The 140,555-nt window shown below is 40.2% G+C and overlaps 1 protein-coding gene and 2 pseudogenes across 14 annotated transcripts in view; 2 read left to right on the forward strand and 1 right to left on the reverse strand.

Moving 5' to 3' along the window:
- Nucleotides 1-1,060, reverse strand: part of LOC311615505 (telomeric repeat-binding factor 2-interacting protein 1-like) — a 5,497-nt pseudogene extending 4,437 nt beyond the window's left edge. The window contains exons 1-3 of the transcript in view: nt 802-1,060; nt 454-587; nt 1-319 (exon numbers count right to left, since the gene is read on the reverse strand). The exon at nt 1-319 is cut by the window's left edge and continues 70 nt beyond it. The product of the transcript in view is annotated as a telomeric repeat-binding factor 2-interacting protein 1-like (transcript). The remainder of the gene's footprint in view (nt 320-453; nt 588-801) is intronic.
- A 14,543-nt stretch (nt 1,061-15,603) lies between these two features.
- LOC311614515 (large ribosomal subunit protein eL32-like) lies at nt 15,604-16,524 on the forward strand (annotated as a pseudogene). Its single transcript has 2 exons — nt 15,604-15,719; nt 16,195-16,524. The product of its transcript is annotated as a large ribosomal subunit protein eL32-like (transcript).
- A 4,492-nt stretch (nt 16,525-21,016) lies between these two features.
- On the forward strand, nt 21,017-95,166 carry TAB3 (TGF-beta activated kinase 1 (MAP3K7) binding protein 3). 12 transcript variants are annotated; one of them, XM_084869589.1, is made up of 11 exons: nt 21,169-21,360; nt 38,906-39,027; nt 42,951-43,035; nt 50,079-50,283; nt 53,432-53,623; nt 58,940-60,365; nt 61,313-61,473; nt 68,540-68,633; nt 73,335-73,418; nt 81,095-81,193; nt 91,001-95,166. In XM_084869589.1, exons 5-11 carry the CDS (start codon nt 53,522-53,524, stop codon nt 91,147-91,149), a joined length of 2,115 nt encoding a protein of 704 aa, XP_084725715.1. In that variant the 5' UTR covers nt 21,169-21,360; nt 38,906-39,027; nt 42,951-43,035; nt 50,079-50,283; nt 53,432-53,521; the 3' UTR covers nt 91,150-95,166. The 12 variants fall into 12 exon arrangements, with proteins under 12 accessions (XP_084725714.1, XP_084725715.1, XP_084725709.1 ...); XM_084869588.1 differs by lacking the exons at nt 21,169-21,360; nt 50,079-50,283 and adding an exon at nt 21,017-21,100; XM_084869583.1 differs by lacking the exon at nt 50,079-50,283.
- The last annotated feature ends 45,389 nt before the right edge of the window (nt 95,167-140,555 follow it).

Below are 140,555 nucleotides of genomic sequence, written 5' to 3' on the forward strand. Positions count from 1 at the left end.
AGACTCTCTAAAAAGGAGGTAGTAGCCTCCAGTTCACCACTATGTTTTAGGAAGGCCTGTGTAACTGTTGATAGATCCAAGTTAAACTTTTCCATTAACTGCTGGATCATCTGAATGGCAGTTCCCACTTCTGGTGGAGAAACTTTTACTTCTTCTTCCTCATAAGACTGTGTTTTTGAGTCTTCCTCAGGTGTGGGTGGATCATCATCACACATTGTTATGTGTCTTTCAAAATCCTCCACCACAACCTCCTCAAAGTCCCGGGTGGCTTCCATAAGCATCTTTTTGACTGCTTCTTGATTCTCCTTGATCTCTTCCTCTACAAATTCTCCTCCTTATCCTCTTCTTCATCTTCCTCCTCTTCCTCATCCTTCTCCTCCCCCCCTCCTCTTCCTCATCCTTCTCCTCCTCATCATCATAATCCTCCTCCTCATTTTCCCTCTTCTCCTTCTTCTTCCTCTTCTTCTTCAGGCAAGTTGGGAGTTCTCTTATTCTGTGGTTCCCCACTATCGGCAGCCTCCAGGTCTTCCTCAGCTTTCTGCTTGAGTTTCAGGGAGGACAGGCTCCACCAACAGGTCCTTATGCTCCTGACCCCATAGGTGCTTTTATTATTATTTTAAAATATTTTTTTTTATTGATTTCAGAGAGGAAGGAAGAGGGAGAGACAGAAACATCAATGATGAGAGGGAATCATTGATTGGCTGCCTTCTGCACATGGGACTGAGCCCACAACCCAGGCCTGTGCCCTTGACTAGAAACAAACCTGGGACCCTTCAGTCCGCCAGCTGACACTCTATCCACTGAGCCAAACCGGCTAGGGCCCCACAGGTGCTTTAAGAAGCAGTCCTTCAGGGACTGCCACGCGTGCTGCGTGAGCGAGCTTTTCTCCCATCACTTTCCACAAGGCGTTGCTAATGATGGAGCTGGTCAAGTGGGCATTTTCCTTCACATGGGTCAAAATTGCCACATCATCTGCGTCAGTGAAGGATATGGAGCTGCCATTTTCCATCGCAAGCAGAGTCCAGGAGTGAGTGGACCTATTGTCTCGGCCCAGATCCATCGCTCTGCCATGGCAAACACAGGATACCTGTGTAACTAGGCACAGAGCACAAATGATGGACCTGTGGTACCGCTCTGGACTTTGTCTTGCTACTTTTAGCAGCATCTTACAGAGGGATGGACCCCAGTCAGCTAGCTAGAGAGCAACTGAAAATGAAAGGGAATGTAACTATCAAGAGTCATTTAAGTCTGTGGCCTGCCATTTCAGAGCCCCACACAACTGCAAATCTCTCTGCAACTCCACAGTGAAGCAGTTTAAAGAGGCTACAAAAAAGGAAGACTTGGGAAGAGATAATACTGGGCTCCTCAAGTGCCTTCCTTCTTGACCAGTACATGAGAGCCAGAGCAGAGGTGAAGAGCATATTAAGAATGTCAACCTCACACCCAAACTTAAGAAGCGCTAAGGAAGGAACTATCAAGTTGAATGACAGGAAGCTGAGTCAGCAGAGAGAACAGCAAAAAGCAAAAGAATATGCCTTGAAGAGATCGTGGGCTATGGTTACTTCTTTTTGTTTGTTTGTTTTCAAATGAAAGCTTTTGTCATCTTTTTACCATTAAAAAAATCTTATTGTTGAATCATCTTTGTTCCTCTGGAGCTGTGCTTGGAGCCACTCTGACACCATGTCTCTTCATTACCAGTCAAGGAATGGGTCTCTTGAGTATGAAATAGCTGCAGAGCCTCTTACAAGTACTTGGGAAACAGGAAGCTATCAGCATTCCCTGCAGTCAGGAGCACCCCATGGGCAGAACAGAAGGCAATGTCGGGGGTCTGTTGGTGAACAGGGTCACTTAGCAATTTGGCCATATGTCACTGATGACATCAGGGTTCCCAGACAGTCCTGGGGCCAGGTGTATGTGCATTCTTCCCAGACAGGACAGGTCCTTGAGCAAGATGGATGGCCAGTGCTGTCAGAATGTACCATGGATAAGCATCAGAGACAGGGCTTGTGGGGTCTCCAGAGACAACAGCTCCAACTCAGTTACCTGCAGGGGTTACCAGGGGGAGGGGTCTTGTTCCTCCCAGGATAGAAATCAAGAAAGGAGCCATAATCAACAGAGGAGACGAAACAGATTCGGAAAGAAAGAAGTTTATTATTAAAGACGAAGTGAGAAAGCTCAGTGCACTGAGGCAGCACACACATCTAGATGAAGAATAGTATGGCTCCCCAATTTACATCTGGGGTCTGGCTTACATAGTCACATGCTTCCTCTGCCCCCTTTGCTGGGCTGGCACTTCTCACGCAGGCGCAAGGCAGATTCCTTTGTCCCTCAGTTTCCCACCAGCAGGTTGACACTGGTTTGTGCAGGCAGAGTATACTTTTTTTTTTTTTTTAATATATTTTATTGATTTTGTACAGAGAGGAAGGGAGAGATATAGAGAGTTAGAAACATCGATGAGAGAGAGTCATCGATCAGCTGCCTCTTGCACACCCCCTACTGGGGATATGCCCGCAACCAAGGTACATGCCCTTGACCGGAATTGAACCCGGGACCTCTCAGTCCCCAAGCCGACGCTCTATCCATTGAGCCAAACCGGCCTTGGCCAGAGTATACTTTTTTGTTCTCCAGGTTCTTCTTTTGGTCCTCTGGCTCTGATTCACACAGACGCAGAAGAGTTACATGATCTAACATACAAGGCATGCTTCATTAACATCTTAGGTCTCCACTCAAGGATGAGTCTCTTCCCTGGATTTGACTTTGGGGTGAAGTGGCCTCCTACACAGGGAGTGACTTCGATTGGCCTGGATGAGAGGGCCAGTGCCGGGGTCCCCCTGCTGTTTTCCATTGTTGTCCACCATGCACTGCACATCTTCAGCTGGAAATCTGAGAAACTTGGTCAGCTATAGAGGGTGCCTAGGGACACAAAGCTGTTCACCCCCATAGGAAGACCCAGCTTCAGGGCCCATGGTGCAGGACTTGATCAGGTTCTTGGGGTCAGTGAGCCCTTCTACCCCTGGGCCCTGCTACTTCCTGCCTCCTTCCACCAGAGGAGTTCATGGCCAAGCCAGATTCTCACGGCCTGGCAGCTGATCCTGCCTGATACTTCTACATGTAATTGACAAGCGGCATATAGATCAGAAGCCTATTAAATGTCAGAGGGAGTCTGAAAGCCCAAGAAACCAAAACCTGGTTTGCAAATGCCGATATGATTAGGGCCTCTCTAGGGGAGGAAAAATAATTTCCCCTCTATATTTCTAGGTTCCTGCCTGAGATCCCCTGTAATAAAAGACAGACTAATAAGGGAGAAAAGCAAACAGAAGTTTAATAACATGTATACCTCCTGTTTACATGGGAGAGACCCAGGAAAACTGAGACTCCTGGAAATGATCCAAGCCACCATCACCTTAAATATAAAATATGTTGGGGGTGGGGAGTCAGTTAGTGGCAGATGAGGCCATTATAATCACTGTAAATGAACCTTCTAAAGAGAGGGTAGAGACTGGGGCCATAGAGGACAATGGATATGGGGTACCTTTAACAGAACAGAGTTTAAGGCTGTCTGATGAGCTAACTATGGAATTTAATCCAATGCTAGCAAAAGGAGCTTTTGCATTTCCAAACCAGGATACAATAATGGCCATAAACTGATGACTACTGAGTGGTTCTGTTGCTGGAGGAGTTAATAGGCCAGATCTCCTAGACACAAGTGGGCATGAGGTTGAGGTTCTTAAGATGCCACTGAAATAAGCATTTTCAGAAGACTCCAGGGGAGAATGAGATGTGGTAAATGGCTCCATTTGTGTGCAGTTACATTTGTCAGGTTCCAAAGTCCCCTGCCCCTTAAGCCAGTCCTGAAAGAGGTTCTTGGCTGAGACTGGACCCCACCCCCTATGTAATAAAAGAAAGACTAACAGGAGAAAAACAAAAGTTTACGTATATGTGTACCTCCTGTATACAAGGGAGATACCCAAGAAAACTGCCTAATTCCCCCAAATGGTCCCAGCCACCAACTTAATTACTTTCAGTTAAAGATAAAAGATATTGGGGGTGGGGGAGGCCAGTTATGCAGGGTATCAGGAAAGCACAGTAAATAAGGGTAAGGTTATTAATTGATAAGAATTTCTAGAGATTTAGTCATCCTCCTCTTCCTAGTAATTGCCATTTACAACTGGAGATTTCCCTTATAAATGTCTATGTTTCTTACAAAAAGGTAACCTTTATTTCCCCACTTAGTTTCAGAGCTTCTTCTGTGTCTGCTGTTTCTTACACATAAGCAGCTCAAGATAATCAATAGGCCAAAAAGACATATTTTGGGGGTGGCAAATTCTGCTCCCTTTGTTAGTAACAGGATTGTACTTGGGAGTTCTCTCCCCTGGCAACAAGTATATTCTAAGTGTGGGAAGGAGGAGGGGATACATAGATGTTTGTGTGGCCAGAATAGCAGAATGTCAAAGGCTAATGGTTTTCCCCAAATGTCTCTTTGCCCCTTCTATCATAATAGAATCATGAGCTGAGTATGTGGCCACCTAAAATACAAACTTTATTTCCCAGTCTCCCTCATAAATAGATATGGTCATGGGACTAAGTTCTGGCCAATGGCATATGAGAGGGAGTGATGTGTGTAACTTCCAGGTTATGTCCTTAAACGCTAAGCACATGTCTTTTCCTTTCCTTCTTCCCAGTAGTTAGACTACGGAGGAGGTAGAGAAGATCTGGAATCGATAGACCATGAAAGCATTCTAAGGATGGCAGAACAAAATAGAAGGAGCCTATGCCGAAACCGGTTTGGCTCAGTGGATAGAGCGTCGGCTTGGGGACTGAAGGGTCCCGGATTCGATTCCGGTCAAGGGCATGTACCTTGGTTGCGGGCATATCCCCAGTAGGGGGTGTGCAGGAAGCGGCTGATCGATGACTCTCTCTCATCAATGTTTCTAACTCTATCTCTCTCCCTTCCTCTCTGTAAAAAATCAATAAAATATATTATAAAAAAAAAGAAGGAGCCTAGTTTTCTGACACTATAAAGCATCATACTACCATAGACTTTTATAGGAGAGATTTTATTTATCTTTTATAGACTCATACTTATAGCTTAATTAATAAATAATTACATATCACAATCTAATTCTAGACACCACAAAGAAAATAAACTATTTTTTAGCTTTGTATAAGAGTGACAACTTCTGTAGCTTCGAGCAATATGAAATATAAAATGTGATAAAAAAGGATTAATAACTAAATCATATTAACAATTCATTCAAATTCATAAGAAAGACACCTAAAACCTGTAGTTAAGACAATAGTCAATTAATTCTTGAGGAAATACAGTGAAAGAAAATTACTTGGAAAATGTTTTTCCTGTACAGACATTAAAGGAGTAAAACTTAAAGATTTTAGTTTACACCTAATAATTATATTATCTAATACTTATTGAGGACCTATTTCATGTTAGGCACTATGCCACATATTTTTTATCATTTAATCTTCACAATATTTTATATATGAGAAACTGAGACTTGAACAAGTTAAACAAATCACCCAAGGTCATATAATTAGGATCAGAGCAGATTTTAAATCCAGAGGTGTCTGACTTCAGAGTCAGTACTCTCAGCTACTAAACTGTATTGCCTCCCATACCAAAATAGTATCCTATATAATGAGAGATGAATATGCTAATTATCCCTTACTCTGAGGTGTAATGACTGACTGCATAAGGACAGGATCACGGGTCTGCAGGAGGGTGGGGCAGCAAATTACAAGCGGCCTGTGGAGAGCTACAGGAGGGGGCAGGGAAGCAAGCTATGTGGAGGAGGTGGGGGAGAGCTACAGCAGGGTGGGGCGCAGGCAGAGAGCTACAGGAGGGCAGCAGCGACCTACTGAAGCACGAATTCGTGCACAGGGCTACTAGTTTATAATGATAACACACAATGCTTCAAAGACTGGTAAAGTGTGGTTTACTCATTCATTACTGTCCAGTTTGCTCTCAGATACCTCACTGCTCTTCTCTGGCTCTGTTCTGTATCATAGGAAACAACATTTTCCAGATTCCTTTGTTCCTTTAGTTTTTGCCCAATGGACAGTACTTGCAGAAGATTGGAGAGCAAAAAGAAGAACGAGTTTCAAAGTATTTTTCTCCCTCTCTCTTTCTGCTTCTTACAACACCTCCTCCATGGGTCCAGCTTTTGTCAGGCCAAACCTCCTTTGATGGGCCCAGCTAGTACGAGGCAGTTCTGAGTAGGCAGACCCAGCCATGGTTGTAGTTCCCTTTGGACAACCCTGGTTTCTGATCCAGGTGTCCCTCCATTCCTAGGGCCACAGCATCTTTCTACTGTTGCCAGTCTCTGAGTTATTGCACCACTGTCTTCTCAGCTTCTCCGTTACTTTCAATGTCAATTTCCTGTTTTATTCTCTCTCCGTTAAAGATACCAGTGTGATTTCTGTGGGGTTTGGTGGAACTTGACTTAATATACAGACAACAGACCCCTTTGGGGAATAAGAGCAATAATGATGATCATACATGCTGACCCACTTTTCTACCCTAAAAATGTAGATTAAAGGGCCCAGCTGAATAGCTCAGTTGGTGAGAGTGTCATCCCCAAATGCCAAGTTTGTGGGCTCTATCCCTGGTTAGGGCATATACAAGAGTCAATCAATGAATGCATAAATAAGTGGGAAAATATATTGACATTTCTCTCTCCCTGCCTCTCTCTAAAAATCAATAAAAATTCTTTTTAAAATTCAACTTAAGGAAATAATTTAACAGAAACAAAAATCTGCACATCCTATCTAATAAAGAGGGAATATGCTAATTGACTATCACTCCATCACAAATATGGCTACACCCACAGCTGAGGCCAAGTTCCCATGAGGAGCCTAAACAAGCAATCAGCAGGGACCTGAGGCTACACCCTCCCCCACCCCCATGAGGCTTGACTGGGGACCTCCCTCTGCTCCCCACCCCCACCCCCGCAGGGCTTGACAGGGGACCTCAGGCTGTGCCCCCTGCCCTGGAGTCAGGCTGGGGGACCTCAGGCTGCACCCCCGCCCTAGTGCCAGACCAGGGGACCTGAGACCATGCCCCCCACCAGGTGGGGCTTGACAGGGAACTTCAGGTCATGCCCCCCCAACCTGTTACCAGGTCAGGGGACCTCAGGCCACACCCCCAGCCCCAGCACCAGGCCAGATGACCTGAGGCTGCACCCCCCTGCCTGGCTGGGCTTAACAGGGGACCTCAGACAGTGCTCCCCACCCAGCGGGGCTTGACGTGCAAACTGAGGCTGTGCCCCCTACCCAGTGGGGCTAGACAGGGGATCTCAGGCTGTTTCCCCCACCTGGCAGGGCTTGACAGAGGACTTCAAGCCATTTCCCCCATCCTGGCACCTGGCCAGGGGACCAGAACGCCCCCTGCCCAGCAGGGCTTGACAAAGGTGGGACTGGCCAGTTCTGGATCTAGCCCAATTGGGAGGGAGAGGTTTTCATATACATTTTACTAATTTTCTTTCATCTCTGACACTTCTATTATAGAGAAAGGGCAAATAGCAATATTATTTCCTCTAACTAATCCCTTTTTAATGTGCACGAATTTCATGCACCATGTCACTAGTCTATCTATATAAAAGGCTAATATGCTAAGTGTCCTTCCCTCTGTCTGAGTAATCACGTAGCAACTCCTGGCCTCCTCTCCCTAGTGACAACTAGCCTCCTTGCAGTTTCCTCATAGCCAGGCGCAAACATTTCACACTTTAACCAAATGTCTGTGAAGCATTTTCCAGTGCCTCATCTCATTTGATCCTCACAGAAATCCTAGAGTAGGTAGATAGGAGACTTGGTGGAATCCTATTTTCTTTTCATTAGCCAGAAAATAGAGATTTAGAAATTTGGCCCAACTGAAAAGAAGTAAGAAATGGTGGACCTTGAAAATGACTTCAGGTTTTTTCACTGTGAAGAATATAGTCAAACACTGCTGCAGCTAAATATTTTACCCTTTTTTTCTCCCTACGTGATCTACAATAATAATCTATTTCGTGTTGATATTTACTGCTGTATTACTTACAATTACCTGATAAAGAGAAGTTGGGGTGCTTCACTGGGCTGGAAAAAGTTTAGCTAAATGAAAAAGCAGGTCTAATTAAGCAAGTTTATTCTATATCCATAAAAGACTAAGTTGACTCACGCATGCACCATATGTATAAAGCTCTTGCTGGTACCAATTGCATGCGTGTGTTTCAATCTGTCATTGTGGATTGTGAATTTGGTTGACACTTCTACTATAGAGAAAGGTGAACAGTGATATTAAAATATTTCTTCTAGAAAAGAGGGTGAGAATCCAAGATGGCTGCACAGTAAACACCTAGCCGTAGCTGCACACAACAATTTCAATAAAATACAACTAAAATATAAAATGGACATTACCCAGAACTACAGGAAAGTCGACTGACTGGAAATTCTACAATGAGAAGCAAGGAGAAAACCAGAAGGAAGAGCAGAGGAGCTGTAAAAGCCTAAGGTATGGAGACATGCGGTGTGCACGGAGAGGATGGAGCCGGAGAGGAGGGGCTGCTGAGTGCCTGTCTGGCGTTCCCTAGTGGGAAGGAGATAAAAGATCTGACTGTGCTGAACCACAGACCCGACAGCACTGAACCCCAGTTCTAGGCCAGACCCTGGGGACCCAGGCTCATACAGAGGGAGCCGGGGCTGTGAGGCAGAATCCAAGGGGAGCGGCGAAAGGAGGTCCTGGAGGCGTGCACATTGCGCGCAGAGAAGCGACAGTTAGCTGTGCCACGGGATTGCCCTAGCAGAAAGGAGACAAAAGCTCCAGACTACTCTGAACGCCACCTCCAACTCCACTTCCAACTGAACTGAACCCCAGTTCCGGGCTCATTGTGGGAGAGACTAGACTGTTTGGTAGCAGGCGAAAATCGAGGGCACCTTTCTCTCAGAGGTGCTTGCAGCGAGTACTGAAGGACCTTGGGGAATACTGAGACTCAGGAGCCACATAGGGCGGTGCTGACAGAAGCCAAGGCTGTAGGCTCCACCTTGAAACCCCGCCCCATCAGGGAAGCTGCAAAAATGCCCAGACAAGAAAATAGATCACAAACGAAAGAAATGGTGGACAAAAAGCGACTGGATATAGAGTTCAAATCTATGCTTATAAGGTTTTTCAAGAATTTCCTAGAAAAGGTCGATATGAACTATGAGGATATGAAAAGGGATCAACTGGAATTAATAAGGAATCAACAAGAAATAATAAGGGATCAACAAGAAATAAAGAATACATTGTCTGAAATAAAAAATATTATACAAAGTCCTAAAAACAGAATGGAAGATCGCAAGAATCAAGTCAAAGATTTGGAACATAAAGAGCCAGAAGACACTCCTCCGCTGAAGCAAGAAGGCAAGAGAATCCAGAAAATTGAAGATAATGTAAGAAACCTCTGGGACAACTTCAAGCGAACCAACATCAGAATTATGGGGGTCCCAGAAGATATCGAAAACATACTGAAAGAAATAGTGACAGAAAACTTCCCCCACCTGGTGAAAGAATTATAATAGACTTACAAGTCCAGGAAGCACACAGAACTTCAAACAAAAGGAATCCAAAGAGGACCACACCAAGACAAATCATAATTAAAATTCCAAGAGCAGCCGAAACCGGTTTGGCTCAGTGGTAGAGCGTCGGTCTGCAGACTGAAAGGTCCCAGGTTCGATTCTGGTCAAGGGCATGTATGTTGGTTATGGGCACATCCCCGGTAGGGGGTGTGCAAGAGGCAGCTGGTCGATGTTTCTCTCTTATCGATGTTTCTCTCTCTCTCTCTCTCCCTTCCTCTCTGTAAAAAAATCAATAAAATATATTTTAAAATTCCAAGAGCAAAAGACAAAGAGAGAATATTAAAAGCAGCAAGAGAAAAGCAGGTAGTTACCTATAAAGGAGCACCTATACGATTGTCAGCTGATTTCTCAACAGAAACCATGCAGGCCAGACGGGAATGGCAAGAAATATTCAAGGTGATGAATAGTAAGAACCTACAGCCAAAAATAAGCTACCCAGGAAAGCTATCACTCAGAATTGAAGGCCAGATAAAGAGCTTCACTAATAAAAAAAAGCTAAAGGAGTTCATCACCACCAAACCAGAATTATATGAATTGCTGAAGGGGGTTCTTTTGGAAGAGAAAGTAAATAAAGATAAAAATTATGAACAACAAATACGTAACTATCAACAAGTGAATCTAAAAACCAAGGAAATTAAAAAAACAACAACTGATGAACAATATTAACTGTTGAATATAATAGAATCAGAGGTATGGAAGGGGAGTGAACTGACGATTCTTGGGGAAAAAGGAGAGGGGGATGTGGGAAGAGACTGAACATAAACTGTGCACCTATGGATGAGGACAATGGGGGGTGGGGAAAGGGCAGAGGGTGGGGTGGGAACCTGGTGGAGGAGTGCAGTGGAGTGGGGGGGGGAAGAGGAACATTTGTAATAATATGAACAATAAAAATTTATTTAAAAAAATAAAATAATAAAAAATTTCTTCTAATTAATTTCTTTTCAATGTGCACAAATTCATGCACTGAGTCACTAGTAGATGTATATTTTGGTATTATTGATAATAGCCAAAAACTGGAAACCATCTAAATGTTCAATATTAGGAGACTGGAAAAAATTCAGGGTACATAATACAATAAAATAATATGCAGCCATTCTAATTATTATATTGATACCATTGTAATCAACCTAGTTGTTAATAACAAGAAAGGAGCAAAAGGAAGGCCAAATAGTATTGGCATGTCATTTGGGCAGCTTCACCAGGAAGCTACAACTTAACACTCCCCATGGAACCACTAGTCTATTCCCTGCAGATTGCTGGAGGAGAATAGACACAGGCCCAGTAACGTTGAGGTGACTTCAGGAAGATACTTGTTTGTCAGTCACACCAGGGCCAGAATGGGGAAGGCCACTGCAAGCACTCAGAAATTTGGGATATTTAATCCCTTAAACAAAGGAGTTCCCTCTCTTGGCATGGTTCACTTGACTCCTGGGGCTCTCTCACCCCTACTTCCTGGCGTTCTCCCACGTGGCCCACGGCCATGTGGACCCCCACACACAATGGACTAATGTACTGCTGTTAGCCTGATGTTGAACTGGACCTGGCTGCACCATGGAACAGAAACTCTGGATACTGACTGCTTCTAATTTTACTTAAACCTCAGCTATACTTCCATGGCTGGAATGTGACTTTGAAAACCCATGGACTGACTTTGCTTCTAACTTTACTGAAATCTCAGCTCTACTTCTATGACTGGAATGTGACTTTGAAAACCCATGGATGTATTTCCATGCAAATAAAAATCACTCATCCACCCGTGTGAGTCTCAGAAAATTCTTTTTCTCAAGATATCATCAGGACCCCATTCTTAGCACCCAGTGGGGAAGAGGACACCCCAATTTATCCAATAACAGTATCAGTCAGCTTTTGCTAGATTTTACTGCAGTAACAGCTGATCCCCAAATCTCTGACTTATCACAGGTCTATTCTCGCTTAGCTTCCTATCCTTTGCAGGTTAACTGCAATTCTGCTTCATCCCAGGACCCAGCTGGAAGGACCAGCCCCATGTTGGTCTCAAAGCAGTAGAAAACAAGCAAGGATAGAATTATACAATCGCTCTTAAAGCTTAGACTCAGATATGGGATATGTCATTTCTGCTTTAATTCCACTGGTCAAAGCAAGCCGTATGACCAAGCCTGATATCATCGGTGAGGCAGATATTACTCCTACAGGGAGGCCCACGTGGAATTGGCCCTGTAGACATGTTCTCAGAGGAAAGGGGCAGCAAAGATTTTCAACAATAATAACATCTACCATAATAATCAAGACTATGACAAATGTTTGATATAATGATAAGAATCTACAAAAATATTTTGCATGCACTATTGTGGTTGAGTCTGTTAGTGGTCCACCAACACACTCTAATGTGTTTCCTGGGCATATGAAGTTAGCTATGGTCATATGACTAAGTTCCAGTCAATGACAGTATCTACCTGCAGATAGTGTCAGAGCCCATAGGTGAAGGGCTCGGTCCTGCAGGACTGCCCCTTCCCTTCTGACTTCAGATGTCATCTGCAACTCCAGTTTGTCACCCGTGCTTCTGATCAACTAATTATAAATTGTAGGTTCTGGTGACCCCTTCCTTGTGCTTGGTTTATTTGCTAGAGCAGCTCACAGAATTTAGGTGAACAGTTTACTTGCTGTTTATAATAATCTCACCAGCTTATTATAAAAGGATATAACTAAAGGACAGCCCAGATGAAAGGAATGCCTAGGGCAAAGTATGGGAGGGAAGGGGCATGGAGCGTCCATGTCCTCTCTAGTGCACCACCTTCTTAATACCTCCTCCTGCTCTCCAACCCAAAAGCTCTCTGAACCTCTTCCTTTTGCATTTTTATGGAGGGCTCATCAGAAGACACAATTAATTACATAATTTGCCACTGGTGATTTTCATTTTATTTTATTATTGATTTATGAGAGAGAGAGAGAGAGAGAGAGAGAGAGAGAGAGAGAGAGAGAGAGAGAGAGATGTGAGAGAGAAACATCCATCAGTTGCCTCCTATACATGGAACCCAAACCTGGATATATGCCTTGACCAAGAACCTAATCTACCACCTTTCGGTGTATGGGATGATGCTCCAAACAACTGAGTCACACTGGCCAGAGCTGGCCATTGGTGATTAATTCAACCTCCAGCCCCGTTCCTCTCCCCAGAGGAGGGAGGGTGGGGCAGAACATTCCAACCCTCTAATCTCAGAGTTAGCTTCCTTGGCAACCAGCCGCCATCCTTAGGGGCTTTCCAAAAGTCACCCCATTATCCTAAACTCCATGTGGTGGGAAAGGGCTTGTTATGAGTAGCAAAAGGCACTTCTATAGCTCATATCACTTAGGAAATTCCAGTGGTTTTATAGGCCTATGCCAGGAATGCTAATAAAACCCAAATATATATATTTCTTATTATAAATCATAATATTACAAGGACACACTCTCATGCACCCTGATTTACCATCTCCCAGTTTTTCCCTCCCACATTACTAAGCTTATGACAATAGGTCAGAAGATTAAAGAACGGGACATTTAGAAAGAATTCTTGTGGTGCCACCATTCTGTGATCGGCAGCATGAGGTTTAAAAGTAAACAAGTGATGATTTTAGGTACTAAAAGGAGATGAATACCTAAATGCAGGGTTATTGATAAATTCCTTTGGGAAATATATCTGTAAGGAACCAAGGAAAACGAAATTGAACAGGAGACACTGACCCAGTATGAAGCTGCAACCAAAGCTTAAGCCTATCTCACATAAAGCTCTGAAGCTGGATAGGCCTTCAGCGTTTTCCCAAGTTAATGCAAGGAAGACAAGACTGTGTATTTCCACAGCAGCCGTCAGTAGCTGTGGTCCACCTACTGAGAGAGTGCCTAATCTTTGTAAGGCAGGTTCCTCAAGGCAAAGGCAGTTGCTAGGGAGGAACATAGATATAAACTGTCAGGAGTCAACAACTCCAGCAACTCAGAGATAGGTGCATTGCCCTGAAGAGGGAATCTTGGTGGAGCGTCACAGTTTCCACTACAAATGCTCTTTATCTTTGCCAAAAGCTTAATGAGGTCACTCCATATGAACTCTTTCCTTTTGAAAAATTTTTTTACTTTGTACTGGTCAAGAAAACTGCCCCCCTAAATATTTTTATTCCTATTATTAATTAAACTTTGAGTCCAAACAAGGAAAAGATGTTGAATCAATTTTAATTAAGCTCTTTCTTCTGAGAAAGGTTACCACTCTCAAGATGATAGCTTTGGTAGAGATGAGCCAGTGAGGAGTTGACCACTGGGTGGGGGCACTGGTGTTTAGGAGTAGGTAACTAGCAGGGAAAAGGTTGATCCTGGTCACCAGCTGGAGTTACTGAGATTGGTATATTATTCTATCCAGTTCAGGTGATGGCCCAAGGTCCAACCCAATTCGTTTGGCTTGTTTCAAAAAGAACCCTGCTGAGTATAGGTGAGTTGTGTTCCAGTAGGGGCACTAGCCCATTATCTATCACCAGACACACAATTTCCAGATTAGAGAATGCCTAACCAAGAGACAATGAGTATATCCCCACGGTCGAAAGGCTGGAGGTGATGGGCAACTGGTTTCTCTTCCTTCTTTATCCTTTGCACTTAATAATTTTATTTTTTTAAACATATTTTATTGATTTTTCAGAGAGAGGGAGAGGAATAGAGAGTGAGAAACATTGATTAGAGAGAAACATCAATCAGCTGCCTCCTTCATACCTCCCACTGGGGATGTGCCCGCAACCAAGGTACATGAACTTGACCGGAATCAAACCTGGGACTTTTCAGTCTGCAGGCTGATGCTCTATCCACTGAGCCAAACCAGTCAGGGCTGCACTTAATAATTTTGTTTCCCCTCTTTACATGTCTTAGTATAAGAGGGCTCCATTTTGCATTTCCTTGTGCTTATAAAAGCAAAAATTCAAATAGGCTGTATTTAGCTCTTCTAGCAAACTCAGAAGGCATTCTGACACATTCATTATGGTTTTTAAATATATATTTTATTGATTTTCTACAGAGAGGAAGAGAGAGGGATAGAAAGTTTGAAACATGGATGAGAGAGAATCATCGATCAGCTGCCTCTTGCACGCCCCCTACTGGGGATGTGCCCGCAACCAAGGTACATGCCCTTGACCAGAATCGAACCTGGGACCTTTCAGTCCGCAGGCCGATGCTCTATCCACTAAGCCAAACCAGTTTCGGCACATTCATTATTTAGGGTGCTGTCTAGTACAGGGGCAAGTGCTAAACGAGGGTTGCTAGGTGGGAAACAAAGTAGGGTATAGAACACAGGGGGAAAAATTAGATTATGAGGAACCCCTTTCCCATTGAGAATCACCAAATCATAAGGTAAAAGTCAATCAAAGGGTCTACAAAGAAGTAAAAATTAATGTAATTTAAACAGAGTATTTTAGTACAAAGAGAACATTTGTATGAAAGTCATCCTGAGAGAACTCATGCTAGGTTACAGGCAAAAAGCTAACTGGAACTAGGGATTTGCTGTTCTCCCAGAGAGATGGCCTGCACCCAAGTTTAGCTTCCCATGGGACTTCCTTCCCTTATAGGAGGACTGTAATATCCATTCAGTCTCAGTGTTCCAGACAATGCCTATAAACAGCTGGCACCCTAAATCCAAATTGCCTGGCACTAAGCAGCACAAGTAAGCTATCTCCCAGAAGGTTCCTCATAGGCTTGTTCTTCAAGAAGGGAGAACCCAGGATCTCCCTTTAGGCTCAACAATTAAACCTCTCACTAAAGTTCAGTTAGCTACTACTGGCCCAACCCTCCACCTGCAGAAACCAACACTGGGCCATGGTATGGCATAATTTCTCAAGAAAACCAGCCAGCCACTTGGGTAAATTGATTACTTTGGATCCCTTCCACATGGGGTGTGTGTGCTGTGGGGTAGCAATTTATTCTTTCCAGAACTGATTCATACTCATATTATGAGTTTGCCTTTCCTATCCTGGTTCCACCAGGAGGTGGCAGCCATCTCTCCTGCTCAGCATCATGGGTGCCCTCAGACCCCTCATAAAAACCAAAATTGTGACAAAAGAGGACCAAGAAGTTCATTTGGCACCAGTCAGACCAATCTGTCAAAATTAAGCATAACTTGCTCTGCCTGTGTGGCTCAATGGTTGAGTGGCTACCTATGAACCATGAGGTCCCTGGTTCAATTCCCAGTCAGGGCACATGCCTGGGCTACAGACTTGATCCCCAGTAGGGAGAGAGGCAGCTGATTGATGATGTTTCTCTCTCATCAATGTTTCTTTTTTAAAAATATATTTTATTGTTTTTGTTTTTTGTTTTACAGAGAAGAAGGGAAAGGGAGAGTTAGAAACATCAGTGAGAGAGAAACATTAATCAGCTGCCTCCTGCACACCTCCTACTGGGAATGTGCCCACAACCAAGGTACATGCCCTTGACTGGAATCGAACCCAGGACCTTTCAGTCCGCAGGCCGACGCTCTATCCACTGAGCCAAAACGTTCAGGGCTCATCAATGTTTCTCTCTCTTTATCCATCTCCTTTCCTCTTGCTCTAAAAAAAATCAATAAAAACATATTTTTAAAAAAATTAAGCATAACTGGAGGAAACCCAGAGGCACTTAACAATAGTGGGAGCAGAAGATTCAAGGGCCAGATCTTGATGCTCAATATTGGTTATGGGAGCAACAAGAAAACAAAGCATATGCTGCCCAGTGGTTTTAGGAAGTTCCTTGTCAACAACGTCAAGGAGCTTGAAGTGCTGCTGATGTGCAACAAATCTCACTGTGCTGAGACTGCTCGCATTTCCTGAAAGAACCGCAAAGCCATTGTGCAAAGAGCAGCCCAGCTGGTCATCAGAGTCACCAATCCCAATGCCAGACTGCATAGCGAAAAATATGAACAGACAGCTTGTGCACACTGCATTTGTGTTAATCAAACCATAAGATTCTGAAAAAAAAAAAAAAAAAAAAAGACTAGCCGAAACTGGTTTGGCTCAGTGGATAGAGCATTGGTCTGCTGCGGACTGAAAGGTCCCAGGTTCAATTCCAGTCAAGGGCATGTTCCTTGGTTGCAGGCACATCCCCAGTAGGAGGTGGTGTGCAAGAGGCAGCTGATAGATGTTTCTAACTCTATCCCTCTCTCTTCCTCTCTGTAAAAAATCAATAAAAAATATTTTTTTAAAAAGACTAGAAGGTAGATTTTATTACTTACCACTTTTGACAAAATGTAGATTCCTCCAAGAGCTGAGTGAGGAATGTCTTCAAGATACATCACCTCGTCCTGGCCAATGTGGTTCAGTTGGTTGAGTGTCTTCCCATGATGCACCGAGAGGTTGCCCATTGGATTTCCTGTCAGGACACATATGGTTGCAGGCTCAATCCCCAGTAGGGGGCATGCAGGAGGCAGGCAAATGATGTTTTTTTCTCTCTCCCTCTCCCTTCGTGCCTCTCTCTCTCTCAAAAAATCAATCAAAACACATTTAAAAAAAAAAAAAAAAAGTATCACCTTCTAGCTTGTTACTGAATAGAAGCTATGTATAGGTCCAACCCAGGCAGATAATTTTAGGGAGAGGTCACATATCCTTAGAGTTTGGAGACCAGAGTCAGCAGACACACAGTTGCCTGCCTATTGCCATCAGCATTTATGAAGACAGGAAGATTGCTGGGGCAGCAGGACAGGGTGGCATGTATGTTGTTCAGCGTAGCAAGAACATGTGTTTCCCATGGATCAAGGTAACATTAAAAGAAAGCAAATAAGCTTGCGCCTTGCCAGTAGGTGAGGGGATCCTGGAAGTAAAAAGTTGTGGGTATTCCAGAAGAGGTAGGGACTAAGAAATTAGAAAAGGTTGAGTCCATATTAAAGAACTGTATCTTGAGGGAGGTCCTGAAGAATCATGCTCACCCCATGAGAGAAACAGCATTCGGGTGCCAGACACATAGAAGGCATTCACAACCAAGAGAATTATAACAGTATCAAAAAGTAAAAGAAACCAGGGACTGAGGAAAGAGAGGCCAGAGGAAAGAGCATTATTTGTGTCCTCAGATGTGCTATTAAACCTTCCCAGTGGAAGACTAAGAAGAACCCCCAAATGAAACCAAGAGAGAAAGAGCCAATTTTAGGCATCTGCCATGTGCAGAGATGACAAAGGCATCTTATGACTGCATCTGTAAGGCAGTAACTTGCCCACCTTCAATCCCACCCTCTTCATCCTTAGAGAAGAAACTGTGGTTAGCAAAATGGGGAAGGAAACGTAGAAGCCTATAGAACAGAAAGAGGATTATACTTGCTTTTCTGACTTTTAAAAAAATATATTTTAATTGATATCACAGAGGAAGGAAGAGGCAGAGATAGAAACATCAATGATTAAGGGGAAACATCAATGATGGGAGGGAATCATTGATTGGCTGCCTCCTGTATGCCCCCTACTGGGGATTGAGCCTGAACCCCAGGCATGTGCCCTGAATTGGAATCAAACTGTAACTTCCTGGTTCATAGGTTGCCGTTCAACCACTGAGCCGCACTGGCAGGGCTGCTTCTTTGACTTTACACTCTTCACTAATGAGAGAGAGCAAGGTATAACTTTAAATCAAGTTCTGAGTTTTGATTATTTTATGGGGCTGCTGGTTGTCTCCCCAACCTTTTTTCTAAAGATTTTAGCTAGGTACAAGACTGCTTAGAACAGTGGTCGGCAAACTGTGGCTCTCGAGCCACATGCAGCTCTTTGGCCCCTTGAGTGTGGCTCTTCCACAAAATACCACAGCCTGGGCAAGTCTATTTTGAAGAAGTGATGTTAGAAGAAGTTTAAGTTTAAAAAATTTGGCTCTCAAAGGGGGGGGCAATGTTAAAATACGTACACAGATAATAATTTAATAAAAAAATTAAAAAAAAATAAAAGAATAAAAAAATAAAAGGGCCTGTGAACCACCGAGCCTTTGCTTTGCAGCTGCGAAGTCCAGCACAAAGCACCAGGCTTGGTTTCTGTGAGGAGTGGATTTTTCCCCTCATGCCTAACAAGGGATAGCTGGGCTGTCTTTAAATAGCCAGCTTTACATCAGAATAAGTCACTGATTGGAGTGTGATGACTTGTACACACTGCGGTTGATAAACTCATTAAACTACGGAAAAAAAAAATTGGCTCTCAAAAGGAATTTCAATAGTTGTACTGTTGATATTTGGCTCTGTTGATTAAGAGTTTGCCGACCACTAGCTTAGAATAAGACCACGTTCCCCAGCCTCCCTTGCAGGTAAACACAGTCATATGATTAAGTTCTTGCCAATGGACTGTGAACACAAGTGATGTTAACAACTTCTGGGTTGTGCTATCAAAGGAAATGGGTAAACCTTCTCCTTCTGGACCAAATAAACTAGGACAGCAGTCTAGGGATGGTGGAGCAAGAAGCCAGAAGGAGACTAACTCCTGCTCACCTTGTGGAACAAAGTTGCTTTTGCCATATAATAGGCAAAACTCTCAGTGCCATATCACAATGCACATTTATTTCTCACTCATTGGTTTGGGAGTTGGCTGGGCAGTACTGTGTGTGTGTGTGTGTTTTTTTTTAAATATATTTTTTTATTGATTTCAGAGAGGAAAGGAGATAGAAACATCAATGATGAGAGAGAATCATTGACCGACTGCCTCCTGCCCGCCCCCTACTGGGGATCGAACTAACAACTCCAGCATGTTCCCTTGACCAGAATCGAACCTGGGACCATTGAGTCTGCAGGCTGATGCTCTAGTCTATCCAATGAGCCAAACCAGCCAGGGCTGGGCAGTTCTGTTTGATATGAAACCCTGAATTTGAAGAAGGTTTTCTATAAATGTTTTAACATGATGGTCCCCACTATGTGGGATGTGCAACAGGAGTGAATGGCCCCTTTCTGACCACATCCAGCTTCCAAAATGCTCTGCTTCAAGTTCAGCTCTGCTCTACATGTGTCATTCTCATCACCAGATTGGAAGATTAGAAGCTCTCAGGACAGTGGTGGTTCCTTCCCATAGCAACAATTGGATCCAGTTTGCCCACACTAGTGGAAACAGCATCTTCAGTTCCCCTCAGAGACACCAGCACCATAAGATGTTGCTCCCTCCTCATAGGTCTGAGTTTCAGCTCCACAAGGCTGTCCTCTAAATGTCTAAATTATAATAATCCCTACTTCTTCCCGTAGTACCCCAAGCTCTAGGCATAGTAGCTGCCTCCTTCAGTTGCTATCTTCGCAATACATTGAGTTCTCTTCTTGTTTTTTCAGTTAATGATTTCTTTATATTAAACTGTTAAAATAATTGAGGTGGTTTATTTCCTGACAGCACCCTAATTCACTGTAGTAAATCCTATGCCTGTGAGTCTCCTCAAGAATTTTCTCTTTGATATATTTCATGACAGCCCACTCCCAGTATCTTCATTCCCCTGCACTTATTTTTTTTAATCAAAGAATTTACTGTGAACTGTCATCATTTTTTTTTTCTTCTCATCCATCCCCATCTCAGGCCAATAGCTTCCTGAGGTCGGAGCACATCTGTTTCCTTAGCACCTGGCACATAGGAAACTGAACGCCACACGTTTGAATGAATGAGTAAATGAATGAGCGAGGAAAAATAAAACAGGAACAGAAGCAGTTAACAGTATGAGATTTGGAAGATTCACAAAACGCCAAAATGAAAGAGAAAGTTAGATGGGGCTGTGAGAAACAGGAGGGCTGTGGCTGCCAGCTGTGAGCCCAGCTCTGAGCACAAATTAAGTTCTCACTAAATAACGCGTATTGACCACAGGATGAAAGTACAGCTGAGCCGAAACCGGTTTGGCTCAGTGGTAGAGCGTTGGTCTGCAGACTGAAAGATCCCAGGTTCGATTCCGGTCAAGGGCATGTACATTGGTTGCGGGCACATCCCCGGTAGGGGGTGTGCAAGAGGCAGCTGGTCGATGTTTCTCTCTCATCGATGTTTCTAGCTCTCTATCTCTCTCCATTCCTCTCGCTAAAAAAATCAATAAAATATATTTTTTTAAAAAAGAAAAAAAAAAAAAGAAAGTACAGCTGAGACTCTGCAAAGAATACTCGTGGACAGGGAGGGTAAGAAGGCTGGAGAACTCCTGGGGACATCAAAGCAGTGTTAGCCCTTTGGGTTCTAGAGGGATGACCCAGCCCTAAGGGACGCCTCTCACTTCGCCAACGGGTCGTGCCCAGCCCTTTCCGGAGTTTCATTCGGTTCCTCCGCCCCCTCCTTCTCCGCTCCGCGCCTCCAGAGGAAACAGGTAAGACTGGGAGCACAGGGGGTGCTATTTAATGGGGCCTTTTTGGGCATGCGTTATCCTCCACCCGCCGCCCCCGCGCACGCGCAATAACCTGGCCCATAAGGGGAAGCTCTGAAGCGCGCTCAGGCTACTCTTAACTGATCACCTTTCCCGTGGCCCCGCCCTCCCGCGACTGTGGGGAAAGCTCGCGAGATGGCCCTCGGCGGTCTCCGACGGCGCCATCTTTGTGCCTGGCGAGCGACGGCGCCCGACGGGAGACCCGAAGCCTGAGGTTCGCACGCCCAGCTCTCGCTGAGAGCGGATCCCGGAAATACGAGGCGGGCCTCGGTGGGAGGGACGCACTGAGGGAGGAGGGAGGGAAGGGGGCGGTGGCGGCGGCTCTCACCGTATCCGGGCTCCGCGCGGCGCACACCCGAGGGGGGGGTCGGGCGGGGAAGCAGCGCCGGCCCGGACCCCCCGCGGGAACAGGCGGCAGGAGTGACTGAGAGGCGGCGGCTGCGGCTGCGGCGGACTGGGAGCAGCGGCTGCCCGGTGAGTGTCCGTGAGGAGGCCCCGCACCTGCCAAGACTGGGGCTTCGGGGATGGCTTCGGGGTCTTCCCGGTGACCCCGTGTTCGGGCGGTGGGCGTGTGCGCGGCTGCCGGTGACCCGGGGCTCCGCTCGGCCTGGGGCTGCGCGGCTGCCGAGGTCTGCGCAGGGCCTGGCGCATTCGACCCGGACGGCTGAGGAGAGAGGGAGTGGCCGGGGTCGGGGGGTAGCCCTGGTCCCCCGAACCCAGGGGATGGTGTCCTTCCTCGCTGGACCCTGGACTTTGAAGCCCCAGCAGAGCGTTTGGGGATGAGATGAGAACAAACGCACCGAGGTTGGAGTGGTTGAGATCGCGAGGAAGGTTAGTAGTAATTGTTGTGAAAGACGTTTGCAAATGATTGTGGGCAGGTGTAGAGTAAGGAAAAACACAGTCTATGTTCATTTAAAGATCGCATGAGGATTCCTCTGAGGGCCGACAGATTAGGGTTATTATCAGTGGAGTTCTGTAGTTTAATACTGTGTGCCAGCTCATTAAAGTTCATAAAAGCAGGATTTTGAGGGGTTGCATGAGGGGTTATAAAGTAAGCTGCATTATAAAGTTTCCTAGTGTCGATGAAAAGCATTTGTAAATATAAAATTGCTCAAGAAAACTTGTCACCTTTGGTCCAGACAGGGCTTGTCAATTCCATGTGTTCTTCAGTGTCGTTTGTCAAACAAGAAAATACTTTTGGCATGCGATGTATTTATTTCTGGTTTGTAAAAATAAGACTGAATGGGGGAAAACAATTTGACAAACTGAAAAGCTCCTTTTGCACACTTTTTACTTTGAAAGGAAAGGGGGATTTACTTTTTTCTTTGCAAATGCTTTACAAGACATTTGTAAGAAGAAAACATTTAGATCAGAAAAGGGCTTTTGAGATGAGAGTTTACTTTTTCACGGTATTAAATTTTAAAGGGTATCATTACTTACGGCATATTTTGTGATGATTTTTTATGAATATTGGAAGATTGCAAGCATATACACATACATAATTTTAAATCAGTGTATGATATGAAGTTTTTCACTTTGAGCTCTCCCCCTACCCATTTGCCTATGGCTTAATCAAGGGAAAAACTTTAGTGAAGGTGAAAATTAAATATGTGATCTTCATCTTTACGTTGGACAGAATATGGGAATATAATAATCTATATTCTGTCACTCTGAATTTTCTTCCACATAATAGTTATAGATACCACACTCTGTACAGTTTGTGTTGGAACAAAGGGAATTAACATTGATTGTATTCAGGCACTGGGCTTGGTGAATTATGTACTTTTGTACTTAATCCTCATAGTTACCTACCCTGTGCCAAAGATAACGTCCCTGTTGTACAGATAATGAAACGTCCAGTATTCTTAAGTGTCTTTCCTGAGGAAGTGATATAGCTGGTAAATTAAACTATAATAAATATTCTTAAGTATTTAGGATTAATTCATTTTAATCCTGGGGTAGAGCTAAAACTTATGTGTGTCTGATTCTAGAATGTGTTTTTCCTACTATGCTCTTCGTAAGTGTATGTGCTGACTGATAGAAATTTTATGAAAGTGGAAATTTTTGTCACAAAGAGACCTTTCAATTCTGTTGCTAATCATGAAAGCTTTCAGTGTTCTTGGCTGAAGATAATCTCAAGTTTTTCCCCCCAGATATCTTCATTTTCTAGCCAGAGGTAACATTTTAGCAGGTCCGCTGATTAGTAAGGATTCCTAGTAGTTGAGGTGACCTATCTGAAAGACAGTTTTCACTATCTTTGTCTCCAATTTCAGCATGCCCGATATACTTAAAATGTTTTGTTTATTCTGATATTAGTTTTTCAAATACTATTATTAAAATACTATTATTAAAATAAAATACCAGCTATTTATAGGGGTTTGAATTTGCTTTATTATAGCTTGAAGGTATACAGACACATACCCACCAACCTGCCTTCTCTAGCAAGTGGAGTACTTGATAACAGATGCTGTTTTTCTTCTCTTTCACTTAGGGCAGAAGTTTTGGACCTAGTTTGTGGTTTACAGAAAATACAGTAGCTATTCTGGGATTCGGCATAATCTTCTGTGGGGCTAGGGAGTAGAAGACCTTCGAGATTCCAAGCATTATCTTAGATGAAATGAAACAGCAGGAACATCTTGCTAATGCCATGGCCATTGGTTACTTTTATCCCCCATTGGTCTCTGCTCTTGCATCTTTGATGTTCTGCTGAGCTTGCCATCCGGTCATTATCTCTGTTTAAGAGAGTTCAACTGGAAGAGTAGCTGCTAAAATTAAAAAAAAAAAAAAAAAAAAAAAAAGATTCTAGCTGGCACTCATCCTTTGTGGTCCTTTGATTAGATTTACTTGTCTAATTATCCCTGGCTGAAATTTCAGAAGTCATGGAAGTTAGGATTTGCTGCTCCATCTTTCAAGAAGTAAATTGGAGGTCTTTAATTAAATAGCCATGTCTCAGAAACATGGGCATTAGAGGCAGAGGAAAAAGAAGTCCTGTGTTCCTCAGGATGTGTCTGTGTGTTTGTGATATATGGAGTTTGGAGCTTTGCTTGAAATAAAACCTTGGAATCCTGATGGGCAATATTTAGTCTGAGTGAACAATGTTTTCATTAGAGGCAGACTCCCAAGAAAGAGTTAAATACACTTCCTTATTTGTTAAGGTAATTACTCATTGTATTTGGGCTATTGCAGAGAAAAAATTGACAAATGATAATGTAACTGAGTACTCTTCAAGTAAATAAAGCCTTTCTGAAATGATTTATATTGCCTCTATATAAATAAAAGACATCAGGAAATTGTCTCTGATGTTTTTAGAAGCTTATTTTCATACCTTCTGCATAATAAACCTCAAGGCCACAAATATTCATTTGTCTAAGAGTGAAATGGAACTGTTGAAATATTTGGAGCTGTCAAAATGAATTAATCCTAAATACTTAAGAATATTTATTATAGTTTAATTCATTGGTAGGTCTATTAATTTGTTCAATCCTGCAACATCCCACTTCCTTCCTGCTTCAAATTTCTCTCCTTTCTTTCCTTCCTCTCTTTCTGACTGTTACTGCTGGTGCATGGAGCCTTCCCATAGTTCTCAGTTGACACACTGAATGAAGTCTTTGGCAGAGTGGATATTGACGAGGGCAAAAAAAAACCCCTAAAGTCCTCTTCCCTTCGATTTACTCTCCTCAAGGAGCTTAAGAGAGAGCTGGACAAGACCACATGGCCCACTTTGTTATTTTTTTTTTAAACTTATTGATGAGAGAGAGGAGAGAGAACATTGACTTGCTGTACCACCTATTTCTGCTTTCATGGTTGACTGTTATATATGCCCTGACTGGGGATCGAACCCACAACCTTGGTGTATTGGGACAGCCCTCTAACCAACTGACCTACCTGGCCAGGTTCCCATTCTTTCTGGAAAGGAGAAAGAGTGGCCAGAGTGAGGGAGGAAGGATCTTGACACTCCCATGGTTTCTCTTTTCCTTTTCCTTCCCTCTCCTAAGTGTTAAAGAGGAAAGTTTGTAAAAGCCCATCTGCTTCAGGAGTAGGCACTGTTCGCTTGTCCTCTTTTGCAGCCCACCCCAAACCCCACTTTTTTCTTGTTCCATTTAGCCGCTGTCCCACACTTCATCCTTCTCTGTTTTCCTTATCCCAAGGTCTCTTCCCAACGCAGCACTTTTTGTCCTCAACCTGAGGTCTAATGCACTGCCAATCAACCTCCTGCATGCCTTTCCTTATGCTCTGCTTTGATCATGGAGGCCTGGGCCTCTGGTCCTAGGGGAGTCCAGACTCCCAGTTGGGGGAGGGAAAAATTCTACATCCAGGCCTGAGTGGGACAGGGGTAGTTGCTTTTATTCAAAGTTAAAGGCTAAATGGGTTTTCCTATAGGTTCAGTAATTTATTATACTTCTGTAACCTTATGGGTGTTTAAGTTTTTGTGGGTTGGCTTGGAAACCTGGCACATAGACCTTTGTTTTCTGGGAAAGAAAGTTCTGAGGTTCAAATAGATGATTAAAAAAAACCAGCCTTGTGCTCCAGAAGTTGGGGGTTGCATGCTTTTTGTTAATTACTCAGTGGGATGGTAGGGAGCACACCTTTATTTCACCAAAATTAGATGTCTTCTGAGGATCAGATGGTCCTTCTGGGAGATAAACTGATAGCCTTTATAGACTATCAGTGAAGAATTTCTGAATTCTAAGAATTCAGGCACATGTTTTGAGTTCAGTCCATCCCAAGTTAATGTGTGTCATTAAAGCAGATGTTACTGTTGTGGAAAGAACATTTTTTCTTTGTCATAAAGGAATATCTTGTTCCCACTATATCTTACTGCTGTTTTGAAACTTTTCAAGGGTACTGGAATTCTTAGTTATTTTGTCCTAGATTACTTATTGGTAAACATGGGCAGTGTGTTTTACCTGAATATTTTAAAGTAAACTTTTATTTGCCTATTGTTGAAATTAGATGCAGTTACCACTGTTTGTAGTGTTCAATTAAGTGAAGGATTTCAAGGTGATAAAAGCAAAGCAAAATATATTTTAAATTTATTCTCCATAAATGTATTCAGTTTTAGCTTGGGTGAAGGACCTATAACTAATAAAAGGCAAGATGAGGTTCTTCATTAGCTGGGAGGAGGTGTCTCCAAACCACTCTTGTTTTTAAAATGAATTTGAGTCAGCTTCATTTTGAGAATTTACCAAATTATTCAATTACACATACAGTGCAATGGTTAAAAAGCATGATCTCCAAGGGTAAAATGCTTAAATATCCAAATCTTACATTTATTTTTTAATATGTTTTTATTTATTTCAAAGAAGAAGGGAGAGGTAGAGAAAGATAGAAACATCAGTGATGAGAGAGAATCATCAGTCAGCTGCCTCCTGCACACCCTCCACTGGGGATTGAGACCACAACCCAGGCATGGGCCCCGAACTCCTGGGTCATAGGTTGATGCTCAACCACCGAGCCACACTGGCTGGGGAAAACCTTACTTTTGACACTAAATAGCTCGGTGATCTTGGGCGAGTTGCTCAATCTCCAACCTGTTTCCTCATTTTTGAAATTGGGATAGTGTAATACCTACCTCATAGGATTTTTGTGAGGATTAAAGGAGCCAGAGGATGTATAATAATTAGAACATGCCTAGCAATGGTAAATGCTCATAGTTAGTTCTTTTTGTTATTATTCCTTTGTCATCATCATTATTGCTGCTACAATTTCTACTTTGGCTACCTTCGGAGATGACACCTGTTCTGGGTGTATGTGAAAGACATGTTTATTTGGTAGTAAATTTTAGATATAAAGCTTATTGGGGGTCCAGGCAGAGAAGTATATTGACTATTGGATACATCCAAAATTGGCCATAATGAAGGAAATCCATAAAATATTCAGCCATTTTTTCCCAGTAATACCATTCCTATTTTGTTATGTATAAGGAACTGTGCCACTTTGAGTAACTGCAGTGTCTTTGTTAAAATTTGTATATATTATGTTGGTGTTTGGGAACTGTGTAGAGGGATGTTCAATTTCTAAATGGTCCAATTATAAGAATTTCTTTTTGGAAATCAACTCCATTTTCCCATAGAAAAAAATGTCACATGTGACCTTCAGATTCCCAGGCCAACCCAACGTGCCTGAATTTGAAAACTGATAATACCATAAAAACTAGCTTCTACGTATAATAGTGTCTCAATACGAAGAGCACTGAGTGCATCAAGTACTGAAAGATTATGAACACAATGTGGTGGAGTCACATTCCTTCACAATCCTAGCACGGACTCCCAAGCTTTGGGCAGAGGAATTTCTTCCCTGCTGGAGGCTGAGGACAGGGGAAGCAGTGTGACCTGGTTTCTAGAAGGCAGGAGCATTTTCTTGGTCTGCCTTCTCAGAAGGCTGTATATTATAGTGGTTGCTTTCAAATCTCTATCACTCACAGAACTTCTCATCTGCAAAATGTAGTTGTAAGTAATGCCTACCTTACAGGGTTCTTGGGAGGGTTAAATGTGTTTCTATAAAGCACTTTAAAAGCACCTGGCCCATAGATGAGTGCATAGGAAATGTTATATATTTCCTAGGTTTTACTGTTCTAATAGAAATAAGCTTCTTTGGAATAATTTTAGATTGGCAGAAAAGTTGCAAAGATACTACAGAGTTTCCATATATCCTTCAGATATACATAGCTGTGGTACGTTTGTCACTAACATTGGTACTTTACTATTAGCTAAACTGCAATTCTACTCAATTTCATCAGTTTTTCTACTAATACCCTTTTTCTGTTCTAGGATTTGATCTAGGATACCATGTTATATTTAGTTTTTAAATTACCTTTTTTTTTTTTTAAGAACAAAATTTTAAGTATGTTTCTTATTGATTTCAGAGAGAGGAAGGGGAGAGGAAGAGAGAGAATCATTGATTGGCTGCCTCCTGCAAGCCCCCTACTGGGCGTTGAGCCTGCAACCCTGGCATGTGCCCTGACCAGGAATCGAACCCGTGACCTGGCTCATAGGCCAACACTCAACCACTGAGTCACACTGGCCGGGCTTTAAGTTACTTTTTTTTTAATATATATTTTTTATTGATTTCAGAGAGGAAGAGAGAGAGAGAGAGAGAGAGAGAGAGAGAGAGAGAGAGAGAGAGAGAGAGATCAATGATGAGAGAGAATCTGAGTGGCTGCTTCCTGCAGGCCCCTTACTGGGGATGGAGCCCTTAACCTGGGATTGTGCCCTTGACTAGAGTTGAACCCGAAACCCTTCAGTCCACAGGCCGGCCCTCCATCCACTGAGCCAAACTGGCTAGGGCTTAAGTTAATTTTAATTGTCATTGAGACTTCCAGTTCTTTAGTAAATAAATTTCTGTGGCCATAAACACATTTTCTGATTTAAGTTTTCTGCAGGTCCTCGAAAGGTGTTTTCCCTGGGAATGAAACGTCCAGGAATTCATCTTAGCACTGAACTTTATAGTTTGAAATAAAAGGAGTCCTATGATAGAGGAAAGAATGCTATGGAGATTGAATGAAAACAATTATTTTTATACTTTAAAAATGTTTTTACAGAACTAAATTGGATTGTTTTACTTTTGATGGATTTAGTTACAAAATGATATCACTTTTAAAAATGTTAAAATTAGTAGAAAGCATACTTCATTCTATACTGGAGATAGAAGCTAATTGGAATGAATTGGAGAAATTGTTTTTAAGTACTTAAAATTATGGTTGATTTAATAAGAAATTAATATTGTTAGTATATACAATAAGTTTTTGTTCTTAATTAGTGTATTTGTTTATATGTACTGGTTGGTTTGTGGACATGATTGACTTTTTAAAGTATTTTCCAAGGATACTATATACTATACTAATAAGTGCCATTGTCATTCTAAATTATCACAAAAGCTTAAATTTTATGTCAGAGTTGTCATTCCTGTAAACAGAAATTTATCAGTTAGGTTGCACATCATGAACTTGACTTTTAAAAAGCCTTATCTTTTCTGCCCCAGCAATAGCTTTTGGCAGTTAGTCATGGGTGGCAAAGAAATTAATTTTGAATTGGTAATATTTGGATGAAAATGTTTTCATTGACCATGGTATGTATTGAGGAGCACTGCCAGTAAACTAACTCTCTTGGTAGGTGGAAATCCCCTAGAACTTCCAGAAAAATAGTAGAGGGGTGAAGTTAAATAACTTAAGTTGTTTCCACTTATCAAGAGATGCTTATGACCTTGGACAAATCACCAAACTGCAAAGGACCTTGGCTTGTTCATTAGTACAATTAGGTGATTTGACTAGATATGTGATTCTATAAGTTTATTTTTGAGATTTGAAAGACCCTCTTGTTTAATAAAAATCTATAAGAGCAAGTCTTAGAGGACCTACACTAGTCACTTTATAAATCAACACTAGTCACTAAAGGTAGACATGAATCAATTTATTTGACTCGCACAAATGAATTTTGAGAGTCACTAGTTGGTTTGATACTTGTGAATATTTTGGTAATTAGCATGTTTTATAATACCTGCTTTTTAAGTTTTTGTTAGTTGATTTCTATGCTTTGACCTGAAGCAATGTGAAATTCAAATTTTTTGCTCTCATATCCCCTAACTAATTTTTAAAAATAGGTACTCCTTAATACTTAAAAGAATTTATTGAAGCCTAATATGTATGCAGAGAGTGCAGATCAATAGTGAACAGTTTGGTGAGTTTTCATCAACTAAGCACACTTGTGTTCCAGCACCCACATCAAGGAAGTGAACATTACCAGCCACTTAGAAGATCCTTTGTTTGCTCTTCTGGTCACTTACCACCCTGACTTTTAACATCACAGATTTGTTTTGCCTACTTTTGTACTTTATACAAATGCAATCCTACTGGACTCCCTTGTGCAACCTTATGAATATGAGATTTATCTATATTGTGTGTAGCTGTAGATCAGGGATTGGGAACGTCCGGCCTGCGGGCCATATAAGGCCTGCGAAATCATTTGGTCTGGTCCTGCCAAGGACTCGAAATTCAATAAATCTAGGAGCTTTTTAAAAAATTCTTTAAAGTTTTACATATGTCAAGGAGCTTTTTTCATAGCAACATAAATTTATATTAAGTCAATCATAAATATCCAAATGGTCCTTGGCAGAAAAAAAGTTTCTTTATCCCTGTTGTAGACTATTCCTTCTCATTACTATATATTCTATTATGAATATATCACTATATATTATTCTGTTGTATCATTCTGTTGTTAATGGATATGTAGGTAGGTCTCAGTTTTTGAAGAATGTCTTTTTTGACCTTGGGGTAGGCAAAGATTTCTTAAACAGGACTTTTAAATTTTAATTTGTTCTAGAGTTTTAAGTAGAGAAAGAATGGAACAACTGGTTTATTTTAATAGGAGCATCTGCATTTTTTAAATGTTAATATATAGTAAAATCTTTTACTCTGTATATCTCAGGGAAAGGGTTAGTATTTATAACTATTATAAATCCTCTAGGTAACAAGGTTTGTGATTTCAGAACTATTTTGGGTAGAATTCCTTCAATAGTGTCAGGTAGTTCCTTGCCTATTTTGACTATAGTTATAATAGTGAATAGAAGTGATAATGGAGGGTAACATTACCTGTTCCCTTCATCAAAGACAAAATTGAGCATTTGCCCACTAAGTAAGATATTTGCTTTAATTTTTCCTAGTTACTCTATTAGCTTACAGAAGTTTCATTCTGTTAATGACTTAGTAAGAGCTTATATCATGAATAGTAATTGGATTTATTAAATGCTTTTCCTTCAAAGTGTATTGATTGATTTCCTACTGTTAAATCAACTGTGCATTCCAGTAATAAATTCAGTTTGGTTATTACCATATATTTTTTTTTTATTTGCACAAAAATTTTGGATCTTTGTTCTGGAGTGAGATTGTGAGATTGGCCTTTATTTTGTTTTTGTTTTTTTGTTTTTGTACTGTCTTTGTCAGGTTTAGGTGACTTGTAAAATGAGCTAAGGGATATACCTGTTATTTCTTGTTATTTTTTAGATAACATGTATAATAGAGATCATATGGTATTTGTCTTTCTGTCTTTTTTTAACTTAGCGGAATGCTCTCTAGGTGCATCCAGGTAATCACAAGTGGCAAGATTACATTTTTTTTTATTTTTATGGCTGAATAGTCCCTTGTATATGTATACTGCATTTTCTTTATCCATTCATCCATTGATGATTCTTAGGTTGTTTCCATAATTTGCCTATTGTAAATAATGCTGCAGTGAACATGGGTGTGTATATGTCTTTTAAATATATATATATATATATATATATATATATATATATATATATATATATATAAAATTGATTTCAGAGAGGAAGGGAGAGGGAGAGAGACATAGAAATATCAATAATGAGAGAGAATCATTGACCAGCTGCCTTCTGCACGCCCCCTACTGGGGACAGAGCTCACAACCCTGGCATGTGCCCTTGACCTTCAGTCCCCAGGCCTACACTCTATCCACTGAGCCAAAGCAGCCAGGGCTATCTTTATGAATTAGTGTTTTCATTTTCTTTGGATAAATACCCAGAAGTGGAATTGCTGCATCAATAGTAGTTCTATTTTTAATTTTTGAAGAACTTCCATATTGTTTTCCATAGTGGCTGTAATAATTTATATTCCCACCAACAGTACACAAGCCTCCCTTTTCTTCATATCCTCTCCAACACTTGTCATGCTGGCCTTATAAAACAAGTTTGGAAGTCTTCTATTTTTTAAAGTAGACTGAGAAGGTTTGCTATTGGTCATTATTTCTCCTTACTAGTAGTTAGTCTCTTCAAATTTTTTATTTCTTCAGTATTCATACTTGGTGGGTTGTATGTTTCTAGGAATTGGCATATAATTGTTCATGTAGTGTCATGATTCATTATAGTGTCATTATTTTTATATTTTTGTGAGATCTTTATGTCTCCTGTTTGTTAGTTTGTTACAAGGACATTTTTCCTTTGATTTTTAGAGAGAATGGAAGTGCGGGAGCGGGGGGGGGGGGGAGAGAGAGAGAGAGAGAGAGAGAGAGAGAGAGAGAGAGAGAGAGAGAGAGAGAGAGGAAGAGAAGAGAGAGAAGAGAGAGAGAACGAACATTAATGTGAGAGGGAGACATCGATTGGTTGCCTCTCTCTTGAGCCCAGGATTGAGCCTGCAATCGAGGTATGTGACCCTGACCAGAATCTAACCCAGAACCCTTCAGTTCGCGGGCCAATGCTCTATCCACCACGCCAAACCAGCTAGGGCTCCTGTTTTATTTCTGATTTTATTTATTAGAGTCCTCTTTTTCTTCTTGGTGAGTCTAAAAGTTTGTCTATTATGTTTATCCTTTCAAAGAACCAGCTCTTAGTGTCATCGTCCTTTTCTATTATTTTTTTTAATCTCTATTTTATTTCCTTTCTGGTTTATGTTATTTCCTTCCTTCTACTCATTTTGGGGTCTGTTCTTATTTCTAGTTCCTCGAGGTTTAATTTTGTTGTTTGAAATGGTTCTTATTTCTTGAATTAGGCATTTATTGCTATGAACTTTCCTCTTAGAATTGCTTTTGCTGAATATATAAATTTTGGCAAGTTGGCCGAAACCGGTTTGGCTCAGTGGATAGAGTGTTGGCCTGCGGACTGAAAGGTCCCGGGTTCGATTCCGGTCAAGGGCATGTACCTTGGTTGCGGGCACATCCCCAGTAGGGGGTGTGCAAGAGGCAGCTGATTTGATGATTCTCTCTCATCGATGTTTCTAACTCTCTATCCCTCTCTCATCCTCTCTGTAAAAAATCAAAATTTATTTAAAAAAATTTTGGCATGTTGTATTTTCATTTGTCTCAAGGTATTTTTTATTTTTTTTATTTTTTATTTTTATTTATTTATTTATTTATTTATTTATTTTTACATATTTTATTGATTTTTTTTGCCCCCCTCCCCTCCCTCCCCAGAGTTTTATGTCCATTGGTGGTACTTATATGCATGTATACAAGTCCTTCGGTTGATCTATTATCTCCCCCAGATCTTCCTCCCCTCCCCACTGTAATTTGACAGTCTGCCCGTTGCTTTACTTTCTCTATATCTGTCTCTTGGTTCATCAGTTTATAATGATCTTTATCATCCACCAATGAATGAGGTCATGTGGTGTTTCTCTTTCATTGATTGGCTTATTTCACTCAGCATGATGTTCTCCAATTCCATCCAGGTTGCTGCAAATGATGAGAATTCCTTCTTTTTTATGGCAGCATAGTATTCCATTGTGTAGATGTGCCATAGTTTTTGGATCCAATCATCTGTTGACGGGCACCTAGGCTGTTTCCAAATTCTGGCTATTGTAGATTGTGCTGCTATGAATATAGGGGTGCAAATATCCTTTCTGATTGGTGATTCTAGTTTCTTGGGATATATTCCTAGAAGTGGGATTACTGGGTCAAATGGGAGTTCTATTTTCAGTTTTTTGAGGAAACTCCACACTGTTCTCCACAGTGGTTGCACCAGTCTGCATTCCCACCAGCAGTGCACGAGGGTTCCTTTTTCTCTGCAACCTCACCAACACTTGTCGTTTGTTGATTTGTTGATGTTGGCCATTCTGACAGGTGTGAGATGGTACTGCATTGTTGTTTTGATTTGCACCTCTCGGACAATTAGTGACTTTGAGCATGTTTTCATGTGCCTTTTGGCCTTCCTTCTGTCTTCTTTTGAAAATATTCTATTTAGGTCCATTGCCCATTTTTTAATTGGATCATTCATCTTCCTTTTATTTAGTTGTATAAGCTGTCTGTAGATGTTGGAGATTAAACCTTTATCAGTGATAACATTTGCAAATATGTTCTCCCACACCGTGGGCTTTCTTGTTGTTTTGTTGATGGTTTCTTTTGCTGTAAAAAAGCTTTTTATTTTGAAGTAGTCCCATTTGTTTATTTTCTCTTTAGCTTCCATTGCCCTAGGGGCAGTATCAGTGAAGAAGTTCTTTTGGCATATGTCTGAGATTTTGCTGCCTGTGGATGCTTCTAGTATTTTTATGGTTTCCCGTCTGATGTTTAAGTCCTGTATCCATTTTGAGTTTATTTTTGTGAATGGTGTAAGTTGGTGATCTAGTTTCATTCTTTTGCATGTGTCTGTCCAATTTTCCCAACACCATTTATTGAAGAAACTGTCTTTTTTTTTTTTTTAAATATCTATTTTATTGATTTTGTACAGAGAGAAAGGGAGAGAGATAGTTAGAAACATCAATGAGAGAGAGTCATCAATCAGCTGCCTCTTGCACACCCCCTCCTGGGGATATGTACGCAACCAAGGTACATGCCCTTGACCGGAATCGAACCCGGGACCCTTCAGTCCCCAAGCTGACGCTCTTATCCATTGAGCCAAACCGGTTTCGGCAAAACTGTCTTGACTCCATTGTATATTTGTGCCTCCTTTGTCAAATATTAATTGAGCATAGTGATTTGGGTTGATATCTGGGTTCTCGATTCTATTCCATTGATCTATATGTCTGTTCTTATTTTGTTTGTTTGTTTTTTACAACTGTTTGGTAAATTATATGTTCATAAAAATTTGGCCATTATATATATATATATTTTGGAGATTAACCGTGTATCAGAGCTATTGTTTACAAGCTTCTCCCATTTGATTGGCTGCCCATTTGTTTTGATTTCTTTTTGCTGTGCAGAAGTTTTTTTTAGTTTGATACACTCCCATTCACTTATTTTTGCCTTTACTGTCCTTGCCTTTGTGGTCAAATTCATAAAATCCTCTCTAAGAACAAGGTCCACAAGTTTAGTTTAGTACCTATGTTTTTTTTCTGTGTAATTCATTGTTTCAGGTCTTATATTTAGTTCTTCAATCCATTTTGAGTTAATTTTTGTATATGGAGACAAGTATATTTTATTCTTTTGCATTTGACTTTCCAATTTTCCCAGCACCATTTATTAAAGAGGCTCCTTTATCAAAAATTATTTGCCTATATAGACGTGGATTTATTTCTGGGATCTCATTGTATTTATTCATTCATCAGTTGATGGGCATTTGGGTTGTTTTCACTTTTTGACTATTACAAATAATGCTGCCATGAACATTCATATACAAATTTTTGTGTAGACATATTTTTATTACTCATGGACCTTTTTATTCTTAATGCTGGATATATGTATCTTTTAACCCTTCTTTAAAAATAATCTTACTAGAGGTTTAGCAATTACAGAAATTTTTCTAAAGAACCAATTGTATGGGTGTTCTAATTTTTAATATCTGCTTTTATGTTGATTATTTCCTTTTATTTCTTTAGGGCTTATTTTTTTAACTTCTTCACATGGGTAGATAGGTATTATTTTGCCCCCTTATTTCCTCCCCAACATACATATAAAACCACACCTTTAGTTTGAAGCATTGTTTACCAGCATCCCTTAACTTAAAAATACTTTTTAATGTTTTCATTAATTTTTTGAGAGAGAGAGGGGCATCAATTGCTGTCTCTTGCAGGGTTTCCCCCCCACCCCCCCCACTGGGGATCAAACCAGTGACCTCTCAGTGCATGGGACAGTGTTCAACCAACCAAGCCACAGAAGCTGGGCAGCATCCCATAATTTTTATATGTAATATTTTCATTATTAATTTTACATTTTCTTACTTTCATTGTAATTTTATCTTTGATCAATGGGTTATTTAAAATGTATTTTTTTTTATTTCCAGTGATATGAGAATTTCCTAACTCTGCATATTTGGTAATGGTTTCTGGTTTTATCACAACTTCCTTAGAGAACTTTCTTTGTGTGATTTCAAGAAGTTTTAAAACTTCTTGAGATTTACTTTTATGACTTAGCATATGGTCAGATTTTTGTAAATATGTTAAGTGCTTGAAAAGCATACATTCTGCAACTGTCGGATGTAATGTTAATATATTGTTAATTGTGTGTATTTGTGTCCTTACTGATTATTTTGTCTGCTTATTCTTTCAACTACTGAGAGATATCTTAAAATCAGCCACAATGATACTAATGTTTGTCTATTTCTCCTAGTAGTTCTGTCAACTTTTGCTATATACTATATAATTTGAGGCCATTCTATCAAGTGTATGCAAATTTAATTATAGTGTTCTGGTGACATAAACATTTTATTATTCTTAATGTGACTCCTTTAACTCTAGTGATGCTTTTCTATTTTGTCTGAAAATAATTTAGCAATACTCTCTTTATTTTGGTTAATGTTTACATGATGTATTTTTCTATACTTTTACTTTTAACCTTTCTGTGTTATATTTTACATGAGTCTCTAGAAAACAACATATATTTGTAGATATTTAAAAATCTAGTCTGATAATATTTTTCTTTTTTGGAACAATTAACTCATTTATATTTAATGTAACTAATATACAGCATCACATTGTTGCCCCTTCCATTCTGTATTTTTCTCTCCTTTTCATTTGAATTATTATTTTATGTCAGTTTTTCCTTTATTGATTCAGATAGCATATATCCATTTTAATTCTTTTTATGATTACCTTCACTTACCAGAGTCTAGTGTTGATACTTTTACCTTCTTCCTGGTTGAAGCAAGAACATTAAAAATACCTTAATTCCATTTACTTTCCTTCTGACATACTTGCTGTTGTACTGTAATTTAATTTTTTGTATGTATGTATATATGTATGTATATATGTGTGTATAATATTCAAAAGCTATACAGATTTACTGTATATAACTTAATAATACACATTTTAATTCCTTTAAGACATTATTATTTTATACAGTCAGTGTTCCATTAGATTTTTTACATGTTTACTTCTTCATCTGTAACCTTTAATTTTGGGTCAGTTTTCTGTTGCTTTATGATTTCTTAGTTGAAGTATGCTGGATGTGAACTCTGCTTTTATTTGTCTGAGAATATTTCATTTTCATTCTTGATGGATATTTTCTCTGCAAGACAACACAAGGTTGGCAGTTGTTTTTCTGCTCCTTAGAGATACTATTATACAGTCTTTCAGCTTCCATTTTTGTTCTTAAGAATTAAGCTATCCATCTGTTGCTTTGAAAGTAATTTTTCTACTCTTGGGATGCTTTTAAGTTTTTCTTTGTCAATTTTCACTTAGGAATTCATTTAGATTCTTAAATTTGTTGTTTGACATTTCCATTGTTTTTCAGCCACTCACATAACGTTTCTGTCTCTTTCTTCTCAGATTCCAATTAACTGTGTTGGATGTTAGACCTCCTCACCGTATCCTCATGTTTCTTACCCTCTCTTCATTCTGAGCTTTTCCCCCTAACCTATCTTCTTATTCACTGTCTCAACTGTGTCCATTGCTGTTAACCTTGTTCATTGAATTCCTATTTTCAGCTTTTGTATTTTTCAATTATAGAATTTCTTTTTGCTTCTTTTAGAAATCTGCTGTGTCACTTTTTATAGTTTCTACTTAATTACTGAGATCAAGTTTGGTTTTTACCCCCTTGAACATCCTATCTAATAAAAAAGTAATATGCAGATTGACCATCATTCCAACACACAAGATGGCTGCCCCCATGTGGTCAAAAATCCTGCCCCCTGTGGACACAAGATGGTCACCACAAGATGGCCAGCAGGGGAGGGCAATTGGGAGGGACCAGGCCTGCAAGGGAGGGAAGTTGGGGACAATCAAGCCTGCAGGGGAGGGCAGTTAGGGGTGATCAAGCAAGCAGAGGAGGGAAGTTGGGGGTGACCAGGCCTACAGAGAAGGGCAGTTGGGATGAACCAAGGCCTGCAGGGGAGAGAAGTTGGAGGGGACCAGGTCTGGAGGGGAGGGCAGTTAAGAGGCAAACAGGCTGGCAGAGGAGCAGTTAGGTATCAATCAGGCTGGCAGGGGAGTGGTTAGGGAGTGATCAGGCTGGCAGGCAGAAGCGGTTAGGGGCAATCAGGAAGGCAGGCAGGCGAACAGTTGGGAGCCAGCAGTCCTGGATAGTGAGAGGGCTGTCCAACTGCCCATTTAGGCCTTATCCCACACCGGAATCAGGCCTAAACCAGCAATTGGACATCCCTTGAAGGGTCCCAGATTAGAGAGGGTGCAGGCTGGGCTGAGGGACATCTCCTCCCCCCCTTCTCCCCCCCCCCCCCCCGCTGTGCACAAATTTTGTGCACCAGGCCTCTAGTATTAAATATAATTTAAAATCTATGTTTGATAATTCTAATATATGGAGGGCCTGTGAGACTCTTTTTGTTGTTAAAACAGCTTTTAATCTTATCTTCTTGTCTCACATGCCTGATTGTCTTTAAGTGTTTGTTGAAAATTTGTTTTAAAAAATCATCTGAGATCAAGAATGTCTTCCAGAAAGGAATTTTTTTTTTTTTTTTTTTTTTTTTGTGTGTGTGTGTGTGTGTGTGTGTGTGTGTGTGTGTGTGTGGCATCTCCTTGAGGGAATCCAAGATTACTTAGTCTAATCTCCACTTTTGAGATTTTTTTTCTGGGCCAATCAGATGACTCAAGGCCAAGTTGCACTCAGTGTTTGGCCTGGTTAATTTCTGGTTTACCCCTATTTCTAAGGTGCAGCCCTTCAGGTTGTTAACCTGAAGGTAGGGGAAGAGGATTTTCCTTTTGTTCCTCTCTGCCTATCAGGCTGTCAGATACAGTTTAATCTCTTGTTTCTTATGAAATGCTTGGCTCACCTCTCTGAATTCCAGTCCTTTAATGGCTATGATGCAGTTTTGTAATCAAACCCATTAAAATTTAATAACTAGAAATCAAGGGGAGCCGTAGGGACCCCTAATGGTTTGCCAGAGATGCAACTAAAGTTCCTCTTCCTAGCTTTCTCTAAAGCCAAAACCTCAGAAAAGCTTTAGCCATCCACTTTGCTGTTGCCAGCTCTGCCTTAGGTACTAGAGGTGCCTGACTGGGAAGTAGAACAGGGTGGTTCAGGCAGTCAGATGAATTTTCTCTTCGTATCTAGCAACAGAAACTTCATTTGCTGAAATTTCAGATATTATAGTAACGATATATAAATGGCTGCATTCTTTTTTGTGATCTTATGTTCACGCTGCCTTCTTTAAACCTTTCACAATTTGAATTTTACCTCTTTTTCCTTTTTAGGACAGTGTCTTCAGCCTTTGCTTCAAGTTTTTTTTGTTTTGTTTTTTTTTTTATCATGAATTATCACGTGTCCAACTGGACAACTCATCATAGTTAAAGTTTCACCAGTTGACAAATTGGAGGTAAGGTGTTATATGTCTGTTCTTGTATTCCTGTAATATATTAAAAACTTTTTTGAAAAGTAATCCATGTTGTTACTGATATCACCTCACTCCATTATCCCCATCCCTTTCGTGTATTTAAGAGCAGGGAAAAGATGTTCAGGTGATTTTATGCTTTAGGTTTAGGCCCTAAATCAAGACTCTAAGCAAGTTTTTTGTACAACTAATTTGTTATTAGAAAGCTCAGTAGCAAATGGAAGGGTAACTCAGGAGTTGATTTTGAATAAAGGACACTAATCAATCTTAGCTAGGTCACAGATCCCCAGTGGGTGGAGCTGGTGGAGCTTGAAAGACTTGCCCTATGGGGTAACTGGGTGTGCATGCAAATGCTGGTCTTCCAACTTCCTAGTTTTTATTGTAATTTTTCTTATTCTTAGATATGTGTTCAATAACTGAGTTGTATAAATGATAAATACGGTATTATGAACAAATCAGGGTGTAATTTTTTAAATGTAGCATAATTCTTTCTTTGAGCCAAGAAAGGCTATTTAGCAATATCAGCTTTGATTTTTAGATAGCTTGTTTTGCCACCTTATAAAGATGTTACTACTCTTTTTAACAGCTGTTTCCTAGTATAAAAACATACGTGGGTGTGTGTTTTAACATAAACACTGGACAAGATGTTATGAGGCCTATTTTATAATCTTGGCTTTTAAGCAAGTTTTTAAATCTCTTTATAGCCTTCAGTTACCTTCTTATGTAAAACAAGGTTGAGTTCGGAGAAAGCCTTGGCACTATTGACATTTGGGCCAGATAATTAGTTGTCTTGTGCACTGTAGGATATTTTACATTGTCCTTGGCCTCTGCCCACTAAATGCCAGTAGCGTCCCTCCCCAGTAATGACAACCAAAAATGCCACCAGACATTGACAAATGTGCCTTGCAGGACAGAATCAACCCCAGTTCAGAACTCCTGGATTAGATGATGTGTAGAGCTTCTTCCAGCTTTATAATTTTACTAGAGGCCCATGCACGAATTTGTGCATGGCTAGGGTTCCTTGGGGTGGCCACAGACCCCCAGCCTTGCAGCTCCTCCTCGCACCCCATCTTGGCCTGGCACTGCCCCCTCACCTGCTCCACCATCCTGCCTGCGGGGTAAATGATGGGCCCGCCCAGCTCCCTCAACACCTGGGAGCTGGGCAGTGATGGCAGCACCACCCCCCGCTGCTGCTGCTGGTCACAGTCTGCAGGGCGATTTGGGCCCCTGCTCACACCCGTCTTGGCCTGGCGCTGCCTGCTCACCTGGTTTACCATCCCGCGGTCCTGCTCTTGCTGGGGCCCATCAAGGCCAACACTGCCTCGACTGTCGCCCTCTGCCAGTGCCACGTCATCAACGCCCGCCATGTTCTGTGCCGCCCCTGGTGGTCAATGCATGTCATAGCGAGCAGTCGAACTCCCTGTTTGAACGATTGCCTGAGGGGACAATTTGCATATTAGGCTTTTATTATATAGAATACTTTTTTTTTTCTTTGCACCCAGCTTAAATATCATCTCTTCCATGAACTTTTCCTCAGTGCTCATTTTCCTTGTCCTAACTTAATTATTTCTTTTTCTGAAAATGCATTATAGGACTAAACCCTACTCTGCTATGAATAAGGGATTCAGGAATATTGTCAGGCTAGATATTGTTAAAGAAATTATTATCAGTGGCATTTTTGCAAATCTTTTATACCCTTACAGTAGGCTGCAATTTGTGATCTTGAATCTGTAGGTTAATGACACTAATAACTCGTTTTTTTAAATCATTTAGAAGGCAGGAACCTCTAATAGAATGCGAGGGAGCTGCACAAAACACAGTGAGGCTGCATTTGGAAAACGTCACATAAAAATTTATAACAGCCCAGCCAGTGTTGCTCAGTGGTTGAGGGTCAACCTGTGAATCAGGAGATCATGATTCGATTCTCAGTCAGGGCAAATGCCCAGGTTGCCAGCTCAATCCCCAGTAGGGGGACATGCAGGAGTCAGCTAATCAATGGTTCTTTCTCATCATTGATGTTTTCATCTCTCTCAACTTCTCCCCCTTCCTCTCTGAAGTCAATAAAATATATTTTAAAGTATTTTATAACAGAATTGCTTTAACTTTCATATCCAGAAGTTTCTTAAATAACTCCATTTTGTTAATTCAAAACTGCTATCCAGATAAAAGGAAAAAGGTGCTAAATATTTTTCTTACGTAACCTAGACTACCTCACTGTATTCTAAGTCAGTGTCTTGCAAAGCAGTCCACAGTAAGAAATACATAATCATGATCTAAAACACATACATCCCTCAGATAAGTTTTTTTAAATCATATTTACCATTACTATGTGTGAAACACTATAATATATTCTGTTATATTTATTATTTTTAAAAAATACTTGTCATCACCCTATAAATTTATTATATAATGTATTTAGAGGTCACAACCCACCATTTGAAAACCAGTGTTCTAAGTAATTTCTTTATTTAAGTAATAAAATGTGGAGATGATCTGCTTCTGGCACATGTTTTCAACATTCTATCCTGTCTTTTTTTTTTTTTTTTTAATAATATCATTTAATAATTGACCAGACAACCAGAACAAATTAGTTTTTCAATTATTTAAAAGTCCTACAAAATATTTAATGTGCACAAGGCACTATAGCTGAAAGGGCATGTTTGGTTTTCATTCTCAAGATTTATAGTGATAAAATCTAGAGGAGAATTAAAAATTAATAAACAGTATTTCAAGTGCTGAAAGTGATAACAACACACCATGACTTTTAATAGGCATTTAAGAAGTGTAGAAAGATTGAAAATTTGATGGTAGAGGTTAACATGAATGTGGGGTGGATTTTGCATTGTCATCTGTTAGAAGATTGGAAAAGGCAATTACATATGATAGTAGACAGCATTCATGTAGGTGCACAGTACTTCTTGCTCATGCTTGAAGTTCATTTATTGGATAATGTTTAAGATAAAGTAACAGGAATTAAGATTAAAAGAAGAATAAAGTGCTGAAATTATACAGTATAAACAAGATATGTTATTTTAGCTCTACTGTGGTTATAAAATGAAGTGGAGTTAGGAGATTAATTAGAAACTTGTATACATGATGGCTCTGCTATAAAGCCAATATTTGCCCTAAAATTATAAAGTTAACATTGAATTACTACGTTTACTGGGAATGAAGGTAGTTTCTAAATGATGGGAAGAGAGAATGCTCAATTGTCAAAATAACCCAATAAAAGTGTTACTATTCTATATATAATTATTCTTCATAGAACAAAAAATGGGTTATATAATAGTATTTTTAGAAAAGTGATATGCTATTTTAGCTATGCAATAGAAAATGTTATAGTTGCTTGGTAGGCCCAGGCTCATCCTTTCTTTAAAAAGAATTGAGGTGCTTAGGATGGTAAGTCACAATCAGATGTGCTGCATAAGTCTTAAGAAAATGAGTGGTGGATTCTCTTATTTTTTAATATATCTTTATTGATTTCAGAGAGGAGGGGAGAGGGAAAGAGAGACAGAAACATCAACGATGAGAAAGAATCATTGATTGGCTGCCTTCTACATGTCCCTATTGGGGATCAGGCCCGAAACCCAGGCATGTGCCCTTGACCAGAATTGAACCTGGGATCCTTTAGTCCACAGGCTGACACTCTATCCACTGAGCCAAATCAGCTAGGGCTGGACTATCTTTTTGTCTTTTTAACTGCTGCTGTGGAAGATATTTGTGACCTAAAGGAAAAGAAAATTCAGCTTGTGACGATAATTGGGGAAGAACCACCTGCCCTAAAAAGTGTGGTCTAGCATTCTGTCTCCTATTGTATTACTTTAAAGCATCAGAGGTTTATGAATTCTTGTCATTCTTCCATGTTGACTTTGGAAGTTAGCAGAAGGATAACTGTCTCATTTTGTTAGACTTCCAGACTACTGAAAAGAAGGTGCTTTCAGAACTGGAGATGTGAATAAGACGCCTATGCCAGGGTTCATGAACCACCTTGAGGTAATTAAAAAAATTTTATATATATTTTATTTTTCAGAGCAGTTTTAATTTTACAGATAAATTGAGAAGATAATACAGGGAGTTCACATATACCCTGTGCCCCATTTCCTTTCTTATCAGTAGCTTACGTTAGCATGGTACATTTGTTAAAATTAATTGAACAGTATTGAAACGTTATTATTAATTAAAGTTCATATTTCAGTTAATTCACATTTCCTTTGTTTTTACATAATGTGTTTTCTGTTTCATGTCTCCTAAGGCTCCTCTTAGCTGTGACCGTTTCTCAGACTTCCCTTGTTTTGATGACCTTGTCAGGTTGTGTGTGTGTGTGTGTGTGTGTGTGTGTGTGTGTGTGTGTGTTTTAACACGTGTATTTTTAAATTTTTCTATTAAATCTTTATTGTTGAAAGTATTACATATGTCATCATTTTCTCCCCATTGACCCTTTCTAGCCTGCTCCCGCCCCTTGCCCCAGACCTTCACCACCCTGTTGTCTGTGTCCATGGGTTATGCATATATGCATACAAGGTCTTTGCTTGATCTCTTTCCATCCAGCCACCCATTCCCTCTGAGATTCAACAGTCTGTTCCATGCTTCTATGTCTCTGGATCTGTTGTGTTCATCAGTTTATATTGTTTATTAGATTCCACATATGAGTGATATCATGTGATACTTATTTTTCTCAGACTGGCTTATTTCTCTTAGCATAATATTCTCCAGGTCCCTTCTTGCTGTCTCAACGGGTGCTAGATCCTTCTTTTTAACTGCTGCATAGTATTCCATGTTATAAATGTACCACACCTTTTTTATCCATTCATCTATTGATGGGCACTTGGGCTATTTCCAGATCTTAGCTATTGTAAATTGTGCTGCTATGAACATAGGGGTGCATACATTCTTTCTGATTGGTGTTTTGGGTTTCTTAGTGATCCTAAAAGTGATATCACTGGGCCAAATGCAGTTCCATATTTTAATTTTTTGAGGAAACTTCATTATGTTTTCCACAGTGGCTGCACCCATCTGCATTCCCACCAGCAGTGCACTAGGGTTTCCTATCCTCCACATCCTCTCCAGGACTAACCTCTGAATCAAACCAACTAGGCCTTGACAATGCTTTTGATGATACTTTTAATGTGAATATTGTTTTGGTTCATGTATATCTCTTGAAAATATAAAACAATATGAAATAGATGCAGCATTTATGTGACTGTTTGGATTCCACTGTAATGAAAACCATATAGGATGATTGTTTTAGAAATTATTTGGGGAAAAACCAAGATAGCGGTATAGGTGAACACCTGAACTTGTTGCCTCGCACATCCACTTCAAAACTACAACTAAAAGACAAAACAGACATCATCCAGAACCATAGGAAGGCTGACAGAGTGGAAATTCTACAACTAGAAGGCAAGAGAAAAGCACACTGAGACTCAGAGGAGGTGCAGAAGTAAAGTGCGGAGGAATGGAGGCACACGAGGAAAGGGCTGGCAACTGAGGACTCAGTTATCTTTTTAAATCATGAGGGAGATACAAGCTCCCAACTGCTCTGTACTCCAGTTCCAGGCGAGACTCTGGGGACCCAGACTCATATGGGGGGGAAACTGGACTGTCTGGCATCTGGCCAGAACACAAGGGCAGCTTTTTCTCAGAGCTGCTTGCGGGAATTACCACAAGACACTGAGACCGGGAAGCAACTAAAGGCAGGGCTGAAGGTCAGCCATTGCTGTTTGCTCCGCCCTATTGATTCCCAGAGACCATGCCCCACCCAATTTACAACCCAACCCCAGCTGTATGCAGAGGCTTTTGTATATGAATGGCCTGGCCTGTCCTTTGGAATCTAAAATTTCCTAACAAACTGCAGCTGGGTCAGAGAGCCCCAGAACTTGCAAGGCTCCATAGCAGCTTGTATTGCTTCACAGCTGGGCCACATCTGGGCACTTCCAAACCCCAAACAAAGAAGAGGAATCTACAGATCTCTCTGTACCTCCTGCTGGATGACCTCAGGCAGAGCTAAATTTGCACCTCCTTGGAGATCCAAGAGCCAATATACCCAATGGTCAGAATGGGGCCCTCCAGATAACAACTCATCAGATCCATAAGGACACACTCAGGGGGCAGACTCAGTGAGCACCAAAGCCCCACTGAAGGAAGTCCTGCCCCATAAGGGTGTCTCCAGCACAGAAGTTTCCCCATCATAGATACAGCTTATCCTAACAGCTAATTGGCCTGGAGGCAAGTTCCTCCTAGGGATAACAACAGTCAAGGCTTAACAACAACAAGACTGTGCACACAGCCCACAAAAGGGTGCACCAAGAGTGTCCACCTCAGGTAACTGGGGAGGCTGAACCACTGGGCCCTATAGGACACCTAGCACAAAAAGCCACTCTATCAACACAGGGAATTAGCCAAAATTCAGAGTCTAAGAAACAGGTCGCAAGTGACAGAAATGGAGGAAAGCAAACTACTGGATATAGAGTTCAAATCCACTGTTATAAAGTTACTCAAGAATCTCCTAGAAACTTCTGATAAATGTAGTGATACTTCAAGGATATGAAAAAGGACCAATCAGAAATTAAGCATACACTGATTGAAATAAAGAGTAATATACAGGGATCCAACAGCAGGTTGTTGTTCAACCACTGAGCCACTGTGGCCTGGCAATTCTTTTCTTTTTAATCTTGTTTTCTTTCTTTTGCCTCTTAAAGCAAAGCTAACTCTTCTTCAAACCTGGGAAATGCTCACCTCACCAAACTTAGCACGGTAATAGTAGTTGTCAGCCTGGAATACTATTGCTTCCCTAGGCCCCACTTTGGGGTATTCTTAGAATTTTACAGGAGGGGCCAGGATGCTAAAGATCTCATGACACATGGAACAGGCTTTCATGATGGAGAATTGTGTTCCAGACTACCACATTAACAGCATACCATTAAGACACACTAGACTAGACTAATACCGTACTATCTATAAGCTTCTCTTTCGAACACATTACGGGTGTCACAGATCCAGCAACTATGTCAATGAATAAAGCAAGGCCAGGCCTCAGTGCCTGAGACACTGTAGACACTAGGCAAGATGGATAGTATATGTCCTTTCTAAAATAGGGAGTGACTACTTAGCTTCAACCAGATGCTAGATCTGATTTTTCAGAGGAAAGCTAGATATTCAAATTTTTATGTATAATTTCCATTTTAAAGTGTCAACTTTTTTTTTTTTAAAACTCTGACCAAGCAGGTGGGTGGGATGGATTCAGTTCACAGATCATTGGTTTGTAACATGTAATGTAATTATTTTAGTAAGTTAGCTAAAATTCTGGCACAGGTAAACAGTCAGGGCTATAACAGTACTGACCATATTTGCTGGGCTCAGAAAAGTTCATGGAAAGAAAGCACTAGGTGTCAAGGTCATTTTCTAGAGTATGGAGAATTGTAGCATCACAAGAGAGCTCTTGGAGAGTTTCCTCTCTTTGGAAGGAGGAATTCTATTGGGAGAAATTCCTGCAGCTGCTGTTTCTTATGGTGCTAGCACTCCTGAGTTGGGTAGGGTGTGTAGCTGCACTACTGGAGGAAGCCTGAGTGATTCCACACTAAAGCATACTATTCTAAGCTCCCAGTCTTTGTCCTGCCTTCAGAAATAAAGGCTTGACCCCAAAGACTCTCCTGGGTTTTGTGGCTATGGAACTGTGTGATTTATGCCTTCACTATTTCTTCTTTCTTGATCTAGGGTTACTGCCTACATAGCTCCACAGTCCACAGCTGTGACCATCTGTGTTTTTAGTGGGGGTGTTTCAAGGGTGTCTTAGGAATTTGGTCACATCCTAGGCTAGCCAGTTAAGTTCAGATAGTGCGTGAGTACTCTGCCTGGTTTTAAAGTGTCAAATCATCACTTATCACTTTAATATTGTATAAAAACTAGCATCTCAGTATAATGTTAAGAGATAAACTCCATGTTAACTTTTGCATAGTTGTTGCATATATTAATATACACTTGACCCTTGAATGTGGGGGTTTACGGGTGCTGACCCCATGCAGTTGAGTATCTGAATAACATTTGATTCCCCCAAAACTTAATTGCAGTTGTCTTTCAGTATGCATGGGGGATTGGTTCCAGACTACTCCCCCCACTCCTACTCCCTGGAGATAACAAAATCTGCAGGTGCTCAAGTATTCTATATAATAAAGAGGGAATATACAAATTGACTGTCACTTCACCACAAAAATGGTGGCATCCACAGCAGAGGCGGGGGTTTCCGTAACACAAGATGGCTGCGCCCACAGTGGAGGCTGAGTTCCCATAATGAGCCTTAACGAGCAATCAGCAGGGACCTGAGCCTGCGCCCCACCTCTGCCCCCATGGGGCTTGACAGGGGGCCACAGGCCATGCCCCCCACCCGGCAGAGATTGACAGAGGACCTCAGGCGGGAGGACCTCAGGCTATGCCTCCTGCCCAACAGGGCTTGACAAGGGTGGAACCGGCTGGGTATGGATCTAGCCCAATGCAGGGGGCAGCTGGGTCTGCGTCTCGTGCAATTTTGAGGCACACATGGGTGGGTGGAGACTTGACTCTGTGTCCCATAGTGTACCCCAGACTCTGACAAGAGGAAGATTTTCATATACATCTTACTAATTTTCTTTCATCTCCAACACTTCTATTATAGAGAAAGGGCAAATAGCAATATTAAAATACTTCCTCTAATTAATTCCCTAACTCCATTTTAATGTGCACAAATTTTTTGCACTGGGCCACTAGTCTTATATAAAATGGCATAGGACAATGCATACAGTCACCCTCTGGCTCTGCAGATTCCCAAACAAGGATCAAAAATATTTTTTTTATCTGAGGTAGGTTGAATTTTCAGATGTGAAAGCCAAGGATACATATGGCCAACTGTATATTCATTGAAAAAAATCTGCATATAAGTAAACTTGTGTGGTTTAAACCCATGTTGGTCTAGGGTCAACTATATGTGGACAAGAATAGATGTTTTGACTTATATCATATACAAATCTATAAGATAGTATATGACAATGCTTCATTTTCATTGTATTCTATGGGCTTAAATACAGAAATACGTTACTGTAAAACTTGAGTGCTTGGTGTGTGTTTTTAAGATATTTTGTGAGAGGATAGGAGAGGGAGAGAAACATCAATGTGAAAACAAAACATCAATCAGCTGCCTCTTGTGCACCCCCTACCAGGAATCAAGCCCGCAACCCCGGCATGTGCTTTGGCCATGAATGGAATGGGACCACTTGATGCATGGGACAATGTTCAACCAACTGAGCTACACTGGCCAGGGCTAATTTTAACTGTGTGTGTGTGTGTGTGTGTGTGTGTGAGAGAGAGAGAGAGAGAGAGAGAGAGAGAGAGAGAGAGAGAGAGAGAGAGAGAGAGAGAGAGATCTGTCCTTGGATTTCTTTTTTTCCTTCTTTGTTGATTAAGGTATTACATGTGTGTCCTTATCCTCTCATTGCCCCCTCCCCCCCCCACCGGTGCTCTCCCATTCATGCCCTTACCCCCTGGTATCTGTGTGCATTGGTTATTCTTATATGCATGCACACAAGTCCTTTGGTTATTTTTATTAATTTCTGAGAAGGGAAGAAGAAAGAGAGAAACATGGATGATGATGTCAAATTCAAGTCAGTAAATTGAATAATTAATACCTTTTCTGATCTATCATCCACATTTCAGTTTTTTCAATTGATCCATTTATTTTCAAAAAATATTTTCCCCATTTAGTATAGGATTCAGTCTAGGATCAGGTATTCAATTTAGTTTTCCTGGCTCTATCTCCTTTAATCTCTGATATTTTTCTAGCCTTAAATCTTTTATGACACTGGCATTTTTAAGATGACATTTTCACCGTTTCCTACTCTCTACATTGTTTTAATAGAACATTTCTCATTTGGGGTTTATCTGTTTCCTCATGAGCCATTTCAGGTTATGCATCCATGACTGGATTACTATAAAGTGATATATTTTGGGGGTATCACATCTGGAGGTGAATGCTGTCTATCCGTCCTTTATTGATGATGTTAATTTATTCACCCAATCAAGATGTTGCTCAATTTATCCACTGTATACCAAATTTCCCCCATGCAATTAATCAGCAATTCTTTGGGGAGATACTTTAAGACCACTTATATATCCTGCTTCTAATTCATACTTCCCCCTAGACTTATTAAGTGATTGCACTCATTGGTGATTTTTGCTAGCAGTTTGTATACTGTGATAGCTAAAAAATGATTTTTCCAGCTCTAGCACTCTGCATGTTTGCCAGTTGGATTCTACTCTAAGCAAAAGCTCTCCCTTCTCCATCTATGTAAGTGTGTATTTTTAACTATTATTGATATGGACTTAAGGGTTCCTCTCGTCTACAGGCCTGTAATCCATTACTATCCTTAATTATTTTGGTGCTTAAACTGTCAAATATTTGGCTAGTGGGATCCTCTTTAAGCTGACTCACAGGTCCTGCGACCAGCTCCCATTATTTTTTGAGTACTTCTTCACTCTCTGGCATAACAGCTAATTTCATGGGGAGCTTCAGTTTTATATGAGACCTTCAGGTACATATGTGGCTTCAGTATAGTGTTGGTTCTCCTGTGAGGATAAGCACAGCCTGCTGTGGTAGCACAGTGCAAAGTCCTCTAGCTCAGTGTAGGAGGAGAGGCAAGGCAGTAGGACTAAGGAAGGGGGAAGGGGTCGTTGGAAAGTGCCAACATATAGGATATAGGGTATCGGGGTGACTTGGGGAATCAGAGGGGGGGGAGGACAATAGAAAAGTGTCTCAGGCAGATAGATGATTGTGGGATAATGCCCTGAGAAAAGGCAGTACAGGACATCTATGCAAAGGATGGAGACAAGACCAGATTTGCATCTAAGAAAACAAATACTCTAGCAGTGATGTGGAGGAAGGCAAGACCTATGGGGAGACCAGAGGAAGTTGATGAGAATAATATTCAGACATGCCCTGAATAATAGTAACTAATGCTTCCTGACTTAAGACTGTTTTCCATTTAAATTCTACTGTTATTTCCATTTTACAGATGAAGCTTCAAAGTTATAAGGATTGAATATCTTTTCTACAGACTAATAAATGCCAGAACCAGGATATAAACCATGACCCACTTGATCTCACACACTGTTTAGTTGGTTGTGCAAGAACAGGAAGTCAAGGATCACATTTTTAATTTGCTCTACTGAGTGGTAACATTCATGGAGAGAACAGAAAGCCTTTTGGGAAGGGCTGCGGTAAGGAGTTCCTTTTTAGACATAGTGACTGATAGCTTTGGGTATATCCTTATGGTGCTGTTTTAGGCAGTTGGTTATATGTCTGGAGTCTTGGAGAGAGTCTGATGCTATGATATCAAGTTGGGAATCATCAGCCTTTAAACATTTTTGAAACAGTAGTGGGTGTGATCACTGGGCAAAAACAGGTAGAATAAGAAGAGGCAGTTGAGGGCAAAAACAAGGGAAACATTAATGTGATAGGAGGGAAGAAACCGTGCTACTATGGTGTCACAGAGACTGTGAAAAGAAGGAGTGTGATCAGTAGTATCAGATGCTTCAAAGGCCAAAGGGCATAGATCAGTAGTAACAGATGCTTCAGAGGTCAAGGGGCAATACATATATCATCTGGATTTAGAGGCAGAGAGATGATGGGGAGAGTATTTCTGTGGAACAGTGAGATCAGCCACATTAGAATAGACTAAGGAATGAATTGCAGGGATCGGTATAATACAAAATGGCCAGAAGATCCATGCATGTGTGCACTGGAAGTAACCTATATTCTTCAATCACATTTTACTTTTTCCCTCATGTTCCTTAGACATCTTTGGTGTAGATTGTTGGAAGTCATTAAGCAGTCCCTAATGGCTCTTTTTACCTATGGTTAGGCAGAGTCTTATACATAGGAGCTTTGTGAACACCTTGTAGATACAAAGAGTACATAACTCTTGATAGTCTTGGTTTGGAAGGAAGAAGAGACATCTAGATGCCCAGTAAAAGTCAGCAGATTGGATGCAAAATGAAATTTTGTGCCTATAATGAAAGTCAGATTAGCGATTCCATAAACTCTATAAATTTATTTTTAATTATCTACTTAATTATAAACCAGCAAAAGTAATTCAGTATTCTATTTTTAATTATTTTTAACTTTTAAAAAATTGATTTTAGAGAGAGGGGAAAGGAGAGGTGGAGGGAGAGAGAGACACACACACACATCAGTGTAAGAGGGAAACATTTATCAGTTACCTTCTGCACACACCCTGACCAGGGATCAAACTGGTGACCTTTCTGTGCACAGGATGATGCTCAAGCAGCTGGGCCCCACCAACTGGGTCAATACATTTTATGTAAAATATGCAGTGTAGTAGTCTACATTGCTTTAAGTAATGGTATGATTTACAGTTCTGGGACCTATTTGCATGAAATAGAAGATTTGGTGTGGGATAACTCTCCCGTATGTGTGTGGTTTAGACATGTATTTTATAATTATTGCTTCCATGGAATCTTATGAAGATGCAGATGATTATTTCTCATTCTTAAAAATATTTGACTAATGACTGAACACAGCAGAAATATTATGAGACACTGTATGGGTTTTTGTTTTGTTTTGTTTTTGCCTTTTGAAAATGGGAAATTGCCTGGTTGGTGTGGCTCAATGGATGAGCATTGACCTGTGAACCAGAAGTTCATTGTTCGATTCCTGGTCAGAGCACATGTCTGGGGTTGCAGGTTTGATCCCCAATAGGGTGTGTGCAGGATATAGCCAATTAATGTTTTTCTCTCATAGATGTATCTCTTTTTCTATCTTCCCTTCCTCTCTTTCTCTAAAAAATCAATACTAAAAAAGTAGTAAAAAATTGGAAATACAGTGGTGCCTCACACAACGAACTTAATTCGTTCCAGGAGCAAGCTTGTTATGCGGAAAGTTCGTTATGTGAAATGCGTTTTCCCATAACAATACATGTTAAAAAAAATAATTCATTCTGTAGCATAAAATATGCTAAGATGACATAAAAAAAATATGCTAAGATGACATATTTTTATTTAGATACATCTAAAAACATAATTTTTTTTTAAAAAACACATTTTTTAAATTTTAAGACAGACTAAGTAGAGTCTACCGAATCTTGCACATCTTCATCCATTTTCTGCTTTTTGGCCGATGGTTTCATGAAAAACCTGTCCAAAGTTTGCTGTGAGAGGCGTTCGTTATGCGAGGCACCACTGTAATAAACCCTGGCTAGTGTGGTTCAATTGGTTGGAGTGTCATTCCATACACAAAAGGTGGCAGGTTCAATCCCTCATTAGGGACCGTGTGGGAGGCAACCAATTTATGTTTCTCACATTTATGCTTCTAACATTGATGTCTCTCCCCCCCCTCTCTCTCCCCCCTCCTCCCACACCTCCTCCCCCTCTTCCTCAAAATCAATCCTATATAATAAAAGGCTATTATAATATGAAAATCAACTGAACTGTGGAACAACCAGTCACTATGACATGCACTGACCACGAGCGGGCAGATGCTCAAGGCAGGAGCATGAATGTCATGTACCAGGTCTCTAGTTTTTTAAATAAAAGGAAAATAAGGATTAAAAAGTAGGTTGGTTAATTGACCCTTGTGCTGCTAGTTGATTTATGATTTCATTATTACTGCACGAGTTGCCTTATTTACATGGGTGCTTAACTCAACTAGTGTCAGTATGCTTGGGGGTAAATTTCCTCTGCTTAAACTCTAATCACACATTCTGCCATTTTAGCACCTGTGCCAGTGGCATCAGAGCTAGGTAAAAGCCTAGCTGGGAAGGTCTGACTATTGATGGTCCACCAACATCATTTTTTAAAAGAAAGAATTACATATTTCCCCCCACCCCCCAGTTATTTCATTTAGATATTGGGCTTCTTTCACTCAGACTGGAAATTCAAACCTTTTGGCTTCAAAGTACAGAGAGAATATAAGGCAAACAGGACAAGCATGCTTTGTGGTGATATTATCAAGTCCTTGTATCCTTATTTTATTATTTCAGACATCAAAATACTTGTGCTGCTTTAGAGAAGTGATGTGATAGCCCTTGGGAAAACATGAGTAATTATATATATATATATATATATATATATATATATATGTAGGATTTCTCAAGACTGGAAAAGTATGGTTGCCAAATAATACTACTATGTATTTTTAATGTATCAGCTTTTTTTTAACAATTAACTGAAATTGAAGTTTGGGGGTTGGGGGTTGGCTTTTCTTGTGTTTAAACCAATGATGACTATATTACATCAGAAAAGTCTTTGGCTAGGTTTCCAACCTTCCACTTTAATATATTAATGGTTTCTCCTTGAATAAAATGAAATATGTAATTAAATGTAACCATACCTTAATTTCTTTTAATAGAAAATGACTGCGGTGTTGGAAGACCATTGCTATTGGAAAGCCGGTTAGCATCCATTTCCTAAGAGAAACTTGACCACCATTTGCTCTGGCATGGCGCAAAGCAGTCCACAGCTTGATATGCAGGTTCTCCTTGACCTCCGACAACGTTTCCCTGAGATTCCAGAGGGTGTGGTGTCTCAATGCATGCTACAGGTAGATTACCCACCAATGATAGTGATATTAAGATATATTTTACCTTATTAGAGCTGGCATTGTGTTGTGGCAACTAGAACTCTTGTTAAATTTTCTTGTGTAGGGAGCAAGGGTGACAGAGCAGGATTTCTTAACTTCGGTGCTATCAACATTTTAGATTGGATAATCTTTGTTGTGGTGGTAAAAAAAAAATGTAGCAAATAAGATTCTCCTCATATATCAATTGCTTGGGCTGTGTCATCAGTCCCTAAAACTGTAGAATTGAATTTTGAGTCTCAAATTTATAACTTGTTGGACTACGTACTTTTGAGTCTATTTTTGAAAGTTTGTAGAGTTCACTCTCTTTCTTACTGTTTTTCTATTTAGTAAATGCCACTAAGGCCACTTTCTTTAACCACATTCATTTTGTCTTGTCTTCTAGTGAAATAAAGACCTTTTATCTCTGATAGACCATGTCTTCCCTAGTCATTCCAACTTTACTGGGCATCTTCCCTTTGTCTAGTCCAATGTTTTGCAGGGAACTTGCAGAAATGTCTGGCCTTCCCTTTGTTCCTTTCCTATCTATTATCTATCTATCTATCTATCTCCTTATCTCCCTATCTGTCTGTCTATCTAAAAGGCTAATATGCACCCTAACATGTTTGGCTCCATGGCTAGAGTGTTGGCCTGCGGACTCAGGGTCCCAAGTTCGATTCCAGTCAAGAGTATGTACCTTGGTTGCAGGCACATAACCAGTAGGGAGTGTGCAGAAGGCAGCTGATGAATGTGTCTCTGTCATTGATGTTTCTATCTACCGATATCCCTCTCCCTTCCTCTCTGTAAAAAATCAATAAAATATGTTTAAAAAAAACACAAACAAATAAAATTTAAAAAAAAATAAAAGGCTAACATGCAAAGTGTCCCCTCGGGAGTTCAGCTGGGAGTTTGATCACTCGCGATGATGTGCGCTGACAACCAGGGGACAGCGTGGAGTGAAGGAAGGCCTGGCTGGCAGCCAGGGAAGGAAGGCCCTGGCCGGCCGCCCGGAAAGCCTGATCGGCCCTGATCACCGACCAGGCCTAGGGACCCTGCCTGTGTATGAATTTCATGCACCCAGACTCTAGTTATTAATAATTAGCTTATTATAATGATATCAAAAGTATTTCCCACTGGAATGAATCCAGGTCGAGCTCTGGTTTAAAGCACTAGTAATCTCCTTGGGCCCCACCTAGCTCTGATCTTTTTATTTTATTTTACTTAGTTCTTTTTTTAAAAAATATATTTTATTATTTTTTTTTACAGAGAGGAAGGGAGAGGGATAGAGAGTTAGAAACATCGATGAGAGAGAATCATCAATCAGCTGCCTCCTGCACACCCCCTACTGGGGATGTGCCCACAACCAAGGTACATGCCCTTGACCAGGATTGAACCTGGGACCCTTCAGTCCACACAGGCTGCCGCTCTATCCCCTGAGCCAAATCGGTTAGAGCTTTACTTAGTTCTTTATCACCTGTAATTTTTCATGGCTTAGTTGTTTTCATGTTACTTACTAAACTGAAGGAATGGATCTATAAATTCAACTCAATGAACATTTGGTGATAACTTACATTGTCATTTTCTTCCTTTGGAATTAATAGAGTTAATTGATAGGGAACTTACCTCCTACTGGGTCAGGAAATATATGGTATTCAGTAGTTTGCATTTTAAAACAGAAACCTTACATCCTGTCTCAGGGCTATCATCCCTCAATTTAGGATCACTCTGAAAGTATGATACTTTTTTTGCATCGGTCCTTTCTAGAGAGTTCATATACTGTATTTCTTCATAAAATTATAACCTCTTTAACTAAACAGTTTTTAAAAATATATATATATTTATTGATTTTTAATAGAGAGGAAGGGAGAGGGAGAGAGAGTTAGAAATATCGATGAGAGAGAATCATTGATCAGCTGCCTCTTGCACACCCCCTACTGGGGATGTGCCCTCAACCAGGGTACATGCCCTTGACCAGAATCGAACCTGGGACCTTTCTTTTTTTTTTCTTTTTCTTTTTTTAACTGTTTTTTTTTTTTTTCCAACCGAGGCTCCGCCCGCCTGGGCGGGATTCTGACTTAGAGGCGTTCAGTCATAATCCCACAGATGTTAGCTTCGCCCCATTGGCTCCTCAGCCAAGCACATACACCAAATGTCTGAACCTGCGCAAACCTGGGACCTTTCATCCGCAGGCTGACGCTCTATCCACTGAGCCAAACCGGTCTCAGCTAACTAAACAGTTTTAATTTGTCTTATTCTTCATGCTTGCTGTTTGAAAAGTTTTTAATTCATTTTTTGTAAGTTATTTACCAGGTTAAATATGACATTTGAATCTATTCTGGTGGTATTCTTTTTAAAATACTTAAATATCTTTTTTTGTGATTTAAATTTTTTTCATAGAAAAATTTACTCAACTTGTCACTGTAGACATATTTGAAATAAGCTGACAAAACTAACTTTGTATCATTTTGAATTTTGGTCCTTTTTGCAACAATACTAATTAGGCTACCTATTTCAGTGTAGAAAATATGAAATTTCTGGACCATTAATACAAATGTCAAATAGTGAAGTGTCCATAACTGCTTTAGGTTTCAAATAAAACTCACAAGTTTGTGTTCTCCTCTTAATCCATTGGTTTATAAAAATACTTTAAGGAGATAATCTTATTTTCACTTTTCATATTTTTTTTCCTTCAGCTATGTAAGTGATATTTGAATCCTTTGGCTCCAATTTTGCTTAATATCTAGCTTTTCTCCCTTGATCAGCATGATTTCCAAGAAAGATAAGAAGAAACCCAGACTTTGAATTCTAATTATTTTCTTTTTAAAATTTAACATTGTGTATTTTTTCCTGTGGATCATAAAGTATTTTTAAAAGTATTTGAATTTGATTTCAGAGAGGAAGGGATTTATATGCCCTGGCCCGTTTTGCTCACTGGTTAGAGCATCAGCCTGCAGAAGGGTCTCAGGTTCAATTTCTGGTCAAGGACAGGTACCTCATAACTCAGTTACAGGCTCAATCCCTACCCCCCAGGTTAGTGCTCCTGTTGAAGGCAACCAATCTGTGTCTCTCTCACATTGATGTTTCTCTCTCCACTACTACTCTCTCTCAAAATCAATGGAAAAAATATTATCTGGTAAGGATTAAAAACATAAAAACTTTATATAAGGAAAAGGATAAAATTTACTTGTAGAATGTTTAGAACATTAATTCTTTAAATTTCTGATACTTCATTTTGCAAAGGTTTGTTTGACCAAATCTCCTATTGCTCCCTAAAGCTTTAGTATAGTAATGTACTTTTGGCCTAATATCCTCTCCCTGACATTGTTGCGATTTGGGGGAAAGAGCATTGCAAGCCAGGAAACTAAGAATCTAGACCTGGCTCTCCTATTAACCAGTTAAGTACTTGTTGTCAAGCCATGTAATTTTCCAGGCATCTCTTTTCTTATCAGTAAATGAGTTGCTCTGGAGTAGATGAAACCTAAGAGTTCTCACAGCTCTAAAATTGCAGCATTGCCTGGCTGGTGTAATGACCTATGAATCAAGAGATCAGGGATTGAGTCCCCAGTAGGGGGAGTACAGGAGTTATCCGATCAATGATTCTCTCTCATCAGTGACGTTTCTATCTCTCCCTCTTCCTTCCTCTCTGAAATAAATTTTAATAACTAAAATTGTAGCGTTGTATGTCCTGTCTTAGGTTTAACCTTAGGTAGTTCTCGGCAGAACTACAGAGAAGGTAGTGATAATTAAGAAACATTAATAGATTATTTCTTTAAGATTTTTTTTAATGTTTTTATTGATTTTAGAGAGAGATAGAAACAACCATTGATGCATTAACATTGATCAGCTGCCTTGTACATGCCCCCTGCTGAGGATCGAGCCCACTACCCTGGGCATGTGCCCTGACTGAGACTCAAACTGGGGACCTCTTGGTGCATAGGAAGATGCTCTACCACTGAACCACATTGACCAGGATTTTTTTTTAATTAAAAATATTTTAATTGATTTTAGAGCCCAGCCAGCGAAGCTCAATGGTTGAGCATCAACCTATGACCCAGGAGGTCATGGTTCCATTCCCAGTCAGGGCACATGCCAGGGATGCGGGCTCCATCCCCAGTAAGAGGACTGCAGAAGGCAGCTAATCAGTGATTCTCTCTCATCATTGATGTTTCTATATCTCTCTCCCTCCATCTCTGAAAACAATAAAATATTTTTAATTGATTTTAGAGAGAAAGGGAGAGGAAGAAGAAAGAGTGACAATGATGTGAAAGAGATACATCTGTTGGTTGCCTCCTGTACACACCCTGATCGAACCCAGCCCTGCCTGTGCACAAGATGGATGACACTCCACACTGGCCAGGGGGAGAAAACAGATTATTTCAAAATCAATGAATAATAGTGTTTTAGGCTAATAATGTAGGTCTGAATTTTATATTTTAATGGAAACTATCTTATATCTTAAAATTTAAAAAGAGAGAACCTGTTAATATCAATAGTTTCATTACTGTCGATTGGAACATCTAAAATGTTTGCTATTATCTTATCTGTGTGTGTATAACTCAAAAAATTAAAATCCTTAAATGATTTTGAAAGTTTACCAAGCTACCTTTCATCAAGTAAAAAGACTGTAAAATTGTGAAGAATTTCATTAAGTCAGCCAAGACCTGGTCTTGTGTTAAATCACCGTAACTTTGGCAAAGTCTTGGCGTCATAGTTCAAAAAGTGGCCTTTTTTTTTTTTTTTTTTACTGATTTCTTTGTTTAGCTTTATCTTTCATAGTGATAGAGACAGTTGAAGTTATATAGGGATAACTTTGGTTAAAAGAAAAGTGAAGGCTGCTTGTTAGTTTTTTTCTTTTGTGATTTCAGTGCCTTTAGAAAACTAAAGCATGGTTATTTTCATGTTTAAATATTAATGATGGCTATTATTTATACTTATATATTGCAGTAATTGTGGCGAATACAAGATTAGCCCAACATTTTAATTTTTTGAGATGTGACAAGTATAAATGAGTCCTGGAATTGGAGTCAGAAAAGTTGGGCTTGAGTCACAGTGTTCATTAGTGGGTACTTTATATTTCAGTAGCAATAAAGGTAGCACTAGTCATGTAAACTAAATGTCTATAAAATTATCGTTTAAGATCTCCCTTTCAGGATAGATGATCATGAAGAATTTTGTGCTTAAAATACTCTTCTCTGCTAATTCTGTGACAATCATATTTGCATAACTCTCAGGCAAAGCTTGACTTCCACGGTTAGGACTTTTTAATTTTGCCAATTTACCTTAACCAATTTTCTTCCCTAGAATAACAACAATCTTGAAGCCTGTTGCCGAGCCCTTTCCCAGGAGAGTAGCAAGTACTTATATATGGAATACCATAGTCCAGAAGACAACAGAATCAATAGAAATCGCCTTTTGCATATTAACCTGGGAATCCATTCTCCTAGTAGCTACCACCCAGGAGATGGAGCACAACTTAATGGTGGTCGAACACTGGTACATAGTTCAAGTGATGGACATATTGATCCACAGCATGCAGCAGGTAAACAATTGATATGTTTAGTTCCGGAACCACACTCAGCCCCAGCTGTTGTGGCTGCTACTCCAAACTACAATCCATTTTTTATGAATGAACAGAACAGAAGTGCAGCTACTCCTCCTTCACAGCCACCTCAACAGCCATCTTCGATGCAAACAGGAATGAATCCGTCTGCTATGCAAGGGCCTTCACCTCCTTCATACATGCACATACCTCGGTATAGTACAAATCCAATTACTGTTACAGTATCCCAAAACCTCCCTTCTGGACAGACTGTACCAAGAGCTTTACAAATCCTTCCACAAATTCCAAGCAATCTCTATGGGTCTCCTGGTTCTATTTATATTAGACAGACATCTCAGAGTCCATCCGGAAGACGAACTCCTCAGAGTACCCCATGGCAGTCTTCACCACAGGGCCCAGTGTCTCATTATAGCCAACGTCCTCTACCTATTTATCCACATCAACAGAACTATCAACCTTCTCAGTATTCTCCCAAACAACAACAGATCCCTCAGCCTGCTTACCATTCGCCACCTCCTTCGCAGTGTCCTTCACCCTACAGCTCTCCACAACATCAAGTGCAACCTTCACCGTTGGGCCACCCGAGTTCCCATGTCTTTATGCCCCCGAGTCCTTCAACTACTCCACCTCATCCTTATCAACAAGGACCTTCTAGCTATCACAAACAGGGAAACCATTCAATAGCTTATCTCCCATATACAACACCTAGCTTACCCAAAGGATCCATGAAGAAGATAGAAATTACAGTTGAACCCTCTCAAAGGAGTCCTTCACCTATCAGTAATCAGCCGTCTCCACGGAATCAGCATTCGCTGTACACAGCCACCACTCCACCCTCAAGTTCTCCTTCAAGAGGGATATCAAGTCAACCAAAACCTCCATTTAGTGTTAATCCTGTGTATATTACATATACACAGCCAACTGGACCTTCATGCGCTCCATCACCATCTCCTCGGGTAATACCAAACCCAACTACAGTTTTTAAAATTACCGTAGGCCGAGCAACGACTGAAAACCTTTTAAATTTAGTGGACCAAGAAGAACCTTCTGCAGCCCCAGAACCTATTCAGCCTATTTCAATGATACCAGGCCCTTTGGGAGAAAAGGGAAGCCATAAATATCACAGGAGTTCTAGTTCTGGATCAGATGACTATGCCTATACACAAGGTACTTTTATCCCTTTTATGAAATTTAATCTTTATGGTTGGGGTGGGAAATGAAGGAATAAATGTTAGCTATTTAGTTTTAATTAGATGTTTAGTAGTACTGTTTATTAAATAGTGGGTAGTAACATTGCTATTAAGAATAAAGTTAGTGCTTGAGAGCCATCTACAGACTTAATTTTAAAATATGAAAATGTAGAGTAGTAACCTAATAAGTCACTACTGACTGTTCTTTTAGGAAGAACAGTCGTGAGAAAAATAATTTTTTAGTGAAATCAATACTGTTAAAAATACAGAATGGGGGGAAAAGATTTATAGAGGCTAGACTAAAGTTTATCAAGGTGAAAGAATTTGAGCCTTTTCTAAAAGGATGGCTTGAAGGATGCAATATTTATAAGAAGTTGGATTGATAATGAAGAACATTGTTAGATTACAAATGGACCTTAGTATATATGCATGGCCCTTCAACACAGACAATGGGGCAGTGAGGTCCTGGGGTGGGGGGTAGGGCGGTCTGGAGGGAATCAGTGGGGGAAAAACGAGACATATGTAATACCTTCAACAATAAAGAATTATTTATTAAAAATGGACCTAAGTGCTAGTAAATAGAATAGAGTTTTTAAAAAGTCTATTCAGATTGTTTTAAGACATCAGAATTTAATGAAAAGAACATCAGTATGCCTGGTATTTAAAATGAGGAGAATTTTAGGGAAACTATGGATAACAGAACAAGAGGGACATATAGATAATGTCATTTTGGCAGCAGTTACAAGCGAAATTAAAGCAGATATGAACATAGGCTAGCATTAGAAAGACATGAAAATTAATGCCAATTGAAGTTGGATTACAGGGTTCCTTACAGGTATTCTGTATATTAGCTATGCATATAGAAATTTCCTGCTCACTTGTTCAATATTATTCTCTGCAATTACTTTATCTGTAATGCTATAGCCTTGCTGTTGCATCAGAGAGCAAGGATGGAGAGGTTAGCAAAGCAATTGAAACTTGAGAAAGAGGAGTTAGAACGATTGAAGGCTGAAGTTAACGGTATGGAGCATGACCTAATGCAGAGACGGCTCAGAAGGGTCAGCTGCACCACTCCGAGTCCAACGGTAAGTTGGGATGTGTTGGATAGGATGTGTTGGGGGTGTTCTATCTGACAGAGTTTTTTGTTTTTACACAGTAGATGAAGAACTTTCGCTTTCAATAATTCTAATTAAAATAATTTGATGCTTTATTTTTTTCATATGTATGAATTCCATAGGCTCATTAGTATTTTTAAATACTGATGATTATAATCAAGCTATAGATCTCATTTACAAAAATTGCATTGTGTCAAAATAGAAATGAAGAGTGCACCCTGAGCAAATATTTCATAAATTGTTCTCGTGAATTCTTCTAAACATACATATTTTTCCAAGCATTAAAAAATTATTTTTCTAAGTATGTTAATTTATATGAGCTACAGTGAGATCAATATGAATTTTGGGAGTGTTGACTATAGACTTTATTAAGGCAGAGCAATTTTGTTATGTATAAATAATTGTAGAAACTAAAATAATCGTATTGACAATAGTCCTAACAGGAACTACTCTAATGAAAAGATTTTGAATAATATAGTTTTAACATGTTGGTTAATCTATAATAATAAAAGCATAATATGCTAATTAGACTAGACAGCCAGACATCCTTTTGGACAACCTTCTAGATGAAGCTGCGGCTGCAAGGGCCGAGCCCTTTGCACGAGTTTTGTGCATCAGGCCTCTAGTATTTAATAAAGATCTTAAACAGTTTTGAAAATTTTGAAACAAGTCTCTAAAATATTGGGACATCACAGATTTTCTCTGATCCAACCACCTATAATTTGACCTTTTAATGTTCAGTCAACAACCATATTTCATAATTTGTGATTATGGTCCAATGTTAGGTGCTTAGTTCATACCTGCTGGTGGGAAGAATAGATCCATCAACCTATAAGAGAACTCATATGTTAACTAGTTTCTGTTTATACTCAGTGCACTTCTCTGCTCTATCATATTCCTCCTGCTGGAATGCCATTCTAAAACTCTGCATGTACAAATCCTGCCTGTTTTCCAATCTCTACTTTTTTCTCAGAGCCATTCCTCATTTTATTACCCTCTCTAAACTAAGGGTAATCTCTCTCTCAAAGTTTATAAGTTTAGAGAAGTGGGCATATATGTTAGGCCTCTTACAAACAGATTGAAGGAAAAAAGGGTAAGAAACCACTGCCCTAAACAGTATAATATTGTATAAGCAGAGAGGAAAGGGGAAGCCATTTTAGAAAGGAAAAGAACATGAGGCAAAGGAGATTTGAAGTCAAGATAGAGACTTTCAGGAAGCAGCAATTAACAGTTCTTTCTCTCACATAAGCTGAGATTTCTGATGTCTTAACAGTTTCATGTTCATAGGTCGAATGGGGCTTAGATATTGAACACTAGGTTGAAGTGTTTGAATTTTATTCTGCTGGTCATGTGGAACCAGTAGATGTTTTTGAGAAACAGGCATATTTTTTGTTTGTTTTTATTTCCTCACCCAAGGACATGCTTAGGAGAGAGGAAAAGGGAGAGAGAGATAAACATGTATTGGCTGCCTTCCATACGTGCCCTACCCAGGGATTGAACCCATAACCCAGGTATGTGTTCTGACCCATTGAACTGGCAAGCTTTCAGTGCACAGGATGACACTTAACCAACTGAACCACACGGGTCAGGGCTGAGAAACAGGCATATATATATATATATATATATATATATATATATATATATATGTCTAAGGGACTGTCCAACTGTCCAACCAGTAGCTATGATGCACAATGACCACCAGGAGGCAGATGCTCCAACCAGTAGCTATGACACACACTGACCACCAGGGGGCAGACACTGAACACAGGAGCTGCAGTGACTTGGCAGCTGCAGTTCTTGGGTAACACACCTGGAACCAGAAAGGAGGGAGCCCAATTCTGGGAACCATCCTCTCACAATCTGGGACCCCTCAAGGTATATCAGAGAGCTGGTTTCGGCCTGATCCCCAAAGGCCAGGCAAAAGGACCCCACTGGTGCAGGAATGCACCGGGCCTCTAATATTTAATAATTTAGTGAAATTTTTTTCTAATACTAAAAACTCTTAGACTATTACAAAACTATCTTGAACTGAAAGGTGATATTTCTGCCTCATTTTTTCTCACTTGAAATCTTAACTGAATCCTTTGATGGAGGGAGATACTGAAGAATGTAATTCATACAAGAAAGCACCTGTGATTTTTGGGCACTTGGGAGTCCTTTAGGTACTTGTAGGGCATCAACTTTCTTAGCAAAGAAGTTATTTTCTCTAACAAAACCATATAAGCTTTGATTGTCAACCACTGCTGTGTGATAACCCCTACTAAATAAAGCCCTGTTGGTTTTTTTGTTGTTGGAAGTAGAGAACTGTCTAATGTAGCATAGGTTAGTGTTTCTAAAAAACCCAGGTTTTAGGTGAGAGCTTTTATTGATGACACTTTAGAAAAAAGAGGAACTTGGTAAAACTGCTGTCCTGGGCTGTAATTTATTTTTAACTTTTTATTATAGAGAATTTCAAAGATAATAAAACTGAACTCTTATGTAGCCCCCATGTAGCCATCAGCAAACTTCAGAAATTGATAGCTCGTGTGGGTGATAGTATTTGAGAAGTGAGAAATTTGAGTGTGTGATTTCCCCTGTGTTTCTGCTCCTAGGCCCTACAGTAAAATGGAAGACTATTAGGATTGCATGGCTGAGGGACAATTATGGCTAAGTCAGTAAGCTCTCAATTCAGGCGTGAACTTGAATCCTACTTCTGCTGCTCTCATGTCACTCATATATCCTTGGATATGTAACCTTCTCTATGCTTGTTATCTTTTTTCAAAATACATTTTTTTATTGATTTCAGAGAGAAAGGGAGAGGGGGAGAGAGATGGAAACATCAATGATGAGAATCATTGATCAGTTGCCTCCTGTACACCCCCTACTTGGGGATTTAGCCTGTAACCCGGGCATGTGTCCTTGACAGGAATCAAACCTGGGACCCTTCAGTCAGGAGGCCGACGCTCTAGCCACTGAGCCAAACCAGCTAGGGCAATGCTTGTTTCCTTATTATAATGCTAGAGGCCCAGTACACGAAATTCGTGCATGAGGAGGGTGGGTCCCCTTAGCCCATCCTGTACCCTCTCCAATCCAGGACCTCTCAGGGAATGTCTGACTCCCCTCTCACAATCTGGGACCACTGGCTCCTACCTGCTCATCTGCCTGCCTGCCTGATTGCCCCTTACTGCCCCCCATGCCGGCCTGGTTGCCCCCAATTCCCCACCACTACCACCACCATCACCACCACCACCCCCACCAGCCTGGTCACCCCCTCACTGCCATCCTCACCTGGCCTGGTCGCCCCTCACTGTCCCCCCTCCCAGCCTGGTCACCCCACACAGCCTACTGTTCAGTCATTTGATCATCCCTCACTAACCCCCCTGCCGGCCTGGTCGCCCCACATGCCTGTTCGGTCATCCATTCAGTTGGATGGTCACTTAGGCTTTTATATATATAGATATGCCAGTACCCATTTGATGGGATTTTTTTAATTCTTTTTTTTTTCAATTTAATAAATATTGCTCAGATTATTACAATTGTTTCTCCTTTTTTATTCTTATGATTGTACTTTTTTATTTTTTTCATTTTTTTAAAATATATTTTTATTGATTTCAGAGAGGGAGAAAGAGATAGAAGCATCCATGGTGACAGAGAATCATGGATCGGCTGCCTTCTGCACACCCCCCACCGGGGATCGAGCCCACAACCCAGGCATGTGCCCTTGACTGGACTCGAACCCGGGGCCCCTCAGTCCCCAGGCTGATGCTCCATCCACTGAGCCAAACCGGTCAGGGCTATTTTTTTCATTTTTTTTTTTTTGTCTAAAATTTTAGATATGTCTTCTTTTAACCCAGTTGACACCCCTCCTCCCCCAGCCATTCCCACCCCAGACAAGCTCCCACTTCCCCAGTGTCTGTGTCCATTGGTTATACTGATGGAATTTTTGTTAGGATTAAATAACACATTAAACAATTTATATAATGTTCAACAAATGGTATAAAATAAATGTTGGTTGCAAGATACTGGAAAATATACTTGAGATAAACAAATCTGAAGTGTTTTATAAAAATAATTTCCTTTTAACTTCAGGAACATGCATAACACAAGGCATATATAGAAAATCTGAAAACAAAGGATTTTGTCAGAATCTCCTTTTCCTTCATTCAGGCTCATTTGAGGCACATGACAGTTGAAAGAGTGTGCCCGCATAGGCTCTGGAGCCAAAACAGCTCTAGCATTCACAGGTTATATCTAATTTCTCTGCAGTTGATTTTCCATAACTAGAAAAGGGAATTATAACAAGTACACTTTAATAAAAAGACAAATGTATGTAAAATGGCTGGCATGTTGTAGGTGCTCAGTAAATGGCTATCCTTACTTATCATTGTCCTAGTCACATAGGATTATGTAATAGAGAATTGACTTTTTTGCTATGGAGCGTGTATTGATTGCTACCTTCATGTTTTCAAATGAATTTTTTTTTTTTATCAAGCAGTATATAAAAATTTTGTTAAAAGTGTGACTAATGAGACTGGAATGCACACTCCTGACCAACTCTGTGTACAGTTACAGAAACTTAGAGGAGCTAAGAAGGAGGGCAAAAGTATAAGATGCATGCCCAGCATAATTTTTCTCAATCTACTATATGCAAAGCATTGTATTAAAGGCTGTGAGAGATGCCATCTATTAAAGAGATCTGTATGTAAAAAAATATACATATGTCTGTGAATGTGTGTGTGTGTGTCTGAGAGAGAGAGAGAGAGAGAGAGAGAGAGAGAGAGAGACAGAGAGACAGAGAGACAGAGAGACAGAGAGAGAGAAAGGTAGTAAATCAGAAGTGCTTGCCAACTGAATAATAAATAATATTAAATGCTTCCCAGCTCAGAGATAGAAATGTTAGTTTTTTGCTGGTAATGTTCAAAGATGAGACAATTTCATGGAGAAGAGGAAAATCTAAGTTATACCTTGAAGGAGAAGTAAGATTTTAATAGGCAGAGAGCTGTTAATTACCCACTCCCCCAAGTTTTTCTCCCATTCGTCTTGTTCTGACTAATTGGGCTTGCGGACTAACCCACAGCTTTGATTCTCAGATGCATAATTGGGGCCAAGGCACCTAAGGCCATCAGTGGTCTTCAACATTGGTCTCTGTGAGACAGCTTCCTAAAGTGCTGAAACAGTAGGCTCAAGATATATCACTTTTTGAAAAAAAAAGTGTAGCTATAAACATTCTGGTAGTTTACAAACAACTGTAAATTATGCACAGCCAATCTCAAAATCCCTTCTACATGAAAAACTGTACTTTTTGACAAATGTAATGATGTTCAAAAATAGCTTTTCCCCCTCAATCAGAAGCTTCAGAAAAGGACATAGGAATCTTATAGTTAAACAGTTTAGTGAGTTCCAGTGGTTCTCCTGTCTTTGGAAATGAGCCTGTTGATAAGAGCTTTTGTTGTTATTGTTGTTGTTATAAGCAAATGTGCAGTAGTCTCTTCATATAAAGTGTATTATAATATTTGCATACTTAGTTACAGAGCTTGACTATTCAGGTACACCTTGGCTAAAACATTTCCTCCCACCCCAATATATAGGAAAGATCAGCTCCTTCAGGTACTTGACTTTGTTGATATGATTCTACAAAGAAAAATAGTTTTCTATTTCAAACTATATTCGAAGAATATAGTTCTTTCACATATTCCTAGGAAGATAGCATCAGTCACATGATTTACCATAGGAATGAGAAAAGAAAAGCAGTCCCTAATAAATGTTTCTAAATGACTTTTATGTTCCTCTGGCATTCTAAGGGATTGTAGCTCTTACTATTTTAAACTTTTGATACCTGCTAATTTAGAGAGCATTCCCACTTATTCTAGTAATACCTCCTAAGCATAAGATCTTGCATTATTGTGAATGAAAATAACCCTTTTTGCTCTTGTTTATTCACTCTTACAATGTATTTAGTTTTTAGCAAAATACGTGTTTTCAAGAGTGAGATTTTATTTTGTTTTCCTATCATAGCAGATTTTTATCTTTTACTTTACAGAATCATCTTAGAAACTGAGTTAATATCCAGGCTGTGCTGAAAGCTTCAGTACCTATGCCTCTGGAGTCTAAACCCTAACTTTTTTCATGTACATATATGTAAAATAGTAAACGAATTTAGAATGTCAGAGGAAATGAAGGCTTCCAAAAAACTGTAACTGAAGAACAGGACTCTCTTCACATTTTAGTGTCTCATGTATGTCCTGAAAGGCCTAAGTAGTAGGTTGGTAACCTTGGGAAAATTATATAACCTCTGGGCCTCCACTATCCTTATGTATAAATTGAGTGTGATATTAGTACTTACTTTGAAAAATTGTTTTGAGGAAAAAATGAGAGAAATCTGGTGAACACAGTACCTGGCACTCAGTGTTAATTAAAATTAGTATTGTTGTAATGTGTTTTTTTTTTTTTTAACTGTTTTTCTTGATTTCAGAGAGAGTAAGGGAGAGGGAGAGATAGAAACATCATTGATGAGAGAGAATCATTGATTGGCTGCCTCCTGTGCACCCCCTACTGGGATTGAGCCCGTAACCTGAGCATGTGCCCTGAATGGGAATCAAACCTGACCTCCTGGTCCATGGGTCAACACTCAACCACCAAGCCATAGTGGCTGAGCAATACCGTTGTAATTTTAACTATCCCTAGACAAAATTAAAATCATGGATGTGGCTTGTTTAAAAGGTTCCTACTTACTACAGTTTCCCTTACTATGAAAACATAGAAATAAAACATTATCAGTGCTCTCTAATTAAAATGGTAGTATTTTGTATGATAGAACAGTCTAGTATTGTAGCCTGCCACGTTATATGCAGATTTTTTATACGTGGCCATACTGATGTCCCCATTTTACCTGACTATTCCTTGAAAACTATAAGACTTCTTAATCATGCCCTCTTATGGATTAAGGCCATCTTCTTGGTAATAACCAATCAGAACAATTAAAATGAATAGCAGTTCTTAAATGTTGGGCTTGATAATGACTTTCCCACAATTGCTATTTTGGGTCCTTTCTTACTAGCCTGAGGAAATGACAAGATTGAGAAGCATGAACAGACAACTCCAGATAAATGTTGACTGTACACTGAAAGAAGTTGACCTCCTTCAATCTAGAGGTATAGATTTGATTATTTGGTAAACCATAAGTAATAGTGTGGTGTTTTAAGCTGCTTAAATAGCAATCATTTTGGTTTTATAGATTTAAGAAATAGTTTTTGTCCATTATAAGATTATAATCCTGGTAAAAGAGATCACTCCAGCCATGGTAATAGATTGGACTGGGGGATCAAAAAATAGTTTTACTTTGGTAATTTCATCATTAAGACTATTCTGTTTTAATTCTGTATTTATCTTCTTTTAGTCATTTACTGTATATATTTTATAAGTTGATTTTATAAGTTTTAATTCTAAAACTTAGTAAGTTCATATTATGTGAATCATCTAAATATTTGTAAAAATAGGGACTCCCAAATCAGAATATCGATTTCTCAGTTTTAAAGTAATTTCCATTTGCCATTTTTAATGTAACCTGTTAAAACATCCAGCTATATCTTAAAGTTTGAGGGTCTTTTGTTTGTTGTGGTGGGGTTTTTGTTTTGTTTTGTTTTGTTTTTGGGGGGGTTTGCTTTCTTATAGAAGTGTTCTACAGTAGAAGCTCTCTTAACTGACTTTTGTTTACCCAGCTCACCAGGGTCAAGATGTTCTTACTATTGCTCCCATCAGTGCAATTGTCTGCTTACCAAGAGTCACTTGTGCCAGTTCCTAAACCTGTTTATGCCAGTTACTAAATTGGCATGAAGGCAGGAGAAGCTGCTCTTCCTATAAAAATTAAAGGCAAATGCCTTTTTTGTTGTTGTTAATGCTCACCCAAGGATATTTTTTCCATTAATTATTTTTAGAGAGAGCATAGGAGGGGGAGAGACAGAGAAAAACGTCAATGTGAGAGAGACACATCAACTGGTTGCCTCCCACAAGGGCCCCTACCCAGGACCCAAATCAAATCCGCAACCCTTCAGTCTGCAGACCAACCCTCTAACCACTGAATGCAAAACCAGCTAGGGTGCTAAAGAAACAAAAACAAGAAATTATAGATCAGGGTTCAGCAAATTGGCTTGCTGCCTGTCTTTTTATTTATTTACTAGTGGCCTGGTGCATGAAATTCATGCGGGGGGGGGGGGTGTCCCGCTACCTGGCCTGCACCCTCTCTAATCTTGGACCCCTCGGGTGATGTCCAACTGCTGGTTTAGGCCCAATCCCTCTCACAATCCAGGACTGCTGGCTCCTAACTGCTCACCTGCCTGCCTGATCACCCCTAACACTCTGCCTGCCAGCCTGATAGCCCCCAACTGCCCCCTCCCACCCCTGCCGGCCTGCTCCCCCAACAGCCCTCCCCTTCTGGCCTGATCACCCCTAACCGCTCTGCCTCAGCCCCGCCACCATGGCTTTGTCTGGAAGGATGTCCAGAAGGTCTTCCAGAAGGTTTCCTGGTCTAATTAGCATATTACCTTTTTATTAGTATTGATTTTTATTATTTTTTTTTTAATCCTCACGCGAGGATATTTTTTCATTGGCTTTAAGAATAGAAGAGAAAGGGAAAAACAGAGAGAAATATCAATGTGAGAGAAACTGGCCAGGACCTGCTTCCTATCTTTATTATATATTGCCTGCTTCTGTGTGTTTTTTAATTGATTTCAGAGAGGAAGAGAGAAACATCAATTATGAGAGAAAATCATTGATTGGCTGCCTCCTGCCCGCCTTACACTGAGGATTGAGCCAGCAATCGAGGCATGTGCATTGACCAGGAATCAAACCATGACCTCACAGTCGATGCTCAGGCTGCATTTGTGCTTTAATGGCACAATTGAGGGCTTGCAACAGAGACCTGTATTACAGGTCCACAATATCTAAAGTGTTTATCATCTCCCTTTACAGAAAAAGTTTGCTCACCATACTTTAGCTCATCACAGATGTAGTTTATATAGGAAAGAAAATACAGAATCCCCAGTCAACAGACAAGATAAGATCTTGGCCCATCATTAAAATATAGCCATATTTATATGTTTGTTTGTTTTTTAAATATATTTTATTGATTTTTTTACAGAGAGGAAGGGAGAGGGATAGAGGGTTAGAAACATCGATCAGCTGCCTCCTGCACACCCCCTACTGGGAAAGTGCCCGCAACCAAGGTACATGCCCTTGACCAGAATCAAACCTGGGACCTTTCAGTCCACAGGCTGACGCTCTATCCACTGAGCCAAACCAGTTTTGGCCACATTTATATGTTTTGTTACATTAAAGTAGGTGTGTAATTTTTCTTAATTCGTGTTACTGTTCTTAATTATGGCAGCTAAGAGAGCTACTACTGTATTTTAAGAGATATACATAAAGTACCACATTGCTATTTTTAGACAAGCCTAAACAGTAGAAACAGGGGAACCTAAAAAAATATGGAACTTATCTGAGTAAAAGTAAATTTGAATATGAAAGTTGAACAATTTACTTAGGTGCCCTTAAAGTTATTTTCAGAACCATAGTTACTCTACAGCCTACTCGCTTTCAGCAATGAAAGAATTACTATGCATAATGTGGGGGCTATACAAACTATTGCTACTATATTAGAAGACAACATTGATTTTTATTTATTTATTTTTTTTTGCTTGTGTGTTCTTTGAAGCAAAACAAATACTTAAACATTTGGTTAGGATATTTATAATAAGCCTAATGGGATCTAGAAATTAGAACAGCATCTGTAACGTAAGTAATTGAAGAAATACATATGCAGCATCATAAAGCATAAAAAGATCCAATTAGCATATCAAAATAGCATTGTGGCTTTCATGAGCCATCATAGGAATTCTTTTCAGAAAATATCTTAAAATAGCATAGCCAAATGGATAAAAGCATTTGTAATAGGACCTGCAAGGGAAACCACTATTAAGATTTTATAAGTGAAGAGCTGTGTTTTGGTCTTCATTGAGCAACAAAGAGCTCTTTTTGGTGGTTAAGCATTTCTAAGTCTTTATTTTATGCTCTCGAGACATTTTATATGAATTTCTTTTATATAATTTCTAATCTAAACTTTATAAAATATATTTTTTCTGTAAAAATATATTTTTATTGATTTCAGAGAGGAAGGGAGAGATAGAAACATCAATGATGAGATATAATCATCAATAATCAGCTGCCTCCTGCATGACCCACACGGAATCAAGCTCACAACTAGGGCGTGTGCCTGACCGGGAATTGAATGACCTTCTTCTGGTTCATAGGTCCAAGTTCAACCACTGAGCCAAGCCGGCAAGGCTACTACCCTATTTTTTGAGGCCACTTAATCCTTTCTTCTACCTTAATCTAGTTGATGTTGAACATCTTTAGTGTTCTAGTATATGTATATATATGTATGTATATGTATGTATATGTATGTATATGTATGTATATGTATATGTATATGTATAATTTCAGAGAGGAAGGGAGAGAGAGATAGAAATGTCATTGATCGGCTGCCTCCTGCACACCTCCTACTGGGGATCAGACCCGCAATCTGGGCATGTGCTCTGACATGGGAATAAAACTGACCTCCTGGTTCATAGATTGATACTCAACCACTGAGCCATGCTGGCTGGGCTCTAATTAAATTTTTAAACGACAGAAGGAATCTTGACATTTGGGGGAATATTTAGATTAGATGTAAATCAGTGCATGGTTTTTTAAAAATTCACTTTTAGATGAAGAGAAACATCAATATAAAAGGGAAAATATCAGTGTGAGAAAGAAACATCAATTGGCTGTCTCCTACACACCCCCTACTAGTGATGAGGGATTGAGCCGAGCCCACAACCCAGGCATGTGCCCTGACCCGGAATTGAACCAGCAGCCCTTCAGTGGACGGGATAATGCTCAACCAACTGAGTAACACTGGCCAGGGCAGTGCATGATTTCATGAAAAACAGCTTTATTGTTGATTTTGGTGAGGAAAACCATTTGAACTTTATCAGTGCCATATAGGGATCCTCTGGAAATAAGCATCTGTACAGTTGTAAAGCTTAATTGGAATTGTGAAGAATAAATAGATTGCAGTGATAGGGTCACAGAATTGAAGGTAGGACCAAAAGCCGGCCCTGGATCAAAACTGACCTTGGAGGAGTCCTGACAGGAGATGGGGCTGAAATAGACACTAGATCAAGGAATGAATGAACGTTTTAAGAGAGATGAAAATTTTGTGGCAAGACAAAATTCTTAGGGATTGTTCTATTATTCTGAAATTGGCAAATCTGTAGGTGACAAGATTTTCCTTTTTTTTAAGATAGGAATCCATGAACTGAGCAGATCACATTAAACTTGAAAAATCTTTGTAAATTTATATATTTGGGTTCTTTGACAGTTGAATAATAGATAAAATTTTAAGGTAAATTATGAAAGATATGGTGAGCTTTCGCTATTTAGATCTTCTTTCTTATGGTTTGTTCATTAAAATCAAAATAAACAAAGAAAAAAACAGTTCAGCCAGCCTTTCATTTCTCTCCTTTATTTACCTCCCTATATGCACCACATGCTTAACACTGCCTAAAAAGACTAGCTTTGCAGTTAGAAAAATATTCCTTTAGGTGAACACTGTAGATAGACACTGGTATGCCAGTTTGCTTATGTCTCTTCTCAGAATGATAAAACAATTTCAGTGGAAAGAGTAGGGTAATGTGAGTTTTGAAACTCTGGAAAACAATTTCCTTTCTTACATGTTTTATTTTCATATTTTCCTTAACAAAAAGTTCAAATAATAGGAGAACTCTGAATACCTGGTGATTTTATTTTTTTTATAGGAAACTTTGATCCAAAAGCCATGAATAATTTTTATGACAACATAGAACCTGGCCCGGTGGTACCACCCAAGCCATCTAAAAAAGGTGAGTAGGGAAACGTCAAAAACAATCATACAAATACATATGAAAATTCTTTGGGAGTTCACATTTATAGCTGAAGAAATTTCCACTAGAGATACTCATTAATTTGTTCAGCAAAAAAGTTACCATATTTGCCGAAACCAGTTTGGCTCAGTGGTAGAGCGTCGGTCTGCGGACTGAAAGGCCCCAGGTTCGATTCCAGTCAAGGGCATGTACATTGGTTGTGGGCACATCCCCAGTAGGGGGTGTGCAAGAGGCAGCTGGTAGGTATTTCTCTCTCATCGACGTTTCTAGCTCTCTATCTCTCTCTCTTCCTCTCTGTAAAAAATCAATAAAATATATTTTTTTTTAAGTTACCATATTGATGTTGTTATGGCAATATTAAAATGTCCCCAAAGTTTAAAATTAACTCCTGGAATAACTGTCAAAAGTAATTAAATGGAATATATATAATTTACTTTTTTAAAATTGAAACTGTATTATATAGTTAAAATTTACTGTAAAAACTATAATCCTAAAAAAATAATTCTTTCAAAATAATGAGAATTTTAAAGGTCTTGTGTTAGAGAATGGAAAGTTTGATCTGCAGTTTATCTAAGGTTACTTCACAGGGGAGCATAACAGATCCTACATAAATCCCAGATTTAGAGAAATCTCTTTTGAATAATTGTTCAATCATTCCCATGTAATATCAAAGGTATCACATTTCTTATTTTTGTGTACCAAATGTTTAATTGACATTCCCCCCCAATGGCCACCCCCAGCCGGCCTGGTTGCTCCCAACTGCCTCCCTGCCAGACAAATTCAAAATGGATATGACTTAAATTTAAATGTCATTAAATTTAAACCTTTCTGCCCCATTCTTATTAATAACCCATGTTATTTTATAAATATAATTCTTAAGACTGAGATAAAGTATGCATTTCAGAACGTAATCCTTAAGGCTTTAGGCAACTTAAAAAGATTGATCATGAAGACATATATATGTAATAGTGGTGAATGTCTTACTTTAAAAAATACCAAAGAGCCGGGACCGGTTTGGCTTAGTGGATAGAGCATCAGCCTGTGGACTGGGAGGTCCCGAGTTCGATTCCGGTCAAGGGCATGTACCGTGGTTGCGGGCACATTCCCAGTGGGAGGTGTGCAAGAGGCAACTGATCGATGTCCCTCTCTCATCGATGTTTCTAATTTTCTATCCCTCTCCCTTCCTCTCTGTAAAACATCAATAAAAATAAATAAATAAATTAATTAATTAATTAAATAAAAATAAATAAAAATACCTAAGAGTATAATATTTTTAAATATGATCAGAATTATTATTAATCAAGGAATTTTATACATCCTTATCTAAATAATTTTACCTGAGCTAAATTACTTAAATTTTGGTTAAACAACTTTCTATGCATTTTAAGTATTTCATTTATAGACTGCAACACAGTATCTGTTCTTTTTATTGTTTAATACAGCCATGGCTGTTTCAACTCCTCTGCATTTAAAATAGCTTACTAATTTCTAAAAATGGCACAAAGAATAATCTTAGTGGATGACTGCCCAGTACCAGTTTGGCACTGTGGCAACATTATATACAGTTTCAAGTTGAAATTCACTGTGTTATATATCATTGATCATTTTAACCATCTATATTAATAATAGAGGAATATGCAAATTGTCCAGGACACCGTCATAGTAACAGTGACGACCGAACAACAGGCTGCATGGGGCAACAAGGCTGGCAGGGGTGTTAGTGAGGGACGACCAAACGACTGAACAGCAGGGTGTGTGGGATGACCAGGCCAGCAGGGGCGTTACTGAGGGACAACCAAAGAGCAGGGTGCATGGGGCAACCAGGCCTGCGGGTGGGGGCAGGCAGTTGGGGGCTACCAGGCCAGCCAGGGGGGCCATTGGGGATGACCAATCACTAACCTCTATGCCAGCCTTGTCGCTCCACACAGCCTGCTATTAGGTCGTTACTGTTACTGTGATGGTGTCCTGGACAATTTGCATATTCCTATATTATTAGTATAGATGGTTAAAATGATCAGGGGCAGTTGGAATCAACCACGCCAGCAGGGGGTGCAGTTAGGGGCGACCAGGCTGGCAGGCAGAGGCAGTTAGGAGCCAGCAGTCCCGGATTGTGAGAGGGATATCCTGGATTGGAGAGGGTGCAGGCTTGGCTGAGGAAACCCCCCTCCTGTGCACAAATTTTGTGCACCCGGCCTCTCAATTGGATTAATAATATGAGTCTTTAAACTTGAGTTTGTGCTAATGTCTACAAAGAAAGCATTAGTTAATGGTAATACAACAGACAAACTTTAATTGGTTCAAGGGCTGTCATGGAGGAATCCCTTATTTAAGAGAGTACATTAAAAAGTTGTTATCTGGGACCTGGCTGTGGTGGCTCAGTTAGTTGGGCATTGTCCTGTGTACCAAAAGGTTGCTGGTTCAGTCTGGGCGGTGTTGCTCAGTGGTTGAGTGTCAATCTGTGAACCAGGAGGTCACAGTTCAATTCCCGGTCAAGGTGCATGCCCGGCTTGGAGGCTTGATCCCCAGTGTGGGGTGTGCAGGAGGCAGCTGATCAATGATTCTCTCTCATCATTGATGTTTCTATATTTCTCTCTGTCTCCCTTCCTCTCTGAAATCAATAAAATATATATATTTTAAAAGATTGCTGGCTCAATTCCTGGTCCGGGTACATGCCCAGGTTGTGGGATTTGATCCCTGGTAGGGTATGTACAGGAGGTAATCAACTCTGACATAGATGTTTCCCTCTCTCCCTTCCTTTCTCAAAAAGTAAAAATTAAAAAAAAAAAATTACAAAAAGTTGTTACCTGCCAACAGAGGACCAAATTGGTAAGAAATGGTGGACACTATGTCCACCTTGAGCCACCTCATTAGCATAAACTCTCAGGTATGGTCTGAAGGTCCCAACATAAATAGCAAAGACACTTCTATCACTTGGGAAACTTCAAGATTTTAGAGGTTATCTCCCAGGAGCTGGGGATAAAGCTAGACTTCTCTTTGGGCAAGGTCAAATTCTTTACTACACAATACTTAAAGTAGTGCTTAGAAGGATATTTATAGCTTTAAATGCTGGTATAAGACAAGATAATCTAAAATCAGTGACCTAATATTACACCTTAAAAGTAGAAGGAAAAATAAGAATAGTCAATGAGATAGAAAACAGATAACAAAGTCAAAAGTTTGATCTCTCAAAGATAAAAATCAATAAGCTCTAAAGTCAACTTATTAAAAAAGATAACATAAATAAGGGAATGTGATGACCATTTTTATGCTAATAAACTCAACACCTTAGATGGAATTGACACATTCCTTGAAAAATATAACCTACAAAACTGAAAACAAGATGAAATAGGAAATATTAATAACTTTACATCTATGAGAAATTAAATCTATTATCAAAAATTTTCCCACAAAGAAAAGTCCAGACCACCAAACATTGAAGGAAGAGGTAATACCATTCTTACAGAAACTCTTTGAGAAAATAGAAAGGGAAACTTCCCTTTTTTTTTGAATGGAGCCAGCAGAAGAACCCCAATGCCAAGACCCAGTAAAGACATTACCTACCCACTACTTCCAAAAGAAAACAAAATTATCGACCAGTACCACGCATGGACATAAAAGCAAAAAGTCCGTCATAAAATATTTACAATGTATAAAACAGATAATGCATCATGACTTTGTTGGGTTTAGCTCAGAAATACAATATTAAAGTAAAGGAGAAAGAAAATATCCACAAAACATGTGATAAAGAATTGGTATCAAGAGTATAAAAAAGAGCCGAAACTGGTTTGGCTCAGTGGTGGAGCGTTGGTCTGTGGACTGAAGGGTCCCAGGTTCGATTCCAGTTAAGGGCATGTGCATTGGTTGCGGGCACATCCCCAGTAGGGGATGTGAGGAGGCGGCTGGTCAATGTTTCTCTCTGATCAATGTTTCTAGCTCTCTATCCCTCTCCCTTCTTCTCTGTAAAAAATCAATTAAAAAATATTTTTTTTAAAAAAAAAAGAGTATAAAAAAAGAGGGTAAAACCTTCAAGCTGACACTTTACAAAAGAATTTACCATATATATATAAAAGCCTAAGCAACCAATAGACCAGTTGTGGTGACATGCACTAACCACCAGGAGGCAGACGCTCCAACCGCTAGGTTAGCTGGCTGCTGGGGTCCGGCAGATTGGAACTGAGTGAGACGGGCTGGACATACCCTGGGGCCCTCTTGCAGTCCCTCCCCAGCTGGCCAACCTCCTGTGTCCCTCCTTGACCCCCATCATGCACCAGTGGAGTCCCTCGGCCTGGCCTGTACCCTCTCGCAATCCAGGACCCCTTGGGGTATGTCGGAGAGCCGGTTTCAGCCATGATTGCAGGCCAGGCACAGGAACCATACCTATGCACGAATTTCGAGCACTGGGCCTCTAGTATATATATATAAATGGCCAATAAGCACATGAAAATGCTCAGCCTGAGTAGATATTAGTGTGACACAAATTAAAATCCTGAGATACCACTTCACACTCACCAGAATGACTAAAATCCCAAATTTTGGAAAACAAGCTATTTCTTGTAAAACCATTCATCTGCCCTATAGCCCATCAACAATTCTATGTCTGAAGATTTATCTAAGAGAATCTAAAATGTGTATCTACAAATGACTTGTTTTTTAGAAGATTCATACCATTTTTAATCACAATAACCCCAAACTAGAAATAGCCCAAGTGTACATCAAAATGTGAATGGATAAACACTGATATAATCATGCCATGGAATAAAACTAAGCAAAAAAAAACAAAACCAAAAACTGAATTACTGATACATAGATCTCAACCACATAATACTGAATGAAAGAAATCAAATACAAAAGAATATATAGTATATAATTCTGTTTATATGAAATTCAAGATAGAATAAGCTGAATTATATATATATACACACACACATATATATGTATATGTGTGTGTGTGTGTGTGTGTGTGTGTGTGTGGGTGTGTATATCAGAACTGGTTATCTCTTGAAATTGAGTAACGAAATAAAGGAAAATTTCTTAGAGATAAGGAGCCAATATACTCAGAGTTTTCTACCAGTGGTGGCAGAATTTTTGCAGATGTCATTCAGCCTCTGTCTTTGAGACCAACACCATGTATTTGAGGTGGGAGGTTCCTGTTTGATATATTTTTCAGCTGGGAATTGTGCAAGGATTGCATTAATATTCCATTAATATCAAGCTTCATCTAACTCCTTACAAGTATCTTCACACTAAAAAGGCTCTTTTCCATGGTACTTTTAATGCTAACAAAATTTGCTACAAGTGATATTGGATAGTCCCTTAGAGTTAGTTGTAATGGGATTCCAAATACAGACATTTTCTTAAATGCGTAGATGGATTATGTAGTAGATGCTTGATGCTACAAAGGTAAGACATAATTTCAATCCCAATTGGCTTGTACTCTCTATATACAGTTACAATGAAAAGTAGAATAGAAAGCTCTCTAAAGTAGCATCTTTACTATAAATGGATCTATTTTAGAAATCTAATTGAACTTTAATTATCTAATTATTTTATTGTTTAATATCTACTTTTCCTCCTGAGACTGTTGGTGAGAGTATAAAATGATACTGTTATATATCCTGTAGTTTTTTAAACCTTTCACCTTTTTCTACTAAAGTTTATAAATAGAACTTGATTAAATTCTATAATTCTTTAGGAAGTTTTTCGTAACAGATTTATAAAAGCTATTTGTTTTTTCTCTATGAAGTCAAATTTGTTTTCTTTTAAACACAGAGTGTCTCTTTTTTCTAGAACTAAATTGTCCTTTTAAAGTTTACCTAGTTTGATGAAAATTTTGTCTACCACTTAAATTTAAAAAGCAAGTAAAATGTAGAATTGTTTTATTAGTTAGAATAAATGTATTGGGGTTATTATAGTTACATACTAGAAATCCAAGTGGTATATAGATATTTATCTGATTATCTGAATAGTAAGTATGATAACCAAAGAGAGAATGAGAGATACCAAGGGAGACAGAAATTTGCACTGGATTTTGTAGTTAAACAGTACAGTTTGTATATGAGCTCCTCAGCTGATTCAGAAAGCCCCGCTGCTCCCACCCTGTCATTGGTAACTAATATTGGTAAGTGCACTGACCTTGGTGTCCCATGATTTGAATGCTGTTCCTAGTTGTCTTGGCCACCTGACTTTGTTCTGATCCAGTCTGTGCACCAGAGAGGTTATCAGTACTGTAAAATACATAAGCCAAATAAGGGTCAGTAAGAAGGAGGCATGTGATGCTATAAAGTACTTTAAAAAATCTAAGAAGTGGAACTTTACCTTAGTCTTTGAAGCCTGAGGAGAAATTTACTCTGTTTTGTTCATTCTGATAATGGAGTGCTTTAGTACCTAAGCAACACACTTAGGATTCTGGAGCACTGATTTCCAAAGGTGGATTGTACTAGGGGAACTGCTTATGGGCTAAGAACAGATTAGAAAATGCAAGGTATTTTTTTGGTTCTTAGGGACAAATACTATGAAGTTTGTCATTTCTTGTTTTTAATTATTACAAAGGACTACTTACCGATAAACCATAAGCTGATATACATAGTATTCTAGCACAAAATTGGAATGCCTAACATCCATTATTAGAAAGTATCTGCTGGGCTTTTACAACATGTAGGTATTTGAAATTTATTAAATGACTGAGGAGCATTTATTGTCAGTACATAGTATTATTCTGAATTGGTTCTGATTTTTCAAGAACCAATTCTTTTTTATTTCAAAGAGGATGGGAGAGGGAGATAGAAACATAAATGATGAAAATCATTGAAAGCCTGCTTCCTGCACACCCCACACTGGAGATCGAGCCCACAACGCAGGCATGTGCCCTGACCAGGAATCAAACCGTGACCTCCTGGTTCATAAGTCGGCGTTCAACCACTGAGCCATGCTGGCAGGACTCAAGTACTGCTATTACTTTTCTTTTTGGGTTGCTAATCCTTGCTGGAGGAAGTTTTTTCCATTGCTTTTTCAGAGAGAATAAAAGGGGATGTAGAGGGAAGGAGAGAAGAGAGAGGGAGAACATCTATGAGAGAGAGACACATCTATTGGTTGCCTCCCGCACGTGCCCTTGACCAGGAATCAAACTCACAACCCTTTGGTTCAAGGACCAATACTATAACCACTGGCCACATCAGCCAGGGCAGAACTGCTTGTTCCTTAATTTTAAAATGCTGTAGTTTAATGTTATTATTATAATGGATTCTTTGGTTAGCCTTACATGTGCAGTCTATCTTCAACCCATAATTTTCCAATAACTATTTCTTAATCACGGCTTTGATAAAGTATAGTATCTCAAATTTTGCTTTCACTTTGACATTTCATTACTGAGTTTGTAACCCTAAACAATGAGCAAGTGGGAAACTGATGAAAGAAGGCATGTATTCCATATAATAGGAGACAATAGAAAAAGTCAGAAAAGCCATTGCTTTGTATAGGATGGAAAAGCAGTATTAAACATGGCACTTGTCCTCACAGAAAAATGAAAGATAACATGAGGTAGTAGAAGGGGTAAGCACTCAATTGTGCATATCCTGTGAGAGATTTTTGTGCTCCCAACAATACTTCCAAATGAATGGCTTGATCCCTTTTAAGTAACTTCACTTTGTCTCATGCAGACTCACCAGACCCTTGCACAGTTGAGAGGAAAGCCCGAAGAATTAGTGTGACCTCCAAAGTACAGGCGGATGTTCATGACACCCAGGCAGCAGCTGCAGGTGGTTTGTACTTGTGTCTCTAGCATTTGTGCAAAATGTCCAAAGACACGTGTTAACCCATGTAGAGCTATCATAAGTAAAGACCATTTTTTTTTTTTGCTTTAAAAAAATTACCCTCTCTACTGAATTTCTAAAGTGGTGCTGTCCAATAGAAATGCTAGCCATCTACATTAATTTAAAACATTGTAGTAAACATTTAAAAACTAAATAAGTAAAACTAATATATTTTAATCTAAATACAAGGTGTTATTTTAATATGAAATCAATATAAATTATGAGATATTTTACATCTTTTAAAGATTTTTTTTTAATCCTCATCCAAGGACATGTTTTTTTATTGACTTTAGAGAGAGGGGAAGGGAAAGGGGAAAAGAGAAACATCAATGTGAGAGACCAACATCTATCGTCTACCTCTATACGTGCCTGAATAGGGTTCAAATGCATGGGATAGGACAATGCTCCAGCCAACTGAGTCATGCCAGCCAAGGTGACATTTTTTATTTCATATTAAATCTTCCAAATCTGGTATAAATTTTACACTTCAGAGCATCTCAATTCAGAGTGGCCACATATCAAGTGGCTATCACATTGGACAGATTGCTCTAGATATTATGTCTAGAAAGCAAGGCGAAGGAGAAGGAACCAAGATGGTGGCATAGATAAAAGCAGTACTTGCTGCCTCCCACAATCACATCAAAATTACAACTAAAATACTGAACATCATTTAGAACTGCCTGAAATATGGCTGAATGGAAGTCTTACAACTAGAGAAATAAAGAAGAAACTACATCAAGACTGGTAGGAGGGGCAGAGGTGCAGAACAGGCTGGTCTGACACCCTCATATGGCATGGTTTTAATTTGGAGTGAAATCAAATCAGTGAGGTCTCCTGTGAGAAGCAAGGGCTCCCAACTCCATACCAGAATGGTCAGCCCAGGCTTCCAGTGCCAGTAAAAGAAGTCCCCCATACTTTAGGCTGTAAAAATCAGCAGAGATTATGACTGACACAGAGGCTGCTGGATACTCAGGCAGTCCCTCTTAAAAAGGCCAGCACATGGACTTATTCAGACTCAATACTTCTGGACTCTAGCACTCAGGCAGTGGCTTTAGGGGATCCAGGGACATATGGGAAGGAACTAGAATGCCTGGCATCAGGGCAGAGATTTTGAGGTGGCTTCCTCCCAGACGGGGATGTTCACAGGGGTCATTGATCCTGTGCTGGGACCTCCTCCATCACAGAACTGACTGGCAGCCATATCTGAGTTTCTGTCAGTATGGTTCACTCAGCCCCAGTGACTCCCTGAGGCCCCACCTCATCCAATTTGCAGCCCCACACAAGCTGTTTGCAGCAACTTTTCCATATGAATGGTCTTTAGTAGTTCAGATTTCAGACTTTTCTAAAATTTCTCAAACAAGCAACAGTTGGCATCAGTGTGCCCCATACCTATCAATAAAAAGCCCAAGACCCAGCACTAGCACTAGCCTGCATAGCTTCACAGCTTGTCCTTGCCTGAGCACTTCCAAGCACAACACAGTAAAAATGATCTGCAGATCTCTCTGTAACTCCTGCTAGGTGGCCCCATGCAGTGGTTGACTTTGCACCTGCCAGGAAGCCCCAAAGCCAGTGCACGTGATGGACAGCTTCACACCATGCCAGATTACAACTCTACAAATCCACAAAGAACACACTCAAGGGGCAGACTCAGTGAGCACCAAAGCCCCACTGAAACAAGTCTTGCTCCATAGGGGTGTCTCCTGCTCAGCAGCTCTCCCATTGTAGTTGAAGCTGATCCTAACAACCATTGACCAAAAGGTCAATTCCTCTCAGTGACTCCAACAGCAATCAAGGCTCAACTACAACAAGACTATGCACAAACACACAGGCGCACACCTAGAGTGCCCAGCTCAGGTGACTGGAGAGGCTGAGCCACTGGGCCCTATAGGACACCTACTATACAAGGCCACTTTACCAATTCCAGGAGACATAGGTGCCTTACCTAATATATAGAACGAACACAGGGAAGAAGACAAAAGGTCTATCAAAAATGAAAAAACAAGAAATCTCAAAAAAATAACCAAATGAAATGGAAGCAAACAAACTACTAGATACAGAGTCTAAAACAATGGTTATTAGGATGCTCAAGGATCTTAATGAGAGCTTCAGGGACTTAGTGAGATTTTTAAGGATATTAATGAGAATTTCAAAGATATGAAAAAGGACTGGTCAGAAATTAAGTATATACTAACTGAAAAAAAGAATAATTTACAGGGAATCAATAGAGGAGTAGAGTATTCTCAGAATCAAATCAATGATTTGGAACATGAAAAAGCAAAGAACACCCAATCAGAAGAGCAAAAAGAAAAAAACACCCAGAAATATGAAGGAGCCTCCAGGACAACTTCAAGCATACCAACATTTGCATATTTGCATTATGGGGGTGCCAGAAGGAGAAGAGAAAGAGCAAGATATTGAAAACCTATGAAAAATAATGTAGAAAATTTCCCCTACTTGGTGAAAGAAATAGACTTACAAGTGCAGGAAGCACAGAGTCCCAAACAAGAAGAACTCAGAGACCCACACCAAGACACATCATAATTAAAATGCCAATGGTTAAAGACAGAGAGAAGCAGTTAGTTACCTCCAAGAGAGTACCCATACAACTGTCAGCTGATTCTCAACAGAAACTATGCAGGCCAGAAAGGAGTGGCAAGAAATATTCAAAGGAATGAATAGCAAGGACCACAAGCAAGATTACCCAGAAAAATACAACTAAATAAAAGGAAGATGAATGATCCAATTAAAAAATGGGCAATGGACCTAAATAGAATATTTTCAAAAGAAGACAGAAGGAAGGCCAAAAGGCACATGAAAACATGCTCAAAGTCACTAATTATCTGAGAGATGCAAATCAAAACAACAATGCAGTACCATCTCACACCTGTCAGAATGGCCAACATCAACAAATCAACAAACAACAAGTGTTGGTGAGGTTGCAGAGAAAAAGGAACCCTCGTGCACTGCTGGTGGGAATGCAGACTGGTGCAACCACTGTGGAGAACAGTGTGGAGTTTCCTCAAAAATCTGAAAATGGAACTCCCATTTGACCCAGTAATCTCACTTCTAGGAATATATCCCAAGAAACTAGAAACACCAATCAGAAAGGATATATGCACCCTTATGTTCATAGCAGCACAATCTACAATAGCTAGAATTTGGAAACAGCCTAGGTGCCCGTCAGCAGGTGATTGGATCAAAAATCAGTGGTACATCTACACAATGGAATACTATGCTGCCATAAAAAAGAAGGAATTCTCATCATTTGCAATAGCCTGGATGGAATTGGAGAACATCATGCTGAGTGAAATAAGCCAGTCAATGAAAGAGAAACACCACATGACCTCACTCATTTATGGATAATAAAGAACATTATAAACTGATGAACCAAAAGATATAGAGACAGTAAAGCAACAAGCAGACTGTCAAATTACAGCGGGGAGGGTAGGGAGATCTGGGGGAGATAACAGATCAACCAAAGGACTTGTATACATGCATATAAGTACAACCAATGGACACAAAACTCTGGGGAGGGAGGGTATGTATGAGAGGGGGGTTGGTAAGATATTTACACAGATAACAATTTAATAAAAAAATAAAAAATTAAATTAAAAAAAAAAAAGATTACCCAGAAACACTATCATTTAGAATTGAAGGTCAAATAAAGAGCTTCACAGACAAGAAAAAGCTAAAAGAGTCCATCACCACCAAACCAGTACTACATGAAATGTCAAAGGTATTCTTTAAGAGAAAGAAGATGAAGAGGAAGAAGAAAAAAGATAAAAATATGAATAAAATGGCAATAAATACATGTCTATCAATAATTCAATGTAAAAAAATCAAATGAACAAAGAATCTAATGAACAAAATAAACTGGTTAATAAAATAAAACCAGAGGCATGGAAACAAGGAACAGACTGAGGAATCTCAAAGGGAAGGTGGGGGGAAAGGGCAGGAAGAAATTAACCAAAGAACTTGTATGCATATATGAATTACCTATGGACACAGACAATAGGGTGGTGAAGGCCTGGGGCAGGGCAGAAACTGGGTGGATGAAGGCAATTGTGGGGGAAGGGGTGGTATTTGTAATATTCTCAATAATAAAGTTTTGTTTTGTTTTTTTTAATGAAAGCAATGCCAAGTAAATGTAACTTGAAAGCTCTGGACTTTATAACTTCTCACTGAGCATTTATAATGCTTCTTGAACTATTATATATCCTGTGGTTCAGTGAAAATAAGGTTTCTAAAAATGTACATGTTGGATTTGTATAAGTATTATACTTGATATTTCTTGATATTAACTAGGTGGAAAGATCCCAACGTAAATACAAACCAAGCATGAAACTATATTACACTTCATATAGTTAAAAGAAATGTGTCTTTATCATTGGCATATTTCCCTTTTGGAAAAATATCAACTATCTTTGAAAGTGTAGAAAATATTTAGAATTGTTGAAAACTTTATTTGCATCCTTTTGAGCATTTTTATCTTCTGTATGCTAATTATATAATACTAGAGGCCCATTTTATGATATTCGTGCAAGAATAGGCCGCTGGCCTCACTCCCAGCCTCCAGGGAGCCAGCAAGTCCCCGCTCCCTGGCTGCCCAGAGCCGGCAAGTCCCTGCTCCCTGCTCCTGGGCCGCCCAGAGCCGGCACATCCTCGCTTCTGACTGAAGCACCACTCCAGTAGCTCCCTCCACTGCCCCCCTTCCCCTCATAGCAGGCTTCACTCTGCTCTGTGCCTGCATATGCAAATTGACCTCCATCTTTGTTGGGTTAATTTGCATACTCACTCTGATTGGCTGTGGGCGTAGCGGAGTGATCATTAATTTGCATGTGTCTCTTTTATTAGGTAAGATAAATAGTATTAAATTGATGTGATGGTCATTTTGTGGAAATTTAGTCTATTAAAGGAAACACCTTTTTCCATTTTATTGTGTATAAACATGCATATTATTTTGTTTTTATTTTTCATAAGGTCTGAACTATCGTAACTTGTAAACTGTTCCATAAATATTTCACACCTGTAAGTCATATGAAAATAGACATCTAAAATGATTTTGTGTTTTAGATGCTTCTATTTAAACACTACTTCCTTATGATGAAATGAACAGTATCTTTTTTTTTTTTAATATACTTTATTGATTTCTTACAGAGAAGAAGAAAAAGGAACAGATAGTTAGAAACATCGATGAGAGAGAATCATCAATCAGCTGCCTCTTGCACACCCCCTACTGGGGATGTGCCCGCAACCCAGGTACATGCCCTTGACCGGAATCGAACCTGGGATCTTTCATTCCACAGGTCGACGCTCTATCCACTGAGCCAAACTGGTTTCGGGAATAGTATCTTTTTTATTTTAGCAGTATCTTTTTTTAGAGCTAACAATAATTCTAAATTAGGTGCCTTTTAGCCCTGGCCAACATGGTTCAATGGTTAGAGCACCAACTCTGTGCACCAGGGGGTCACAGGTTCAATTCCTGGTCAAGGGTATGTACCTGGGGTTGCAGGTGGGATCCCCATAGCGAGATAACAAATGGATATGTCTTTCTCACATTGATGTTTCTCTCTCTTCCCCATTTCCACTCTCTAAAATCAATGGAAAAAATACTCCTTGGGTGAAGATCAAAAAAATTATAAATTAGGTGCCTTTTAAATATATTTGTTGAGAAGTTATTTCAGAGAGAGATACAGCATTTGGTTGCCTCCAGCATGCACCTCAACCAGGGCTGTGGATCAAGCCTGCAACCAAGGTATGTGCCCTTGACTGGAATTGAACCACGACCCTGAGTCTATGGGCTGATGCTCTATCCACTGAGCCAAACGTGCTATGGCAAGCCCATCTTTTTATAGTCACAGGACTAGGTTAGAGAACCCAATGGTTCTATTGTAAGGCTAAGACCACCTCCTGATTGAGCCCGAGCCTTAAGCTTGCAGTAAGGTTCAGGGTCTAACACCAAATTTTCTTTATCTTTAGAGTCTAGGGAAATGTTCCCACCAGCCATTTGTCATTAGAGACAAATTGGTAAGCCACAGTCAGCTCATTAACTTTCAAGGGAAGATATGCTTAACCCAGAATGGTAACCAATTAAAATATCATGTCTCAGTTTCTTTTACCTGCTTAGAAGGCTGCTTACCTTAGATTATAATGTCATCTCCGGTTCACAGAGAGGATTTTCCAGTGTTTTATGGTGCATCTTCACAGCCTCCTGACCTTGCTCCAGATTCCAGGGTGAATTCCATCCAGAGATCTTTAGCCTCTAGTTATTGACCCCATTTTTAGAAGGGACTGTTCCTAAAAGGCAGGATTTACAAATTAACTCTAGAAGCCTTTTTTCCCAAGGACTGACATAAAGTTGCTAGCATTTTATATTGTATACACATAGACATTTTTTTAAAAATTGATAGGAAAGAATCCTATATAATAAAAGCCTAATATGCTAAATGTCCGGTCGTCTGTTAAACCAATCAAATGTAATATGCTAATGATATCCTAAGGCTACTCAACCGCTGGCTACGATGTGCACTGACCACCAGGGGGAGGATGGTCCAACTGGCAGGTTAGCTTGGTGCTGGGGTCTGGCCTATCAGGACTGAGCGAGATGGGCCGGGCATGCCCTGGAGCCCTCCCATGGTCTCTCCCCGGCTGTCCAACCTCCCGTGTCCCTCCATGGCTCCGATTGTGCACCAGTGAGGTCCCTTGGCCTGGCCCACACCGCCTTGTAAACCAGTTTCGGCCTGATCCCACAAGCCAGGCCAATGGACCCCACTGGTGCACAAATTCATGCACCAGGCCTCTAGTCTGAGAATAAAAAGATAATTGTTTATATTGAATGAATTTTACTTATGAAAAACTAACTGTAGGGGCTTTATCTTTCTCTTTTTACCATTCTGGGGAAACCTTTGCTGTGAACCCTTACTGCCATTTACGAACCATCATTATTAAACACATGCATATTGTGAAACTGATGATCTAAAAGAAGTCACACATTTGATCAGATGCTAAATGTAGTATGACTAGTATGAGGGGGAGACACATAGAACTGAACATGGCAGGAGGAAGCGGAATTAATTTTTTAAATATCTTTTTTATTGACTTTGTAAGAAGGGAGAGGGAGAGGTAGAAGCATCAATGATGAGAGAGAATCATTGATTGGCTGGTGATTGAGCCAGCAACCTAGGCATGTGCCCTGACCTGAATCAAACCACAATCTCCTGGTTCATGGATCAACGCTCAACCACTGAGCTACACGGGCCGATGGTAGAATTATTTTTAACATGCTATATAACATTTCGTTATTTTCATTTGGCTGGAATAACTACTACCATGTTTCCCCAAAAATAAAATACCCTCCGAAAATAAGACCTACTTACAGGTTTCCTTCTGAGTAAAATATAAGGCATCTCCCTGAAAATAAGGCCCCCCCAGGCTCTGTCTCAATGAAAATTAATTTACCATAAACTGGTTGCTAGGGCCGCCCCGACTGGCGTCTAGCAACCAGTGATGTTATGCGGAGTCCTGATGTCACTGCTGTGTGGAGGCAGAGCGGAAGTCGGAGTGAGCTGTGAGCGCGAAGCGGGAGAGAGGAGAATTTCGCAGATGCGTGTAAAACAGGAGGATTAGAGCGGACAGGACACGGCGAAGGTGGCGAATGCTGGTCTGTTTCTGGTGACACTACCTGATGCTCGCGGCCGCCCTCATGATGACTGAAGGTTCTCAGTCAGTGGCAGACCCTGCTCCAGCCCAGATCCAGGCCCCAGCAAGCCCAGTGACAGTCCCCAGGCAGGCCCCAGGGGGTAAAAGTCTGATAAAGGGGTAGGGGGGATGTCTGGTGAAGGTGTTCAGTGGCCCAGGGGTGGGGGGAGGGGGAATCACTTAAATGACACAGGAGGATCAGCGGGGGCAATCAAAATGACACAGGAGGATCAAAAGGGGTTACTAAAATGGTAATCCCCCCTCTGATTTTCCTGTGCCATTTTGATTCCCCCCTCTGACCCCCCTGTGTCATTTTAAGTGATCCCCCTCCCCCCACCTTGATATCCAATTCCTTTTTTTTAACCCCTAGAAATGAGCACAAAAAGAAAAAGCTACTCTGTGGAGTACAAGAAAGGAATCGTGGAAGACTCTTGGGGCCAAAATCTTACTGCTTTCTGCAAAGAGAAGATGTTGAGTATCCGATTGGTCCGAAAATGGCGAGCAGAGAATGTTAACCTCATTGAACAAGTGGACAAGGGAAATGCTAAAAAGCGCAAGTGTGGATCAGGTCGGCAACCATTATTTTCCGAGCTGGAAGACCTGATCTGTGAATGCGTTGTTGACAGGAGAGCAAAGGCTTTGGTTGTGAATAGGGCTCAGAATTTGCCCTTGCAATGGCACCACAGTTTAACATAGCCCCCGAAGACTTCAAAACATCACAACACTGGCTGGATAATTTCCTTCAGCGAAGTGAACTGTCTTTAAGAAGATCTACAACATTGTTTAGGTTGGAAGATACTCAAGTTATTAAGTGAGCACTTGCATTCAAGTCCTTTATTGATGATGCTGACTTCTCTAAATACAGTCTTTCCAACATGATTGCTATGGATGAAACTGCAGTGTTTATGGGCCAATCATCTCAAACAACAATTGAACAGTGGGGTGCCTCCTTAAGTGTACATTCCCTCCATTGCTTACGAAAGTGCACGTGTTTCCTGTATTTTGGCAATTCGTCTGGATGGCACTAAAATCCCACCTTTAATCATTTCTAAGGGCAAGAAGGAAAAGATTGAACGTGTTTTGGGTGTTTTTATTCTTGAAACTGAAAAAGCCTGGGCCACACAAGCAGTTATAAGGAAGTGGGTCGATTTAATGCTGCTGCTTGTTATGCGAGGGAGCCAAAAAGGTCTGCTAGTCTGGGATGCAGCCAGCACTCACCGCGCTAAAGACATGAAGACATTTCTTCACGAAAGAAAAATAGATCAGATAATGATTCCCGCAGGAATGAAGGCCTATCTCCAGACTCTTGATATTGCAATAAGCAAGCAATTCAAAGACAATTTGCGCATGGAAATTAATGACTACATTGAAAATAGAATGGAGAGAAATCAACGTGGAAACTTTGTGAAACCTAAACTGCAAGAAGTTGTGACTTGGGTGAAGAATTCATGGGAGAAAATCACTGACGGTTGCATTGCAAATGCACTGCAAGCAGGCTACCTTGACAAGAAGTACTCATTTAAAGACAGTGCTATTGCTAAGCATGAGAGATTTGGTCCACTGATTCTGAAAGAAATGGAGTCACAAGAAATTCACCAGGAAATTCAGGAATTGGATTGTTATGATAATGGTCCAGAAGATGATGACATGATTGTCATTGAATAAATGAGTAAATTCTTGATACTGTAGGATTCACAGTTTGTCTGGTTTGTGTTGACAACCACCGTACTACCGTATTGTATACAAGTAATAAATTTCCTTTATTTTCATTTAACAATAAATGTATACCGTATTCTTCTTCATGGAAAAATAAGACATCCCCTGAAAATAAGACCGAGTGCATCTTTGGGAGCAAAAATTAATATAAGACACTGTCTTATTTTCGGGGAAACAGGGTGTCTATGGATAATAAGCTTGTTAACAACTATGTATGGTTAACGAACTTTGAAGGTAATCTATACTAGACTTCTTATTTTTGTTGGTTTTTTGGTAGTTTTTAATTTGTTTTGGGGAAAATCAATCTCTTTTCTCTCTTTCCATTCTAACTTCCCTCAGAGCATCTACCTGGCCCCAAGAACAATCCTCAGACACAGCCCCGAGATGAAGACTATGAAGGTGCCCCATGGAATTGTGACAGCTGCACGTTTCTGAACCACCCAGCACTAAATCGCTGTGAGCAGTGTGAGATGCCCCGGTACACCTGAATTGAGAAGAGTCTGCACCAGGTTGACAGTGAAGCTGATCGTCCATTAGGAGAAAAGGAAACTGGGGATCTTCATCTGTCCAGCCTTTTTATTTCAGATTCCATAGGGGGAGGAGGAATGGCACTGGAGCTGCCTGTACTCACTACAGGAGAAATGGGGAAGGTTTTTTCCCTGTCTCAACTCATTACAGAGTGAGAGACAGAAAGGGATACTTGAAACTGGGAAAGGATTCTCTCTTGAAAGAATGTACACAGAAGTCAAGAGCTCTTCTGTGGAATCCAATTGTTGAGTTACTGCTGAGTGACCCTTATTTTATAAACTAGAACTTTATCGTGTGACATGTTACAGTTTATGCAGACAAACTGTGAATCCCCATAGCAGACTTATCTGGTCACAGCTCTCTGAAAAGCCTAGAGCCCTTCCCATTGCTTCCTACTGAAGAGGATAGGAAGAAGCACTTAGAATATGATGGGCGGGGGGGGGGGCATTTGTATCTGCTGCTTTTTTCAGGGGTAATTTCCAACACACAAACAAGATGTTTTAAAATGTGATTTGCAGTAGTCAGGAATTAGGCATGTTGTGCCCTTTGTCAAAAGTATAATCATTGCTTGTACAATGATTCATCAAGCTATATCAACACTGGTAACCAAGACCTAATTACGCCACATAATAAATATATTTTTGAAGTTACTGCATGCTTTTATTAGGTCATTGGTTTTAAAAATAAAAAATGAGTCCTTACAAAGTACGATTTTATGAATGACCTTCTCGTAAAACTGTGCTCTGTCAGTAGCACAATGAATGTATGCCAATTGTAAATCCATTCCAAAATCCATTTGGAAACCTTGATCTCACCTGTGGTTCTATAAGATACATTTGCAGTGCATAGGGCCTTTTTGCCCCCTCCTTTCAGTTTTGTGAGGGATTCATGATGTTTACAGCACAGATAATACTTTGTGCCATAATCCTAACTTAGCTGAAAAAAAATTAATATTAGTTCAATAAATATTTATTTGCACATACATTCATAAACCAGAGAGTGAAAGTACAGTGGGCCAATATCATAAAGTTGGGGAGGAAGAGAAGGCTAGTCAAAAAATAAGATTAAGAATAAAGTTAATAAAAAGGACTTTGAAGTATGTTTCAAATTGAACATACTATATTCAGAAATAACACTGAGTTCCAAGTAGTTCAAGTGATACTGAAGCACTCCTTATTTATGAAACTAGAACTTTAGGGTATGCACAACTCAAGAGATGTAATTCCCTAGAATGCACCAATGGAAAAAATTTAAGAAGACATTCAATTAATGATTCTACCATCATTGAGAATTGGATTTTGGAATCTTCCCCTTATTTGGGTAAATATAAACAGCAATAAAATTGAAAGTTTTTCTAATCCTTAGGGATTTTTCCTGAGGTTATAAATTTAGAAATATCCACCTTCCCTCCCCCACACCCCATGCACACACTTTAAGCTGTCATTGCATTCTAATTTGGCAGTAATCTCTGGCAGACCTAGAAAAATAAGCTGCATTTAATAGCATAATGAAACCAAAGGCATTAACAATTCATCATAGTTTTCCATCAAAATCATACTTTCAGACTGATAGAACATCTCTCATACAACAACTGTGGCAAAACTGTGAAAACAATGGTGAGAAAGCAGATGGACTTAAAAGCAGTGACCTGAAAACAGCATCCTTTAATGGCTTTTGTAACACGTATCTGTCAGTCTCCAATAACAGTCCTATCCTGTAACATTCCATCTTTGCTTTTGTATGGTTTCATTATCTCTTTAGTGATGGTGGACCCCACTTGGTATTTAGTAACAGTTTAGGGGGAAATCCATATACTGGTTGGTGTTCTAGCTAAAGGTTTACCAGTATTCTTAGTGATATGCTCAAGCGGCAGCAACTAACTTGGCAGTTGACAGTTGAGAATGAAAGTAGCATGTGATGAAAACAGTTTGATGCTTTATTAAACCACGTAGATGACTTTAAAACTATTGCATGAACATACATCCAGATTACTAAGCTGCTGTCATACAGTTGATGCATGGTTCCAGTCCTTAGGTGATATATCTAGTCAACCATTGTTTTCACCTGCCAGGGAAATTGAGAAACCACTCTATTTGATAGGTATAGAGGGTGGGGTATGACACATCAGATTGATTTGAAGGAAGTGTGTTTTTTTTTGTATGTGTTCATTTCTGATTGTGCACAAGTTTCATACACCAACATAGGCTGTATTCTGTTTTTTTTAAATAAGCAAAATCATTTGACACTGATAAATCTGATACATTTAACTGTCCCATATATCCATTACTTCTTGTCTGTGACCAGTTTGAACAAGAATTCAGTCAACTTTCAAAGTAAAGGATCTTCTAGTTAGATTGACATATACAGACAATTGGCATATAAATGGTAGGATACAAATTGGATGGTTGCCTGCCTGCTGAGAGGTGCCTGTGCTCCTTAGATCAATTGGTACACTTCTTGTTTCTATTAAAAACTTTTTTTCTTAACGCAGACCTAATGACACTTGTTTGTTTTTTGTTTGTTTTTTGTTAATCCTCATCTGAGGATATTTTTCTCATTGATTTTTTCAGAGAGAGTGAAAGGGAGGGACGGAGGGACAGAGAGAGAGAGAGAGAAAGAGAACCATTCATGTGACAGATACATATACATAGAATGATTGCAGACATCCTCTCGGAGCAGAGTGAACCAGGTATGTGACCTTGACTGGGAATCAAGCCCGCGACCCTTTGGTGGGCAAGCTGATGCTCTAACCACCATGTAACGCCAGCCAGGGCCAGACACATTTCAAATATGTATTTCACTGTTTTAAAATGGGTTTTTGGAGAGCACATTTACCATTTTGTTAAAGTGCACGGCCCCCTAAATTTTGGAGTAGGTCTGAAAAGTTTATAGAGGAGCCATAAATTTTCTAATGAGCATTGTAAAAATGTTTCAAATTGATAATGACCTTGTTTGGGAGAGGGTAGATGCAGGGTTTTAAAGAAACAAAGAAATGTGTGGTAAAAGTAGTTTTTAGAGCAGACTAACGATGGTGGGGGAAGTGTTGCTAATTTGTTTATTTCCCTGAAAGAAATGGGATGTGTGATGAGAAGTTCAATAATTTTTAAAGAGCTGGTCTCAATTTTAGTATTTTAATTACTTCCTAAAATTTTGTCATTGCTTTGTCCCAATTATCTAAGGTTCATAGCCAGCTTTCTATGGCAACTCAAGTTTTATATAGTATTTTAAGAGGTAATTGTAATGTCTGATGCTATAAACAAAAAGAATATAAGGTATAGGAAGCTTGTTCTTTGAAAATATCAACAATGTATCCTGGAATGTGAAGATGTCCCTTTATAGTTAAAACTGATTTATTTTAATACTGTAGTCATTGTTCAGACTTTGAATGAGTTCATGTTACAGTGTGTGTCTGTATATCTGTAAAGAAGGAAAAATGATTACTGAAATGTTACTTTAAAAAAATCATTAAATTAGGCACTGTCTGTGTTGCACCACTACTGAATCTTTCTGAATTAACAGTGTTTTCTTACTGTAAAATTTAATTCTGATGACGTTTTCACATTCACCAGAAATGCATTTTTTTCCTATATCATATGCAACCCCAGATATTTAAAACTAGATTTTGCATGGCATGAGCATTCAGAAATTAATAGAATGGCTCAATTATAATTTTTTAAGCCATGAAAAGTTACTTTGCGACTGAACAATTCTGAATTCTTAATAATGATACCCAATGTCCATGTTTCCCTACTGTTAAAGAATTTATTCGTTTCTTTATTAAAACAGCAAGAACTTATTAAATCTTGTAAATACCTTGTCTCTTAGATTTCTGTGTATGCTGTGAATCAAATTACTTTGAAGTGAAATTGTACAAAGGCATTTGAAAAGGCTATGCATGCATTGTACCTCCAAACAACACATATTCGGAAAATCAATGATTCCTGCAAAATAAATTAATAAACAAAAAGTAAACTTTACATTCTGCATCTTTTCTGTGTAGTTAGAAATGACTTACTGTATCAAACCTGTTCTAGTTCCAACACATATTATTTCTGGTCTGAAATAAACTCTCAGAAACCTACTCTTTGGTCACATTTCTGTTCTATTAGAATATGTACTAATGTTAAATTTTGAGGTATTATATGTACATTACTCTAATTTTAAATTGGGTCAAAGTATATATAACCAAATTTTATATAAAAGGTAGAATATGTTAGGAACTTACATTATTTCTTACAAAAGAAAGTAATTTTATCTTTATATCATTTGTAGCTAATTTTTCAAAGGCAAATAATCACAGAGGCCCTGAACCTAGTTTTGCTAGGATTTGGAATCAACTTCCCAGTTTTTGCACAGAAATCACCACAGATGAATTATAGTAGATAGGATTTTCAGTGATTAAGAATATGTATTTAGCCGGGACCGGTTTTGGCTCAGTGGATAGAGCGTCGGCCTGGGGACTGAAAGGTCCCGGGTTCGATTCCGGTCAAGGGCATGTACCTTGGTTGCGAGTGCATCCCCAGTAGGGGGTGTGCAAGAGGCAGCTGATCGATGATTCTCTCTCATCGATGTTTCTAACTCTCTATCCCTCTCTCTTCCTCTCTGAAAAATCAATAAAATATATATTTTTTAAAAATAGACCCCAAACGGAGCCACTGTGGTAAGCTGCACCAAGACACAGTATGCAGTTTTATTTTTTAAAAAATATATATGTATTTATTACAAAAACATCGAACAGACCATGAAATCTCAGAGGGAAGGCAGGGAAAGGAGAATGGAGGGGTTAGAGATCAACCAAAGGACTTCTATGCATGCATATAAGCATAAACAATGGACACAGACAGTAGCGGGTGAGGTATGTGCTGGGGAGTGGGAGCAGCTAGGGAGAGGTCCTGGGCGGGGGGGGGGGGGGGAGATATATCTACTACTTTCAACAGTAAATTTTAAAAAAGATAAATCACATGTCCTATTAAAAAAACTACTGAAAAAAATGTATTTCAAGTCAAAATAATTTCTATTACATTTTTACTATAAATAAATTTTCAGACAAGTACAGAAGAATAATAATCCTGCATTTACTTATCACCAACTTCCAAAATTATCCATATATAAGCAATCTTATTTCATCAATGTTCTAATCTACCTCTCTGATTATTTTGAAACAAATCTCACACATAACAAATAATCTAAATTTAACATAAGCACGATATACTCATATCACACCTTATAATAAAATGATTTATTAAATATCTAGTGTTAAATTACCCGTTTTCTTAAGAGTTATTTTACAAGCATGTCTAAATTAGAGTATAAATTGTGTCTCTTACATCTTTATATATTTCCCCTACCTTTCTGTCAGCAATCATAAGGATACTTTACCTCATCAACTATACGGTTATCTTCCACCACATCTTACAGTAAAGTAATGAATAGAAAGATCAAAGATAACTTTAAAAATAGTATGTAAAGCACCTGGCCAGTGTATCTCAGTGGTTGAGTATTAACCCATGAACCAAGAGGTCACTGGTTCAATTCCCTGATAGGGAATATACCTAGGATGTGGGCTCAATCCTCAGTAGGGGTCATGCAGGAGGTAGCTGATCAATGTTTCTAACTATCCTCCCTTTCTAAAATCAATAAAAATATTAAAAAATAAAATTTTAAAAATAGAGACTTGATTTTTTAAAAAATAGTATGTATTCTGCTTGACCCAATGTTCCCACTTTTGAGAATATAGCCTGAAAACTCCAGAACACCAATTAGAATATATACACCCTTATGTTCATAGTGTTATTTACAATACCTAAGATTTGGAAACAGCCCAAGTGCTCATCAGCAAATGAATGTATAAAAAACAAACAAACAGTGGGACATTTACAAAATGCAATACTATGCAGCTATAAGAAAAACAAAACAGATCTCTTTCCCTTTGGGACAACCTGGATAGACCCGGAAAATATTATGCTCAGTGAAATAAGCCAAACTGAGAAAGACAAATATCACATAAACTCACTTATTTGTGGAATCTAATGAATAAAATAAGTTGACCAACAAAATAAGACCTGAAGCAGGAAGGCATGGAATAGACTGACTTACCTCAATGTGCAATTGGGTAGATAAAAAGAGATAAATCAATGAACTTACATACTTACTAGAGGCCCAGTGCATGACATTTGTGCATGGAGGGGTGAGGGGGTGTCCCTCAGCCCAGCTTGTACCATCTCCAATCTGGGACATCCCTCTCACAATCGAGGACTGCTGGCTCCCAACTGCTCGCCTGCCTACCTGCCTGATTGCCCCTAACTGGTTCTGCCTGCCAGCCTGATCACCCCCTAACCACTCCCCTGCCAGCCTGATTGATGTCTAACTGCTCCCTTGCCAGCCCGATTGCCCCTAACTGCCCTCCCCTGCCAGCCTGGTCACCCCTAACTGCCCTCTCCTGCAGGCATTGTCCCCCAACCAACTGCCCACCCCTGCAGGCTTGGTTCTCCCCAACTGCCTTCCCCTCCAGGCCCAGTTGTGCCTAACTGTCCTCTCCTGACGGCCCGCCTGGTCACCCCTAACTGCCCTCCCCTACAGGCCCAGTCACCCTTAACTGCCCTCCCTTGCCAGCCTGGTTGTCCCTAACTTCCATCCCCTGAAGGCCTGGTCCCCCCCAACTGCCTTTCCCTGCAGGCCTTGTCCCCCCATACAGCCCTCCTTTGCAGGCTTGGTTGCTCCCAACTGCCCTCCCTGCAGGCTCGGCTTCCCCTAACTGCCCTCCCCTGCAGGCTTGGCTTCCCCTAACTGCCCTCCATTGCTGGCCTAGTAGCCCCTAACTGCTTTCCCCTGCCAGCCTGGTTCCGTCCAACTGCCCTTCCATGCTAGCCTGCTAGCCCACAACTGCCCTCTCCTGCAGGCCCAGTTGCCCCTAACTGCCCTTTCCTGCCAGTCTGGTCACCCATAACTGTCCTCCCTTGCTGGCCTGGTAGCCTCTAACTGCTCTCTCCTACTGGCCTGGTCTCCCCTCCACCCCAACTGCCACCCCTGCAGGCCTGGTTCTCCCCAACTGCCCTCAGCTGCTGGCCTGATCATCCATAACTGCCCTCCCCTGCAGGCCTAGTCCCCTGCAACATCCCTCCCCTGCAGGCCTGGTTATCCCTAACTGTCCTCCCCTGCTAGCCTGGTCCCTCCCAACTGCCCTGGCCTGCTGGCCTGATCACCCACAACTGCCATCCCCTGCAGGCCTAGTCCTCCCCAACACTCCTCCCTACAGGCCTTGTTCCTCCCAACTGCCCTCCCCTGCAGGCCTGAGTCCCCTTCAACTGTCCTCCCCTGCTGGCCTAGTCCCCCAAAACTGCCTTCCCCTGCCAACCTGGCCACCCCCTAACTGCCCTCCCCTATAGGCCTGGTCACCCCTAACTTCCCTCCCCTGCTGGCCATCTTATGGTGGCCATCTTGTGTCCACATGGGGGCAGCCATCTTTGTCTTGGAGTGATGGACAATTTGCATATTACCCTTTTATTATATAGGACTAGTAGCCCGGTGCACAAATTTGTACACATTGAAAGGGAATTAATTAGAAGAAATATTTTAATATCACTATTTGCCAAGTCCTAGGTGCAGGTATCCAGCTCCCTCCTCCCTCCTGTCAGAGTCTATGATGGTTCCCTGCCCACAGGGACAAAGGGTCAAAGCCAGTGGCCTTTGGGGCTGCAGGACTCCCCCCAAGTCCCCGAGTTCCTTAGCTCCACGGGGCTAGCACCTCAGGGGACATGGGGCTGTTGAGAGGGATGAAAGAGGTGGCTTGGCTCTAAGAAAACCACCCTGGGCCTCCTTGGGTTACCTCTGTGTTCCTTCGTGAAAAGGGCCAGAGGCTTCAGGACTTAGTGCGGAGCCAGCAGCAGCAGCAGTAGAAGAAGCTGCCATGGCTGACTCTTTGCCTATCACTGCGGCAGGACTGTGGCAACCAGCAGAGCATGCCTTGGTGGGAATGTCTCTATCAAGTGAGCTGGGCAGGGGCTTTTTCAGAATGTGGCTGCCTAGCTACCAAGGTTCCATGTTCTGTTGGGCTCCATTGTCAGAAAGTAAGGTCACTGCTCTTGTCAGGAAATGAAATAACTGTTCTTGTGTGGGGAGAAGCTTGGGGTAGGAGACCAGGCAGTGACTAGGGAGGTTTTCTGTCATGTTAATACCCCAGGTCAAGGCTGGGGGGCCCTCATGCACTCAGCGTCAAGCCCATCCCCATCCACCTGTGCACATCTACTGTGCACGCAACCATCTTGTGACAGGATGAGGGCAACATGGCGTGAGGACCACCTAGGCTTTTATTAGTAAGATATGCATAACCCATGAGCATGGACAATAGGGTGGTGAAGACCTAAGGGGTTGGGAAAGGGGAAGAAAGGTGAATGGGAGATACCTGACAAAATTTTTAAAAAGAGTATGTAAAGTATTTTTCTTATTCCCCTTGTAATCGTTTCCTGCATCCTGGATTGTCACTTTTTAAAGAATTAATTTGAATTTTAGAAAGAGAAGAAGGCGGTTGGGGGAGAAGCAATATCAGAGGGAAACACTACCCTGTAATCCACTATCTGTATAATGATTTCTGTAGGTAGTGATTAGCTCAGTTTTCCATGCACAATGTGGGGGACTGCTGGGCATGGATGCCCAGTGTTTGTCTTTCACCTCCATTTCTACAGACTTCCTGACTTGACTTTGGCCTGATGGCCTTTTTTCAGGACATTACCCAAGTGATGTTTGATGTCTAAGGTTTCAACGGTTTTAATAATAGAATTATAATATGTGGATAAGATTTTGGTTCATCAGATCCAGATTCTCATAGCAGTCATCTCCTGAATGGTGACGGGTGTACTTTTGATCACCCTTCCATGGCTTGTGAGAAAAATCAAGTGATACAGCCTAGCTTCCTAAAGTTTTGCATCATAGTTTGGAAACAAAATGCGAATTATTATCCAATATAATTGAAGCCTAATATGCTAAGTGTATGGTTGGCTGTTCAACCAATCAAAGAATGTTATGCTAATGATGTGCTAAGGCTGCTAAACTGCTCACTATAACATGCACTGACCACCAGGGGCAGATGCTCCAACCACTAAGTTAGCTAACTTCTGGGGTCCCGCTGATTGAGACTGAGTGAGACAGGTCATACACACCCTGGAGCCCTTCCACAGTCTCTCCCAGGCTGGCCAACCCCCCGCATCCCTCCCCAGCTCTGATCATGCACCAGTGGGGTCCCTTGGCCTGCCCTGCACCCTCTTGCAATCGGGGACCCCTCAGGGGATGTCAGAGAGCCAGTTTCAGCCCGATCCCACAGGCCACGTTGGGGGACCCCAATGGTGCATGAATTCATGCCCTGGACCTCTAGTATATATTATATACTCTGCTTTTTTGGACTTGTATAATTTATTGTGTTGGGGACTGAGCCTGTTTTTAGGTAGTTCTGTACCCTTGATCAAGAACCACTAACATTTATAGCTATTTCTAAATCCCATCCCCCATTTCTGATTTAAATCACTACGAGTAGTCTGCTTTGGGTGTGCATGATTCAAAAAGATCTTTATTTGAAATGTATTTGGGATTGTGGGGAGAAGAGGAAATTGGGTTAGCATATTAAAATAATTTGTATTCCCTATACACTTTGACAATGAATAAAATGGTCACATGTAGTGAACTCCTACTTCAAGGTTACAATTTGAGTTTTTCTACCCCAATTCTGAAATTATTGTATTGCCTATCACAGCGGTGGGACTGTGGCTGGGGAGGAACCTGCAACCAAGGTACATGCCCTTGAACAGAACCAAACCCAGGCCCCTTTGATATGAAGGCCAATGCTCTATCCACTGAGTCAAACCGGCTAGGGCCAAATGAAAAGTAATTTTTATGAAATTCTAAACTACAAATTCAGGCAGTAAAACTTCAGAAAACTGAAATCAATTGAGAAATTATTCTAGATTTACATATTGTGAATTCTGGATCCAAGAGGTGCAATAAGGGATACCAGAAGGAATGAAGACAGCAGCTAGGATAGAAGCAACAAAGGTAACATCAAAATTCTCCTATATCTATGTGTAAAACTCGAACAACTCTCATATTTTAACAGGCAAAACAGACAAAATTGTGAGCTTGGTTAAATCTCTATAAAATAAAATTATCTATTTCACATGAACCAAATCCTCTTTCAAATGTCTACCAAACATTTTTAAAATTTATTTTAGAGAGAAAAGGGAGGGAGAAGAAAGGGAGTGAGGGAGGAGATGGCAGAGACAGAGACAGATAGAGAGAAACATGAATTGGTAGCCTCCTGCACATGTCCTGACTGGGGATCGAACCCACACACTATGTATGTGTCCTAACTGGAAACTTTTTGGTGTATGGGACAACACTCTATCCACTGAGCCAAACCAGCTAGGACACACATCTTTTTTATGTCACACATAAATTCTTATGACAGTATTTTTCTTTGTTTGAAGTGTGAGAATTGCCATTAAGGATAACAGTTGTGGAGGTGGACTATCTGACCTGCCTACAACCTACTTTTTGTGTGATCTTCTACAAGTTACTTTCTCTCAAACTCAGTCACCTCATCTGTGAAAGGTGGACAATAATGGCAATCTATCTCATTAAGTGTGAGGGTTAAATAAATTATATTTAGCCAAAACCGGTTTAGCTCAGTGGATAGAGCGTCGGCCTGCGGACTGAAGGGTCCCAGGTTTGATTCCGGTCAAGGGCATGTACCTTGGTTGCGGGCACATTCCCAATAAGTGGTGTGCAGGAGGCAGCTGATCAATGATTCTCTCTCATCATTGACGTTTCTATCTCCCTTTCCCTTCCTCTTTCTGAAATCAATAAAAATATATATTTAAAAAATTAAATGGGGACATTAATGATGGAACTGCACATTCAGAAATTAGATAATCTAGATAAAATGGACAAATTTCTACAAACACACATTACCTAAATGGTTTAAGAAGAAACAGAAAATCGTCGAAACCAGTTTGGCTCAGTGGATAGAGGGTCGGCCTGCGGACTGAAAGGTCCCAGGTTTGATTTCAGTCAAGGGCATGTACCTTGGTTGCGGGCACATCCCCAGTAGGGGGTGTGCAAGAGGCAGCTGATCAATGTTTCTATCTCATCAATGTTTCAAACTCTCTATCCCTCTCTCTTCCTCTCTGTAAAAAAATCAACAAAAATATATTTTTTTAAAAAAAGAAGAAGAAACAGAAAATCTTAACGGATTTAGTGTCTTTGCTTGTTAGAGGTCTCTTTTCAAAAACCTTCCAAGAAAAGGAAAGCTCAGATTGCTTGCTTCTCTGTTGAATTCTACCAAAACTATAAAGGAAAAATTAACACCAATCCTTTTCAAGCCCTTCCAAAAAATACTTATTCTATGAGGCTAGCTAGATAGATCCTAAAGCCAGATAAACACATCACAGGAAAATAAAAGTATAGCACTAGCCAGTTTGGCTCAGTGGATAGAGTGTCAGCCTGCAGACTAAAGAGTCCCAGGTTCAATTCTGGTCAAGGACATATACCTTGGTTGCAGGCTCTATCCCTGGCCCTGGTTGGGATGCAACCAATCAACATGTCTCTCATTGATGTTTCTCCCTCTCACTCACCTCCTCCCTTCCATTCTCTCTAAAAATCAATGAAAAAAATATCCTTGGATGAGGATTAAAAGAGAAGAAAATTACACATTAATATCCCTTATGTCATAGATGCAACATTTCTCAAGAAAAGCAAACTGAATCCGACAGCATCCTAAATAATAAAACCCTAATATGCAAATAGACCAAACGATGGAACAACCAGTTGCTATGACGTGCACTGACCACCAGAGGACAGAAGCTCAATGCAGGAGCTGCCCCCTGGTAGTCAGTGTACTCCCACAGGGCTCGCTGCTCCTTAGCGCTGCCTCGGAGGTAGGAGAGGCTCCCGCCACTGCATCTGTGCTCTCCAACTGTGAGCTTGGCTTGCTGGCAATGCAGCTGCCGCAGCAGGAGCCTCTCCTGCCTCTGTGGCACCGTTAAGGACCCCTCAGGGGAGCGGGCCTAAACCGGCAGGTGGACATCCCCTGAGGGGTCCTGGACTGCTAGAGGGCACAGGCTGAGCTGAGGAGCCTCCTCCTCGCCCAGTGCATGAATATCATGCACCACGCCTCTAGTATTAAAAGAATTATACTCCATGACCAAATGAGATTTATTCCAAGAATGCATGAACAGTTCATCACATTAATAGAAAAAAGGGAAAAACTCACATGATCATCTCAATTGATGCAGAAAAGGCATTTGACAAAATTAATATCCTTTCATGATAAAAAAGAAACACTCAGGAAACTATACTTAGAAGGGAACCTCTTCAACACAATAATGAGCATTTATGAACAACTCACAGATAACATTATACTCAATGGTGAGAGACTAAAAGCTCTTCCCCTAAGATTAGGAACAAAAGAATGATGCCTGCTTTCACCACTGCTATTCAACATTGTACTGGAAGTTCTAGACAGAGCAATAGCCAAGAAAAGAAATAAATAGCAGCATCCATATTGAAAAAGGAAGGAGTAAAACTATCTCTATTCTCAGAAAACATAATCCCATATATTAAAAATTTCACATGAAAGCTACTAAACAAATTCAGCAAAGTTGCTGAGTACAAGAACAGCATGCAAAAATCTGTTTTGTTTCTACATTCCAACAATGAGCAATTTGAAAATGAAATTAAGTAATTTCATTTATAAAATCATCTAAATAATAAAATGTTGCCCAGCCGGTGTGGCTTAGTGGTTGAGCATCAACCTATGAACCAGGAGATCACAGTTAAAATTCCTGGTCAGGGCACATGCCCTGATTGTGGGCTCGATCCCCTGTAGGGGGTGTGCAGGAGGCAGCCGGATCAATGATTCTTTCTCATCATTGATGTTTTTCTCTCTCTCGTCTTATCCCTTTCTCTCTGAAATCAATAAAAATATATATTTAAAAATAAATCAATAAAATAAAATGCCTAGGAGTAAATGTAACCAAGGAATGAGAGACTTTTACACTGAAAGCTATAAGATATTGCTGAAAAAAATTAAGCATGACTTAAATAAATGGAAAGATATCCTGTGTTCATGGGTAAGAAGACAATATTGTTTGTTTTTAATTTCTTTATTGATTAAGGTATTACATTTGTGACCTCATCCCCCCATTACCCCTCTACCACCATCCCACTCATGCCCTCACCCCCCTGTAGTCTGTGTCCATTGTTTAGGCTTATATGCATACATACAAGTCCTTTGGTTGATCTCTCCCCCTTACCCCCACCCTCCCCTACCTTCCCTCTGAGGTTTGATGGTCTGATCGATGCTTCTCTGTCTCTGAATCTGTTTTTGTTCATCAAAAAAGACAATATTGTTAGCTTGACAATACTACTCCCAAAGTGACCTACAGATTCAATGCAATCCTATCAAAACTCAAACAGCTTTGTTTTTGCAGAAATGCAAAAATTGATCCTGAAATTCATATGGAATTTCAAGGGACCTGAATAGCCAACACAATCCTGAAAAATAAAAATGACAGAGGTCTCACATTCCTGATTTCAAAACATTGTGTGGTACTGGCATAAAGGTAGACAAATAGACCAATAAAATAGAACCGAGAGTCCAGAAATAAATTTCTGTGTCTATGGCAAATTGATTTTTAATAAGGGTGCCACATCTCTTCAATGGGGGAAAATGTAGTCTCCTAAATAGATGCTGGAATAACTAGATTTCTACAATTAAAAAATAAATTTGAAAAATAAAGAGAATAAATTTGGCCTGGCCGGTGTGGTTCAGTGGTTGAGCTTTGACCTATGAACTAGGAGGTCATGGTTGATTCCCGGTCAGGGAACATGCCCAGGTTATGGGCTCAATCCCCTGTGTGGGGCCTGCAGGAGGCAGCCGAAAAATGTCTCATCATTGATGTTTCTATCTATCTCCCTCTCCCTTCCTTTCTGAAATTAATAAAAAATAAAATAAAAATAAGAATACATTTGGATTCCTATGCCACAGCAAAGATATAAATATTAACTCAAAATTAATCAATGACCTAAACATAAGAGCCCAAACTATAAAACTCTTAGTAGAAACTATTGGGTCGGCAGCTAAGTAATTGCGGATTTTTTAAAGAAAATCAAAGACAATTTTTTTCATGGAACTAAATAACTTTATTCTGTAATGTATTGCCCATTTTGATCAATGACCTTTTGCCATCTTTCAGGCAGCATCATAATCCCACGTTCAAAAAACTTCTGGTTTTTATTAGCAAAAAACTGAATCAGGTACGATTTGGCATCATCATCATTATTGAAATTTTTACCATTCAAGGAGTTTTGTAAAGATCGAAACAAAAAGTAATCAGATGGTGCAAGGTCAGGACTATATGGTGGATGTGGCAAAACATCCCAACCAAGCTCCATTAATTTTTGCCGAGTGACCAAAGATGTGCGTGGCCTTGCATTGTCATGATGGAATACAACACCTTTTCGATTTGTCAATTCGGGCTGCTTTTCTTCAACTGCATTGTTTAATTTCGTTAGTTGTTCAATGTAGACATCAGAATTGATCGTTCGGTTGGGTGGTAAGAGTTCAAAGTAGACAATTCCTTTGTAATCCCACCAAACTGATAACAAAACCTTCTTTTGATGAATATCAGCTTTTGATGTTGTTTGAGTTGGTTCACCTGGCCTGCTCCACGATCTTTTCCGCTTGATATTGTTGTAAACAACCGATTTTTCATCGCCAGTTATCAGTCGTTTTAAAAATGGATCATTTTCATTACGTTTCTTTAGCAAATCGCAGCTGCTAATGCGTTGCGTTAACTGTGATTCTTTCAGTTCGTGAGGAACCCATGTATCGAGTTTTTGAACATAGCCAAGTTGTTTTAAGTGATTTTCAATGCATGTATGTGATACATGAAGCTTCTCTGCAATCTCACGTGTTGTACTGTGACAGTCCGAATTGATTATTGCTTTGATTAGGGCGTCATCAACTTCAACTGGACGACCAGAGCGTTTTTCATCTTTGAGTGAAAAATCACCAGAACGAAATTTGGCAAACCAATTTTGACACTGCCGTTCTTTTAAGGCTTCGTCACCATAAACAGCACATAACTTTTTATGAGCTTGCGATGCGTTTTTCCCTTTGAGGAAATAAAAAAGCAAAATATGACGAAAATGTTCCTTTTGATTTTCCATTTTTTAATGAACGCCAAAGGAAAACTACAAAACAGATCAAAAAACTTTTTTTACTGATTAACAGCTGAATAGCCAACTATCAAATAACAAAATGTGTTTTACATTTGTACTACATCTGCAAACCTAAAAATTCAACTGAAGCCATATATGTGTGAAACCCGCAATTACTTAGTTGCCGACCCAATATAAGGATAGATCTTCATGGCCTTGGATTTGGCAATGAATTCTTACATATGGCATCAAATGTATGAGCAACAAAAGAAAAAAAAATGAAGTGAACATCAAAATTAAAAACTTTTATGCATTAAAGGACAAGATCAAAAAAGTGAAAAGACAACTTATAGAATGAGAGAAAATATCTGCAAATCATGTATCTAAGTTTAATATCTAGAATATTTAGAACATTTACAACTCCTACAATCAAATCAACAAAAACCAATTTGAAATTGGGTAAAGGACTTGCATAGAGTCTTTCTACAAAGAAATAGCTAGAAAAGCCAATAAGTACATGAAAAGATGCTCAAGCCCGGCCAGTGTGGCTCAGTGGTTGAGCACCAACCTATAAACCAGGAGGTCACGAGTTTGATCCTGGTTAGGGCACATGTTCAGGTTGTGGGCTTGATCCCTAGTGTGGGGCATGCAGAAGGCAGCTTATCAATGATTCTCTCTCATCATTGATGTTTCTCTCTCTCCCTCTCCCTTCCTCTCTGAAATCAATAAAAATATATTTTTTAAAAAGAAAGAAAAGATACTCAATACCATAAGTCACTAGGAAAATGCAAATCAAAACCACAGTGAGGTACTATGAACCTTAAACTTATTAAAATGGCTATTTTAAAAAAAAATAAAATAACAAATGTTAGCAAAAATATAGAGAAATTGAAACACTTGTACTTTGCTCGTGAGAATTTAAAATGTGACAGCTGCTATGGAAAACAGTGATAGATCCTCAAAATCATAACATAAAATTACCATAAGACCCAGCAACTACTCCTGGGTATATACCCAAATGAACTAAAAATGGACATCAATGTTCATTGCAGATTATTCACAATGGCCAAAAGGTGGAACATTAAGCATCCAGCAGTAGAGAAATGGATAAATACAACGTGGCATATACATACAATGGATTATTCAGGCATTAAAAAAAAAAGAATAATGTTCTGACACATGCTACAACATAGATTAATCTTGAAAACATTATGCAAAGGGAAATAAGCCAAACACAAAGGAACAAATATTGGATAATTCCACTTCTATGAAATGTCTAGAAAAACCAAATTAACAGTGACAGAAAGTAGAATAGAGGTTACCAGGGGAATGGGGAAATAGGAGAAAGTGCTTAATGATTAGAGTTCTGTTTAGAGTGATGAAAACATTTTGGAAACAGTGTTGATGGTTGCAAAACATTGTGAATATATTGAATGCCACTGAATTAGACACTTAAAAATGTTAACATGCCCTGGCCGGTGTGGTTCAGTTGGTTGGGAGTAGTCCCGTGCAATGAAGCGTTCCCAGTCAAGACACATGCCCCAGTAGGGGCCTGCAGGAGGCAGCCGATGTTTCTCTCTCCCCCTGCTTCACTCTTCTTCTCTCTTTAAAAAGCATTATATATATGGTTGGAAATGTTCAACCTTGTTTTGGATATTAAAAGGTAAAGCATATGATAGGCTCTGAATTGCAGACTTTTCCCTGCAAAATATATTTTTCTTCCTTTCCTTGAAATCCAGATGCACAGATCATACCAGCATGTTTAAAGGTTTAATTGTGGAAAATGATCTGTTTTAAAAATGCAAAATATGCTTCCCTAGAACCAGGTGTGTGGTTGAATTAGTTCTTTTCATCTTTGCCTTGATGGTTCTCAGCTTCTCTTCCACCGTTGCTAGTCCATATCACTGAGCTCTCAGCATGCCTGGAAGGCAAATTTCAGATGCCTACAGAATAGATTATAAACCTAAAGGCACAGGAAATCTTAGCTCTGTTCATCTATCCACATGGATGGGCTGCTTTGCCAAAATATTTATAGATATTTCATTTAAAGCAGGTAAGTAGTGAATATAATGATTATTCATATTGAGATATTAATGTGTAGGAGTACCATTAGGTTTTAAACTGCCATATCATCTCTTAGAATAGCACAACTATTCTACAGAATTAAATGTGCTATGATGTGACTTAAGAATTGTCACATTAAATTATAGGAAACTGAATAGAGAAGACATTCAAGTAAAATTTTGAGGACATATGAATTTGGAAAGAATCAAAGGTTGATCAACTAACCATTATGCACTGTGTTACATTTAAAGCAGATGAAGTTTAACAAAGCATATTCTAACTATTGAAGTGCTCTCTTGCACACAAGAATTACCACCTCTTACATGATTAAAGTTTATCTTTTTAAAAGATATATTATTTTTATTGATTTCAGAGAGGCAGGGAGGGAGAGAGAGAGAGAGAGAGACATCAATGATGAGAGAGAATTATTGATTGGCTGCCTCCTGCATGCCCCACACTGGGGATCCAGCCAGCAACCTGGACATGTGCCCTGACCAGGAATCAAACTATTATATGACCTCTGGTTCATAGGTCAATGCTCAACACTGACCAGCCTAAAAGTTATTTATCATAAAAGAGCATGCCACCACTTCTTCTCTATGTAATCTTTAGTAGAGCAAGATGAAATTACATCTGAGAGAAAATTTATTTTAAACAACTGTTTGTTTTCTCTGCTGCATTGACTCACCTCTAAATCAATATTAATATAAAATAATGTCATAATATTACACTACAGTTATATAATATCTCTCATTGGGGGGAAGCTGGGTAAATGGTTCATGGGACTCTGTACTACTTTGCTACTTCCTGTGAGTCCATAATCATTTCAAAGTAAAAAAAATATATATATATTTTTATATATTTTTTATTGATTTCAGAGAAGAAGGGAGAGGGGAAAGAGTGATGGAAACATGAATGATCAGAGAGAATCATTGATTGGCTGCCTCCTGCATGCCCCCTATTTGGGAATGAACCCGCAACCTGGGCATGTGCTCTTGACCAGAATTGAACCTGGGACCCTTCAGTCCACAGTCTGATGCTCTATCCACTGAGCAAAACCAGCTAGGGCATAAAAATGTTTGTAAAGACATCAAATTGTCACTATAATAATTATGTATGGTGCCAGGTGGATACTATACTTTTAGTAAGCTATATAAATGTCTAATCACCATGCTATAAACCAGAAACTAATAATATTTTATGTCAACTATAATTGAAAGTAACCATAATTGAAAAATTAGATAAAAATAATTGATAAGGAAAAAAAAATAATTGATAGAAACACAGACATGCAAACAGATATTTGTACTATGATCACGATCCCATAACATTGAAAGAAAAAAATCAAATTGCTTCAGGTACCTAAACCATAACCTTGCTCTCCAAAGTGATTCATTAAATGCTACATTCAGGTCAGAGGTCAGATCTAGTTTCCAAATCTTGGTACAAAACATCACTGTGCTCTGTAGCCCTGGCTGGTAACTAAGTTGATTAGAGCATCATCCAACTAAGCAAAGATAGTGGGTTTGATCCCTGATCAGAGCACACACAAGACTCAACCATTAAATGCATAAATAAGTGGAACCACAAATCTCTCTCTCTGTGTCTCTACCTCTCTCTACCTCTCTCTCTCTCTCAGAAGTCAATTTTTTTTAAAAATATATTTTTGAAAGACGATGGCTGCCAATGGGAAAGCAGACTGCAAGAGACTGTGAGAGTGAGAAAACAAAGGGAGAGTGTGGTCGCATAGGGAGTGTTTGTGGTGAGTTGAGGGACAGCCATACTCCAGGAGACAGTGGGGGACTGCAGGACGGGGGTCTCCTGACCAGGCAGCCCCCACTGCTGCTAGGTTTTTTTTTTCGGAGTGACTGGATCAGACACGGAGACCAGGCCATCTTGAAGGGGAAAGTGGATGTTATCAGAAGCCTGAAAATCTACATCAATGAGAGAGAAACATCGACCAGCTGCCTCCTGGACACCCCCTACTGGGGATGTGCCCACAACCAATGTACCTGCCCTTGACCGGAATCAAACCTGAGACCTTTCAGTCCGTAGGCCAACACTCTATCCTCTGAGCCAAACCGGTTTCGGCAGCAGGTTGAAATTATTGACCACCCAGAAAAATCTAGGAGGGAAGAGGAAAATTTCTTCCTTCAACATGGCATATTATAGGCATTCAACAAATATCTGATTTTTAAAAAAGGTTGAATTAGCCCTGGCAGGTTTTGCTCAGTGGATAGAGTGTTGGCCTGTGGACTGAAGGGTTTCGGGTTCAATTTTGGTCAACAGCACATGCTCAGGTTACAGGCTCAATCCCCAATAGGGGGCATGCAGGAGGCAGCTGATCAATGATTCTCATCATTGATGTTTCTATATCTCTCTCCCTTCTCCTTCTTCATTCCTCTCTAAAATCAATTAAAATATATTTAATAATATGTCTATCATTTTTTAAAAGGTTTAATTAAGTATATAATGAATACGTTTGAAAGAAAACTTCTATTAAAATAATTATCATATGCTATTTCCACCACCCGAAAAGTGGGAATAAGCTGAAGGACAAAAGCACTTGCTTTTGTGAAACTTCAACTTTTTTAAAAAAAATATCCCAGTTCTAAGTCTCTCTCAAGCAAATAACCAGAAAATAATATGAACACAATTCCCTAAGCAGTTTGAAATACATAATGGCCCCTTAGTTTATTGGTTCAATATTTTCTCTGGGTACTAGGGCAGATTTTCCTGGGAAAATGTTAAAACAATATTATTTACTAAATGGCTAGATTATGTTAACATTTACATATTTTAGGATCAGAATAGAATTGCTATATAATTTTGTTGTTATTGTTGTCAAACACACTGGATGAATTTTTATAATTAAAATAATGCCACAATTAAATGCACTGTGGTATTCTCAATTGAATACTGGAACAGAAAAAGGAAATTAGTGGAAAAACTAAACTTCAAATAAAGTCTGTAGTTTAGTAAATAATAATGTACTAATATGCATCTCTTAGTTTGAACAACTGTATTATACCTATTAAGACATTAACAGTAGAAGTCATACATCTGAAATTAATATAGAATATTGAATGCATACTGCAATTGAAAAAAATGGGTAAATGCTTGGAAGTCTGTCTTATAAAATCAAAACTGTAGTGTCCTTTGCATGGCCTCAATGTAATCTAAATCAACTTCTGCTAAGTATTGTTCTCAACTGTTATGTTTATCTTGCAGGAGAAGGGCGACCACAGGTTTAAAGGAAGATGAGCTGAAAGCATGCAGACTGTTCTTATGTTAGATATTTGACTTAAACGTGTCTCAGTTTTTGTTGTTGTTGTTGTTGTTTTTAATATATTTTATTGATTTTTTACAGAGAGGAAGAGAGAGGGATAGAGAGTTAGAAACATCAATGAGAGAGAGACATCGATCAGCTGCCTCCTGCACACCCCACACTGGGGATGTGACCACAACCAAGGTACAAGCCGTTGATGGGAATCGAACCTGGGACCTTTCAGTCCGCAGGCCGATGCTCTATCCACTGAGCCAAACCAGTTTCAGTGAAGCTGTCTCAGTTTTATAGTTTTCTCCAAAGGGAGGATGGGGGACACATTAGGGGTAATACATGCATGGTATATGGGAACTCTGTACTATTTTTTACAACTTTTCTGTAAATCTAAAAGTATTCCAAAACTAGAGGCCAATGCACGAAGATTCATGCAAGAATGGCCCTTCCTGCCGAAACCGGTTTGGCTCAGTGGATAGAGCATTGGCCTGCAGACTGAAAGGTCCCAGGTTCAATTCTGGTCAAGGGCATGTACCTTGGTTGCGGGCACATCCCCAGTAGGGGGTGTGCAAGAGGCCGCTGATCAATGATTCTCTCTTATCAATGTTTCTAACTCTCTATCCCTCTCTCTTCCTCTCTGTAAAAAAAAATCAATAAAATATATTAAAAAAGAAAAAAAAAGAATGGCCCTTCCTTCCCCTGGCTGCCAGCACCACTTTCACTCTGGCCAGAGCCACCTTTTCTCTCCAGCCCTGAACCTCCTTTCCACCTATCCATGCTGCCCAGAGGCCCTGAGCGGTCAGTGGCATCAGGCATTCCGCCTCAGCCACGGCACCTGTGTATGCAAATTAACCCACCATCTTTGTTAGGTTAATTTGCATACTCATTCCCGATTGGCTGGTGGGCATCACAAAGGTACAGTCGATTTGCATCTTACTCTTTTATTAGTGTAGATAAAACACTTAAAAAAATAAAGCAGTAAGCCCCAGTAGTCCTTGCTCAAGACATGAATGTTTGCCATTTACATGATCATATTAAGAAGAATTAGATTTTCTAACCAGTTTACCCACTAAAAATAAGGGAAGGAAAAGAAAAGGATCCCCTTATACTTATTTTATAGTAGGATTACATATTTGAAAAGATCCTTGTTTCTACACTGCTGTAAAAAAAGAAAAAATTCTTACCATTTGCAACAGCATGGATGAAACTAGAGAGCATTATCCTAAGCGAAATTCTTACCATTTGCAACAGCATGGATGAAACTAGAGAGCATTATCCTAAGAGAAATATAAATACCACATGATCTCACTCATTTGTGGAATATAATGAACAATATAAACTGATGAACAAAAATACAACCAGAGACATAGAAGCATCAAACAGACTATAAGACCTATGAGGGAAGGCAGTGGATGGGGGGTAAGAGATCAACCAAAGGACTTGTATGCATACATATGCGCAAAATCAATGGACACAGACATTAGTGGGGTGAGGTCTTGTGCTTGGAAGAGGGGGTGGTGGGACAGGTCAATGAGGGGAGAAGGAGACTCATGTAATACTTTAAAGAAAGAATTTTAAAAAATAAAATTAAAAAGATACTTGTTTCATTAAATAGGAAAGATGCTTGGCCCAGGAGGTGTTGCTCAGTGGTTGAGCATTCACCCATGAACCAGGAGGTCACAGTTCAGTTCCCAGTCAGGGCACATACCTGGGTTTTGGGCTAAATGGAGGAGACAGAAAATCGATGACATTTCTCTCTCATCAAAGTTTCTATCTCACTATCCCTCTCCCTTCCTCTTTAAGAATCAATTAAAAAAAAAAACACATAAAAAACAGGTACTTATTTCATTAAATATATATATATACATTGTTTAAATAGTGCTCACAGCTGTTAAGGAGGGGTGAGGATGGGAGGGAATGGGTGGGCTTATAAAAGGGCAATGTGAGGGATCCCTGTGATGTTGGGAATGTTGTATATCTTGACTGTAGCAATGTGACACAATTATGATATACTTGTATTACTATAGATCTGCAAGACAGGAAGAAACTAGGAAAAGGCTACACGGGCTCTTTTTGTATTAGTTCTTACAACTGCATGTGAATCTACAATTGTTTCATGATGTTTAGAGGTTATATTTTTTAAAAAGTCATATTCTCAATTTTGAAATAGAGACCTTTCATGTAAATCCAGGGACCCACAAGTATAAGATTAAGTATCAGGTCAATAAAAACGTTAGTCCATCATAACTTTTGGTTAGTTACATGATTTGAAAGTGAGACAGACTATAATAATACAAATGATATGGGAGATGAATATCCAAAATAATTTTTGGTATATAGAAAATATAAAACACCCAAATCAAGATATTTAAAACATGCAGCAATTTATTATCATCATAAATTGAGTCCTTTTTGAAAGACAGACTGCTTAGGATAATTTCTTCACCAAAAATTCTTTCTCTACTAAAATAAAAAAAAATAATGTATTCTTTAGAAAAAACAAACATTTAACTTGTCACTCCTACTTACATCATGAACTTGTTACCTTTTTTCTTTTTATATTTTGGGTTTCTATTTCATTAACTTCTTATAATTCAAACCTGTCATTAATTCAATAGTAAGCAACAGCTTCATTCTTAACACTATTTTTATATTCTAATTTCCTAACATTTTCCTCTATCCCATTAATGACCCAGGTTATCAGATTTTGTTTAATTTTTCTCCAGCTTTCAGATTTGTCCCTAGTTTTCTAAAATCCTCTTTGGTCCATTCTTTATTGTAGATAAGTTGAATCTTCCCTAAACATTTGGTCTCCAATATTTTATATTATAGAGTCCAAGCGTAGTTTTGACTTCATAGTGAAAAGAAGAGAAATAATACACTTACTGAAAAATACTTATTCTAAATTGAGGGCAATTGAATAAACTTTAACTTAGCAAATAGCTTCTAAATGTTTCTGATAGAATCTGTGTGTATTTATGTTTTTGAGGTTGTCACAGCAACTCACTTATTTTTTTCAGGCACACTAGAAGTGTTCTGTTTGGCCTAATTAGAACTGAACTGTTTGCTTTCCAACAAATATAAAATGGCAGTGCTTAAAAAAAAATTGGCTTGGCTGGCATGGCTCAGTGGTAGCATCGACCTATGAACCAGGTCACAGTTCAATTCCCAGTCAGGGCATATGCCTGGGTTTGTGGACTGAATCCCCAATGTGGAGTGTACAGAAGGCAGCCAATCAATGAATCTCTCTCATCTGTGATGGTTCTACCTCTCTCCCTCTCTGAAATCAATAAAAATGTATTTTTTTAAAAAAACCTAGAATGATCCCTAATATTCCAGATCCATAGATAATGTAAATTAAGTTTTAAAACATTAAATACTTATTCCAAGAAAAGGTTTAGAAAATACACTTAAGCCGAAACTGGTTTGGCTCAATGGATAGAGCGTCGGCTTGGGGACTGAAGGGTCCCGGGTTCGATTCCGTCAAGGGCATGTACCTTGGTTGCAGGCATATCCCCAGTAGGGGGTGTGCAAGAGGCAGCTGATCGATGACTCTCATCGATGTTTCTAACTCTCTATTTCTCTCCCTTCCTCTCTGTAAAAAATCAATAAAATATATTAAAAGAAAATACACTTAAATAAGAAATATATCTCTATTAACTTACATAAATCTACGGCTTAGGTTACAAAATGTGGCCTGTGTACCAAATATAGTCCACTGTCCAGATATAAAGCTTTATTAGAACACCGCCATACTCATTTGTGCTGAATTAAAGTTGCAACAGAATTCAATAGTTGTGATGGAAACTGTACAGCCCACAAAGTCTAAAATATTTACTATCTGGACTTTTACAGAAAAAGTTTGCCAAACCCTTATCTAAGGGGGAAAAGAAGAATGTTTCTTAAAAATATAGATAACTTATTTATTTCATCCTGTCCTGCAAATGTTTACCTGCATTTGACTCTCAATTTTGCTCCCTGCAAATTCAGAAGACAGTAAATCAACATCAATAACGTAAGATCTTGATTACTTGTGCCACTGCTGCTTTGAAAACATTTCAAAAGAACTTCAGCCCTAGCCAGTTTGGCTCAGTGGATAGAGCGTTGGCCTTTGGACTGAAAGGTCCCAGGTTTGATTCCGGTCAAGGGCATGTACCTTTGTTGCGGGCACATCCCCGATAGGGGGCGTGCAAGAGGCATCTGATCAATGATTCTCTCTCATCAATGTTTCTAGCTCTCTATCCCTCTCCCTTCCTCTATGTAAAAAATCAATAAAATATATTTTTTAAAAAGAAATATGTTTTTAAAATACTTCAACTTGACCTAGTAATCCCTCTTCTATGAATATATCCTAAGAAACCCAAAACACCAATCAGAAAGAATGTATGCACACCTATGTTCATAGCAGCACAATTTACAATAGTTAAGAATTTGAAACGACCTAAGTGCCCACCAGCAGATGAGTAGAGAAAAAGCTGTGGTACATTTACAGCATGGAATACTATGCAGCAATAAAAAAGAAGGATCTCTTACTCTTTGAGACAGCATGGAGGGACCTGGAGAGTATCATGCTAAGTGAAATAAGTCAGCCAGAGAAATACAAGTATCACAAGATCTCACTCATATGTGGAATCAAACTAACGAAATAAACTGATGAACAGAGTGGATCCAGAGACATGGAAGCATGGAACAGAGTGTGGAATCTCAGAGGGAAGGTGGGGAAGGGTGGGTGTGTGGGAGGTAATTAACTAAAGACCTTGTATGCATATATGCATAACCCATGGACACAGACAAAAGGATGGTGAAGGCCTGTGGCAGGAGGTGGGGATAGATGACCTAGAGGGGGTTATTGGGGGGGGGGGGGGAAGGGGTCATATGTAATACTTTCAACAATAAAGATTTTTAAAAATGTATTTCAACTTCATCTCATTCTTCCCCCTATGCTGTCTCATGTTCAGGATGCCACCATTCCCGCAGCCAATCAGATGTGACACAGGCTTGGGTTCAAATTCTGACTTGAAATGGGGCACATCTTGCCAAAACCTGTTTGGCTCAGTGGATAGAGCATCGGCCTGCGGACTAAAGGGTCCCGGGTTCGATTCCGGTCAGGGGCATGTACCTTGGTTGCGGGCACATTCCCAGTGGGGGGTGTGCGGGAGGCAGCTAACCGATGATTCTCTCTCATCGATATTTCTAACTCTCTATCCCTCTCTCTTCCTCTCTGTAAAAAATCAATAAAATATATTTTTTTTAAAAGAAAGAAATGGGGCACATCTTTCAAACTATCTCAAGCTTGGGTTTTCTCTTTTGTACAGCAGGAAGAACAATACTCACCTCATATAGGATTGACATAAAAATTAAAGGAATCATTGAGGGGGAAGTGCGTGGCACACAGCAGATACCAAAAATTACTTCCCCTTTCATACACTTTTCAAAATGTTAGGCACCCATATTTCTTCTCTGATTTCACCCAACATCTACTTAGTCACTATTTCCTGACAATTCAGCTTCTGTGCAGGCTTTGAATCTGGTACCCCCTTTCCATCACTGTGGCCATCATCTTGATTCTTCCCTAAATGGCTGCAATTATCCCCAATCTCTTTCCTTCTGATGGCCTGCTTTTTGAGCCATTTTACTACAGTTCGGCTTAGAAATCTACATATTTGTTCTCCCATTGAATCAAATGCCATTCTTAGTGTGTTGATCAAGCTTATTCAACAATGATCTTCAAGCCCCAAGTCTACCTCTCACAGGGCCTTGGCACTTCTTTGCTAATATCCCATTGGACACAGCAGTTCACATGGCCTACAGTCAATATGGACAAAAGATATGTATACAAGATGTACTTCTTTGGGGATCACAACTGCAACAACCTCGCCCAGCCACTTCCTTCTTATTTGACAATTGGCAAGTCACTTACTCCACTGAGTTTTGATCTCTTTACTCTGTAAAAAGCAGATAAAACTATTTATATCACAAAGTCCTAGTAAAGATAAATAATTTTAATATATATTTATTTCATAAAAGGAGAAGGATTGAGAGATAGAAACATCAATGATGAAAATCATTGATTGGCTGCCTCCTGCACGCCCCCTCCTGGGGATCGAGCCCACAAGCCAGGCATGTGCTCTGACCAGGAATTGAACCGTGACCTTCTGGTTCACAGGTCTATGCTCTACCATTGAGCCACGCTGGCCGGGCAAGATAAATAATGTGTAATTCTTTATATGTATTTACATATTAATTCTTTGTATCACTTGCAGTGCTTAGCATTGTACCTTACACTTACACCCTTTGTTATACTCCCTTACAAGGAACTGTGGAGGCTATAAAGATAAACAAAGGATGTCAGTAAACATGTGCTGTTTATATAAATGAAATAATTGCCCTGAGAAATGGACTGGTTCTGACATGGCCTTTGTCAGAGATGTTTTCCATTTTAATGTCTGTGTTTCTCCTGATTTTGAAGTATAACTTCACAGTAGAAAAATATAGGAAAGTATGAAGATTAAAGTAAAATTTACTAAAATGCCATTCCTAAGAGTGAACTACTCTCATCAGATTCCTCTTCAGCCTTGTTTTCTATGGATTTCAATCTTGTTAATAGTTTACAACCAAAGGCAAAATTAGGGTATTAGAGGCAGAAATAGAATAGTGGAGACTAGCTATCGTTACAAGAAATATTAACCAATGCTCTTTTAGTGTGTGTGTTTTTTTTCCCTTCTGATTAAAGAAAGCACATTCTGACCTGGCCGGAAGTTGTATGGCCTGGACCTGGGAGTTAACCTCAAAATGTGGTCCATTCTCCTTATTGGAGATTTGCAGATCATCATGGAAAGATTAACAATCTTGTTGCCCTTTGCAGCCCCCAGCCCACATTGCCTGCAACCTGTAACCATTACACCCATTCTTATTCCTTCTGCCTATTTCCCCAAGTAACCTTTGTCCTTCTACCCCACAAAAGCAGCTGGCTCATGGTGGGGGGAAGAGCAGATTTTCGTGGATGACCTGCTGCTCTCCCACACTGCTGCAGTTACTGGCATAAATGCTCCTATATGATTCAACCCTGTCTCTGCTTAATTGGCTCAAGTAGTGAAAGGCAGCCCAGATGCATTTGTTATATAGTTTCAAGGCCACATGCCCGGGTGGCAGGTTTTATCCCCAGTCCAGGCACTGGAGGGTGGGGGAGGGGAGGATCGATGTTTCGCTCTCACATCGATGTTTTGCTTTCACCCTCTCCCTTCCCTCTTTACAAAAATCAATGGAGGCATGTCTAAAAAACAAAACATATGTTGAAAAAAATAACAGTTTAACTGATATACCATTTAATTTTTTTATTAGGGCACAGGCAGTAGTGGTTGAGAGATCGCCAGGACACAGAAACCATGAACTTGCTTGTTTGGTAGCAAACAGGAAGTCATAGCTATAGACTAACAACTACTGACAAGTTATAAGTCAATAGGCTTTATGTTCTTTTTTTTAAAAAAAAAATCCTCATATGCCGAAACCGGTTTGGCTCAGTGGTAGAGCGTTGGTCTGAGGACTGAAAGGTCCCAGGTTCGATTCAGGTCAAGGGCATGTACATTGGTTGCGGGCACATCCCCAGTAGGGGGTGTGCAAGAGGCAGCTGATCAATGTTTCTCTCTCATTGACGTTTCTAGCTCTCTATCCCTCTCTCCTTCTCTCTGTAAAAAATCAATAAAATATATATTTTTAAAAATCTTCATATAATCAAAAACATTTCCTTTACTTGACTCATTACAAGGGCCTTGTGCCAAGAGTACATCTTCCATGCAAGAGTGGAAGGCAACTCCACTTTTTAAAAGAGGTTTTGTTGTTACACAGACTATATTCTACCCTTTCAGCAGCTTCTGGTTTTTCATGTGCTCCTTATTCAGCTCTTGGCTTCCCTGCCCAATTTCCCACTGACTTTCTCATTGAACTTTCAACAAGTGTATTGGTATGTCCTTGGGGTCTTTCCCATTCAAAATTGTTACAAATACACATGAGCCACATGAATGCAGTTTAAATTGTTTCAATTTACCAGATTTCTACTTCATTACTGAAACTTTACACATGGTTAAAAAAGTAACATTAGCAAATAGAAAGAACTTTACCTTAATGAAAAACCCATCATTGACTTAGTGACCTGCCACTAATCTAAACAGGATGGTTTCAGAGGCATTATGTTTCTTACTAACTTCATGAAAGAAAAGAGGGAAGGAGGAGAGGAGGAAGGACTAGTAAATGAATTCTAACTTTCCATTATGAAGGTTTAGGTCCTCTTTCTACATCCATATGATATATGTAAACTAGAGGCCCAATGCATAGATTTGTGCACAGCGGGGATCCCTCAGCCTGGCCTGCACCCTCTCACAACCTGGGACCCCTGGGGGATGTCAGACTGCCGGTTTCCACCCAATCCCTGCAGGCCTGTGGGTATTGGGCCAAAACCGGCAGTCCGACATCCCCCGAGGATGTAGTAGTGCACGAAGGAGCAGGGGGCCAGGGAGGAGCCTGAGCCCGGGCCGCATGCCACACTACTCCTGCTCATCTTAAGCCTGCTGCTCCTGCCGCCACCACTCAATAGCCACCACCACTAGGTAGTGCTGTCATGGAGGCAGGAGAGGCTCATGCCTCTGCAGCTTCATTCGCCAGCTGTGAGCCTGGCGTCTGAGGTACATTGGTCAGCTGAACATCACCCCCACTGTAGGAGCACACTGACTACCAGGGGGCAGCTCCTGCAATGAGCATCTGCCCCCTGGTGGTCAGTGTGCATCATCATAGTAACTGGTTGACCAGTCGTTTGGTTGCTTAGGATTTTATATATAAATATACATATTTTTGGAATTAATTTTCAAAGGGTAATGAAGTGAGGTAGGACTACTCAGTTTCAGCATCACAATTATGATGGAACTAGAGGCCCAGTGCACAAATTCATGCATAGATGGGGTCCAGCCAGCCTGCGCCTATCAGGGCCGATCAGTCCAGGCCAGCCAGGAGGAAGGGCCAGCCCTGCCCTCTGGATGAACTCCTGGTCAAACTCCTGGTTGAGGGGACAATTTGCATATTAGCCTTTTATTATATAGGATGGGTTCAGAGAGTCCACATAGCCAAAGGGATAGGACCATAGACAAGAATTGATTTTAGGAAAAAGTCCTTTCTTCTTTTGGCCAACTGTTTGGAATTATTTGTCTGGGGCCAGGTTAGGCATATATTTTCATAATAAAAATACTTCTGCCCAGCCGAAACTGGTTTGGCTCAGTGGATAGAGCGTTGACCTGCAGATTGAAGGGTCCCAGGTTCGATTCCGGTCAAGGGCATGTACCTTGGTTGTGGGCACATCCCTAGTGGGGGTTGTGCAAGAGGCGGCTGATCAATGATTCTCTCTCATTGATGTTTCTAGCTCTCTATCCCTCTTCCTTCCTCTCTGTAAAAAATAAATAAAATATATATTTTTAAAAATACTTCTGCCCAGACAGGGTGGCTCAGTGGTTGAGCAACAACCCATGAACAAAGAGGTCACCAGTTCAATTCCCAGTCAGGACACTGTAGAAAACAGTTTGGAGGTTCCTCAAAAAATTAAAAATACAAAAAAAATTTAAAATGCAACTACCACATGATGCAGCAATTCCATTTCTGAGTATATATCCAAATAAAATGAAATCACTAACTTGAAAAGATACAGGGTGGGGCAAAAGTAGGTTTACAGTTGTTTGTATGAAAAATAATACAATAATCCTACATAAAACCCTAATATGCAAATTGACCCAATGGCAGAATAACTGGTCATTATGACAAGCACTTACCACCAGGGGACAGATGCTCAATGCAGGAGCTACCCCTTGGTGGTCAGTGTGCTCCCAAAGGGGGAGCACTCAGCCAGAAGCCAGACTCATGACTAACAAGTACAGCAGTGGTGGTGGAAGCCTCTCCTGCCTCCCCTGCAGGCGGGTGTAAGGAGTGAGGAATCCTGGACGAGAGCCACAGACTGTGAGAAGGATGTCTGACTGCTGGCTTAGGCCCAATCCCCCGAGGGGTCCAGGACTACAAGAGGGCGCAGGCCGGGCAGAGGGACTCACCCCCCAGTACACAAATTTTGTGCACCAGGCCTCTTTATTAATAAATAAATAATAATACAAGAATAAACTGTTTCACATACTCCCAATGTAAATCTATTTTTGCCTTTCCCTAAATATTATGTAATATATTGAATATATATAGTTTATTATATTGGACTCTATTATATGGGATTAAAGGCCCAATGCCTGAATTCATGCACCATTGAGGTCCCTTGGCCTGGCCTATGGGATCGGGCCGAAATTGGCTCTCCAACATTCCCTGAGGGGTCCTGGATTGCAAGAGGGTGCAAGCCATGCCAAGGGGCCCCACCAGTGCACAATGCGGGGTCGAAGAGAAATGCAGGAGGTTGGCCAGCTGGGGAGAGACTGCAGGAGGGCACCATGGCATGTCTGGCCCATCTCACTCAGTCCTGATAAACCAAACCCCAGCAGCAAGCTAACCTACCAGTCAGAGCATCTGTTCCCTGGTGGTCAGTGCATGTCATAGCGAGCGGTTGAGTGGTCTTAGCATATCATTAGCATATTACACTTTGATTGGTTGAAGGGCCGACTGGTTGACTGGACACTTAGCATATTAGGCTTTTATTAAATAGGTTTCTATTTGCATTAAGTGCATAAATGTATTATTTGTTATAACTTCTTGGCAAATGGAAACTATATATTATGTCAGGGGTCTTCAAACTACGGCCCGCGGGCCACATGCGGCCCGCAGAGGAGTCTGATCCGGCCCGCCAGGTTTTTTGGGCAGTGAGCACAGTCGAGGTGTTACAGTAGGAATTAGTAGTTCATATAGTCCGGCCCTCCAGCTCTCTGAGGGACCGTGATCTGGCCCCCACTTTAAAAAGTTTGAGGACCCCTGTATTATGTTTACCATAATATATTGATAATCTATATATATAAAAGGCTAAGTGACTGTCCAACTGTCCAACTGGCTGGTAGGTATGATGCACACTAACCACCAGGGGGCATACACTCAATGTAGGAGCTGCCGAGCTACAGTGACTTGGCAGCAGCGGTTCCCGGGTGATGCATCCCGAACCAGAGAGGAGGGAGCCCGATTCCAGGGTGTGTCACCTGAGAACTGCCCTCTTGAAATCCAGAACCCCTTGGGGGATGTTGGAGAGCCAGTTTAGGCCCGATCGCCGTAGGCCAGGCTGAGGCACCCCACCTGCCAGAGGAATTCTGTTCACTCTGTAGATACCCTTTGAGCCACAGCGCCACCCAGGTGTGACCAGCTGGGGAGGGACCACAGGAGGTTGGCTCTAGGGCAGGTCTGGCCTGCTGGCCACCTTATAATTAACTTCCTTTCAATGTGCATGCATATGTGCACTGGAGCACTAGTTTCAAAATAATCTTTGATAAGGCTTTTTGCATTGTATTCTGTTCTCTGTGTTTAGATGTATTGGCTCACAACTGGATTCTAGACTATTTAGAGAACCTTAACTCATCAAAACAATGATCTTTTTTAAGGAACTGCTCCTTCCTCACGTCTTCTGGGTGTTTCTGTAAATGCCAATCACAGTCCCTCCTTTTCCTTATCCATAATAAGTAGCCCATGGGGTGGGTAAATGGTCCCAGCAGGGCCAAAGTTGAGCTCTTCCCAGACTATTCTGGATTGCAGCTATAGAGGAAGTTTTCTTTCCTTAGTCAGAACACAGTCGAGAATGGTATCCAGGGCTTCCATGTCCCAGGCCAGGTAGTCTCTGTGGAGAATTCTCTCTGCAGTGGGAGAGAATGAGATCACCAAGCAGAGCAGAGAGAAGCAGAAATAATATAGTCTATACGAGTGAGTGTGTGTGTGTGTGTGTGTGTGTGTGTGTGTGTGTTGGGGATGGTGGTGAGCATTACTGATACATTTGTGTTCATGAATCTTGTGTATATGAGATGATAAATTTCTGCTCCACATCTTCCCCCCTAATTTGATCTATGAATAGCCCCACTTGACATAATTGTGAAGTATTAACATATTCATGAAGTACTTTAAACAGTACTCTGGAATTCTGGCCACAGAAGATAGTGTACCAGTCAATAGCTGTCCTCACCATAAGTATTCATGCTTACAGAAATACAGTGGTAAAATCCTTAAAATATTAATATATCTGAGCCCAGGCAGTGTAGTTTAGTGGTTGAGCATCAGCCTATGAACCAGGAGATCGCAGTTTGATTCGCAGTCAGGGCATATGCACGAGTTGCAGGTTCAATCCCCAGTAGGGGGCATGCAGAAGGCAGCTGATAATGACTCTCTCATTATTGATCTCTCTCTCTCTCTCTCTCTCTCTCTCTCTCTCTCTCTCTCTCCTCCCCCCTTTCCCTTCCTCTTTGAAATCAATAAAATATGTATTTTTTTTAATTGGACACCTATGCTTGAACAAAAGCATTTTTGTAGGAGTTGTGGAGTCCAACACCCATACACCAAGGACCTAGGAGGATTCTTGCCCACCTGTGCAAACCTGCCCTAACCCCTCTCTTTAGTTGAGAAAAAAAACTGGAGAGCATTGACCCATGGAAGAGAGAGAATTTACAGAAATCCAGCTTTCAAAGGGGAGAGTCCACCATGCCATTGGAGCAAAAATATATATACAAGTTTGGACACAACACGGGAGAGATAGTAAGAACTTTACCAGGACTATCTCTTGCTTAAGGCAACACTGCACAGGGCTGTCCTATCAGATGGTGCCAACCAATCTTAAATTCCAAGCTCTTAAATTCTAAGTGGAAAAACAGAGCAGTGAGTACCCAACTGCTCCAGTGGTGCAGGATGCAACTGGAGAAGCACCCAGAATACAGCAATGGGACCTCCATAACTGGGGGTGTAGCGAAGGAAAGAGGCAGATAAGAACATAGAACTGCATTAAAGAGCCCGGCCAGTGTGGCTCATTGGTTGAGATCAGAAAGTCAGGCTCGATTCCTGGTCAGGATTGTGGGCTCGATCCCCAGTGTGTGGTATGCAGGAGGTAGCTGATCAATGATTATATCTCATTATTTATGTTTCTTTTATTTAATTTTTTAAATATATTTTTATTGATTTCAGAGAGAAAGGGAGAGGGAGAGAGAGAAACAACCTGGACATGTGCCCTTGACCGGAATCAAATCCAGGATTCTTCAGTCCACAAGCTGACGCTCTATACACTGAGTCAAACCACCTAGGGCTCATCATTGATGTTTCTATCTCTGTCTACCCCTTTCCCTTCCTCTCTGAAATCAATAAAAATATATATTTTAAAACTCATTAAAGGGACACCATTCTGCTGACTACACTCAGCAAGAAGTCCAACCAAGAGCCTCTGGGGTGGGAGATGGGGATACCACATCCAGAGAAGCTCTGCTGGCACCCCCTACCCTGAATGCTAAATACACATTTCCCGGCACTCTGCCACTGGCTTCCTGTGCAGAGAATGCAAGCAGCTAGAGAGGCAGACAGAGCAAGATCTGGTAGATAAGGAGCATGCTCAGGAAATGGGGTCTATGCGCAAGGGAGAAACCACAAACTTGAATTATAGCACCACCTGCTGGAAAATAAAAGAGGTTTCTAGCAGCCAGCCTGCAAAGTTGTAAGAACCAAAAAAAGACATGTTTAATTAAGAATTCTGCCACAAGAGGGAGCAAGAAGAACGGAGCTGAAGTCCTCAGACAAAAGCAGAGAAAACCCCAAAAAAGAGCAATGCCAGTGAGCAGAATTCCCCAACTGAAGGCAACTAACAAAGATTTAAGGCGGTATCTGCAGTTTCAAGTGTGAAAACAGTGATGCAACACTATAAATAACATGAAAAAGCAAGGAAACTTGTCATCACCAAAAGAAGAATTCTTTAATAACTGTTGAAAAAAACATTTTGCTATCTAGCTAGTAAAGAATTTAAGAGTTGTTTTGAAGAAACTCAAGAAACTACAAGAAACTACAGACAATTCAATGAGAGCACACACACAAAAAATACATGTTCAAAATGAGATATTTGCCAAAGAGATAGATTTTTTTTTTTAAGCAAAACTTCTGGAGCTAAAGAAAGCAATGAATAGGAAAGAAAACAAGATAACGGCACAGGTAAACACCTGAATTGTTGCCTCACACAACTTCAAAACTACAACTAAAAGAGAAAACAGATATTATCCAGAACCACAGGAAGGTTGGCTGAGTGGAAATTCTATAACTAGAAGGGAAGAGAAAAGCACACTGAGACTCCAAGGAGCTGCGGAAGTAAAGGCAGAGGTATGGAGGCCTGTGTGCGGAGAGAGCTGGCAACTGAGTACACAGCTGTCTTTTTCAAGCAGGAGGGAGACACAAGCTTCCAACTGCTCCTAACTCCAGTTCTGGGTGAGATTCTGGGAACCCAGACTCAGAGAGGGAGAAACTGGACTGTCTGGCAGTGGGCAGAATTTGAGGGAGGCTTTCTCTCAGAGGTGCTTGCAGCACTTACAGAGGGACACTGAGACCCAGGGGGCCTCTTAGGGCAAGGCTGATGGGAAGCCATTGCTGCTTGCTCTGCCCTGAGTCTCTGCCCCATCCAAGCTGTGTGCAGAGGCTTTTGCATCTGGTCCTTTGATGCAAAACTTACCTAACAAACTGCAGCTGAGTCAGTGAAACCCAGCACATCAAAAAGAAGGCCCAAGGCGCCGCAGCAACTTGCATTGCTTCACAGCTGGGCCTCATCTGGGCACCTCCAAACCCCAAACAAAGAAAAGGAATCTGCAGATCTCTCTGTAGCTCCTGCTGGGTGGCCTCAGGCAGAGGCTAAATTAGCACCTCCTTGGAGATCCAAGAGCCAGTGTACCCAGGGGTCAGAGTAGGACCATCCAGATTACAACTCCTCAGATTCATAAGGGACACACTCAGGGGGCAACTCAGTGAACACCAAAGCCCCACTGAAGCAAGTATTGCCTCATAAGAGTGTCTCCAGCACAGAAGTTCTCCCAGCGCAGACACAGCTGATCCTCACAGCCAATTGGCCTGGAGGTCAATTCCTCCCAGTGATACCAACAATAATCAAGGCTTAACTACAACAAGACTGTGCATACAGCCCACCAAGAGGGTCCACCTCAGGTAATTGGGGAGGCTGAGCCACTGGGCCCTACAGGATACCTTGCACAAAAAGCCACTAAAGGATACCTAGCACACAAAGCCACTATCAATTCAGGGAAACAGCCAAAATGTGGAGACAAAGAAACAGGTAACACTGATAAATTTAGTGAGACCCTCAAGGATATAAAAAAGGACTAACTAGAAATTAAGCATACACTGACTGAAATAAAAAGTAATATTCAGAGGTCCAACAACAGACTAGAGCAGTGGTCAACAAACTGCAACTCTGTTAACTAATGAGTTTGCTGACCATTGGGATAAGGGCTTAATCACAAGGAACAACAACAGCCTGTAATTATTGGAATCAAGAGTCTAGGTCAGTGGTTAGCAAACTCAACAGATCGGCAAACCACGGTTTGCAAGCCGCATGTGGCTCATGAGCCACAGTTTGCTGACCACTGGACTAGAGGATCCCAAGAATCAAGTCAAAGATTTGAAATACGAAGAAGCCAAAAACACTCAACCAGAAAGTAAAAAGAAAAAAGAATCCAAAAATATGAAGATAGTTTAAGGAGCCTCTGGGACAACTTCAAGCATACCAACATCAGAATTATGGGGGTGCCAGAAGAGAGAGAGCAAGCTACTGAAAACCTATTTGAAGAATATAATGATTGAAAACTTTCCCTACCTGGTGAAAGAAATAGACTTACAAGTCCAGGAGTGCACAGAACCCCAAACAAGAGGAATCCAAAGAGAACTATACCAAGACACATCATAATTAAAATGCCAAGGGCAAAAGACAAAGAAAGAATATTAAAAGCAGCAAGAGGAAAATGGTTACCCACTACAAGGGAGCACCCATACGATTGTCAGCTAATTTCTTAACAGAAACCATGCAGGCCAGATGGGAGTAGCAAGAAATATTCAAAGTGATGAATAGCAAGACCCTACAATGAAGATTACTCTACCCAGCAAAGCTATCATTCAGAATTGAAGGTCAGATAAATAGCTTCACAGATTAAAAAAACAAAAAAACAAAAACAAACAAACAAAAAAAAACTAAAGGAGTTCATCACCACCAAACCAGTATTATATGAAATGCTGAAAGCTATTCTTTAAGAAGAGGAAGAAGAAAAAAAGTGTAAAGATAAAAATTATGTACAACAAATACCTATCTATCAACAAGTGAATCTTAAAAATCAAGTGAATAAAAATATGATGAACAGAATAAACTGATGAATATAATAGAATCAGGGGCATAGAAAGAGAGTGGACTGACAATTCTTGTGAGGGAAAGGGTGTGGAAGGTACGGGAAGGGACTGGACAAAAATCATACACGTATGGATGAGGATTGGGGGAAAGGGGGAAGGGCAGTTAAGGGCAGAGGGTGGGGTTGGAACCAGGTGGAGGGGAGCTATGGGGGGGAAAAAGATGAACAATTGTAATAATCTGAACAATAAAGATTTATTGAAATGAAAATAAATAAATAATAAAATAAAAATATAAAAATAATAAATAGAAATCAATGAATAAAATTTTTTAAAAATGCAATACAGTACATCTGCAGTATAGAAGAGAAAATTAAAGACAATAAAAATATATTTAGCTCAGTGGATAGGGCGTTGGCCTATGGACTGAGGAGTCCCAGGTTCGGTTCCAGTCAAGGGCACATGCCTGGGTTGCAGGCTAGATCCCCAGTGTGGAGTTGTGCAGGAGTCAACCGATCAAATGATTTTCTCTCATCATTGATGTTTCTATCTCTCTCTCCCCCTTCCTCTCTGAAATCAATAAAATGTTTTATAAATATATTAAAAACTATAAAAATACAAAATGAATGAGAATATAGAAATTTTGAAGTAACCCAGTTAGAGAAGAACATAAAAAAAAATAATAAAAGAGAGAGAAGAGAACCTACGTTATTTGTGTGATTTCATCATAAAAAAACACATAAATATTAGAAAAATCAGATTTCCAGAATGATGAGAGATGGAAAAAAAGGGCAGAAAGCTTAAAGATATTAATAGCTAGAAAGTAAAATAAAAAATAAATAAATGGAACTACATCAAACTAAAAAGCTTTTGCACAGCAAAAGAAACCCTTAACAAAAAGGCAAGTGACCTAATGGGAGAAGATATTTGCAAACCATACTGACAATAAGGGGCTAAAATCCAAAATATGCCTGGCCAGTGTGGCTCAGTAAACTAGGAGGTCAGGGTTCGATTCCAGGTCAGGGCACATGCCCACATTGTAGGCTTGATCTCCAGTAGAGGGTGTGCAGGAGGCACCACTCAATGATTCCCTCTCATCATTGATGTTTCTATCTCTCTTTCCTTCTCCCATCTTCTCTAAAATCAACAAAAAAATATTTTTTTTAAAATGGGAGAAGACTCAAAGTCAGAAATGAGATATATTAACTGATACTACAGAGATAAAAAGATAAAAAGCATCATAAATGACCACTATGAACAATTTTATGCTATGTTGACTAATGAGTTTGCCGACCACTGGGTTAGATGGATATAGTGTTTTCACACCAACTGAAGGGTCTGGCTTCCATTCTGGTCAAGAGCACATACCAGGCTTCCAGGTTCAATTCCCCATCACAAGGCAACCAATCCATGTCTCTCTCTCTCATCAATGTTTCTCTCTCTCTGTCTCTCCCCCTCCCTTCCACTCTCAAAATCAATGGAAAAATATCCTTGTGTAAGGATTTTTTTTAAAAAAAATATTTTATTGATTTTTTACAGAGAGGAAGGGAGAGAGAGAGAGAGCTAGAAACATCGATGAGAGAGTAACATCGACCACTGCCTCTTGCACACCCCCTACCGGGGATGTGCTCACAACCAAGGTACATGCCCTTGATGGGAATCGAACCCAGGACCTTTCAGTCCACAGACCGACGCTCTACCACTGAGCCAAACCGGCTTTGGCAGGATTTTTTTTTTTAATGGTTGGAACTATTCAGTTAAGTTGCAGGCTGGAGAAAAAATGGGACATCTGTAATACTTTCAACTAAAGGTACATTTAAAATAAATAAATAACTACAATAAAGTTATAATTATAGAAAAAAAGAAAGTATTACAGATGTCCTCTTTTTCCCTCCATTACCCCTCCACTCCGCATCCATTTCCACCACCACCACCAACACCGCCAACCGCCTTCACCACACTGTTGTCTGTGCCCATAGGTTGTGTGTGTGTGTGCATGTAGGTTCTTTGGTTGATCTCACCCCACCCATCACTTTCAATATTATCTATCAATTTTGTCAGGTCTTTAATTATTTCTTTGTCATACTTAAGATTAATCTGTCAATAAGTGGCGATGTTTACCAACTTACAAATTTAATTCTCTTTTCTTTTTCTTTCTCCGTGAGGTCATCTGGGAAACTCCAAAACTAATGAACTCCAAGGCTTTGCCTACTCCTCACCTGTATCCAAACTGTTCCTAATAGTTTTGACCTTCTCCAATAATTTTGTTTTCCTATTTTTTTGTCCTTAATCTTCACACACTGATCAATCTTACTTGAAGATACTAAATATATTTCAGAAATTTATCAATCAATCACATTTCCAAGTGAATAAAACCATCAAATAAAAATAAAAATATGCACACACTAATCAGTTGTGTTTCTCTACACTAACAAAACATCTGAAAATGAAATTAAGAAAATTATCCCATTCATAATAGCTTCAAAAACAATACTTAGGAATAGATTTAACCAAGGAAGTAAAAGATGAGTACAATGAGCCTTGGACAGTGTGGCTCAGTTGGTTGAGTGACGTCCTGTTCACCAAAAGGTTCCTGGTTCAGCCCTAGCTGGTTTGGCTCAGTGGATAGAGCATCAGCATCCAGACTGAAGGGTCTCAGGTTCGATTCTGGTTGAGGGCACATGCCTGGGTTTCAGGCTTGATCCCCAGTGTGTGTGTGTGGGGGGGGAAGGAGTATAGGAGGTAACCAATCAATGATTCTCTCTCATCATTAATGTCTCTCTCTCTCACTTTCTCTTTTTCTCTCTGAAATCAATGAAAAAATATTTTTTTAAAAAGGTCCCTGGGAGAAACCAAGATGGTGGTATAGGGTAGACACCTGAATGCAGCCTACCACAACAAATTTGAATTTAGAACTGGAAAACAGGGGAGGCATTGCCCTGAAGCACCGGACGGCTAGCTGAGAGGAGGCTCTGCCATCTGGGAAGGAGAAAGAAGGCACGCTGAACCTCAGGAACTGTGAAGATACGGAGAACTGTGCACACAAAAAGGCGCTGGCTTAATCCCGGTCCGCAGAGAGGAAGGGCCAGACTGAGATTGCAGCTGGCTTACTCCAGGAGCGCGAAGAGGCCAGGCTGGGCTGAGTTCACTACTGGCTTACTCACGGTGCGCGGAGAGGGCGGACAGCTAATGCTCGGCTGGCTTTCTTGTTCGAGAGGAAAACAGACTTACCCTATTGCTCTGCTAGATGGCCCCAGACAGGGAGAGGCCAGACTGTCAGGCAGCGGGCAGAGATCTCTTGGAGGTGTGTGAAGTCAGAGGCCATTACTGCGGGACTTGGGGAGGAGCCCACGGGAAAACAAAGCTTGTCTGCACCAACCTGAGACTCTGCCCCATCCAAACTGAGCACAGAGGCTCTCCCAGAGGCTGGCTTTCTCTAAGGAGATACTGGCCGGAATCCAAAGCTTGTCTGCACCTTTACCAAAGAGGTTCGCGAGTCTACAATCAATCTTCCGAAACTCACCGCAAACAGGAATTTTTTAAGGCGAGACTGACAGGGAACCAAAGATTGTCTGCGCCACCCCCGAGACCCCACCCCATCCAAGCAGAGTACAGAAGCACTCCTAGCTGAGACACTGCTGATCATCACAGCCAATTGGCTTGGAGATCAACGCTTCCCAGTGTTACAAACAATAAGCAAGGCTTAACAACAATACTGCACACACAGCCCACAAAGGGCTACACCAAGACTGTCCACCGCAGGTAACTGGGAAGGCTGTACTACTGGGCTCTACCAGAACACCGAACACACGAAACTATTCCATCAAATCAGGGAAACAACTAAAATGCAGACAAGAGGAAGGACACAAAGGAAGGAGATAGAGGAAAAGAAAAGATTGGACATTGAGTTCAAAACTACAGTTATAAGGTTATTCAACAATATCCTAAAAAAGGCCGATAAAATAAATGAGACCTATGAGGATATGAAAAGGGAGCAACTAGAAATAATAGGGGATCAACTAGAAATGAAGAAAACATTGTCTGAAATAAAAAATATTACACAGAGTCTTAAAAACAGAATGGAAGATCGCAAGAATCAAGACAAAGATTTAGAATACAAAGAGCCAGAGGACACTCCTCCACAGAAACAAGAAGATAAGAGAATCCAGAAAGTTGAAGATAGTGTAAGAAACCTCTGGGACAATTTCAAGCGAACCAACATCAGAATTATGGGGATCCCAGAAGAAGAGAGAGAGCAAGATAGCGAAAACATACTGGAAGAAATAGTGACAGAAAACTTCCCCCACCTGGGGAAAGAAATAGACTTACAAGTCCAGGAAGCCCATAGAACCCCAAACAAAAGGAATCCAAGGAGGACCACACCAAGACACATCATAATTAAAATTCCAAGAGCAAAAGACAGAGAGAATATTAAAAGCAGCAAGAGAAAAGCAGGTAGTTACCTATAAAGGAGCACCCATACGATTGTCAGCTGATTTCTCAACAGAAACCATGCAGGCCAGACGGGAATGGCAAGAAATATTCAAGCTGATGAATAGCAAGAACCTACAGCCAAAAATAATCTACCCAGCAAAGCTATCACTCAGAATCGAAGGCCAGATAAAGAGCTTCACAAATAAAAAAAAGCTAAAAGAGTTCATCACCACCAAACCAGAATTATATGAATTGCTGAAGGGGGTTCTTTCGGAAGAGAAAGTAAATAAAGATAAAAATTATGAACAACAAATACATAAATATCAACAAGTGAATCTCAAAACCAAGGGAATTAAAAAATCTGATGAGCAATATTAACTGGTGAATATAATAGAATCAGAGGTATGGAAGGGGAGTGGACTGATGATTCTCTGGGAAAAGGGGAGTGGGGGTGTGGGAAGAGACTGAACAAAAACTGTGCACCTATGGATGAGGACAATGGGGGATGGGGAAAGGACAGAGGATGGGGTGGGAACCTGGTGGAGGGGAGCAATTGGAGGGGGGTAAGAGGAACACATTTGTAATAATCTGAACAATAAAGATTTATTAAAAAATAATAATAAATAAATAAAAATTAAAAAAAAATAAAAAGGTCCCTGGTTCAATTCCCAATCAGGGCACATGCTGAATTTGCAGGTTCTGTCCCTGATTGGGGTCAGTGCAGAGGCAACTGATTGATATTTCTCTCTCTCTCTCCCTCTCTCTCAAAAATCAACAAAAAACATTTTAAAAAGTGGTAATGTGGGATAATGTTTATAATCATATCTCATTGGCACAACAGTCCCATAACTAAGCAGGCAAACTTTACAATAAATATATTTCAAGTTTATAAATTAACAGTGACTTCAAATCAATCTTCTACTGTAATTTTAACAGGGTACAATCCCATTTTCAAAGACTTCAGATAGGATATTTAATTATTTCAAAGACATACTATAGCCTTAGCTGGTTTGGCTCAGTGGATAGAGCGTTGGCCTGCGAACTAAAAGGTCCCAGGTTTGATTCCAGTCAAGGGCACATGCCCCAGTTGCAGGCTTGATCCCCACTAGGGGGTGTGCAGGAGGTAGTCCATCCACCATGATTCTCTTTCATCATGGATGTTTCTATCTATCTCTCCCTCTCCCTTCCTCCCTGAAATCAATAAAAAAATTTTTAAAGACACACTATAGAACTAGTTCCTTGGTAAATTTAGCAATGCTCCAAAGTGCTTTTCTGCTAGTAAGCAAAGAGGGGCAGTTTTATAAAATGTTGTTTGTGGAAAAGACAATAACAGCTCACTCATCCTGTTGTAAGAGAGAGAGAGTGGTTTTGATTATTCTGTCCCACTTGGTGTGCATTTTACCAGAAATGCTGTAGGCTCACATTTAAAACCCCTCCCAAAGTGATTGAAGTGGCTCAGCACATATTACTTAATCTTCCAACTCAATAAAACATTCCTATTTCCTCAAGTACTGATGAGGCCATCTGGAGCCTGGAATGACCAGACAAATGGGCAACACTGGTTACTATTGCTTCTCCTCAAGGAACATTAACTAAAATGTCTTTTTAATGCAAAGCATCTGGCCCTATTTATCACTGTTTAACAATGTGAAGGGGACTGCATCCTAACTAGAGTAGGCATTAAGATGCCGGAGTGTGCAGGGCAAAAGAACCCAACAAGGAGAAATGACTGCCAACATCTCTCCTTCCCTCTGACTAACTCTCGGTTAGGGTCATGTGTGGCAAAAAAAATCCCCAATCCGTGTTTCCATACTTGAGACTCTTTCAAATTTTCAAAACAAGGTGAAAAAATTGTACCTAGATTAGACTCTACAGAAACATATGTCAGTTTATGGACACTGAGCCTTTCCCTGACCTACTCAAAGACTCAGATCTGACCAAAACACTGAATAAATTTTGATTTCTCTTCTGAGAAACCTCCTACTGGAGCCCCTGATCCCTGAGTTGAGGGTGCCTCCCTCAGGGTTGCTATTGAATCTTGAAGGTTTTTAAGTAGTGGAATGACATATCAGGTTTATGTTTAGATAATTCAGAACCATAAGATTGGGAGAGTTGGTTTCATTGTATCATCTCTGAATTACTTAACAACTGTGGGTGGGTTTTCTGTAGCCCAGGTGATGTTGATATATATATATATATATATATATATATATATATATATATATATAGCCTGGTTGGCATGGTTCAGTGGTTGAACGTTGACCTATGAACCAGGAGGTCACAGTTCAATTCCTGGTCAGAGCACATGCCCAGGTTGCAGGTTCGATCCTCAGTGTGGGGCATGCAGGAGGCAGCCAGTCAATGATTCTTTCATCATTGATGTTTCTATCTCTCTCTCTTCCTCTCGGTTCCTCTCTGAAATCAACACACACACACACACACACAAAACATTTGTGTACATTTGAGAGGTGATGACGATTTAAACAAGGTTAATAAGAAGGATGATGAGGGGACAGGATAATATGTTCTGTTTTGATTTCTATTTATGTAAAAGAAATTGACTTCATGCTCATTTTTCTAGTGAGAATTTTTTTTTTCTACTGGGAAAATTTAGTGTTCTATAAACCAAGAAAATTCATCTTGTAGACTAAAGAAATGTTAATTATGATCGCAAGATGTTTTCCCATAGAATTGCACCATTGTTTATAGATCTACATCCAGAGAAGTACCCATTAAATTTTTTTTTGTTTATAAATTAATTCCATGTCTACACAAAAGACCATTTAATTGATTCATTCAAATGTAAAGGAAACAAGTTCTTGTTCTCTTTTTCTCCATATTCTTATTTATCCCTTCAAAATCCTCAGATTATTCATACATTCAAAAAGAGCTAGCTTCTTATGTGCAAGGAATACAAGGCCATGTAACATGGCTTTTCCTATTGCTATCCTCTCCCTAGCCCAGGCTTTTTCATTCATTCCCTAGTCATTCAGCAACTGTTTGTTGAACAGATTTTATATATGTCCAAGTGCAAATGTAGCTCTGTATATTCAACTCATTTGTTAACATAAGAAAAATCCAAACCCGAAAATAATTTTTGTGAGTTTATTTGTGCCAAACAATTGACGATTGCCTGAAAGCAGAATCTCAGTGTATTAAGATTAATGCTCCAGAGAATCATTGTTGTTTACCTTGTTTTTAAATTATAATTAAAGGAGGAGGCATAAGTGGGTCACATGGAATCCAGTGGTGATAAATTAGGGAGGTGGGAGAAAGCAGAATGGGAAAAACCTCTGGGATTGGATAAAAAATAAAATGATAGATACATGCTTCTTTTACTTTGGTGGGTTCAGGATTGTTAGCAGTCAACAATTAACAAAGGGAATTTGTGGTTTCTGCCCTGGTGCATTGGTTGTGCCCTGAGGGAAAAGGGAAGTTACAAGTTACCCTGGCATTTCACAGGTATGTTACCTTAGATGCAAAAAGACTGACTAAAGGCCCAGTAAAAATCAAAGTTTATCTTTTTCAGGGAAGATACCTGCCTAGGACATGACTACCCACCATAGACTGTGTTTTAACTAAATTTTAATTTTAGACCATCCTTTGTGGTTAGGTCTCTGAGTTTGCAAGGGCACCCCACAGGCCTTCCCTGAGCTTGTCAGGTTAGCACATGGCCCCTCTTTTTTTTTTTTTTTTTTGTAAAACATATATTTTATTGATTTTTTACAGAGAGGAAGGGAGAGAAAGAGGGACAGAGAGCTAGAAACATCAATGAGAGAGAAACATCGATCAGCTGCCTCCTGCACACCCCCCACTGGGGATGTGCCCGCAACCAGAGCATGTGCCCTTGACCAGAATCAAACCTGGAACCTTTCAGTCTGCAGGCTGATGCTCTATCCACTGAGCCAAACTGGTTTTGGCTCATGGCCCCTTTTCATCCACACATCTACTCAGTCAACAAATACATATACTAGTACTGTCAGTTCTATGCCAGGCAGTATGTTAGACATCAGAGCTCCCAGCGTGAACAAAGCTTGGCATTCTTTTTCTTTTTAAAAAAATATATTTTATTGATTTTTTACAGAGAGGAAGGAAGAGGGATAGAGAGTTAGAAACATCAATCAGCTGCTGAAATATAGTGGCAACCATATTTTGGTAAAAACTGCTGTTTGAATTTTAACCCTTCTAGTTTGGCCCCTGCATCTGATTAAAACACAGGGTACTTACCTCAGCTTCCAGGTGAAGACCTGGAGGCTAAGGCAATTTTCCCTTGCCTGGGGCCAGGACCACAGGAGATTGATTCCCACTGACTGAGTAGCTATGGGGATAGAAACTATAGATAACCTTTAGAGTCTAACCGCTGAGCTCTGCTTCTGTGTTATCGCTATCTATCGCAAGATAGGGCCACATTCCAATGTCCAGCAGGATGTGACTGGGAACCAACCCTGCGGGCTGTCCCCAGTTTTTAGAGTTTAGTCTTTGGGATTTAGGAACAAAAGGAAAATTCTTGTAGTTTAAACCTTTAAAAGGAATTGCCTACCCCTGAAACGGTGCAGTCATTTGGAGTCCACCTGCGTGTGGTGCTCTTGTGGCTGTCCTGGCCAGTTCAATAAATACTTGCCTGCTTTTTAAAATTAATTAATCAGCCTTCCATGGTCTTATTTTTGAACCCAGGGTTCGACCCCACAACACTGCCTCCTGCACACCCCCTACTGAGGATGTGCCCGCAACCAAGGTACATGCCCTTGACTGGAATCGAACCTGGGACCTTTCAGTCCACAGGCCAAAGCTTTATCCACTGAGCCAAGCCAGTCTCGGCAGCTTGGTGTTCTTTACTCTCTGGAGTTTATAGTGTAGTTTGTAATATAGATATCAACCTTAAAAAATCACACAAACATGAGTATATTCAATCACAAAATGAAATAAGAGACAAGTACAATAAAGATAAAGAATATAACCTGCTCTAGGGGCTCAGAAAAAGGCACCCTGAAGTAAGTGATGACTAAGGTAAGATGAGTAGGCTGGCTAGAGTCAGTGGGGGAATGGGGGATGGGGGCAAGAGTAGGGACAACAGCACACTGAAAGGCTCCAGCAGGAGGAGTGCTTGCCAATGCCCATTAGCAGAACAAAAGGAAGAGCCGGGGCAGACACCAATATGGGAAGTTGTGGAGATGAGGCTGGCAGAGGGGGGTGGGGAGTAGCTCAAACTGTGAGAGACAGTAGGTCATGGGAAATAAAGGAAACAAATGAAAGTGAGCAAAGGATTTTAAGTGAGAGGGGAAGCATAGCCAGATTTTTATTTTTATTTTTAAAATATATTTTATTGACTTCTTACAGAGAGGAAGGGAAAGGGATAGAGAGTTAGAAACACTGATGAAAGAGAAACATCAATCAGCTGCCTCCTGCACACCCACCACTGGGGACGTGCCCGCAACCAAGGTACATGTCCTTGACCAGAATCGAACCTGGGACCCTTAAGTCCGCAGGCTGATGCTCTATCCACTGAGCCAAACCGGTTTTGGCTGGTTTTTCAAATGATTGTTGTTATATTGGGGTACAGATCCAAGTGGGGCCAGGGTGAATGCAGGCAGATGGGCAGGAGGATTCCCTATTTAGTCCAGAAGATGGATTTTTCAGGTTTATAGGAGGTAAAAACAGACTTTGGTGATGGGTATATGCAGGCTGAGGGAGAAGGAGGTATCAAAATTGACTTGACTTCTAGGTCCCCAAATGGTTCAGTAAGGTTTCTACGCAACTTCAAGGTGTGGGTTTTTTCTCCACCACCACACAATTATCTTCAACAGCAGCTGGGTACAATTTAACTCAGTTTTGACACTATCTACCTGGAGATAGCGACAGATCCCACAAGTTAGGGGTCCAGTCCTACAAGACTGCCCTCCTACCCCCACTCCAGATGCCAATCACAAGTTCAAGTTGTTACTATGCTTCAGACCCACCAGCTTTAGCTCAGAGGTTCCCAAGACCCCCTCTTCAGTGTTCAATTGACTTGCTAGAGTGGCCCCAGAGCACAGAGAAACATTTTACTTACTGGATCACCGATGTATTATAAAAAGATGTAACTCAGGAACAGCCAGATGGAGGAGGTGAGTTAGGTCAGGGCCTGCGGAGAGGGCACGGAGCTGCCAAGCTCTTGAAGCATCGTTTTCTGTGCACCTCCACACGCTTGTTCACCAACTCACAAGCTCTCCAAATACCCTCCGTTTGGGGTTTAATAGAGGCTTCCGTACCCAGGCAAGAGTGCTTAAGTCATTAGCCATCAGTGATTGATTCAACCTCCAGCCCTTTCCCATCCCAAAGATCTGGGGGGTGGGACTGAAAGTTCCAACCCCCTAATCATGTGGTTGGTTTCCCTGGCAACCAGCCCCCATCCCTACCAGACCTAGGGACTTTCCTAAAGTCACCTCATTAACATTACAAAAGACACCTTAAGGCTCTCCACACAGGAAATTCCAAGGGTTTTCAGGAGCCTTGTGCCAGGAACTGGGACAAAGACCAAATATATATGTCTTATTGCAAATCACAATATCACATTACCAACGTGTTAGAGGTGGGAACAAGGCCCGCTTTCTTTTGGATAAGAATTGCAAAGGCAATCCTTGAGATTGTTCACATGGTCTATCAGTATGCTTCTACCATGCTGTAAACCGCCCCTAAAATGCAATGGCTTAAAACAATAATCGTTTACTGTATAAGGTAGTTCCTCTGCTTCTAGCCTGTGGGTTCACACACGTCAGCTGTCTGTTTTGCTGCCTAAAAGCCCTCAACTGAGAACTTATTGATTGTTCCGAGTGATCTCATCTCCATGACTTTTTAAAAAATATTTTTTATTGATTTCAGAGAGGGAGAGGAAGAGAGAGATAGAAACATCAATGATGAGAGAGAAGCATTGATCGACTGCCTCCTGCATGCCCCCTACTGGGGATCAAGCCTGTAACCCAGGCATGTGCCCTTGACCTGAACTGAGCCTGGGACCCTTCAGTCGGCAGGCCGACGCTCTATCCACTGAGCCAAACCGGTTAGGGCCAAGCCTGGCTTTTTTTACCTGGTGGTCTCAGAGCTCCAGAGAATAACAAGAATAGCAATTCCCTAAGTGCTATCACTTTTCAAGCTTTTGCTTTGTTAATGAAAAAACAAACAAACAAGGTGCCCTTGACCAGAATTGATCGAGGGACCCTTTGCTCTGCAGGCAGATGCTCTATTCATTGAGCAGAACCAGCCAGGGCGTGAACTGCCATGGTTTTGATGCATCGATTCCCAAGCCAGCTCTCCAGCCACTGCAAGATAACTTGTGGTGATTTCTTTTTGGTGCATCTAAGGAGAAAATTTTGAAATATTTTCTGGCCTCAAATATCTTGTATTTGACTCCAGGTATTTCATGGATCACCATACATTTGCTTATGTGAGCTTTCCATTAAAAAAAAAATGTCCTTTATAATAGACACTATGATTGTATCGGTCTGCTATTGGTATGGGATGACAAAACACATTTTTATGGATACAACAATAAATGTTGATTTTTACTTACATGTCTGTGAGGCAGCTGGGGGAGTCTGCTAATCTAAGGTAAACCTGGGTCAGTTCCCTGTTTCTCACTGTCTTTTATCTGTATGGGGTTAGCTAATAAGGATTTTCAAATATAAATTGATTTCAGAGAGGAAGGAAGAGGGAGCGATAGAAACATCAATGACGAAAGAGAATCATTGATCAGCTGCTCCTACTTGTGGATCGAGTCTGCAACCCAGGCATGTGCCCTTGGCTGGAATCAAACCTGGGACCCCTCAGTCCGAAGGCCAACACTCTATCCACTGAGCAAAACCAGCTAGGGCAAGATGCCTTTTCTTTTATCCATTTTATTTATGAAATTAACAGAGACATTTTAGTTTGTCTATTATTTCTATACTTGTCAGTTGCCTAAACAGATGGGAAAGAAATTTCTTCACTAAACTCAGTTACCAAGTGTATCACTCACTGTGCCCTTTTTGTCCTAAGTATATGAAGACGTTCTTTCCTTTTCTAGTATTATTATTCACAGAGGAATGATCACCTTGTATCCTC

This window comes from Pipistrellus hanaki, assembly GCF_964339955.1.
Source record: "Pipistrellus hanaki genome assembly, chromosome: X".
NCBI classification, from domain to species: Eukaryota; Metazoa; Chordata; class Mammalia; order Chiroptera; family Vespertilionidae; genus Pipistrellus; species Pipistrellus hanaki.

Excerpts from the sequence above, each read along its gene's own strand:
- TAB3 (XM_084869588.1), top strand. The coding sequence starts at position 53,522 with ATGGCGCAAAGCAGTCCACAGCTTGATATGCAGGTTCTCCTTGACCTC. Across the intron at positions 61,474-68,539 it reads GCACCACTCCGAGTCCAACG|CCTGAGGAAATGACAAGATT; the intron begins GTAAGTTGGGAT and ends CTTTCTTACTAG. Across the intron at positions 73,419-81,094 it reads ACCCAAGCCATCTAAAAAAG|ACTCACCAGACCCTTGCACA; the intron begins GTGAGTAGGGAA and ends TGTCTCATGCAG.